Consider the following 142674-nt stretch of genomic DNA (forward strand, 5'->3'; position numbering starts at 1 on the left):
AAAGAGGTTTATGGTGAGGATCCCTGTCAGCTCCCAAATGAAAACACAGGACACACTCTGGTATCACTGGAAAATTTTATTGCAGGAAACATTGACATATAAAAAGCCAAGAGTGCCAGACTACAGCCCGCACTCCCTTTTATACCCTCCCCCACATTCAAAGGAAAATCTCCCACCAAGAATGAAACCCCGCCAAATCCACCCACCGAATCCATCAGCTGTTTCTTCTCAGGGCCAGTCATTGCAGGTACCTTATCAGTGTTTATTGTCAGTGGCCCTGATTTCGGGTGCCAGAATCCAGGCCCTGAAAACTGGGTCCTGACAGATCCCCATCATATGATGGAGTCAAGAACTGGCATCATCAATGTGGTCGGACTTTGGTGCAAACAGCTCCCAATTCCAGGGCAACCCCATTCTGCTATTGATGAACACACCATCCAGCAAGTGGAGGTCGCAATTTTGGAAAATGGCCACATAATCATTCTCCACCTCTCCCAAAATGTCAGGATGAGTGTGGGGTCTGTGGAAACAATCACCCAAGACCATCTTCCCCTGCATAAGGTATCCGCTCACTAGGTCCCCCGGCTGCTCACACCTTTCCAGAAGCAGGAACGAGTCGAATGCTCTCAGGCTTTCTTGACAATGATGTGCCATGGAAACCAGGAGGACTTTTTCAACAGACTGTTCACTCAGGAGGAAAGCTGGGTCCATCCTTCTGATCCTGAGACTCAAGTCTCATCGATGCCATGGAAGCATCATGACTCATGACCTCCAAAGAAGGCATATGCTCAACTCTCAGCAGGCAAAGTCGTGCTCACAGTATTCTGGGACCAGCATGGAGCAGGATTGATGGATTCCCTAGCAAAGGGGACCATGACTACTGGGGCATACTAGGCAGACATTGTGGGAGGCCATCCAAACCAAGAGACAATGTGGCATTCTCATCAAAGGTGTCCGTCTTCGGCAAGACAATGCATCAGTTCACAACTCACCTGTTGCCGAAATTGAAGCATGTTCCTCTGGCTTTGAAATTCAACCACACACCCCTTATTAACTGACCTTGCACCGTCAGACTTCCACCTCTTTCCAACAAGAAAGTCGTTTTTGAAGGGCAAGCATTTTTCAGATGAGGATGTAATTTCTAAAGTCACACTGTGGCTTTTGGAGCAACCTGTCGACTTCTACAAGCGGAGTGTTGACAGTTGCTTCAAAAGATGAAAGAAGTGCATGGGGCCATAGCAACACTTCTTTGGCCCTGCTGCCTTCTTTATTTATTATTTATTTAAAGCATTTATATTCTGCCCTTCTCCCCCTGAAGGGGACTCAGGGCAGAGCACAACATATAAATGGCAAACATTCAATACCAAAACATACCATACACATACAAAAGCATTAAAATCCCATATCTTGACATTAAAATCCACTAGTTATTTATTTACTTCACTTGTATACCGCTCTTCCCAGCCCTCAGGCGACTCAGAGCGGTTAACAACCAATTCAACAGTACAAAACAGATCATTAATCAATTAAAACAGCAGTATCAATTAATTCACATCAAAACATCAATCCAACGATACAACAAAATAACAATCCATCACATCTCATCAATAGAATCAGCATCCACTCTCATTGTCCATTAATCCATATTCCAATAATCAATCAATTGCACTGCTTAGTTGAAAGCCTGTTCGAAGAGCCAGGTCTTCACTCTCTTCTGGAATGCCAGATAGGAGGGGGCCGATCTGATGTCTGTAGGAAGGGCGTTCCACAGCCGAGGGGCCACTACTGAGAAGGCCCTGTCTCCCGTCCCCGCCAGGCGTGCTTGTGAGGCTGGCGAGACCGAGAGTAGGGCCTCCCCAGACAATCTTAATGTCCTAACTGGTTCATAGGAGGAGATGCATTCGGACAGATAGGTCGGGCCAGAACCGTTTAGGGCTTTAAAGGCTAAAGCCAGCACTTTGAATTGTGCCCGGTAGCAAATTGGCAGCCAGTGGAGCTGTTAAAACTGTCTCAACAACCATATCGAATTTGGTTGGCATACTAAGGGTTCCTATTGCTGCCTCATTGCACAGTCCCAAAGGCTCGGTCCCACAGCCACGTTTTTATCATCCTTCTAAAGGACAAGAGGGAGGGGGCTGACCTGATCTCATTAGGAAGGGAGTTCCATAGCCAAGGGGCAATTACTGAGAAGGCCCTGTCTCTTGTCCCCGCCAAACGCACCTGTAATGGTGGTGGGACCAAGAGCAGGGCCTCCCCAGAAGATCTTAATCTCCGCGGTGGTTCATAGAGGGAGATGCATTCGGACAAGTAAATTGGGCCGGGGCCCTTAGAGCTTTATAGGCCAAAGCCAGCACTTTGAATTGTGCCCGATAGCAAACTGGCAGCCAGTGGAGCTGGTGTAACATGGGAGTTGTTTGCTCCCTGTACGCCGCTCCAGTTATTAACCTAGCCACCTCTTGCTGGACTATTCGAAGCTTCCAACCAGTCTTCAAAAGCAACTCCACATAGAGGGCGTTGCAGTAATCTAACCTAGATGTGACGAGAGCGTGGACCACCGTGGCCAAGTCTGACTTCCCAAGGTACAGGCGCAACTGGCACACAAGTTTTAATTGTGCAAAAGCCCCTCTGGCCACTGCTGCAAACTGAGATTCCAGGCTCAGCGATGAGTCCAGGAGGACTCCCAAGCTGCGAACCTGGGCCTTCAAGGGGAGTGTAACCCCGTCCAGCACAGGTTGTGACCCTATGCCCTGTTCGGCCTTGTGACTGACCAGGAGGACCTCTGTCTTGTCTGGAGTCAACTTCAATTTGCTCACCCTCATCCAGACCGTCACAGCGGCGAGGCACCTTGGACAGCCTCCTTAGCATCTGGTGGAAATGAGTGATAGAGTTGGATGTCATCTCATTACAGATGGCATCGAACTCCAAAACTCCGGATTATCTCACCCAGCAGCTTCATGTAGATGTTAAACAACATGGGGGATAATGCTGAGCCCTGCGGGACCCCACAGGACAATGGCTGTGGGGCCGAGCAGGAGTCCCCCAGTAACACCTTCTGGGTACGACCCTCCAGGAAGGACTGGAGCCACTGCAGAACAGTCCCTCCAAAACCCATCCCGCAAGGCACCCCAGAAGGATAGTGTGGTCTACGATATCGAAGGCCACTGTGAGGTCCAGGTGAACTGTTGGATCTCTCTGCGGAGATCATCCACTAAGGCACCCATGGCTGTCTCAATTCCATGTCCCGGTCTGAAACCCGACCGTCATGGGCAGGGCGCCTCCATAGCCACACAGCCTTGCGGTGAGAGTGTTTCAACATCCTGGCTGCCCAGCCATAGCAACACCTATTGAATGACTCCTTGTGTCTTTATTGTATAAGATCAAGACCAGATTGAAGTCCAAAGAAAATAGGGCACAAATCAGAAACAATTATAACTTGTAAGCTGCTCTGAGTCCCCTTCGGGATGAGAAGGACAGCATGTAAATGTAATAAATAAATAAGTGTGTGTCCCTGGGTGGCACCAATGGAGAAAAGGATTCAGAACTGGGCCAAGTTTCATTGCTCTCAGTCCACAGGAAGTGGGTCAGGGGAAATCTCTAAGGAATGCCCCTTGTACCATAGGGCAGTGGTTCTCAACCTGTGGTTCCCCAGGTGTTTTGGCCTACAATTCCCAGAAATCCCAGCCAGTTTATCAGCTGTTAGGATTTCTGGAAGTTGAAGCCAAAACATCAGGGGACCCACAGGTTGAGAACCACTGTCATAGGGAAATACGGATAGGTTTAACGATAGGCACCAGTAAAAAAAGATATAGACTTACAATGCTTTTATCAGCATTGGAATAACTATTTATAATTTATAATCAATAATATTTTAAAAACATAAATATAGCCTCCAATTAATATTTGGAATTAGGTCTATAAGATTTTGAATGCACTGGTCTGTGTGGATGCTGAATATGTCTCATATGGGGCACCTTTGTCTGCATTGTGCTTCCGTAATCCAGGTATATTTATTAGAACTTACCTGTGGAAAGGTAACAAAAAATAATAATTTAGACTCAGTATATTTTTGGTGAATCCTTTTTGCTTATAATAATTGAAGCCTTCACAGGCTTAGGCTCACTTCCATTCCGTCATGTGATAACAGAGTAGTACTTTATGGGGGACCATGTTTAACCTGCGTTCAAAAATCAGTATATCGGAGGCAGTCTTATACAGATTGGGCTGTGAGTTTATTTATTTATTTATCGTGTCAGGGGCAGACCAGACAGTTGCATTGCATTTTTTAACAAACAAACAAACAAACAAACCACAAAGTTTGCAAGCTTGGTAGTTGATTAAATGTCTTTTGACCAGTATCTGGCCACTTGGAGTGCCTCTGGTGTTGCTGCAAGAAGGTCCTCCATCGTGCATGTGGCAGGACTCAGGTTGCATTGCAGCAGGTGGTCTGTGGTTTGCTCTTCTCCACACTCGCATGTCGTGGATTCCACTTTGTAGCCCCATTGCTTGAGGTTGGCTCTGCATCTCGTGGTGCCAGAGCGCAGTCTGTTCAGCGCCTTCCAAGTCGCCCAGTCTTCTGTGTGCCCAGGGGGAGTCTCTCATTTGGTATCTGCCATTGGTTGAGGTTCTGGGTTTGATCCTGCCACTTTTGGACTTTCGCTTGCTGAGGTGTTCCAGCGAGTATCTCTATCTCTGCTCTTAGAAAACTATTTCTTGATTTAAGTCGTTGACATGCTGGCTGATATCCAAACAGGGGATGAGCTGGAGATGTCACTGCCTTGGTCCTTTCACTATTGGCTGCTACTTCCCAGCGGATGGTGCAATACCGGCTAAACAGTGTAATTTCTCCAGTGGTGTTGGGCGCAGACACCCCCTGATAATGCGGCATGTCTCATTAAGAGACACATCCACTGTTTTAGCGTGGTGAGATGTGTTCCACACTGGGCATGTATAATCAGCAGCAGAGTAGCATAGCGCAAGGGCTGATGTCTTCACTGTCTCTGGTTGTGGTCCCCAGGTTGTGCCTGTCAGCTTTCGTATGATATTATTTCTAGCGCCCACTTTTTGCTTGATATTCAGGCAGTGCTTCTTGTAGGTCAGAGAACGATTCCAGAATGACTCCCAGGTATTTGGGTGTGCTGCAATGCTCCAGTGGGATTCCTTCCCAGGTCATCCTCAGAGCTCGGGATGCTGTTCTTGAGGTGGAAAGCACATGTCTGTGTTTTAGATGTCTGTGTTTTAGGGATCAGCTGGTTTTCCCTGTAATAGGCAGTAAGAGCACCTAGAGCTTCGGAGAGATTCTGTTCAACCATGTCAAAGCTCCCTGCTTGAGCAGTAATGGCACAATCATCAGCATCGATGAAACTATCTGTCCCTTCTGGCAGTGGCTGGTCGTTTGTGTAAATGTTGAACATGGATGGAGCAAGCACGCTCCCCTGAGGCAGGCCGTTCTTCTGTTTCCGCCATCTGCTTCTCGGGCCCTGGAACAAAAAGCTCCTGTTTTGTAGCAGGTTTCCTGTGAGGCAGGTGGTGGTAGTCCTTTGTGATATTATACATTTTTCTCAGGAGGAGACGGTGGTTTGCAGTATCATAAGCCGCTGACAGGTCTATGAAGACAGCTCCTGTGAGTTTTCCAGACTGTATGGCCACAACCTCTGAGGATGCCTGCCATAGATGTGGATGAAACATCAGAAGAGAATGCTTATGGAACGTGGCCAGGCAGCCTGGAAAACTCACAGCAATCTAGTGATTCCGGCCATGAAAGCCTTCGACAACACACCTTGCACAGATTGATCGGATTTCTGTGTTGAACCTGGATTTTCTGTCTCAAAGGTAAGGAGAAAGAGGCACACAGCAGTGTTTTGCAACTGCTGACACATGTAAAACCAGATGTTTTGCTTACTTTAATGGCAATGACGCAATTTCTCCGCCTGTAAGAACATGTCTGTTTGGAGATTGCAAGCAAAAGGGAAAGGATGGCACGTACCACAAAGTGGAAGAAGGAAAAGGAGAGGCGAAGAGATGGAGCGATGGAAAGCAAGCAATAGAACGGGCTTTCCCCAGCAATGCATGAACCTGCTGAGTCAGAAAATGGTGATCATGACTCGGCACAAATTCAAACCATTAGATGGTTGAAATAAAAAACAATAATCTTGTCGGAATTTATGCCTCACTTCCTGCCTTTAGAAATTGCTTAATATTCCCAGACTTTTGAGTCAACCCTCTGGGGCCCACCCTTCATATTTTGGCAACTTTAATTTAAGAGACCTGGTTTTAATTACCGTATGTCTATTTAACTGATTTTTTAAAAATGAGGGACAGAAACCTTTGTGAGAAGGTGGGTCGACTGGGAATAAAATAAATTTGGAATGTGGGGCAAACTATACATCTATACATATAATAAAAGTTGAAATATGTATATGTGTGTGTGGCTGGGGTGTCCCCTTCCACAGACAGGCACCTGCCTCTACAAACAGCTGTAGCTCCCACTACTCAGGAGACAACAAAGGCCCTTCCTCCAATGGCATTGCAGGTTATAGTGAATGCCATGAACAAGCACAAGAGTCCTCCCAAAACAACACACTGCCCACTACCCAAGTGAAGTATCTCATACGGGAACAATTCCATCCTAGATTTTATGTGTTTCCTCCACCACAGACATCCCAGTGCTTCTGACTCTCTCCATTGGTGTGGAATTTGCACAACCTCGCCCACTGCTTCTCCCTTAACCCTTTCCTATTTCTTTATATGGCACACCGCAACTGAACACACTAGAGAAGTTTGGGGAGAATTTGCCATGATTTATAGTTGTAGGTACTGGAATGTGTAGTTCACCTGCAATCTAAGAGCACTCTGAAATCCACCAGTGATGAAACTTGAACTAATTTGGCACGCAGAACCCCCATGACCAACAAAAACATACTGAAGGTCTTTGGAGGGATTTATAGGAGTTGCAGTTCACCTACATCCAGAGTGTACTATGAATACAAACAATTATGGATCTGGACCAAACTTGACACAAATACCCGATATGCCCACATTTGAACACTGCTGAGTTTTGTGGGGAATTGGCCTGGACATTTTGGAGTTGTAGGTGCTGGGATTTAGAGTTCACCTGCAATCAATGAGCATGCTGAACTCCACCAAAGATGGGATTGGACCAAAGTTGGCACACAGGGCCCCCATGAATAGCAAAAATAAATAAATAAACTGGAGATTTTTGGGAGAAATTTACTTTGATTTGGGGGAGTTGTAGTTCATCTACATCCAGAGAGCACTGTAAACCCAAACACCGATGGATCTGGACCAAACTTGGTACACAAGTTATATGCCAAAATTTGATTACTGGAGGGCTTTGGGGGACATGCACATTCCACAGTAATGGAGAGAGTAAGAAACACTGGGATGTCTGTGTGGAGGAAACACATAAAATCTAGGATGGAATTGTCCTTGTACGAAAGCCTTCACCTGGATGGTGGGCAGTATGGTGTTGGTGGAGGACATTGGCAGGGCTCTTGGACATGTTCATGGCGCTCATTATCACCTGCAATGTCATTGGAGGAAGGGCCATTGGTGTCTCCTGCATAGTGGGAGCTATAGCTGTTTGTGGAGGCAGGAGCCTGTCTGTGGAAGTGGACACCCTAGCCACATATACACAGACATATTTTCACTTTTATTATGTTATTATGTGTATAGGTAAAGGTAGTCCCCTGACATTAAGTCCTGTTGTGTCTGACTCTGGGGTGTGGTGCTCATCTCCATTTCTAAGCCGAAGAGCCAGCATTGTCCGTAGACACCTCCAAGGTCATGTGGCCACCATGACTGCATAGAGCGCCATTATAGATATAGATAGATAGATATAGATAGATTATTATTATTATTATTATTATTATTATTATTATTATTATATCTCTTAAATGGGGACCTAAAGTGGCTAACAAAAAATACAATATATTAAAACCTAAGAAAACGTACAACGATTGAAATAGAATTCAGTGTTGACACTATTAAAAATGAACAGCTAAAACCATTAACATCAATTAAAAACATATTAATCAACCTAAAACATATAAATAGTTCTTAACCAAAGCTGAGCCAGTTGCAGGAAACTCCAGCCTGCCATGAGTAATCCTTTAATCTTGGACTCTCTTTCTCCTGTTTCTTGGATTTGTTTTGCTCTCGATTCCTCTCTAATCTGGGCAGGGTTTCTTCCCCGAAGCTAATAGAGAGAGGAGGGGAATGTGAGCAGTCTTCAAAACAGCTTTTTTGGGTAAATACTTGAAAAGGGAGGGTCTGTCCCAAATAGTTTCCACTTCCTTGGCTTTGCTGGGTTGAATTGTGAATGGAACTGGGGGGAGGCAGTTTGTAAAGGGGGAGGATGAGGTCATGCTTTGAGTAGGAAAAGACTATAAAAGTTCCTTCCGCAGCAACAGAAGAGCTCACAGTTCCCAGACAGACAAGTGGGAGAAGGACCTGCTTCAACCTTTCCATGGATTATGTTGACCACCTCCCTTGGAAAAGCAAATAGACTCCCAGCTTAGAAACTAAAACAACCAGGTAGCCACTAGATGCCCAAGCAGATGAAGGCATCTCCTGTTGCGCCACTAGATCTCACTAGCTTTTGGTGAGTCTGGACCCAGAAGACGAAATTGTTTCTCAAAACGCAACACTTCTGCGGCCTTATTGCCTATTGATTCTGGAGATTCTCCTCTGGTACATCTAGTGCTGACATCTCCAGCTATCCATCAGGTGAGTAAAAAAGGGGGTCTATCTATTATTAGATAGCAGTGTTTCTCAACCTTCCTTATGCCGCAACCCCTTAATACAGTTCCTTATGAATTTATTTTCGTTGCCACTTGTGCTGGTACGGCTGTACCAGGAGCTCCAAACTCCCTTTCATTCTTTGAGTGTTTGCATGTGCTTGTTCTGGCCATGCATTTTGCAGTTGGATGGTTCCTGCTAGGCTGCAGTCATGGGGATAGCCACCTGTCTATCATTGTTAAGTTTTAGTTCTGCCCTTTTTTTCCAGGTTCAGGAGGGAAAGGGAACCATTTTAGTTCAGTCTTACAGTTGGAAGCTCAGCTACAGGATGTGAAAGTTTTCTATCTGTAGAGAAGCTTCGTTTCTTACAAAATCCGGGGGGAAACAGTCCCAAAAGCTCTGGCTGGGGAATTTACAGCCTCACAGCTTTAAGAACAGTCTCTAAAGAAATGCTTTTAAGAGAACAGCTTTATAGCACAACCCTTATTGGGGTTAGAGAAACGGACCTACAACTTTTGTGGGAAAAATCCCAAGGACTCCAGCTGGAAATTCTTCAGAGCCTTGGCTGGTAGGTCTACTCAGGTACCCAAGAAGCATTTTGGAGCCGGGAGTAAAGCCCACACCAGCAAAGCCTAGAAAGCAGATTGCCCAGGGAGGGGTTAAAAAGGGTTTTCCTCGTAAACGAAAGAAATAGTTCTCCAAGCAAGTTGCCTGTCCATTGTAGACAAGTTAAGAAGCATTTGTTTGATTTGTTGAAGATCTAAGATCGTTTGTTGAAGACCTAAGTAATAATAATTTGTTAAACTTTTAAGCCTCTAAAGACTTTGTATAGGAAAACCCATAAGGCCTCTCATCCGAGGCACCCCTGCACAAAGAGCATGTCCTGTTCAAAAGCCAATTGCTATAGGCACAGTGCACTACAGCACACCACTTCCTAAGTGTAATTTTGCTACTGTTATGAATTGTAATGTAAATATCAAATATGCAGGATGTATTTTCATTCACAGGACCAATTTGGCACAAATACCCAATACTTCCAAATTTGAATACTGGTGGTGTTGGGGTGAGGATTGATTTTCTCATTTTGGAGTAGCATATTGAGTATCTGTGTCAAGTTTGGTCCAAATCCACAGTGTTCTCTGGATATAGGTGAACTACACCTCCAAAACTCAAGGTCAATGCCCACCAAACCCTTTTGGTGTTTTCTGTGGTCACCGGAGTTCTGTGTGCCAAGTTTGGTTTAATACCATCGTTGGTAGAGTTCATAATGCTCTTTGATTGTAGGTGAACTATAAATCCCAAATGACAACTTCAGTCCGTCCCCCCCCCCAACCCCACCAGTATTTAAAATTTAGGCATATTGGGTATTTGTGCCAAATTTGGTCCAGTGCATGAAAATACATCCTGCATATTATATATTTACATAACAATTCAGAACAGTAGCAAAATTAGTTATGAAATAGCAATGAAAATAATTTTGTGGTTGGGGTCACCACATCATGAGGAACTGTATGAAGGGGTCACAACATTAGGAAGGCTGAGAAATACTAGTCTAGTCGTATTCGACTCTGGAAGTTGGACTCTGGAGGCTTGTGCTCATCTCCATTTCTAAGCTGAAGAGCTGACATTGTCCGTAGATGCCTCCAAGGTTGTGTGTTTGGGTGTTTGGGTGTTTGTCCGTAGATGCCTCCAAGGTTGTGTGTTTGGGGGTCACCACAATATGAGGAACTGTATTTAGGGGTCGCGGCATTAGGAAGGTTGAGAAACACTGATAGACATGGATAGAACAATGGCTTCAAGCTACAAAAAGATTTCATCTGAACATTAGGAAGAACTTCCTGACTGTGAGAGCTGTTCAGCAGTGGAACTCTCTGCCCCAGAGTGTGGTGGAGGCTCCTTCTTTGGAAGCTTTTAAACAGAGGCTGGATGGCCATCTGTTGGGGATGCTTTGAATGCAATGTTCTTGCTTCTTGGCAGGGAGTTGGACTGGATGGCCCATGAGGTCTCTTCCAACTCTATGATTCTATGATAGCCTTCCTAAATCAAAGCATTTCTATCACTTTGTTAATAGGAGCCATGTCCATCCCAGCGATGTTCCTGGTTGTGGCTTGGACCTTCTGCCCTCGGGGGTCATCACCCACCAGCATTGGACACCCTTTGCCCACTCCCCTCAAAGAAAACCACATCTTCCCTTCTGCCCCAAGGAGCAACATCTCAGCATTGAATGAAGAAGAGGCATCTCCGCCTACGCATCTCGAGATGCCTCAGGTGTATCCAGATGATGACTATTATTATGATGACAATCTTCAAACCCAACCTGTACCCAGCATTCCATATGTACTGCCTCCCCGCTGCAACTACAGCCACTGCCATCACCTTCAAGTCCCTTGTGCGGAGTTGAGTAAGGCCAGCAGATGCTTGTGCCCTGGAATCACAGGGCCGTTAGTGGCCCCGGAGGCCCCCCGCTTGCAAACTATTCATGTGAGTGAAGCTGGGGCCAGTTTGCATTGGTGTGCCCCCTCTTCCACAGTGGAAGCGTATCAGTTGCAGTACCAACCGGTCGGCGGGGACATGCACTTTGGGCCTCCCCTCAACAGCACTTTCCGCATGGCGGTTGTTTCGGATTTGTTGCCAAGCCAGGAATATCTATTCTGCGTTGTGGCTTACAACCTGGTTGGCTCCAGCCCTACAGATGATGGTTTCCAGGAGCGTGGACCATGTCGTCTTGTCTGGACCCCTTCCCGCCAGACATCATACACCTACGTAGCTGTCGGTTTGGCTTGCACCCTCATTGTTGCCGTCATCTCCGTCTTGGCTTGGTACTTTTGCCACCGCAGGAGGAAATACTTTCACCACGGATCATTGCATAACATCCTGGATGGTGGAGCAGGCATCACCGGGGCTGCCAACAGCTCTTTCCAAAGCGAGGAGCAGCTATGAAAGACCACTCAACGACGGTCCTTTTGTTGTTTTCTCGGTCTTGAAACTCATAAAAAGACCCTATTCTCAAGGCTGGATGGTAAATATGGCTACTGAAATCTGCCATTGAGATGGTACCTATTTTGCCTAAGGCATTTGATATTTATGATTCCTGTTGTATACATGCAGCTGGAACAGGAAATTTAACAAAGCAGATATTTGATCTGACTCTGATGCAGCGACTTGTGTTATTAGAGCCGGAGCATGAGTGTATATCTAGCCTATGGTCTACTATAGTATTAATAGGGAGCATATAGAACTTGCATGACTGTATGATTACATAGTCATGCAATCTGTTGTCTGCCTCAGGCTGTACAACACTATGGATCACCAACTGAAATCCCCATTCCTGCTGACTTTCCGATCTTGTTCATCATCATATACTAAAGTAATCTCCCTTCACTGCCCCATTCCTGCTCCTAGGACAGGGGTCCTCAAACTAAGGCCCAAGGGCCAGATACGGCCCTCCAAGGTAATTTACCCGGCCCTCGCTCAGGGTCAACCTAAGTCTGAAACTACTTGAAAGCACACAACAACAACATCAATCCTATCTCTTCAGCCAAAAGCAGGCTCACGCTTCCCATTGAAATCTTAATATATAAAAAGCTTCTGGTCGTCATTAGTAGCCTAAAAACAAACAAACTATGGGGCCAACTGACATCAAATTTGGCCTCCAAACTTCTCATACGGCAAGGTATGACCAACAATTTTAAAAACCCCAAAACCGTGAAAATAGGTTCAAATACCTTACCACGCATGTGCAAAACCTAGTCCCGCACCCTCTTGTGCAAGAGAGGGAAACAGATAGCCATCCGTAGCAAAGCAGCTGCCTGTCCCTGCTTCGAGAGCCAAGCCGAGAAGGCAGAGCAGCCCAGCAAAGCTGTTCTGAAAAGCAGCCTTTAGAGCCTTCTCAGAGAGAGAGAGAAAGAGAGAGAGGGAGAAGGACAGACGGAGCAAAGAAGCAAGCAAACCTTTTGCATCGGTCAGGCAAGGAAGGCAAGAGGGAAAGGGAAGGGAGGGAGGGAGGGAGGAGGAGCCACGCCAGGAGGAGGCTGCACAGGTCTCGAAAGACAAACAGGGTTCAGTAACAAATCTCATACTCTAGGCCTGGGCCTACTTGAGCCCTCCAGGCATTTTGGACTTCAACTCCCACAATTCCTAACAGCCATGCTGTTCTGGCTGTTAGGAATTGTGGGAACTGAAGTCCAAAATGTCTGGAGGACCCAAGTAAACCCAGACCTACACACATATACAAACAACACACACATGCACATACCTACACAAACACATATCCACTCATATATACATACACAAATAAATACCTATATATACACATATACATACATAACATAAAGTGCTGGCGTTGGCCTATAAAGCCCTAAACGGTTCTGGCCCAAGCTACCTATCCGAACGTATCTCTGCCTATGAACCCACCAGGACTCTAAGATCTTCTGGGGAGGCCCTGCTCTCGATCCCGCCTGCATCGCAAGCACGGCTGGCGGGGACGAGGGACAGGGCCTTCTCCGTGGTGGCCCCTCGGCTGTGGAACGCCCTTCCCATGGACATTAGATCAGCCCCTTCGCTAATGGTGTTTCGAAGAAAACTAAAAACCTGGCTGTTTGAACAGGCGTTCGGATAAATAGTGCAATGAACACGATGAATATAGGAAACGGAATTATGGATGACGAATTGGATCACGATTTTAGTTACGAGACGTTAATGTGTTGTTATTGAGATGTCATTAGTCTGTATTTTATACTGTTAATGGTTTTAATACTGTATGTTGTTGGACTGACTTTTGCTCTTGTTGTGAACCGCGTTGACTCGCCTACAAGGCTGAGAAACTGCGGTATACAAGCAAAATAAATAAATAAATAACACATATATACACATGCACACACATATACATACACACACATATATATACACATGCAAACCACACATATATACATATACACAAGCACACACAAATATACACATATATACACATGCACACATATATACACATATACATATACACATACATTGCCTACCTTCATAACTTTTGAAAAGCCTTGCAAACTTAAAAGCCTGGCTTCTTCCTGCCTACAGGAAACCTTTGTGGGGAGGTGTTCCCTAGCCCAGATTGTTTCATGTCCGCGATTCCTGTTTTCTGAAGCCACAGCAACGTGTGGCCAGGGTACAGCTAGTACATTTATATTTGTTAAAATTGTTCTTCATTTTCATTATTGTATTGTTTTAAAGTGTTTTTTTGCACTACAAATAAGATATGTGCAGTGTGCATAGGAATTCATTCATGTTTTTTCAAATTAATAATCCAGCTCTTCAACAGTTTGAGGAACTGTGACCTGGCTCTCTGTTTAAAACGTCTGAGCACCCCTGTCCTAGGATGTCCAGTTGGGTTTTATATGCAGACCTTGTAGGGCTGGATTTGGTGCAAGTCCATTGAATCTTATCTGGAAGTTTTTAAATCAAGGCTCTCGCTCTCTCTGTATTTATCCAGCCCCAGGGCCGTTGCCATCTGTCAGGAGGGCTTTGATTGTGTCTTCCTTGCATGGTAGGGGGTTGGACTGTATAGCTTTTGGGGGGTGTTAGGGAAAACTACTCTAAATAATACAGCAGAACATCCAAAAACAAACAGGATACATAGAAAAGCTGAGCAGAAGCTCATTGGCGAGTCGAGCGTGAAGTGCTGTGTGATATGGCTGAAGCTCAGGAGGCAAATGTACAGAGACCAATCTTGAAAATCACAAAAGGAACAACTACATTCTAGGGCTGGGTAACCATGGAAAAATTTGTTTCTAAACTCGATTAGTTTTTAAGGGGTCCATCATGTTTCGTTTTTTTAAAGAATTCCGAAATTTTCCTTTTAAAATTTTTGAAATATACGAAATTTCGTAAATTTCGAATCGATTCGTTAATGGCGGACGCGATTGCGCAATATGCTAATAAAACCTACAAATATGCTAAAAATATGCTGAAAAAACCTCCAAATGGGACTGGGGGAACTTCTGAAGCTTCCCTCTCCCTCTGTTGTTGACTGTTGGTGTGATAAAACAAACAACAACTATAAAACTTGTACAAGGCATGCGAAAATAATTACGAAACAATTTCGAAACAATTACGAAATAATTACGAAATAAATTGAAAAAATTGTTTCGAATCTATTTAACTCCTCACACTATTCCAAAATGGCTCAATATCGGATCGTAAGCTAATTTAAATACGAATTAATAACGAATTACGAAATTAACGAACGAAACCGCCCAGCCCTACTACATTCCTTAATAGCCAAAGAACTGGGTCTGAGCGACTCTAACACCTATCTTTTCTAAGGTTTCAAAGAGGGCGGGGGGACGGGGGACGACACCAAACACTACATCTCTCTGACACACAGGCAGAGAGAGAGTTCAAAGCACTCAGAACATACTCTCCTTACTAAAAGTGTAAGAAGGCAGAAGTCAGATTCAAAAAGGCTTGCAGTAGAAAAATATCAATTTTAAACAACCATTCAGAATGAGAGCAGAAACATAGAGGAGAGACGAAATTAGAAACATTCCAACTGCTAACTAAGCTATTACTCAAAAAGTCAGATCAAGAAGGGCGCTTTCAGTTGAGCACAATTGATGTAGACAACAAAAAATATTAATAGCCAATATATATGCCCCAAACAACGGACAGTCCGTTTTTTTTACCAAATTACATAAAGAAATAGAAAGTATAAACTATGATGAACTGATTATACTAGGAGACTTCAATGCAGTAGTGGAACAAAACATAGGACTCCAAGTGACGAGGACTCCAAGTGAAAAAGATCTTGGAGTCCTCGTGGACAACAAGTTAAACATGAGCCAACAATGTGATGTGGCAGCAAAAAAAGCCAATGGGATTTTGGCCTGTATCAATAGGAGCATAGTGTCTAGATCTAGGGAGGTAATGCTACCCCTCTATTCTGCTTTGGTTAGACCACATCTGGAATACTGTGTCCAATTCTGGGCACCACAATTCAGGAGAGATGTTGACAAGCTGGAATGTGTCCAGAGGAGGGCGACTAGAATGATCAGGGTCTGGAGAACAAGCCCTATGAGGAGCGGCTTAGGGAACTGGGCATGTTTAGCCTGAAGAAGAGAAGGCTGAGAGGAGACATGATAGCCATGTATAAATATGTGAGAGGAAGCCACAGGGAGGAGGGAGCAAGCTTGTTTTCTGCTTCCTTGGAGACTAGGACGCGGAACAATGGCTTCAAACTACAAGAGAGGAGATTCCATCTGAACATTAGGAAGAACTTCCTGACTGTGAGAGCCGTTCAGCAGTGGAACTCTCTGCTCCGGAGTGTGATGGAGGCTCCTTCTTTGGAAGCTTTTAAACAGAGGCTGGATGGCCATCTGTCAGGGGTGATTTGAATGCAATATTCCTGCTTCTTGGCAGGGGGTTGGACTGGATGGCCCATGAGGTCTCTTCCAACTCTTTGATTCTATGATTCTATGATAGGCAAAAAATATATGAAGAAAATAAAGCAAAGGAAAAGAACTTCCACAAAGTTTTTGGAAATTAACAAATGAGCTAGGACTCATAGCCGTATGGTGATTTCAGCATGGAACTGAAAAAGATTTCACTTTCCGATCAGATAGATACAATTCACTGTTGAGAATTGACATGATCTGGGCTACAAAAGGTCTCATGCCACCGTTATTAAGTTCTGATATTCATCCAAAATTGGCATCAGACCATGCCCCCATCTTTATCTAACTAAAATGACAAGCCAGACAATGGACATGGAGGCTCAATGATAATTTACTCAAGAAAGAAGAAATCCTAAAGAAATGTAAAAAAGATCTTTTAGAATTTCTACAGTTAAATACAACTCTGGGTGTGTCACCATATACAATTTGGGACACAGCAAAATCCTATATGAGGAGTAAATTAATACAACTCAGTGTAATAGAAAAGAAAAAGAAACAAGCTAAACCGCACAAGATTCAATTGGAAATTAAAGAAAAGGAACTTGAAAATAGATACATTTTAACTGCCATTCAGGAGACATGGTAGAAGGAAACCCTTAGTCTATACCAGTGGTTTCCAACCTGGGGGTGAGGACCCCTGCAGGGGTCATCAGGGGGTTTGAGAGGGGGCACCAGAGACCATCAGAAAACACAGTATTTTCTGTTGTCATGGGGGTTCTGTGTGGGAAATTTGGTCCAATTTAGCTGTTGGTGGGGTTCAGAATGCTCTTTGAGTGTAGGTGAACTATAAATCCCAGTAACTACAACTCACAAATGTCAAGGTCTATTTTCCCCAAACTCCACCAGTGTTCACATTTGGGCATATTGAGTATTCATGTCAAGTTTGGTCCAGATTCATCGTTGTTTGAGTCCACAGTGCTCTCTGGATGTAGGTGAACTACAACTCCAAACTCAAGGTCAATGCCCACCAAACCCTTCCCATTTTTTCTGTTGGCCATGGTAGTTTTGTGTGCCAAATTTGTTTCAATTCCGTTGTTGGAATTCAGAATGCTCTTTGATTGTAGATGAACTATAAATCCCAGCAACTACAACTCCCAAATGACAAAATCAATAACCCCCCCCCCCCCCCCCGCAACCCCACCACTATTCAAATTTGGGTATATCGGGTATTTGTGCCAAATTTGGTCCAGTGAATGGAAATACATCCTGCTTATCAGATAATTGCATTAAAATTAATAACAGGAGCAGAATTACAGTTATGAAGTAGCAAAATGATGTTATGGTTGGGGGTCACCACAACATGAGGAAATGTATTAAGGATTCATGGCATTAGGAAGGTTGAGAAACACTGGTCTATACTAAGCTAACTAAGCTGTTACTCATTGAGGACTTGGGCAGTGTGAGGTTGAATTCCAACAGGGGGAATTCTAAGTGTTAGATCAATGCATCCAGATGTGAAGTCCATCACACATCTGTTGCAGAAGAGTGGATAGATCAGTCAGAACACTGGATAGATCAGTCATAAAATGGCAATATTGGATTACTTATTGGTTTTATAGTGGTTGCAATTGAACATCTTTGCCCAGAATAGAGTGGGATCATCCCAGCACGCACAAATACTTATCAGGGTAGAACTCTGCAATGTGCATTGCTCAATCCTGAACTGGCAATAACTACCAGCAAAATAAACACTGGGTTGTTGTGCCTTTTCTGGGCTGTTATGACCATGTTCCAGAAACATTTTCTCCTGACATTTCACCTGCATCTATGACATTTCGCCTGCATTCACACCTACCTCAAACAGAGTTCTTCCACCCTGGACATTCCAAAGACACATAATCCCCATTTTCCTAGTTTCCAACAAACCTCACAACCTCTGAGGGTGCCTGCCATAGGTGTGAGTGAAACGTCAGGAGAAAATGCTTCTGGAACATGGCCATACAATCCAGAAAACTCACAATAACTCTGTGCTGGCACCGCTGTGCCAGGAGATTTGAATTTCTCTTCTTGCACTGTTAGTTTGCATGAACCTATTTAAGCTATGCTTTTTTGCAACTGGGTAGCTTTCCCCAGGTTGCAATCATAGGGCCAACGACCTATCAATCATCACTAGAGCCTTTAGATCCGCCCCTTTCCCCAGGTTTGGAGGGAAAAGGGGACTTTTAGTTCAGTCTCACAGTTTGGAGCTCTACAGTAGGACATGTGAGATTTTCTCTGCCCCACATGTAAAAAGCTTCGCTTCTTACAGCACTGCCGGGGTCAAAGAAATAGATCTACAGGCAGTTTTTGCTGGGGGAAAAGGAAAACCTCTACAGCTTTGCTGGGGAGTAAAGTTATAGTTCCACAGCTTTGCTAGAGGAATACAGCCAGCCTTTGCTGAGCAAAGAAAAAGTTCCACAGCCCTCGTGGAGAAACTAAAAGGACACCAGCTTGGCAGATCTGCAGCAACCATTGCCTGGTAAGGGACCAATCAGGCTATCCATAACGCAGCTTGGAGCTGGGAGTTGGGGCCTCACGCCAGCAGGGTTAAGAAGGATTGCCCAAAGAGGGGTTGGAAGGTTTCCCTAAAGAGGAAACGAACAGTTTTCAAGTAGTTGCCTGTCCCTTGTCGACAGATCGAGAAAGCTACCAGTTTTTCAAGATTATATGGCATTTTATTCATTTGTTCGAAGAATTAAGCCTTAATAAAGAACTTTGTTGGACTTATTTTGAGCCTCTACAGAACTTTGTTTTGGGAAACCTATGGGAACCTTTGGCTGAGGCACCCCGGCATCCTGTTGGGCATACAGAAAGCACATCCTATAAACAGACATTATCACAGGCCCAGCGCGCGACAGCACAAACCCAGTGATTCTAGCCATGAAAGCCTTCGACAATACATTAAAATAAACACTGTTTACAGGACCAAGAGGTGATCATGTCATAATAGAATATATGGATATTAATTCGTGGAATAAAAATAAAAACCCCGAACTGTGATCAAGTATTTGTTTTGATTTCCTACCAAATCTTAATGAGCTATGAAAATAGGCCAGCGTTCTAACACACGAATGGCGTTTCTTTTGGCAGTTGGCCCAGGCAGGGTTCATAGAGGCTGCCAAGCTGTGAACTGAAAAATCAGATCTTTTCCCAGCTAAGGGAAAGAAGAAGGGGCGGAAATACAAATAAAAATTCCTTTATCTTGATGCATTGCATTGCAGTCATTTCTCTTTTTGTTTTTTCATCTTTCTCTCTGCTCATTCTCACCATGCAATGCTCACACTGTCGTTTCATATTCTATTACTTCTGCAGGATTAGAGGCCAGGCACTTCTTATATTGGGTTGCATCACTATGCGCAGGGCAAAGGCTGAGATGCGGCTGTACTGTGGTGGCATGGATCCCGTGTTCGCCAAAGACCTGCTGCATGCTGTTGATCACAGCTTGATACTGGGTTACGTCAAGGCAGCATACATGGGCAGTAGCTATCAAGCTGGTGGGACCATCCAGCTGCCAGAGGTTGAGTTCTTTCAGGGCCACCACGCCTTCTGTGTCACACAAGTGCTGCTCCAATAAATGGAGGTCCAAGTGGTCTGGCACAGCTTGCAGGAGCACCAAGGAGGAACCGTGCAAAGCCGGCCATGCCAAGAGCAAGAGGGTGACAGCCACCACAATGGCAAGTCCAGGGTCCAAGTAAAGCAGCCAACAAGGCATTTGCGTATACTCCAATGACGCAGACCTGTTCCATATTGAACACGTAGGACAGTCATTCAGGCAAGCTGTATGATCAACACATTGAGTCCTTTGTAGGAGCAAGTGGTAGGTGATGGAGTACAGGAAGACAGCCATAGGACCTAAGCAGGCTACCATCCAATCGAGAATAAGCTGTCCAGCTTTCTTTGCAAACTCCGTAGGACTGAGCTCTACCGTCCAGGACCTCCCGCTTCCCGAGGATCCATTCTGCAGCAGGTCTGCAAAGGAGGAAGAAAAAAAGCAACTCAAATAGTAATACAGTAGTACTGAGATATTTTTACGCATTGACATTAAAATGGAAAAGGACCCATGTTGGTTCCAACTTACTTAGGCAATCCCTCGTTGTCTGAGTAGGATAGTCTTCTAAGGTCAGTGTACCTTTGGGTCTGTAGGTGACTGTGGAGCCCTATTCTTGATTGGCGGGGACGAGGAGCAGGGCCTTCTCAGTGGTGGCCCCTCACCTATGGAATTCACTCCCCGGGGAAATTAGATCAGCGACATCCCTCCTTTCCTTTAGAAAGAAATTAAAACATGGATGTGGGACCAGGCCTTTGGGCAATCTGGCAGATAAATAAAGGACTGCGACGACGTATAGGAATAGACAATGTGGAACGAAGTATGGACTCTGAGTTGGTGAACGCTGTGCTTGAGATTGGCTATTGACTGTGAAATATATTGTTGTTTTAATTGTTTAACCGTTTAACTGCTGTTTTTATACGTTTATAATATTATTGTGTAGGCATCGAATTGTGACATTTTGTAAGCCGCCCTGAGTCCCCCCTCGGGGGTTGAGAAGGGCGGGGTAGAAGTATATGAAATCAATCAATCAATAAATAAAATCTGCATCTTCTCCAACAGTGAGGGCATCTGTTTCCAGATGGAAGGCGGTCTTGGTCAGGGTTGGCTTGATGTGCCTTCTTCTTGGTACGTTTCTCTTTTTCGCCCTCCATTCGTGCCTCTTTAAATTCTACAACACTGCTGGTCACAGCTGACCTCCAGCTGGAGCACTCACAGGCCAGGGCTTCCCAGTTGTCAGTGTCTATGCCAGAGTTTTCACTTTGACCCCATCTTTCAATCTCTTTTCCAGTCCTCCAACATTCCGTTTTCCGTTCTTGAGTTAGAGGAACTGCTTTGGGAGATGGTGGTTGGGCATCCGGACAACGTGGCCGGTCCAGCAGAGTTGCTGGCGGAGAACCATCGCTTCAATGCTGGTGGTCTTTGCTTCTTCCAGTATGCTGACATTTGTCTGCTTGTCTTCCCAAGAGGTTTGCAGGATTTTCCGGAGGCAGCGCTGATGGAATCGTTCCAGGAGTTGCATGTGATGTCTGTACACAGTCCACGTTTCGCAGGCGTATAGCAGGGTTGGGAGGACAATAGTTTTATAAACAAGCACCTTGGTATCCCTACGGATGTCCACTCAAACACTCTCTGCTTAATTTGGAAAAAAGTTGCACTCGCAGAGCTCAGGTGGTGTTGTATTTCGGTGTCAATGTTGACTTTTGTGGAGAGGTGTCTGCCATGGGAGCAGAAATGGTCAACATTTTCTAATGTTACACCATTAAGCTGTATTTATGGCATTGGAGAGGGATTGGCTGGAACAGCACTTTGGTTTTCTCCATGTTCAATGACAGGCCGAGCTTCTCGTATGCTTCTGCAAAGATGCTTAGAGTGACTTGTAGATCTTCTTCTGAATGTGCACAGACGACGTTGTCATCAGCACACTGGAGTTCTATAACAGATGTTGTTGTAACCTTGGTTTTGGCTTTCAGTCTGCTGAGGTTGAATAGCTTGCCATCTGACCGATAGATGATTTCCACTCCGGTGGGAAGCTTCCCATCAACAAGGTAAGTATCATAGCAATGAAGATGGAGAATAAAATTGGGGCAATAACACATCCCTGTTTGACACCTGATTCCACCTTAAATGGGTCACTTTGGGAGCCACTGCTGTCCATGTCATCATAGAGGATGTTCACAAATTTGTTAGGGCACCCAATTTTTTGGAGGATGGTCCAGAGAGCGCTGCGATTCACTGTGTCGAACGCCTTTGCAAGGTCAATGAATGCCATGTACAGAGGTTGGTTTTGTTCCCTGCATTTTTCTTGGAGCTGTCATGCTGTGAAGATCATGTCCACGGTTCCTCTGGAGGGGCGGAAGCCGTTCTGGGATTCTGGGAGGGTGTCTTCTGAGAGGGGCAGAAAGCGATTTCTTTTGAGGATTTTCCCAGCGGAGGTTAGAAGGGAGATACCTCGATAGTTTCCGCAGTCTGTTCTTCCCCCTTTTTGGAAGAGGGTGATGATGGTGGCATCCTTGAAATCTGTTCTCTGGAGCTCTCCTATTTCTGGGTGGTGTTCCTTATATTCTGGTGTTTTAAGCCCTGTATGAAATTTGTTCAGTTGCTGCTGACTCTTTGTGACCTGTGACCTCCTGGACCAGTCCACGCTAGAGCTTGTCCCCCCTTAGGATGGCAACTTATAGTTCTGCAAAGGGCAAGGGTACCAGACTGCACCAAGGGGTTAAGTCTTGGTCAATTTGCCAAGACACTAACAACAACAAGGACCCCATGAGGCTTTCAGGGAAGAGCCTGACCTTGGGGTCCCAGTCCTTGGAGTAAGTTATAGTTTCCCAAGGACCAAAGACCAGCTCGAACTTGGCGCTGCAAGAATCCATTCTTTGGCTCAGTGGAAATCACCAAGCTCCCTTTGGGACTGATGGACTTTCTACACATCATTTTTGCTCTAATGAACTCATGTTCACATATGAACTTCCCCAGTATGAACTATGGACGCATGTTTTATTAAAATTATTATTTTAATCAATTTCTCTGGCAGGTGGAAGGAGGGAGGGGATACTTGATATGATTTTCTTGTGGTTTCTGTATTGTAGTTTCTGTATTCCCACTGCCCCTTTCCCCCTCCCTTCGGGGAAAGATCAACAAGGAAGCTACCAGCTGTTTTGGGAAGGCAATCAGCGGTCACAAAAGAATCCTTATCTTGATACATGTGCATGGAACCATAAAATTGAGAGCTTTTTGCTTGGTCTTGGAGTTGGGCCGCCAAACAAAGAGGTTCGATTGGCATCTTTGATCACATCACACTGGGGGGGGGGGGGGGTGGAAAGACCCTCGAAAAGCCTTTTCCCTCCTGAAACTGTTTACATTCAAGATTCTACACAGCAAACATCCACCCCAGCCTTTTTTTATTGTGTCATATCTGATGGCGACAGGAAAGCCCGGATAAAGCAATCAACAGACCCATCAAAGAACAATAGACTGGGCATCTTTCGTAGGCCGGATTTCTCGGACTCAAGACCCCAAGGCATGAAATCCATTCATAAACCCATTGTTTCTTCTTTGTCCTGCCTCCCCTCTCCTGATTCACCAGAGCTCTGAGGTGGTAGGAGCTCTCCAATTGGTTCCTGCGCAGCGGATGAGCTCTGTGATTGGCTCTGGTGCAGGGCGGGCGGCCAAGCCTCCTCCCAGCTGTTATCGCATCAGCCAATCCCCTGCGAGCTGGGCGGAGGGCGGGAATTTTGAAACTTCTAAGCCTGTAAATCCTATAAAAATGTCTCTGATCTCTGTAACCACATGCTTTGTAGGTGAATGATTGCTAAATTGCACCCTTTTCAGCTGAATTGCTAACAAAAACACCTCGGTGCCGCTTCTTCAACTTTGGTGAGATTTATTTTGAATTTTTAAAGAAATATAATTGCTGAAATCAGGCTTCTCAAAGTAGCGATCCCTCTTTGGTGGGGTCTCTCAGGGTCCCTCCTCCTGGGGAAGACCCTCCTAAAGTTCCTATCGACTTCATCACCACCCCCACCTCCTTCAAGGTCAAGTCAGTCACATCAAGGACACCATCCATTAATCTTGCCCTTGGTCGGCCCCTCTTCCTTTTTCCTTCCATTTCCCCCAGCATTATTCTCTTCTCCAAGCCATCCTGTCTCCTCATTATGTGGCCAAAGTACTTCAACTTTGCCTCTGATATCCTTCCCTCCAGTGAGCAGTCAGGCTTTCTTTCCTGGAGGATGGACTGGTTGGATCTTTTTGCAGTCCAAGGCACTCTCAGTGTTTTCCTCCAACACCACAGTTCACAACTGTCTATCTTCCTTCACTCAGCCTTCCTTATGGTCCAGCTCTCACATCCATATGTTACTATGGGGAATACCACTGCTTTAATTATGTGGATCTTCATGGCCAGTATGATGTTTCTACTCATAACTATTTTATTGAGATTGGTCATTGCTTTCCTCCCAAGATATAAAAATCTCTGTTTAACTATATCCCAGCTTTTGCACTTTCTTCTTTCACCTTGGTTATAGGGCTCCTCAGCTCCTCTCCGCTTTCAGCCATCAAAGTGAGATAATCTGCATATCTTTGGTACTATTTCTTCCAGCAGTTTTAACTCCAGCCTTGCATTCATCAAGCCCTGCATGTTGCATGATGTGTTCTGCATACAATAAAATACATACAATAAAATGCATATCATTAAAGCATATAATGTACCTTCTGTCTCCAGGGCGCAACCATCTGCTTGGGTAATTCTTCTCTTGCTACAACAGGGCTTTGGACCCACATCTTGGAAATGCCTCTTATTCAACCAAGCTCTGACCAGATGGACAAGGATCCCCACGGCTCCAATCCCCATCAGTGCCAAGGTGTGCTCTGTGATCCGTGGCGCTACGACCCTGATGACCGCTTCGGGAAGGAGAGTCAAGTACAACGAGCTTTGGAACATGGCACTGACCAACGTGCCCAGGATCTGGACTCGGGCCCCTCCGAAGGTGTCCTTCTGGACGTGGCACCATCTGGAGGTCAGCCAGATGTCAGCCAAAGCCACTGCGAGGCCCATGGCACCTCCTAAGGTGTGGAAAGCGGAGGAGAGCAGCAGCAGAGACCCTGTCACCCGACTAGCCATGACCTCCACAAGGAAGAAAGCAAACAAGATGCAAAGCTGGACAACAAGGCAGATGGTGGAGTCAACTGTCAGCAGAGAGAACCAATCCACACCTGAACGATGCTTCCTTCTTAGGTGGGCTCCCATCTGCACCTTCTTTGTCCCTTCCAGCCTTGCTTTGCCTTTGTCTGGATCAGCTTCTTCCCATTCACTCATTTATGCCCATCAAGCCCTTCATTGCATCGTAAGATGGATCGCTCCAAGTCTATTCCTTTGACACTTTTTCCTTTCACTGGACCTTTCTGGCTGCTTTGATTCGGTTGGTTTTGTTGTGTTGTGTTGTTTGTTTGGTTCTGCACTTGTTTGAAGTTTTTTTGCACTCGAAGCCGGCACTGCGCACTGCCCCTTGGATTCCTTTAAAGAGGCAGCTTCATGCTTTTCCCTCCACTGGCTCTATGCCCAGGCTCCGGCCAGCTGCAGAAAGGGACATAATTATGCATCTAATTCTCCACTTTACACAATAGGAGAGATTTTTTGAAAAATCCTCGGGTCAAAGTTCACACGAGGTCAAACTCTGGATTGAAAGAGATTTATTCCCCATGCACCTCAGTGCATATAAAGTCCCCCCAGCCGTCCTAGAAGCCCTAAACTTGAAAAAAAAAATGCCTGTCTGGGCTAAAATGGAAGGATTGTATTATTCACCATGTTGGAAACAGCAACCTTCTACAAGCCTCCTACACCAGTTATTTGTTACGTCTATAATTGTGATTGCTTACTATATGGCATGTATATATTGATATGCAGTTTCCCCTTAACTCTATGTTGTTTGCGGTTGTGGGAGGGGCTGCAGACCATGTGACCAGATCTGGGACAATTCAGACTGAGACTTTCCTTCCTTCTTCCCATCCTTCCTTCTTCCCTTCCCTTCCTTCTTTTCTTATTTTTCCTTATTTACCTTGTCCTTAAGAAGGAAGGGAAGAGAGAAGGAAGGAAAGAAAAAAAGAATGGAAGGAAGGAAGAAGGAAGGAAGGAGAAAAAGAATGAAAGGAAAGAAAGCAGAGAAGAAGGAAGGAAGGAAGGGAAGAAAGAAGGAGGGAAAGAAGGAAGGAAAGAAACAGAAAGAAGGAAAGGAGGAAAGAAAAAGAAATGGAATAAGGAAGGAAGGGAAGAGAGAAGGAAGGAAAGAAAAAAAAGGAAGGAGATAAGGAAGGGAAAATGAAAGAAGGAAGGAAAGAAAAAGAAGAAAAGGAAGAAAGAAGGGAAGAAGGAAGGGAAGAGAGAAGGAAGGAAAGAAAAAAGAAAGGAAGGAAGGAAGAAGGAAGGAGAAAAAGAGTGAAAGGAAAGAAAGAAAAAGTAAGGAGATAAGGAAGGAAAAAGGAAAGAAGGAAGTGAAGAAAGAAAGAAACAGAAAGAAAAAAGGAAGGAAGGAAAGAAAGAAAAGAAGAAAGGGAAGAAGGAAGGAAGGGAAGAGAGAAGGAAGGAAAGAAAAAAGAAAGGAAGGAGGAAGGAGAAAAAGAATGAAAGAAAGAAGAAGGAAGGAAGGAGATAAGGAAGGAAAAGGGAAAGAAGGAAGGGAAGAAGGGAAGAAACAGAAAGGAAGGAAGGAAGGAAGGAAGGAGAGAAGGAAGGAAGGAAAGAAGGAAGGGAAGAAGGAAGGAAGGAGAGAAGAGAAGGGTTCCGTTCTGGGCCCGGTCCTGTTCAACATCTTTATTAACGACTTAGATGAAGGGTTAGAAGGCAGGATCATCAAGATTGCAGACGACACCAAATTGGGAGGGAGAGCCAAGACTCCAGAGGACAGGAGCAGGATTCAAAACGATCTTGACAGATTAGAGAGATGGGCCAAAACTAACAAAATGAAGTTCAACAGTGACAAATGCAAGATACTCCACTTTGGCAGAAAAAATGAAATGCAAAGATACAGAATGGGGGACAATGCCTGGCTCGAGAGCAGTACGTGTGAAAAAGATCTTGGAGTCCTCGTGGACAACAAGTTAAACATGAGCCAACAATGTGATGTGGCGGCAAAAAAAGCCAATGGGATTTTGGCCTGCATCAATAGGAGCATAGTGTCTAGATCTAAGGAAGTAATGCTACCCCTCTATTCTGCTTTGGTTAGACCACATCTGGAATATTGTGTCCAATTCTGGGCACCACAATTCAAGAGAGATATTGACAAGCTGGAATGTGTCCAGAGGAGGGCGACTAAAATGATCAAGGGTCTGGAGAACAAGCCCTATGAGGAGCGGCTTAGGGAACTGGGCATGTTTAGCCTGAAGAAGAGAAGGCTGAGAGGAGATATGATAGCCATGTATAAATACGTGAGAGGAAGCCACAGGGAGGAGGGAGCAAGCTTGTTTTCTGCTTCCTTGGAGACTAGGACGCGGAACAATGGCTTCAAACTACAAGAGAGGAGATTCCATCTGAACATTAGGAAGAACTTCCTGACTGTGAGAGCCGTTCAGCAGTGGAACTCTCTGCCTTGGAGTGTGGTGGAGGCTCCTTCTTTGGAAGCTTTTAAGCAGAGGCTGGGTGGCCATCTGTCAGGGGTGATTGGAATGCAATATTCCTGCTTCTTGGCAGAATGGGGTTGGACTGGATGGCCCATGAGGCCTCTTCCAACTCTTTGATTCTATGATTCTATGAAAAAGGAAAGAAACAGAAAGAAGGAAGGAAGGAAGGAAGGAAGGAAGGAAGGAAGGAAGGAAGGAAGGAAGGAAGGAAGGAAGGAAGGAAGGAAGGAAGGAAGGAAGGAAGGAAGGAAGGAAGGAAGAGAGCCGCACACAAAATACAAATCTGGGTGTATAGTTTCCCAAGATAGTGCAAGTAGGTAGACAAGTAAATGCATCTTTGCTCCGCTAGGTGGCGTGCGCCGTCGTTTAAAGGCTGCATCTCCGAGCACCTATGAAATCATTTTGTCCCTCGGCGGTTGCCGTAGTTTCTTCCGACTGAATGGCTCCACGTGACTCCAATGCTCCCCCCTCGCTCTTCCGCGAGACAGATCTGCCGCTTCCGGTGAGGCTGCGCCCGCTTTGGAAGAAGCCTGGCTGTGGAATTCAGGTGTGCGGAGAGAGAGAGGGAGGCAGGGAGAAGGCTTGGCGGGGACCGGGGGGAAGTCCTTCTGTGGGGTCTCCCTCTGCGGAGGAGAAGAGGCGGGGTGGCCATCTGTCGGGAGGGCTTGGGTTGTGCGTCTCTGAGTGGCAGAATGAGGTTGGACTGGATGGCCCTTGGGGTCTCCTCCAAATCTCTGCGGGGTGAGAAGCACTTTAATCCCCCCTTGGGTTGCACTTTACTTTTGATTGAAAACTCTCTAAATAGAGGCGCCCTCTGTTCATGTCCAGCATTTATTTTTAAAGTGTCAACTATTACATTTGGCCCAGCCATAGGTTTTTAAATTCTTGTGTGTTATTGTCTACTTATGCGTTATATTAATTGTATTGTTTATTTTGTTTATTGCTTGTGATTTTATTATTGCTTGTTGTTTTTGATGTGTTGTTGGTGAACCTGGGAGACGCCTGCTCGGACCCCTGGCCTTTGACCTGTGGGGTCCCGCAAGGCTCCATTCTGTCCCCCGTGCTTTCCAACATCTACATGAAACCGCTGGGAGAGGTCATCCAGAGTTTTGGAGTTGGGTGCCATCTCTACGCAGATGACGTGCAACTCTACTACTCTTTTCCACCTAACTCCAATCTTAGTCACCTCCAGATTGGATTACTGTAATGCACTCTATGTGGGGCTGCCCTTGAAAACAGCCTGGAAATTTCAATTGGTACAACAGGCGGCAGCCAGGTTACTAACCGGTGCTTCTTGCAGGGAGCGGTCAACCCTCCTGTTTAAGGAGCTCCACTGGCTGCCATTCATTTTCCAGTCCCAATTCAAGGTGCAGGTTCTTACCTACAAAGCCCTAAACCAGTGTTTCTCAACCTGGGGGTCGGGACCCCTGAAGGGGTCACGAGGGGGTGTCAGAGGAGTCACTGAAGACCATCAGAAAATACAGTATTTTCTGTTGGTCATGGGGGTTCTGTGTAGAAAGTATGGCCCAGTTCTATTGTTGGTGGGGTTCAGAATGCTCTGTGATTGTAGGTGAACTATAAATCCCAGCAACTACAACTCCCAAATGTCAAGGTCTATTTCCCCCAAATTCCACCAGTGTTCACATTTGGGCATGTTGAGTATTAGTGCCAAGTTTGGTCCAGATCCATCATTGTTTGAGTCCACCGTGCTCTCTGGATGTAGGTGAACTACAACTCCCAAACTCAAGGTCAATGGCTACCAAACCCTTCCAGCATTTTCTGTTGGCCGTGGGAGTTCTGTGTGCCAAGTTTACTTCAATTCCACTGTCGGTGGATTTCAGAATGCTCTTTGATTGTAGGTGAACTATAAATCCTAGAAACTACAACTCCCAAATTACAGAATCAATCTCCTCCCAAGCCCACCAATATTCAAATGTGGGGGTATTCAGTATTTGTGCCAAATTTGGTCCAGTGAATGAAAATATAGCCTGCATTTGAGATATTTACATGATGTTTCATAACAGTAGCAAAATGACAGTTATGAAGTAGCAACAAAAATAATTTTATGGTTGGGGGTCACCACAACCTGAGGAACTGCATTAAGGGGTCGCGGGATCGGAAAGGTTGAGAACCACTGCCCTAAACGGTTTGGGACCCTCCTACCTGCGTGACCGCATTTCTGTGTACGAACCCACATGACCCCTTCGATCATCTGGAGAGGCCCTGCTCAAACTCCCACCTCATTCGCAGGCGTGATTGGTGGGGACGAGGGAGAGGGCCTTCTCGGTGGTGGAAGAGGGGCCGACCAAGGGATGGACAGTACCCTTGAAGTGACTGGCTTGACTCTGAAGGAGCTGGGGGTGGTGACAGCCGATAGGGAGCTCTGGCGTGGGATGGTCCATGAGGTCACGAAGAGTCGGAAGCAACTGAACAAATGAACAGCAACAACAACAAAGGGTTAGGATTAGGGTTAGAATTAGGCTTAGGGGTTAGGGTAAGGTTTAGGGTTTGGGTTGGGATTAGGGTTCGGGTATTACCATTAAAGAATTCTTACATTCCTTCTATAATATCTGTGTTCCGTTCTGCAACGCAAACAGCGCTCCCGAAGGAGCGAAGCAGAAAGAGCGTAATGCTCAGAGCTCCTGGACCCAGCTTTCATACTATTACCCTCTGCTGCTTCGTGGCTTTTTTCCCTTCCTCCATTTCCTCCATACACCTCCCTCCCTCATCTCTTGCTCTAATGCAGGTATGAGCCAACTGCAGGTGTTTTGGACTTCAACTCCCACAATTCCTAACAGCCTCAGGCCCTTTTCCTTTCCCCCCTCATCCACTTAAGCTGAAGGAAAGAAAGGCGAGAAGGAAGGGCTTGTTTGTTTGTTTTGTCGCTTCTGGTGTGAGAGAATTGGCCATCTGCAAGGACGTTGCTCAGGGGACGCCTGGATGATTTGATGTTTTTATCATCCTTGTGGGAGGCTTCTCTCATGTCCCCACATGAAGAGCTGGAACTGATAGAGGGAGCTCATCCGCCTCTCCCCGGATTAGAACCTGCGACCTGTTTTATTATTTTTTTTAAAACACTTCTCACCCTGAAGGGGACTCAGGGCGGAGCACAACATATACATGGCAAACATTCAATGCCTGGTTACAATACATAAACATTTAAAAACATTTATCTAAATATTAAAATGCACCATTTAAAATAACACAATTTAAAACCGTCCTAGCCATCCGCATCAAATCCAATTGGCCCTGTCATCTTTCCCATTGTCGCTTCATTGCACTGTCCCGAAAGCTTGGTCCCACAGCCAAGTTTTTACCATCCCTCTAAAGGACAGGAGGGAGGGGGCCGACCTGATCTCACCAGGAAGGGAGTTCCATAGGTGGGGAGCAATCACCGAGAAGGCCCTGTCTCTCGTCCCCACCAATCGCGCCTGTGACAATGGCGGGACGGAAAGCAGGGCCTCCCCGGAGGATCTTAATCTCTGCGATGGTACATAGAGGGAGATGCGTTTGGACAGGTAATTTGGGCCGAGGCCGCTTAGGGAAGAAAAAGAAAGGGAAGTACGAAAGAAGGATGGAAGGAAGGAAATAAGAAAAGAATGAAGGAAGAGAAGAAGGAAAGAAGGGTGGAAGGAAGGAGAGAAGGAAGGGAAGAAGGAAAGGTGAGGGGGAAAAGGAAAGTGTCTGAGGTTGTTAGGAATTGTGGGAGTTGAAGTCCAAAACACTGGAGGGCCCAAATTTGCCCATGCCTGGTGTCCCTCTCTTCACTTAGAAACTGCATGGGCAGATGGAACAGACCACTGCAAAAACTTTATTTTTCCTAGACATCCTGCTATAGCACGGTTTGCTATAGTTTTTCAATGAATAGTGGGTTGCTGTTTGTTTTCCGGGCTGTATGGCCATGTTCCAGAAGCATTCTCTCCTGATGTTTCACCCACATCTATGGCAGGCATCCTCAGAGGTTGTCAGGTCTGCTGGAAACTAGGCAAGCGGATGCCTGCTATAGATGCGGGCAAAATGTCAGGAGAGAATGATTTTGGAACATGGCCAGACAGCCTGGAAAACTCACAGCAACCCAGTGATTCCAGCCATGAAAGCCTTTAACAACACATGCCTATGACTATTTTATAAGAGTCTCCGCTAATTCAACCAAGTTTGTGGCAGCTACAAAAACTAAATTCTTGAACAACTACTTTGAAAGTAAGGACCACACAATTAAGCCGGAAATGACACTTTCAAGCCAGGAACAGAACCCCCCAGCGATGGTACATAGTTTTGTTACATAGTATAACTTTTTGCTATTTCTTTTCAGAGAGGCCAGCAGTGTTTGTGGCTGCAGAGACCATGGAGGCCACTGCCTTGGAAAGTCTCATTGAGATGGGCTTCCCCCAGAACAGAGCGTGAGTGTCCATCCCAAACTGGGATATTTGGCTCCACATTTTAAATCTGTGGTTCCCAGCCTTTCTTTGACCAGGGACTAACATTAATACCAAAAGGGTTATGAATCAGTTTTGGTCAAGTTGAGATTCGGTTTGGTTATTTGGGGTGCTGATTCAGAAAATTGCATTGGATAGATCACGTCAGCTCTAGTTTCTGATTCAGAATGTATGCCATCCAGTAGTTGCCATCTGTTCGCCCACAGATAATCATATTTAATAAGTCACGGTGGTCCATGCCTTACTTACATCCAAACTGTTCTACTACAATGCACTCTATGTGGGGCTGCCTTTGAAGATGGCTCAGAAACTGCAGTTAGTGCAAAGATCAGCAGCCAGATTACTAACTGGGGCTGGCTATACGGAGCATAACATACCCCTATTAAAGCAGGTCCACTGGCTTCCAACAAGTTTCCAGACTCAATTCAAAGTGCAGGCTATCACCTATAAAGCCTTATATGCTTTGAATTCAACCTATCTTTGAGACCACATCTCCTTCTATGAACCGGCACGATCTCTGAGATCTACTGGGGAGGCCCCTCTCTTGATCCCACCACTGTTTCAGGCACGATTGGTGGGAATGAGAGAGCGGGCCTTCTCGGTGGTGGTCCCCTGGCTCTGGAATGCCGTCCCTAGAGAGATTAGGTTAGCCTCCTCCCTCCAAGTTTTCCTATCTAGCTTAAAAACATGACTTTTTAAATAAGCCTTTAATCTTGAGTAGATTTTAAGGGTTAGTCTGAGGACTTAGTGTTTACTCCACCCTGGCACTTGAGCTCATTAATTGAAAACAATCAATTTTACTTACAGTAACATAATATTAAAATATTACGAATTTAATATTTTATTATGTAATACTTTTATGTGTGTTTGCAATTGTAATTTTATGCTGTTATTGTTTTTTATGTTTATGTATTGCTTATTTTATGTGCTGCACTTTGTGAGCTGCCCTGAGTCTCTGGGGAGATTGGTGGTGGGGTACAAATAAAATTTATTATTATTATTTACCTTACTTATATCTTGTCTTTCTCTACCCCAAGGGGGACTCAAGGCAGCTTACAATTTCATCTCCACAATGCCTTAAAACAGGGGTCCTCAAACTTTTTAAACAGAGGGCCAGGTCGCAATCCCTCAAACTGTTAGAGGGCCGGATTATATTTTGTAAAAAAAATGAATGAATTCCTATGCACTGCACATATCTCATTTGTAGTGCAAAAAACACTTAAAAACAATACAAAAATTAAAATGAAGAACAATTTTAACAAATAAAAACTTCAGTATTTCAATGGGAAGCTTTTGGCTGATGAGATAGGATTATTGTTGTTGTTGCTGTGTGCTTTCAAGTTGTTTCAGACTTTGGTTGACCCTGAGCGAGGGCCAGATAAATGACCTTGGAGGGCCCCTGGGCCTTAGTTTGAGGACCCCTGCCTTAAAACATACAACATCAGTTAAAACATAGGTTAAAATTAAAACATGATACGCATAATAAATACTTTTCAATGAATTACATGATCAGTCAAATTGCACATAGTCCATACTAACATTCCTGCACAGCTCGATTTTTCAAACGCCTGCTCCCTGAGCCAGGTTTTGACTCTCTTTCTAAACATTAGGAGGGAGGGGGCTGCCCTGATATCACTAGGGAGGAAGTTCCACGACCGAGGGGCCACCACTGAGAAGACTCTGTCTCATCCCCACCAACTGTGCTTGTGAAGGTGATTATATTATCATTATATTAAGGATAAAAACAGTTCCAGCATCTGAAGTGCAGGTGGATACGGATTACATCCCACCATATTTTCCATGTCGAAACCCAATCAACATTAATAGCAATTCCATAAGAAATTCCATAAGAAGTCAGAACATATAACATACTTTACCAACCCCCCCTCTCTCCCCCCACTCCACCTCCTCCTCCACTCCCATGGTGCCCACTCTCGCTTGTGTTTGTAGCCGTGCACGCGCGCATCTGTTTCCCGCAAGGAGGAGGGGACATGGCCATGGGTCTCTTTGTTGGCATGCAGTTTCTCCTTTGTGAACATGCAGTTTAGAAGTCCTTTCTGCTTTTTGTTTTTGTTGGGTTTTTTTTGAGTGAAGGACATAGATTGGGTTGTTAGGTGTCTTGTATCCAAATTTGGTGTCAATTCCCCCAGTGGTTTTTGAGTTCTGTTAATCCCACAAACGAACATTACATTTTTATTTATATAGATATAAATAAATAAAAAATATTAAATAAATATTTTTATACATGCAAAACGCATTATCCCTCACTCAGAGTTTTGTGCCTGCATGAGAGCCTTGTTTTTAACACATTTGAATTATGAGTCAAATACAGATACTTGCTGGCAAATCTTGCTTACTAGATGAGCAACAGGATATTGGTTGGCCTACTAACTTGATGAGCAATTGTTCTCACATTGCAGTAAAGGAGATGAAAATTCCCAATGAGAATCAAAGTCATTGAATACCATTCCTGCTTCTTTGGGGTAAACCAGAATTTCCGCTATTGAGGTTTGCAATAATGGATAATGCAATGTGGAACCTTTGAAAAAAAATACTTTGCTGTGTGTACCATTCAAAGGTGCTTCATTTAACCTTCTCTGCCCTTTCCCCCCTTTGCCACAGAGAGAAGGCCCTAGCGCTGACAGGAAATCAGGGCATAGAATCAGCCATGGATTGGTGGGTATGACTTCGGCGTCTTTCTTCCTAATACAGATACTTCTTCAGGTCCTTTTAAAATCTTCCAGTCACCTAAATGCTGCTTTTTTCTTTCACCTTTCAGGCTGATGGAGCATGAAAATGATCCTGACCTCGATGAGCCGTATGTACCCTCCCAGAACCACATACTGAACACAGAAGAAACCCCTGAGGGAACAACGCCTGAGTTGGTGCAAAGTAGTTCAGGTGAGAGCAAAAGTAGAAGGTTGAACAAGGAGATCCTGTTGCCTCTGTTATATTTATGTATCACTAGCTGGGGTACCCAGCTTTGCCCGCGTTATTTGAAAAAGGCAATTTTATCATTGTACAAAATGCATAAGGTTATGGGTGAACTACAAGTCCCATCATGCCAGGTTAATCCCAAGAAACTCCATCAGCACTTAAAGTCTTTTATGTTGGGCAAGTTTGCTCTGGATGCTTCATTGATGAGGTTTAGTGTGCTCTCTGGCTGCAGGGTAAACTACAACTCCCGCTATAGTGAGTCAGTCCCCTCAAACCCCTCCAGTAGGTTGAGTTACTCATGGGGGTTTATTATTTATTTATTTATTTATTTATTTATCAATTTTATATACTGCCACTCCCCGAAGGCTCGGAGCGGTTTACAATATACATATGTGATACATTACATTTAAAATCAAAGAAAAATTTCAATCAGCAAGATTCAAATGCCACCCTAAATAAATAAGTTTTACAAGCTCTACGAAAAGATGGTAAGTCTCGGAGAGCTCGTGTTTCCACCGGCAAGGCATTCCACAGGTAAGGAGGCACCACCGTGAATGCTCTACGCCTAGTAGGCATCAGGTGAAAGGTCCTAAAATTGGGAACTTCAAGGAGATTCTGATCGTCTGAACGGAGTGATCTCAGGGGTTGGTAGGGGGTGAGGCGGTCCCTCAGGTACTCCGACCCCAGGCCATATAAGGCCTTAAAGGTAAGAATCAGCACTTTGAAGGTAATCAATCGGCAACCAGTGCAGTTGCTGCAAGATTGGAGTGATATGACACCTTGCTGGGACCCATGCGAGAAGCCGGGCAGCAGCATTTTGCACTAGTTTAAGTTTCCGGATCACCGATAAAGGCAGGCCTATGAAGAGGGCGTTACAGTAGTCCAACCTTGAGATGACCGTAGCCTGGATCACTGTGGCCAGGTCGTCCCTGGACAGATAGGGAGCCAGACGCCTAGCCTGACGCAGATGGAAAAATGCGACTCTGCTCACAGCGGAGACCTGGGCCTCCATTGTCAGCAGAGGGTCTAAAAGACTCTTTACCAAAGATGAAGGGCATAATGTCACGCCATCCAGGGTAGGCAACCAGATCACTCCTCCGTCCAGGCAACCCAGCCAAAGGACCTCTGTCTTCGCTGGATTTACCCTCAACCTGCTGGCACGCAACCATCCAGTAACAGCCTCAAGGCATTGATGGAAATTATTGGGTATGGGGTCTGGTCGGCCTTCCATCCTCAGGATGAGTTGAGTGTCATCAGCATACTGATAGCACTCAAGCCCAAACCAGCATACTGATAGCACTCAAGCCCAAACCAGCTGGGCAAGTGGGACCCCACATTCAATGCGTAGAGCATTAGAGACCGATCCACACGTTGGCCCCTGTGTGTCAAGTTTGGACCAGGTCAATCATTGGTGGAGAACACAGTTTCTCTGGTTGTGGGTGAACTACAACTCCTAGAAATGTAGGTTAACTAGCAAACTCCCCCAGTAATCAAATTTCAGGTCTGTGTGCAAAGTTTGGTCCAGATACACCGGTGTTTGGGTTAACAGTGCTCTCTGTATGTAGATGAACTACAGCTCCCTGAAATCAAGGTAAATTTTCCCCAAAGACCTCCAGTATTTTTTGCTGGTCATGGGGGCTCTGTGTCCCAAGTTTGGTCCAATTCTTTGGTGGAGTTCAGAGTGCTCCTTGATTGCAAGTGAACTATACATCCCAGTACCTACAACTCCAAAATGTTCAGGCCAATTCCCCTCAAAGCCCACCAGTGGGCATACTGGGTACACATGCCAAGTTTGGTCTAGATCCATCATTGTTTGGGCTCAGAGTGCGCTCTGGATGTAGATGAACAAAGACCTCCAGTATTTTTTCTTGCTCATAGGGGTTCTGTGAAGCTACAGATGCCAAGTGCAAAGTAACAACAGTTTATTGAAGGTAGAGCTCAAAAGAATAAAAAATGCTTAACGGCAGCAAAATTGTGTTCTCAAACAAAACACAGACCAACCGGTCAAAAAGGAGGCAAAACAGAGAGTCCCAAAGTCCTAAAAATCCCAACCTACTAACCAAAATACACAGCAAAGGAAAGGACACTTGCTATCGTTTCAGCGAGCATGTTCCAGGGTGTAGTAAAGTCATAATCAAGCCGGTCCAGGGGTCATCCACAGCAAACAAGATACAGCAGCATCAAACGTCCAATCCATGGTCAGGGCAGGAGAGCGAATGCGATGTCCAGAAGTGATCCAAGGTCCAAGCTGAAGCAGTAGCAAAGTCCCAAGAGGGTCCATGAAGTTCAGGAATCACAGGAATCATGACCCAGCATAGCAGGCAACCTGGCATACACTTTGCCAGTCACAAAGTCCCCATTGTAACCAACCCTCCTTATAGTATTACAAACTTTCCTCTGAGCTGCAATGGGACAACGCCCAACCCTCAGCTCCTCCTGCATTCTCCTCCAAACTAGAATCAGACAACACCCCACGCTCAGCTGCCAGTTGTGCTGCCCGAGCTGCTCTTTGCCTTGCCTGCCAAGAGGTCCTTCTCCTGCTTCTACTTACATCTCCCCAAACAGTAGACAAAATCATCATTTCTCCAAGTTTCATCCCCAGCAAACCCTCTGAATGTGTCACTACTTGTAGGCTTCTCACACACTTCTCTCACTTCTGCTACTTTTGTCCAATCCATCTCATCCCCAACCCCATCAGTGTCACTCCCAGCACTTCTCATAGAATCTGCTTCATTGCCAAACCCATCATCCCCATCAAACCTTTCAAAAGACTCTTCATCGGTGGGTTCAGTAAGTATTTGCTGAATTCTCTTCTGCTGTTGCTCTTCAATAGATTCTTGCTTCCGGGTAGACCTTTTTGCCTGCCTAGTCTCCAGCTCCCTGTTGTTACTACTACCCAGAGACTCATCCACAACAAGTTCTGTGTGCCAAGTTAATTCTAGGTCCATCATTGGAGGAGTTCAGTGCCCTTAGTTTGCAGGTGAACTATATATCCCAGTACCTACAACTTCTATAAATCATGGTGAATTCTCCCCAAACTCTCTAGTATGTTCAGATGCTGATCAATTCCTCTGTTTGCTGTGCGACACAGAAAAGAATAGGAAAGGGTTAAGGGAGAGGCAGTGGGAGGGGTCGTGCAAATTCCACACCAATGGAGGGAGTCAGAAACACTGGGATGTGGAGGAAACACATTAAATATAGGATGGAATTGTTCCCATATGAAAGCCTTCACTTGGGTGGTGGGCAGTATGGTGTTTGTGGAGGACATTGGCAGGGCTCTTGTACATATTCATGGTGCTCATTATAACCTGCAATGTCATTAGTGGGAAGGCCTTTGGTGACTCCTGAGCAGTGGGAGCTGTACCTATTTGTGGAAGCAGGAGCTACTTTATGTAAGTGGACAAACCAGCCACATACACGCATACATATTTTCACTTTTTATGTGTATAGGTCAGTGGTTCTCAACCTTCCTAATGCTGCGACCCCTTAATACAGTGCCTCATGTTGTGGTGACCCCCAACCATAAAATTATTTTTGTTGCTACTTCATAACTGTAATGTTACTACTCTTATGAATCATAACGTAAATATCTGATATGCAGGATGTACTTTCATTCACTGGATGAAATTTGGCACAAATACCCAATACACCCAAATTTGAATACTGGTGGGGTTGGGTGTGGATTGATTTTGTCATTTGAGAGTTGTAGTTGCAAGGATTTATAGTTCATCTACAATCAAAGAGCATTCTTAACTCCACCAACAATGGAATTGAACCAAACTTGGCACACAGAACTCCCATGACCAACAGAAAATACTGGAAGGGTTTGATGGGCATTGACATTGAGTTTTGGAGTTATAGTTCACCTACATCTAGAGATCACTATGGACTTCAACAACGATAGCTCTGGACCAAACCTAGCACAAATACTCAATATGCCCAAATGTTCACACTGGTGGAATTTAGGGAAAATAGATCTTGACATTTCAGAGCTGTAGTTGCTGGGATTTATAGTTCACCTACAATCAAAGAGCATTCTAAACCCCACCAATGATAGAATTGGACCAAACGTCCCACACAGAACCCCCATGACCAGCAGAAAATACTGTGTTTTCTAATGGTCTTTGGTGACCCCTCTGGCAACCCCTCGTGACCGTGAAGCCCCCAGGGGTCCTGACCCCCAGGTTGAGAAACACTGGTATAGGTGATTCTTTCTTTCAGTTGTAATTATGTAGGGGACAGTGGAAGGTTACTTTTTAAACTCCCAGAACCCCCAGCAATCTTAACCACTGGCTGTATGAGTTACAATTGAAAATAAAATACACTTTTTCATGTATTAGGAGAGGATATTCTACTTTGAATTAACTCCTCTCAATCACCAAGAGGCCTAAACAAATCAATTAGGACCAAGAACACAATATTTTTTTCAGCTGCAACCCATTTCATCCACTGTAGTACAGTATTAAATCCAAAATAGCATGGTTCACTTCTTGATATTTGCTTTCTTGCTTTTGCCAAGGGATATGAGAATTTATGGGTTTCTCTCCCCTACAGAACCCATGTTAAATGAACTTTCTGAGGAAGACAACCGGCACCCTTTGAGTGAAGAAGAGAAACGGGAGCAGACAAAGAGGTAATGATCATGACGCTCAATGTATCTTGTACAGTGGAGCCTTGACTTAAAGAGCGTCCCAACTGAAGAATGTTTTGAATTAAGAGCCATTGCTCAGCCCAATTTTAGCTTTGACATATGAGTAGAATTTTGAGTTAGGAGCAAGTATCAGAGGGAGTGATAACGCCAGAATAGGACATTAGGACTTCAAGGGAGCAGCCTCTGTGCTTTGTGCTCTTGTCTGCTTTGGGAGATTTGCTGTCCGCTTTGCTCTTGTCTTATTGGCTTGGTTGATTTTTTGTGGTTTTTATTCCTGATACGTTTGGCGTCATGAAAAGAGAGAGGGAGAGGAGGGAGGGAGACTGGAATGAGTACAGTGTTCTGTCGCTATTTTGCTTTTCACTTACCGTGGACTTGCTGTTTAGCAGATATGTGTGTGTGTGTGTGTGTGTGTATGTACTGTATATACTCGAGTATAAGCCTAGTTTTTCAGTCCTTTTTTTAGGCTGAAAAAGTCTCCCCCGGCTTATACTCGTCAATATTATTTATTATTTTACTTTGTTGTTGTTATTATTATTATTCCATTTATTATTTTATTATTGTTGTTATTATTACATTCATTATTTTATTCTATTTATTATTGTTATTACATTTATTATTTTACTCTATTTTTATTATTTCACTCTATTTATTATTATTGGAGGACATATAAGCATATTTACATTGAAGAAGGTTAGAATAATGCTTTAATCAGAGTTGGACAGCTTTATCTTAAATTACAATTTTATGTAAATATTTTTGAATATTTAACCTACTGATGCCTCAATAAATGTAATTTTATTGGTATCTATTTTTATTTTGAAATTTACCAGTCGCTGCTGCATTTCCCACCCTCGGCTTATACTCAAGTCAATACATTTTCCCATTTTTTTGTGGTAAAATTAGGTGCCTCGGCTTATATTTGGGTTGGCTTATACTCGAGCATATACGGTATGTGTGCGTGTATATATGTAGTGAGGGAACACTGTATGCCCCGGTGGTGACCAGGAAGAGGGAGGTAAAGAGAGCAAGGGGGAGGTTCTTCCTTCCCCCCTCGCTCTCTTTACCTCCCTCTTCCTCCTCGTGGTTGCCACCGGGGTTTCTTGCTGCCACTTGACAGCAAGAAACCCCAATGGCGACCAGGAGGACGGCGATTAAAAGGGTGAGCGAACGGCTTTCCTCCCCCCTCACTCTCTTTAACCCCCTCTTTAAAAAATCCAACTTACTAATGCCTTAAAGATCTCTCCAGCTACTACAAAGATAGCCACCTGAAGCCTAATCAAGTATGTGCTTTCCACCTACGCAACCGTGAAGCCAAAAGGAAATTGAAAGTAACCTGGGAAGGTCAAGAGCTTGAACATTGTTTCCATCCTAAATATCTTGGTGTTACCTTAGATCGAACACTAGCATATAGGAAACACTGTTTGAACACCAAGCACAAAGTAGCTGCATGCAATAACATCCTGCGGAAACTTATTGGAAGCATAGAAGCCCCCGGTGGCGCAGTGGGTTAAACCCCTGTGCCGGCAGGACTGAAGACCGACAGGTCACAGGTTTGAATCCGGGGAGAGGCGGATGAGCTCCCTCTATCAGCTCCAGCTTCTCATGTGGGGACATGAGAGAAGCTTCCCACAAGGATGATAAAACATCAAAAAATCATCCAGGTGTCCCCTGGGCAACGTCCTTACAGACGGCCAATTCTCTCACACCAGGTCGCTCCTGACACGACAAAAAAAACAAAACAAAAACTGGAAGCATATGGGGTGCAGACCCAAAATTAATAAGAACATCAGCCCTGGCCTTGTCTTACTCAACTGCTGAGTATGCCTGCCCTGTTTGGCATAGGTCTGCCCATGCAAAGCAGGTGAACATAGCATTGAATGAATCATGCAGAATAATCACAGGTGTCTTAAACCTACACCTGTTGACAAACTCTACAAGCTAGCTGGCATTGTAAACATTGAGCCTCCCTGCGGTTCTGGCTTATCTCCAAACTGCGGTTGTTATCATTGACCCAACCAGATGTCAAGTTATCTTGCAAGCTTGGGCCAGGAGGAAAAGGGAGTGAATTTTCTTCTCTTGGTCTCACAGAAACTTTCTCATGAGAACTTGGCTTTTCCCTTGAAGCCTCTAAATCAAAGCCTGTAGGCTTTTTACTGCCCACAGTGTCTCCATCTTGAGCCTCATCCTCATTGATCACTTCAGCCTCACTATCCAAATTAGGCCCATCAACATTGGCATCAGCATTAGGCAATACGATCAGAGATTCAGGCTCAGGTTCACGCACAGGCTGAGTCCCAACATAATAATAATAATGGCATGCTTAGCATTGGAGTTTCTTTAAGATGGTTGGAGTGGTGTACATGGAACACTTTTTTCTGAGCAGCGAACAAAGACCACTTGCTTTGCCTCCTCAGGATGATGGAGCTGATCTCTCAGAAACAGCGGGAACGTGAGGAACGGGAGAAAAGGGAGAGCATTGAGCGGGAGAAGCAGCGCCGAAAGCAAGGCCAAGAGCTCTCGCTCATCCGCCAGAAGCTGCAAGAGGATGAGATGAAAAAGCTGGCCGAAGAGAGGCGCAAGGAGAAGCTGGAGGAGAAATTGGCCAAGTGAGGATGTGTGGGGCGGTGAGACAATGAGGCCTTCTGCATGTGAGGAGGTTGTGGGGTTCCACCTGTGAAAGGGAAGACCTTATAATCTATGACCTATTTTTTCCCTTTTAACAACAGTTAATGTAATTTTATTGCTATCTATTTTTATTTTGAAATTGACCAGTAGATGCTGCATTTCCCACCCTTGGCTTATACTCGAGTCAATACATTTTCCCAGTTTTTCTGTGGTATAGGCCCTGGCCTATATTTGGGTTGGCTTATTCTTGAATATATACACACATACATATTTTCACTTTTATTATGGACTAGCTTGGGTACCTGGCAGTGCCCGAGTTGTTTGAAAAAGGCATTGGTTGTTTTGGGGTGTTAGGTAATATCGTTTAGTTGATTAGTAATGCTATTTGTTAGAAAAAAGCCAGTCTTGTATTTAGTTGTTTATGAATGCTCCATTAGAAAATATATAATGATATATATTTTATATATCATAAAATATATATAACAAGGCCTTTATTTACAATTGGCCATGTTGGGTCTGAATGAATGAATGGTGTATTGTACTAGCCATAGGCCATGACATAAAATATACAACCTTTAAAGGTACAATAAACATTTTCCAATACAAGTATTAAAACAAGTTCCGTATACTAGCTCTTTAAAATTATAGTAGTGACATAATAACAATTACAAATGTCTGGTTTGTATCATTCCCCAAAATATCTTAATTTCCATTTCTAGCTTCTGCTGTGGACTTTACTAGTTTGGCTCGGATTTTTCGGGCTGCGACTGCAAATGTGGCAATCTTTAATGTTATATTTTTGGAATAATCTGCTAACAAGTCACAGATAACTGCTGACTGTTGCCATGCTGCTCTTTCTTCCAAAAGGGCTCCCAAAAGATTGTTTCGAGGGTCATTATACAGTGGGCAATGTAACAGATAGTGTGTTAAATCCTCTCTTTCCCTGGACCCACAAATACAAAGACGTTGGGCATGAGGTATCCCTCTATTTCTTCCCTCTAACCAGCCTGATGGCATTGTTTGAAAGTGCAGGGCTGTAAATGCTTTCCTAAGGGCTACAGATGTTAAGTCTTGAAGATATTGTTGGCAATATTGGTCACTCTTTAGTAGAGGATACCAAGTGGAGAAACCCTGCTGTTTACTAGTCCGCAAGTTGTCAATTACGTCCATCTCAAAGATTTTGTCTCTAATTCCCTTCTTGTTCAACTGCATTAGGGTTGTTGTTGACCCATCAAAATATTGGTGGAGCAGAGCTAACCAGTGTTGAGCCCAACCTCCTCGCTTATATTGCTCCAAAGAGCATTGTTTTGTTATACTCTCATCCTCCATTTCCAGAAGTCTCTTCCCATATGAAATGTTAAGCTTATGCATTCTGGCCTTAAGTGAGGGAAGATCCAATTCAAGCCTTAACAAGGCAGATGGTGTTCCAGGCGGAAGGGCTAAGAGGGCTCTTACAAACTTATTCTGGATGCATTTAGTCTGCTTTGTGTTGCCCTGTCCCCATATTTCTGCTCCATATAACAATTGTGGAAGAATTTTAGCAGCAAAGATCTTAATTGTGGGACATACCAAGGAACCCCCCTTTGCTTTCCCAAAGGCTAGAACTGATTTTGCTGACCTCCAGGCGGATAGTTTGACTGCCTCTATATGACTTTTCTAGTTACCATTGTATGAGAAGTGGATGCCCAGATACTTAAAGCTGTGACACTGTTCTATTGAATGGCCATCCAGTTGCCATTTATGTATCTGCTTCCTCTTGGAGAATACCATCACTTTGGTCTGTGTGCCAAGTGTGGTCCAGATCAGACGTTAGCTTGGTTCAGTGCTACCTGGATGCAGATGAACTACAACTCCCAGATTCCCAGGGCAATCACCCGCAAACACTGCCTGTATTCACAATTTGGTTAAAATTCAGGTGTTTCATTAAAAATGTTCACTTTTACAGGCAGCGGGTGCGAGAGAAGATTGAGCGAGACAAAGCTGAAAGAGCCAAGAAGGTGAGTGAGCAAAGTGGAGAAAATAGGGGAAAATGGCGAGGAAAAAAGGGCAGGAGGTTGAGCTTTGAGATGTGGAGCTGCGGTTCCATTTTTTACCCTTCTAAGCTTGGCCCGCTATGCTTCTTTTGAATGAGGAAATAAAAATGTTTATAGCAAATTTATTTTTATTGGTTTCTCAACCGGGGGTTCGTGAGGGGGTGTCAGAGTGGTCACCAAAGTCCATCAGAAAACAGAGTATTTTCTGTTGGTCATGGGGGTTCTGTGTGGAAAGTTTGGCCCAATTCTGTCATTGGTGGGGTTCAGAATGCTCTTAGATTGTAGGTGAACTATAAATCCCAGAAACTACAACTCCCAATTTTTTTGAGTGAAGGACATACATTGTTGTTAGGTGTATTGTGTCCAAATTTGGTGTTAATTGGCCCACTGGTTTTTGAGTTCTGTTAATCCCAAAAATGAACATTACATTTTTATTTATATAGATTATTTAGGTGAACTCTAAATCCCAGCAGCTACAACTCCCAAATGTCAAGTTCTATTTTCCCCAAACTCCACCAGTGTTCACATTTGGGCATATTGAGTATCCATGCCAAGTTTGGTCCACATCCATCATTGTTTGAGTCCACAGTACTCTCTGGATGTAGGTGAACTACAACTCCAAAATTCAAGGCTAATGTCCATCACACCCTTCCTGTATTTTCTGCTGATCATGGGAGTTCTGTGTGCCGAGTTTGATTCAGTTCCATTGTTGGTGGAGTTCAGAATGCTCTTTGATTGTAGGTGAACTATAAATCCCAGAAACTACAACTCCCAAATGACAAAAGGAATCCCCTCCCAACAACACCAGTATTCAGATTTGGGCATATGGGGCATTTGTGCCAAATTTGGTCCAGTGAAAGAAAATCCATCCTGCGTATCAGATATTTACATTACGATTCATAACAGTAGCAAAATCACAGTTCTTAAGTAGCAATGATAATAATAATAATAATAATAATAATAATAATAATCTTTATTTATACTCTGCCACCATCTCCCCGATGGGGACTTGGAGCGGCTTACATGAGGCCAAGCCCAAAACAACAATTACAATAAAGAAAAACCAAGACACAACGTGAACAATCTATATAAATACAAATATTTCTGTGGGATTAACATAATTCAAAAACCAGTGGGCGAATTGACACCAAATTTGGACAGTATAGACTTAACAACCCAATGTATGTCCTTCACTCAAATTTTTTTGATTTTGTCATTTGGGAGTTGTGGTTGCTGGGATTTATAGTTCAACTACAATCAAAGAGTATTCTGAACACCATCAATTATGGAATTGAACCAAACAATGAACCAAACAACTCCCATGACCAACAGAAAACACTAGAAGGGTTTGTGGGCAGTATCCTTTGGTTTTGGAGTTGTAGTTCACCTACATCCAGAGATCATTGTGGACTCAAACAATGATGGATCTGGACCAAACTCTACACGAATACTCAATATGCCCAAATGTGAACACTGGTGGAGTTTGGGGGAAATAAAATCTTGATATTTGGGAGTCGTAGTTGCTGAGATTTATAGTTCACCTACAATCACAGAGTATTCTGAACCCCACCAACAAGAGAATTGGGCCAAAACTCCCACACAGAACCCCCATGACCCCCAGAGTGGGCCACAGCAACGCAGGGGACGGCTAGTAAACAATAACATCATAATTACATAAAACATATGGATACATAGTAATGCAAAAATTACAATAGACACAGGCACAGTAACAATATGCGGGCTACATGTAATATCCCATATGCATGGGGCTATCGGGGTAACGATACAAAAGGTTTGCTAGGGTAGACCCTCTTTCACTCAGACTCAGCCCCCCCCCCAAACCAAACTCAGCCTCCCCCCCCCCCCCCCAAAACAAAATCCTGGCCTGGTTGGGGGTCACCACAACATGAGGAACTGTGTTAAGAGGTCGCAGCATTAGCAAGGCTGAGAAACACTGCTCTAGAAGACTTTTGTTGTGTGCCTTTATTTCTTACTTATGACCACCCCAGTGGGGTTTCCTTGGCAAGACTTGTTCCAAAAGTCAAACCACAGAAGTGGAGAAGGGGCTGTTCCATTTTTGTATTCTGTATTTGTATTTGCAACGCTTTCTCTTCTCCCCATTTCAATCCAGTTTGGCGGTGGCTCCTCGCAAGAATCTCTCCCAGTGGAGCCTGCAGCTCCCACACCGGTTCCCTCCTCTCCCAGCCAGGAGCCTCCAATCAAGCGGGAATACGATCAGTGCCGGATACAGGTAATTCCCTGGCTTCTTTTCCTGTATAGCTTTCATTTCCAGGGCCATGTTAGTCTGATGCAGGAGGAATGAAAAATAGACCTGTGGCTTGTGTTGTCGAAGGCTTTCATGGCTGGAGTCACTGGGTCTCTGTGAGTTTTCTGGGCTGTCTGGCCATGTTCCAGAAGCATTCTCTCCTGACATTATGCCCACATCTGTGGCAGGCATCCTTGGAGGTTGAGGGATCTGTTGGACACTAGGCAAGTGGGGTTTATATATCTGTGGAATAATGTCCTGGGTGGGAGAAAGAACTCTTGTCTGCTTGAGGCAATTGTGAATGTTGCAATTGCCCACCTTGATTAGCACTGAATGCCCTTGCTCTCTATGTGGGGCTACCCTTGAAGACGGCCCAGAAACTACAACTTGTCCAACGTTCGGCAGCCAGATTAATAACTGGGGCAACCTACAGGAAGCAGTTAGCCCCCCTGTTTAAGGAGCTTCACTAGCTGCCGTTTATTTTCCGGTCCCAATTCAAGGTGCAGGTTATCACCTACAAAGCCCTAAACAGTTTGGGACCTGCCTACCTTTGTGACCGTATCTCCCTCCATGAACCATCTCGGGCCCTCCAATCTCTCGCCACTAGTGAGTACAAAGGAGAGAGCCTTTTCTGCTGTGGCTCCCCAACTCTGGAACTCACTACCTGGAGAAATTAGGAAAGCCCCTTCCCTAAAAATCTTCAAAAAGAACCTTAAAACCTGGCTCTTCCGCTGTGCCTTTGATGAGTAGGTATATAATCCCACATTATTGCTCTGCCTCAAAGTTCTGTCATTGGAGTATACATCCCCCCTCATGGGAAAGCTTGATTCCACAACTCCCACTAAAATGAGCCCTCCTCCATAAATTACCTGCTTCCCTCTTTTATCTCACCTGAGTTTTTAATTAGTTTTAATCAGTTTGTCCTTTTAATTATTTCATGTTGCCCGCCCATTATTATTGTGCCTGTGCATTTTTTATTGTTATATTTTTATGTAACTATGACATTATTGTTTATTGTTCGCATTTTCTGTTTGTGTTTTTGGTTTTTCTTTATTGTAATTGTTATTTGGGCTTGGCCTCATGTAAGCTGCTCTGAGTCCCCACTGGGGAGATGGTGGCAGGGTAATAAATAAAGATTATTATTATTAATAATATTATTAATATTATTATTATTATCGCAGCTTCAAAGCTTGGCTGCTTCCTGCCTGGGGGAATCCTTTGTTAACTGAACCTGGTTGTTTCATGTCTGGAATTCCCCTGTTTTCTGAGTGTTGCTCTTTATTTACTGTCCTGATGTTAGAGTTTTTTTAATACTGGAAGCCAGTCTATGTTCATTTTCATGGTTTCCTCCTTTCTGTTGAAATTGTCCACATGCCTGTGGATTTCAGTGACCATTCAGAGAAGTCAGTCATAGCAGAGCACCCGATGAACCAACCTAGACACAGCATATTATTTCAAAACACGGAAATGCTGGGCTAGTCTAACAACCAATACAAAAACAGCAGATTGCAAAACACAATTTCTATATTACAGGAAATTCTTCATTAAATGTAACATGGGAACATTAACATGATTAATTAGTAACTGTTTATAAATGAAATATTGTTTATCAATATTTTGTCAACACAATGAAACTTAAGCTTCCAAAATAACAATTACTATATACCAGGAGATTCTTCACAAGGACATGATGTTAGAAACAGTAACTCAAATATTGTTAAATGCAATATAATGAAATTTCAGCTTCCAAAATCCATCTAAAACACAGACATGTGCTTTTCACCTTAAGAACAGACAAGCATCCCGAGCTTACATTTAATGAAGGAATTCCTGTAATATAGAAATTGTGTTTTGCAATCTGCAGTTTTTGTATTTGTTGTTATAGATATCTGTGCACGTTACACTACTCTAACAACCACCATGTCAGGCTACACAGAGAAGCCACTGAAATCCACAAGAAGCATGTGGACAATTTCAACAAAAAGGAAGAAACCATGACAATGAACAAAATCTGGCTACCACTATTTTAAAAAACCTCTAAAATCAAGATAGTAAATAAAGAGCAACACTGAGAAAACAGGGGAATTCCAGACAGGAAACAATCAGGGTTACCTAACACCTCGCAACAAAAGAGTCCCCCAGGCACAAAGCAGCCAGGGTTTGAAACTGTAAGGCTATTCAATACTAATAAAGGTGGCCAAGCGAAACATTCACACCTGCCTCCAACAGACAAGTGTTCTTTCTCCCACCCTGGACCTTCCACAGATATATAAACCCAATGTTCCTAGTTTCCAACAAACCTCTGAAGATGCCTGCCATTGATGTGGGTGAAACATCAGGAGAGAATGCTTCTGGAACATGGCCAGACAGCCCAGAAAACTCACAGCAACTCAGTGATTCCAGCCATGAAAGCCTTTGACAGCGTGATGATGATGATAGGATTTTCTCCTGACATTAAGTTCAGCCTTGTCTGTCTCTGGGGATCGGTGCTCATTTCAATTTCTAAGCTGAAGAGCCGGCGTTGTCCGTAGACACCTCCATGTGGCCAGCATGACTGCATGGAGCGCTGCTACCTACCCGCTGGAGCGGTACCTATTGATACCACAGACAAAATGTAAATAGTGAGTATACAAACTAGGAGAGATCTGAAACCTACCCCAAAGTATTTGGGCTGCCAACTCTATCCAAGAGTGCATCTACACAAGGCATGGGCCAACTTCGGTACTCTCTCCAGGTGTTTTGGACTACAACTCCCACAGTTCCAAACAGCTGGTAGGCTGTGTTGTCAGAGGCTTTCATGGCCGCAATCACTGAGTTGCTGTGAGTTTTTCGGGCTGTATGGAGAATACTTCTGGAACATGGCCATGCAGCCCGAAAAACTAGCAGTGACCCAGCTGTTGGGAATTGTGAAAGTTGGGAGTCCTGAAGTTGGCCCATGCCTTTGTCCTCTTGGAACTGGGCACTTAAGTCAATCAAGGGATCATCTGTATACCCACATTGTGGGAGTTGGAATCCAATACTACTAATAATATTGCAGTATAATGGTATAGTACAGTATAATAATATATAATATTAATATTGTATTATGCTTATATATATATATATATATATAATACATAATATTATGATGTAATGTAATACAGTAATAATACAATATAATATATAATAATATTGTAATATAAATATAATACTACTAATAATATATTATAATATGTAATGATGTCATTTTATTATTGTGTTTTTGTATATTTTAAGTTGTAATGTTTTTGAATGTGAGCCGCTTTGAGTCTTCGTATGGAGCGATAAAGCGGGATATAAATAAATCATAATAATACTCACATTTGCATGTTTTCAAACTGCTCGGTTGGCAAAAGCTGGGCTAATAGTGGGAGCTCATGCCATTCCCCGGATTTGAACATTTGATCTTTCGATCAGCAAGTTCAGCAGCTCAGTGGTTTAACCCACTGCGCCACCAGGGGCTCTGATGATGATGATACTGATGATGATAGGCTGTGGGTTCTTAGAAGGCCATAGACACAAATCCCAGCCCTGGTTCAAGCTTCAGATTGAATGCTTAAACTAGTTAATTGAAAATGTGAAAGAAGACATTGAAATCTCCCATCTTGTGGGTGAACAGAAGGATGGATAGGGAAGAGGACTCAAGTCTGAAACCTATCATGAACCATCTAGTAGTATTTCCCTCTCCAAAATACAACCAAGCCCGCCTTGCACGTTACAACCATCTGCTTCTTTTGCAGGTAAGACTGCTCGATGGCACATCCCTCACTCAGACATTCAGAGCCAAAGAACAGCTGGCTGCTGTCCGACTTTATGTGGAGCTCAACCGCAAGGACGATGCCGAGGAGCCTTTTATCCTCCTCACCAGCTTCCCCCGCCGTGTCTTCACTGAAGAAGACATGGAGAAACCGCTGCAGGAGTTGGGTGAGTCTGGGAATGACACATTCTGCTTCTTGCTGTGGCCTTAAGTGGTTTGTAAAATATTCCATATAGTTTGAGAAGCTTCACTCTCTTGGATCTCCAGACAGTACCAGAGCTTGAAAATGAGCCTTTTATATATAGACTAGCTTGGGTACACAGCGTTGCCTGGGTTATTTGAAAAAGTCATTTTTAATTCACAAAATGCATAAGTTTGTGGGTGAACTACAACCCCCTGAAACTCCATCAATACTTAAAGTTTGTCATGTTAGGCAAGTTTGCGCTAGATGCATCATCGGTGGGATTCAGTGTGCTCTCTAGCCATAAGGTAAACTACAACTCCCATTATGGTGAGTCCGTCCCCTCAAACTCCTCCAGTAGGTTGAGTTAGTCATGAGGACCAAACTATGTGCCAAGTTTGGTCCAGGTCCATCATCACAACCGTTTCTCTGGTTGTGGATGAACTAATAATACAGTAATAAAATTGAAACATAAACAACAAGCAACTACAACATCATCAGAATTACGTAAGAGAAGGAAAGAAAAAAGGCAATCATAAAATAACATTCTAATAAAGACAATTACAGTAACGATAACAAGGGGCGGGCTGCATGTACAGGATAAAACAATTAAAAGACTGTAATGAGATAAAATAGGAGCAGGACATTTACGGGGAACTCATAAAAACACAGAGTTGTTAGGCTAAACTTCCCATTTGGAGGGTGCGTGATCCAGTAGCAAAAAACGTTAGGGGTGCCAAATGTCATGGTGTGCACCTACTCACCAAAGGCACAGCAGAAGAGCCAGGTTTTAAGGTTCTTTTTGAACGTTTCTAGTGAAGGGGCTTTCCTGGTCTCTCCAGGTAATGAGTTCCAAAGTCGGGGAGCCACAGTATACAACTCTCCCAAATAAGGGTGAATTTCCACCAAAGACCTTCAGTATTTTTTGTTGGTCATGGAGTTCTGTGTGCCAAGTAAGTTCCAGGTCCATTGTTGGTGGAGTTCAGGGTGCTCTTAGGTTGCAGGTGAACCTACAACTCTTATAAATCATGGTGAATTCTCCCCAAACCTCTCTAGTATGTTCAGTTGCTGGTCAATTCCTCTGTTTGCTGTGCCATAAAAAAGAATAGGAAAGGGTTAAGGGAGAGGCAGTGGGCGGGGTCATGCAGATTCTACACCAATGGAGAGAGTCAGAAACACTGGGATGTCTGTGGTGGAGGAAAAACGTAACATCTAGAGTGAAATTGTTCCTGTATGAAAGCCTTCACTAGAGTGGTGGGCTGTGTGGTGTTTGTGGAGGGCATTGGCAGGGCTTTTGGACATGTTCATGGCGCTCGCTATAACCTGCAACGTCACTGGAAGGAGGGCCATTGGTGTCTCCAGAGTGGTAGGAGCTGTAGGTGTTTGTGGAGGCAGGAGCTTGTCTGTGTAAGAGGACACTCCAGCCACATGCACACACATATATTTTCACTTTTATTATTGTATAGGTAACAGCATTCAAAATCATTTCCATTCATTGGTATCAATATAAGGCTGGCTTGGTTTAAGACACCTATACCTTATAAGTGTATAACCTGTTTATTCCCTTATGTAAACCTTATACTGTTTACTTGCTTACTTACTTATGACATTTTATATGCAGCCCTTCTCATCCTGAAGGGCTTACAAGTAAAAAGTAAATACAATAAATTAAATTATTTCCATAGCACAATATTAATATTATATACTGTAATATTATTAGTAATATTACATTTAATATAAAATATATAATTATAATATCATATTATTATTAGTAGTATATTAGTAGTTGTATTACATTATAATACTATCAGTTTGTATTTGCCATAATTGGCCCCTCTCTTCACTCTGATCTCGGAGCATTGGTTAGTGCTGGGGGGGGGGGGGGGGCTCCCAACTGATGACACTGGAGGCAAGATGGACTACTTTAGCTGGACTACTTCTCCTTAGTTTATTGTTGTTGTTATTGTTGCCCACCCCAATTATATTCTTGTTTCCTCCCCAGGTTTGGTGCCTTCGGCTGTGTTGATTGTGGCCAGGAAAGGCAACAGCTGAGCTGCTGCTCCCCTTCTCTCTTAGCACGTCTCAGCTCTCCTTTCCTCTTTTTTTGTTTTGTTTTGTTATTTTGCTGCTGATCTTTCCTTGTGGTCCATCTCCGGCTGCCTTCCCACAGCCTCCTTGCTTTCCCAACCAGCTCCGGCTGCAGAGACTCTGGAGTATATCTCTTGGGCTGGGATTCAGAAATCAATGGTGATGGATGGGTGCCAAGGTGGGATTCTCCGCTGCTGCTGCTGCTTTGTGTGGTGCGGCAGGCCTGAAGTTTGATCCCCCCCTCCGTGGCCCACCATGAAATAATAAATCTCTTTCTTCTCTTTCTGGTGATGTCTTTTTTACCCCAGTGTTTCTCAATCTGGGTGCTGGGACCCCTGAGGGGGTGTCAGAGGGGTCGCAAAAGACCATCAGAAAACATATTTTTGATGGTCTTAGGAATCCCTTTGGCATAGTCGTTTTGGTTCACAGTGCTCTCCAGATGTAGGTGAACTACATCTCCCCTAAATCAGTTAATTCATCCAAAATCAGTAAGGCCTTTGACAAGGTCCCCCATGACCTAGTCCAAATTGGGAAACAAGTCATCCAGGAATACCTGGCTGCTCTAAATGAGTTTAAGTCCCCAGGGCCAGATCAACTACACCCAAGAGTATTGAAGGAACTAGCAGAAGTCATTTCAGAACCATTGGCAACCATCTTTGAGAGTTCTTGGAGAACGGGAGAAGTTCCAGCAGATTGGAGGAGGGCCAATGTGGTCCCAATCTTCAAGAAGGGAAAAAAGGATGACCCAAACAATTACCGTCCGGTCAGCCTCACGTCGATACCAGGCAAGATTCTGGGAAAGATTGTTAAGGAAGTGGTCTGCAAACACTTAGAAACAAATGCGGTCATCGCTAATAGTCGACATTTATCAAAAACAAGTCATGCCAGACTCATCTGATCTCTTTTTTCGATAAGAGTTCCAAGCTGGATAGTCTCTAGATCCAGGGAAGTCATGCTATACCCCTCTATTCGGCCTTGGTTAAGACCACACTTGGAATACTGTGTCCAATTCTGGGGACCACAATTCAAGAGAGATGTTGACAAGCTGGAATGTGTCCAGAGGAGGGCGACTAAAATGATCAAGGGTCTAGAAAACAAGCCCTATGAGTAGTGGCTTAAGGAGCTGGACATGTTTAGCCTGAAGAAGAGAAGGCTGAGAGGAGATATGATAGCCATGTATAAATATGTGAGAGGAAGTCACAGTAAGGAGGGAGCAAGCTTGTTTTCTGCTTCCTTGGAGACTAGGACATGGAACAATGGCTTCAAACTACAAAAACATGAGGAAGAACTTCCTGACTGTGAGAGCCGTTCAGCAGTGGAACTCTCTGCCCCGGAGTGTGGTGGAGGCTTCTTCTTTGGAAGCTTTTAAACAGAGGCTGGATGGCCATCTGTCAGGGGTGATTTGAATGCAACATTCCTGCTTCTTGCCTAATGGGGTTGGACATTGATGGCCCATGAGGTATCTTCCAACTCTAGGATTCTATGAAATCCCTCCAGTATTTTCTGTTGGTCATAGGGGTTCTGTGTGAGAAGTTTGGCCCAGTTCTATCATTGGTCGGGCTCAGAATGCTCTTTGTAGATGAACTAGAAATCCCAGCAACTCCCAAATGACAAAATCAATCCTCCCAACCCCACCAGTATTCAAATTGGTGCGTGTTGGATATTTGTGCCAAATTTGGCCCAGTGAATGAAAATACATCTTTCATATCAGATATTTACATGATGATTCATAACAGTAGCAAAATGACATTGATAAAGTAGCAGCGAAAATAATGGTATGGTTGAGGGTCACCACTACATGAGGAACTGTATTAAGGGGTCGTGGCATTGGCAAGGTTGAGAAGCATTGCTTTATCTGAACCAGGGAAATGACTGTGGCCCATATCATACACTGATTATATACTTCTTTACTTTGAAAGATTATTCATGTACATTACAAGGATGTAAACATCCTATACATCATAGGTGCAACATACACCACAGCCTCTACCAACAAGGAATGTTGGCAGTAAAGGAAGTCAGAAGAGAGTGCCACTGCCTTGAAGGGGCCTTTTCTCCATTTGACTTTTTTGACACGATCGGCAAAATGTAGTGTCGACTGCTCATTTGACGTCTTTCTTCAGCTTCCCAGCTGGGTCAATCATTACAACCACACCCCAACATATAAGACCTTTGGAAGAAAGAAAGGAAAACATTAGCAGCAAATATGTGATATATGGTAATACAACATATATTACAGACATATAATATCTCTCATCCACACACACACAGACAGACATACTAGATTGGGTACCCAGCGTGGCTCAGGTTATTTGAAACAGTCGTTTTTTTCATAAGGTTGTGGGTGAACTACAACTCACATCATGCTAGGTTAACCCTGAGAAACTCCATCAGTACTTAAAGTTTGTTATGTTGGGCAAGTTTGCTCTAGATCAGTGGTTCTCAACGTGTGGGTCCCCAGATGTTTTGGCCTTCAACTCCCAGAAATCCTAACAGCTGGTAAACTGACTGGGATTTCTGGGAGTTGTAGGACAAAGCACCTGGGGACCCACAGGTTGAGAACCACTGCTCTAGATACATCGTGGGTGGGGTGCAGGGTGCTCTCTGAGTAAACTACGACTCCCATTGTGGTGAGTCAGTCCCCTCAAACCCTTCCAATAGATGGAGTTAGTCATGGGGGTTCTGTGTGCCAAGTTTGATTCAGGTTCATCATTGGTGGAGGGCACCGTTTCTCTGGTTGTGAATGAACTACAACTCCCAGAAAAAAAGGTCAGTTCCTCCCTAAACCCAGTAATCAAATTTCACCATATCAGGTCTGTGTACAAAGTTTGGTCCCGATCCATCGGTGTTTGGGTTCACAGTGCTCTCTGGATGTGGGTGAACTACAACTCCCCCAAATTAAGGTTAATTTCCCCCAAAGACCTTCAGTATTTTTTGCTGGTCATGGGGGCTCTGTGTGCCAAGTTTGGTCCAATTCCAACTGGTCCAACGAGCAGCAGCCAGGATGTTAACTGGCGCTCCTTACAGAAGAGGTCAACCCTCCTGTTCAGGGAGCTCCACTGGCTGCCGTTTATCTTCCGAGCCCAATTTAAGGTGCAGGTGCTTACCTACAAAGCCCTGAACGGTTTGGGACCAGACTACCTGCATGATCGCATCTCCGTCTACGAACCCACGCGCTCCCTTCGTTCATCTGGAGAGGCCCTGCTCGTGATCCCACCTGCGTCACAAGCACATTTGGTGGAGACAGGGCTTTTTCCGTGGTTGCCCCCGACTCTGGAACACCCTCCCCAAAGATCTTAGACAGGCCCCTACATTGGCAGTCTTCAGAAAGAACTTGAAGACCTGGCTGTTCCGATGTGCCTTCCCCGAATAGGAAACCTCCAATACCAAGTCCCATAAGCACTTTATTAAAGCTAAGACTGCCGCACACTGCACACTGCACTTGCCCACAAGCCTCATATTCCACCCGTCACATCAGCACTTTTAACTATTGTACCCTTACTCTGGCCCGGCCCAGTTTTATCGTGTCTTAGTGGATTGTTCATTGTTTGTTGTTTAAGTAAAGGTAAAGGTAGTCCCCTGACATTAAGTCCAGTCATGTCTGACTCTGGGGTGTGGTGCTCATCTCGATTTCTAAGCCGAAGAGCCAGCGTTGTCCGTAGACACCTCCAAGGTCATGTGGCCAGCATGACTGCATGGAGCGCCGTTACCTTCCCGCCGGAGTGGTACCTATTGATCTACTCACATTTGCATGTTTTCGAACTGCTAGGTTGGCAGAAGCTAGGGCTGACAGCGGAAGCTCACGCCGCTCCCCGGAATCGAACCTGCGACCTTTCGATCAACAAGCTCAGCAGCTCAGTGCTTTAACCCACTGCGCCACCGTTTGTTGTTTAGATTGCTTTAATTGTTTTAATTTGCCTAGGTTTTGTATTGTTGTATTGTGTGTTGAGGCCTCGGCCTTTGTAAGCCGCATCGAGTCCTTCGGGAGAGGCTAGCGGGGTACAAATAAAGTTTAATAATAATAATAATAATAATAATAATAATTCCTTCTTTGATCGATTGCAAGTGAACCATAAATCCCAGTACCTACAGCTCCAGAATGTCCAGGCCAATTCCATGGCTCCGTGCTATGGGATATTGGGAGTTATAGTTATGTGTTTTAGTGTATTGTGCCTGTGGTTTAATCATAGAATCATAGAATCAAAGAGTTGGAAGAGACCTCATGGGCCATCCAGTCCAACCCCATTCTGCCAAGAAGCAGGAATATTGCATTCAAATCACCCCTGACAGATGGCCATCCAGCCTCTGTTTAAAAGCTTCCAAAGAAGGAGCCTCCACCACACTCCGGGGCAGAGAGTTCCACTGCTGAATGGCTCTCACAGTCAGGAAGTTCTTCCTCATGTTCAGATAGAATCTCCTCTCTTGTAGTTTGAAGCCATTGTTCCATTGCGTCCTAGTCTCCAAGGAAGCAGAAAACAAGCTTGCTCCCTCTTCCCTGTGGCTTCCTCTCACATATGTATACATGGCTATCATATCCCCTCTCAGCCTTCTCTTCTTCAGGCTAAACATGCCCAGCTCCTTTAGCCGCTCCTCATAGGGCTTGTTCTCCAGACCGTTTATTTTGCTTTATTCTGTTTTTAATTGTTTGATTTGCTTAGATTGTATTGTTGTGTTGTGTGTTGAGTTCTCGGCCTGTGTAAGCCGCATCGAATCCTTCGGGAGATGCTAGCGGGGTACAAATAAAGTTTAATAATAATAATAATAATAATAATAATAGTTTCACATGGTCTCTGTTCACCTATTCCTGGGTGCAGTTTGATCCCACTTCGAACTGCAGTGGCACCCTAAAAAGGATCTCTAGTGCGGTCCCAGCACTGTGTTGCAGGCCTTGGGAAATGACAACTCCAAGGGGAACCAACCCGCATTCATTCTGCAGTGTAGATGCACCCTTAGAAATCCCCAATCACTGCTAAAATCAGTTTCAATGGAGATCAGGAGCCCTTGTGCCGGCAGGACTGAAGACCGACAGGTCAGAGGTTTGAATCCGGGGAGCGCGGAGATGAGCTCCCTCTGTCAGCTCCAGCTCCCCATGCAGGGAATGAGAGAAGCCTCTCACAAGGATGGTAAAACATCAAAACATCCGGGCAGCGTCCCCTGGGCAACGTCCTTGCAGACGGCCAATTCTCTCACACCAGAAGCGACTTGCAGTTTCTCAAGTCTCTCCTGACACGACCACAAAAGAAGGCGCACCTACCGAAGGCGAAGGTGATCTGGGTGACCTGCCACATGTTCGGAGGCACCCTCCGCTGCTGCATGATTTTCCGGGGCCCCAAATAGACCCAGACACCGGAGCCGATGAGGGCGGCGCCGCTGATGAGGCGGCAGCTCAGGCAGGACCAGAACGGACCCTTGGCGGGCGAGGCGCGCGAAGCGGAACCCGCGTCCTCGGGCGCCATTTTCCCCTCGGAAGGAAGGAGAACTACCGGAAGTCGCTTCAGACAGCCGGACCCAGCGTGCTAGCCACGCCTTATTGTTTTGGCGCCCTCGCAGGAAGAAAGCGTGAGGCGCAGCGCTGTAAATAGGTCCGGCGGTCAACACGACCCAGTCTATTTGGTTCCGCCTTAGGGCTTGCTAATATTGAACCATGATTTTGAGGCGGAATTTCTTTGAATGGGTCGGCACTGAATCATAGAATCAAAGAGTTGGAAGAGACGCCATGGGCCATCCAGTCCAGCCCCATTCTGCCAAGAAGCAGGAATATTGCATTCAAATCACCCCTGACAGATGGCCATCCAGCCTCTGTTTAAAAGCTTCCAAAGAAGGAGCCTCCACCACACTCCGGGGCAGAGAGTTCCACTGCTGAACGGCTCTCACAGTCAGGAAGTTCTTCCTCATGTTCAGGTGGAATCTCCTTTCTTTCCTGTAGTTTGAAGCCATTGTTCCATTGCGTCCTAGTCTCCAGGGAAGCAGAAAACAAGCTTGCTCCCTCCTCCCTGTGGCTTCCTCTCACGTATTTATATACGGCTATCATATCTCCTCTCAGCCTTCAGGCTAAACATACCCAGCTCCTTAAGCCGCTCCTCATAGGGCTTGTTCTCCAGACCCTTGAGCATTTTAGTCGCCCTCCTCTGGACACATTCCAGCTTGTCAACATCTCTCTTGAATTGTGGTGTCCAGAATTGGACACAATATTCCAGGTGTGGTCTAACCAAATAGAGGGGTAGCATTACTTCCCTGGACCTAGACACTATGCTCCTATTGATGCAGGCCAAAATCCCATTGGCTTTTTTTTGCCGCCACATCACATTGTTGGCTCATGTTTAACGGGTTGTCCACGAGGACTCCGAGATCTTTTTCACACGTACTGCTCTCGAGCCAGGCATTGTCCCCCATTCTGTATCTTTGCATTTTGTTTTTTCTGCCTACGTGGAGTATCTTGACATAACGCACTGGAGACATAACGCAATGTGGCCCTGCCTTGGCTCCATGCAATGGAATTATAGGAATTGTTTGGTGGAAGCATTCTGATATAAGAATCAGAATGCTTTAACACTTTAAGACAGAAGCAGAAAAGGATGCATTTCATTCAGTACCTTTCTCTCTGCAATGATATTACTGCAGATATTATTAGACATTATCATTATTACTATTACTTTGTTACTACTGCTGTTGTAATTGTGTAACAACACAATTTAAAACCAACAAATTTATTTATGTATTTATTTATTGCATCAGGAGCAAACCAAGGCTAAAGTTCTATTTTTAAAAACCCACAAAGTTTGAAAACTTGACATTATGATGTCGAACACGAATTTAGTGGGCCCTGCCAAGGTAGATGCCGACGAGACCAAAGTGAGGATCCGCAACACCTGGCAAGACAAATAAGCACCACTAAAGATTTTCCCTATTTCCCAATAAATCTCACCAAGATTTCCTCTCGGTCAGGGAAATCATAGAATTATAGAGTTGGAAGAGATCTCATGGGCCATCCAGTCCAACCCCATTCTGCCAGGAAGCAGGAAAATCACAATCAAAGAACCCCCAACAGATGGCCATCCAGCCTCTGTTTAAAAGCCTACATAGAAGGAGCCTCCACCACACTTCGGGGCAGATAGTGCCACTGCTGAACAGCTCTCAGAGTCAAATTTGCATCAAGTGATTATCATGTCCATGAGCCCCATACCTTAGGTGGTCTGGTCAAAAGACCCTCTGAAGCCCAAGGAAGAGGGGCTATTTACTTATTGTCCATGCCAATGAGGTTCTGTAAAGTCCATTGTTTAGGAATGATGACCCAAGAAGTCTTGCAACACCTGGACCCTGAGATGCTGGTCATAGTTCATGAACAGGTCACTTTGCTTAATATTTTATATAGACATACATAGACAGTATAAATGGGAATATGGGCTATATGCAGAGTTTATATGGGGGAAGGGGGAACATGCAGGGTCAAGGAAAGATCCGCCTTGGTCACCCAGAGTCCATTCATGGTGATATAAAGTCACTGAAGTCCATTAATGAAACAGGAGGTTTATTCATAAAAAAGGAATCCAATTCATAAAAGTAACCAAATTGGCCTGATGCTGGCCTGAGTCACAGGGGTGACACATGAGGGGCTTTCTGGGGTCAGTAGGCACCATGAGGCACAATTCCGAGGCGACATGCACAAGAAAGAAAGGACACACAAACATTGTTGCCATGCAGGACCATGGACCATGGAAAACGTCTTAAATTCCCATATGGGGGTTTTGGGCAGGAGGAATGGATCTGAGGGGCATAGGGGTCTGTTCAGCAGAGGGTAAGATAGCAGTTAGTCTTATAATTCATCAGGGAAGAAGATGGCACCGATTTGGAGCAGATCGGTTAACTCGCGGATCCCGAGACCATGTGGGGCTCTGTACCCGCGGTTTAAAGAAACACAGTTTCAGGCTACCCGGGACGCTGCTGGAGCCAGCAGGGCTCCACGGCTTGGAAGTGGGAAAGTTCATGGTTGAAGCAAAGTTAGAGTCAGTAAAGGACACAATGTATCACTTCAGAGAGGAAAAAATGTACTTTTTATTGGGGTGTTGCTACAAAGAGGCTAAGCGAAGTTAGCAGGGAGGGAGGGAGAGAGTTTTTGTTGAAGCTGTTGCTGGTGCCACTGTCCTGCAGATACTTGAAATCTCACGCTCCCAGAAACTGCGGAATTCCCTGCTGCGATCACATCAGTTTGAAGGCAGGGGTCGCCGTGTTCGCTGTCAATTATACTGCTGTAAATGTCCTTTGACCAGAAGCTGGCCACTTGGAGTGCCTCTGGTGTTGCTATAAGAACAAGATAGGGTTCTAATCTGCATTTGAGTAAAAGGACCAGGTTATTTGCCCCAAGGCCACTGTTTGCTGGCCACGTTCTCATTCGTCTCGGCGGCCTCTTTAATGACGGACATCACAAGCGCGTTTCTCTGCTGCTTTTCTGTCTGTTGCTCAGATCCTGGGTGATCCTATAGACAGAAAGGAGGCGTTAGAAGGGAAGGGAAGAGCCATGGCTTCCGTACTGCACTTTGTCCTATTGGAACGACTGCACCAGCAGGCACACATTTCACCAGATTGTAAGAGTGTTCCCTGCACTTCTTACACTGTTTTGCACTATCCCATGCCCGGTCCTTTTTACAGCCTGATCATTCCCAGCTTAGTATTTCTGACTATTGGTTTTTATTGTCATGCTTTGTTTGAGCGAGTCTTAATGCTGTTGTTTTATACCCTTATGTTTTTTTAATTGTGTTTTATTTGATTGATATGCTTTGCTATGTTTTATTTTAATTTTTTTTTGTTTTGTTTTAATGGATTGTTTTGTTTTGATGTTCTGTGGACATTTTGTCCCATATGTAAGCCACCTCAAGTCCCTTTGGGAAGATGGAGGCAGTGTATAAAAATTAAGTTGTTGTTGTTGTTATTATTATCTATCCGCCACCCATAAATAAATCTATCTAAGAAACTAGAGCTGATGCGGTCTATCCAATGGCTGAAATAACAACAACAACAAATGTAACAACCCCAGGAACATGCCTAAAAACCTAGAAATAATAATAATCATCATATAAAAACCCCAGGAACAGACTTAAAAACCAAGAAATAATAATAATAATCACATAACAACCCCAGGAACAGACCTAAAAACCAAGAAATAACAACAACAACAACAACAACAATGTAACAACACCAGGAACACGCCAAAAAACCAAGAAATAATAATAACATAACAACCCCAGGAACAGACCTAAAAACCAAGAAATAACAACAACAATAATGTAACAACCCCAGGAGCATGCCTAAAAACCTAGAAATAATAATAATAATCATGTAAAAACCCCTGGAACAGACCTAAAAACCAAGAAATAACCACAACAACAACAACAACAATAATAATAATGTAACAATCCCAGGAACCCACCTAAAAACCTAGAAATAATAATAATAATAATAATAATAATAATAATATAAAAACCCCAGGAACAGACCTAAAAACCAAGAAATAATAATAATAATAATCATAATCATATAACAACCCCAGCAACAAACCTAAAATCCAAAAAACAACAATATAACAACAACATAACAACCCCAGGAACAGGCCTAAAAACCAAAACACTAAGAAATAATAATAATAATAATTTATTACCCGCCTCTCCTTTAGACATAGTCAAATGCATCTATACAATCACATATTGAAACATAGTGAAAAGTGCAAGCATAAAAGCATATGGTTGATTAATTGTAGTTATTGGGTTGCTGTGAGTTTTCTGGGCTGTGTGGCCATGTTCCAGAAGCATTCTCTTCTGATGTTTCTCCCACATCTATGGCAGGCATCCTCAAAGGTTGTGAGATCAATTTGAAACTAAAGTGGGTTTTAAATATCTGTGGAATAATATCCAGGGTGGGAGAAAGAACTCTTGTCTGTTTGAGGCATGTGTGAATGTTGTGATTGGCCAGCTTGATTAGCATTGAATGGCCTTGCACTTCAAAGCCCGGGGGAATCATTTGTTGGGAGGTGTTAGCTGGCAGTTGGAAACTAGGCAAATGGGGTTTATATATCTGTGGAATTGAAGGATGCTAAGCAAGGGGCTTTGAATGGAATTAACAGCAAAAGAGAAACATACCCTTTCTCTGACTTAAAAAGAGCAACACGGAAGAAAATGTTTTTAAGAAACAAGAAGTGACATGAAGAGGTTGGCAGTTGTATTGTGGTTAAGTTCAAAGGTTGTTTTTTGAAATGCAGAGTCTGCAGGTACAAGAAGGTACTTTCCATCAAAAGGTCAAGGGAGGGGGCAGGAAAGAGAGTACTTTCCATGACAAAAATAATGTTCTTGTTTACTTGAGGTTATATATTGGTGGTAAAAAGCCAAGAAGAGGTGGCAGTCACTTGAAGGGTAGCATCTGTGCATGCTACCAGGCTGTCTGCCTTCTTCATGAAGAAATTAAAATAAACCTTGTTTTTCTATCTTTTTTGGGACTGTCTCTTTCCTTACGTTTTTCCGTGACTGCAAGGACCTAAGAATACCCAATGTAGGGTCTCTAACAGAAAAATGTCCAAGGTGGGAGAAATAACTCTTCTCTGCATGAGGCAAGTGCGAATTAGTCACCTTGATGAGCACTGAATGGCCTTACAACTTCAATGCCTGGCTGCTTCCTGCCCGAAGGCATCCTTTGTTGGGAGGTGTTAGCTGGCCCTGACTGTTTCCTATCTGGAATTCCCTTGGTTTCTAGCCCCGGAAGTTGTAGTTTTACAAGGCGTTTAGCTGTCTCTTCCTGGTGCCTCACCGAACTATAAATCCTGAATTCCATATTTTTGGAGGGGAGGGGAATTGTTGATTCACAATGCTTTTGGCCTTGCCTGCCAAGGAATGCTGGTTAATGTATTGTCGAAGGCTTTCATGGCTGGAATCACTCAGTTCTTGTGGGTTTTTTCGGGGTATATGGCCATGTTCTAGAGGCATTTCTCCTGACGTTTCGCCTGCATCTATGGCAAGCATCCTCAGAGGTAGTGAGGTCTGCTGGAACTGGGAAAAAAGGGGTTTATATATCTGTGGAATGACCAGGGTGGGACAAAGGACTCTTGTCAGTTGGGCTAGGTGTGGATCTTTCAACTGACCACCTTGATTAGCATACAATGGGCTGACTGTGCCTGGAGCAAACTCTTCTTGAAGGGTGATTAGATGTCCCTGCCTGTTTTTCTCTCTGCTGTTTTAATTTTAGAATTTTTTAATACTGGTAGCCAGATTTTGTTCATTTTCATGGTCTCTTCCTTTCTGTTGAAATTGTCCACATGCTTGTGGATTTCAATGGCTTCTCTGTGTAGCCTGACATGGTGGTTGTTAGAGTTGTCCAGCACTTCTGTGTTCTCAAATAATATGCTGTGTCCAGCAAGAGAGGAAATAAAATGCTGGTTATTTCATTGCACTGGGACCTACAGCCCCCAGGATCCCCTAGCACTGACGCATGGCAGCTAACGCGCTATCGATCTGCGTTAATTCTATCGTGCAGATGCACCACTCACCTTTGCCATTTCCTTCCTGCGCGTTTCGTCCGGGGCTACGGCGAACCAGAGCCCAACCCCCAAGCCTGTCCATCCCACCACGGCCAGCAGCCCCTTGGCCGCACGATACGCGGTCCCCATAGGGAGAAAACGAGTAAGAAGGACGGGGGAAGAGTAAAGGTGCGACACCAGCCTCGAGTGGGAGGAGCGTGCGGTCCCTTTAAAAATAAATACATCTCCCTTCCAAGCCCATACGCGGTCCAACCAGCAGGTGTCGCTGTTCGCTAACTTGCTCGACGCGGTGTCTTGATGCGATGGCTCATTCTGATGGCAGGTGTCCAGAAGGATGGACTGCTGTGTGTCCCAATTATCTATGTATCTAATTATCTAATCTATTTACCCTATTTTTAAAAAATATGTGCTCTGGAAGACATGGTTCAGAGTAGTTTGGGGCCAGGTTTGGCAGTCTTCAGAAAGAACTTGAAGACCTGGCTGTTCCGATGTGCCTTCCCAGATTAGGAATCTCCAATACCAAGTCCCAGAAGCACTTTAGTAGAACTAAGATTGCTGCACACCGCACACTGCACTTACTTTATAATCCTACATACCTCCTGCCACATCAGCATTTTTAATCAAAATACCTTGCAGACCGCATCTCGGCCTATGAGCCCACGAGGGCCTTGAGATCGTCCGGGGAGGCCCTTCTCTCGGTCCCGCCTGCCTCACAGGCACGTCTGACGGGGACGAGGGAACAGGCCTTCTCGGTGGTGGCCCCCCGGCTGTGGAACACCCTCCCTACTGAAGTTAGACAGGCGCCCTCCTTGATGGCCTTCCGTAGGGGCCTGAAAACATGGCTCTTCGAGCAGGCCTTCAACTGAGTACCTTGGAACGACACTGGAATGGACTAGGACTATGAAATCGACTATGACCCCAGGTTTTGACGAAGTGGATTTTTAGCATAAGTATATGTTATGTTGTAATAGTCTGGTTTGTATTGTGGTGATTTACTGTACACTGTCTTTCTATGTTGTTGTGCACCGCCACGAGTCGCCCTAGGGCTGAGAGTGGCGGTCAATAAATGCAAGAAATAAATAAATAAATAAATAAATAATCTTGTACCCATTACTCTGGCCCAGCCCAGTTTTATAATGTCCTGATGTATTGTTTATTGTAACATCCTCAGATATGCAGATGACACCACTCTGATGGCCGAAAGCGAGGAGGAGCTGAGGAGCCTTCTAATCAAGGTGAAAGAAGAAAGCGCAAAAGCCGGGTTGCAGCTAAACATCAAAAAAACCAAGATTATGGCAACAAGAATGATTGACAACTGGGAAACAGAGGGAGAAAATGTGGAGGCCGTGACAGACTTTGTATTTCTAGGTGCAAAGATGACTGCAGATGCAGACTGTGGCCAGGAAATCAGAAGACGCTTCCTTCTTGGGAGGAGAGCAATGTCCAGTCTCGATAAAAGAGTAGAGACATCACACTGGCAACAAAGATCCATTGCCTAGTCAAAGCCATGGTATTCCCTGTAGTCACCTACGGATGTGAGAGCTGGACCTTCGGGAAGGCTGAGCGAAGGAAGATCGATGCTTTTGAGCTGTGGTGTTGGAGGAAAGTGCTGAGAGTGCCTTGGACTGCGAGAAGATCCAACCAGTCCATCCTCCAGGAAATAAAGCCCGGCTGCTCACTGGAGGGAAAGATACTAGAGAGAAAGCTGAAGTCCTTTGGCCACATCATGAGGAGACAGCAAAGCCTAGAGAAGGGAATGATGCTGGGGAAAGTGGAAGGCAAAAGGAAGAGGGGCCGACCAAGGGCAAGATGGATGGATGGCATCCTTGAAGTGACTGGACTGACCTTGAAGGAGCTGGGGGTGGTGACGGCCGACAGGGAGCTCTGGCGTGGGCTGGTCCATGAGGTCACGAAGAGTCAGAGACGACTGAACGAATGAACAACAATTGTTTATTGCTTGTTGTTAATATTGCTTAACTGTTTTTAATTTGCTTTAGGTATTGTATTGTTGTGTTGTGTTTTGAGGCCTTGGCCTATGTAAGCTGCATCGAGTCCTTCGGGAGATGCTAGTGGGGTACAAATAAAGTTTAATAATAATAATATTTTTTTTCTTTCTTCATCTTGGAAAGAAGTGACGAGCGGAGTGCCACCAGCAGGGTTCCGTCCTGGGCCCGGTCCTGTTCAACATCTTTATTAATGACTTAGATGAAGGGTTAGAAGGCAGGATCATCAAGTTTGCAGATGACACCAAATTGGGAGGGAGAGCCAATAGTCCAGAGGACAGGAGCAGGATTCAAAACGATCTTGACAGATTAGAGAGATGAATGGCCAAAACTAACAAAATGAAGTTCAACAGTGACAAATGCAAGATACTCCACTTTGGCAGGAAAAACGAAATGCAAAGATACAGAATGGGGGACAATGCCTGGCTCGAGAGCAGTACGTGTGAAAAAGATCTTGGAGTCCTCGTGGACAAGTTAAACATGAGCCAACAATGTGATGTGGCGGCAAAAAAAGCCAATGGGATTTTGGCCTGCATCAATAGGAGCATAGTGTCTAGATCTAGGGAAGTAATGCTACCCCTCTATTCTGCTTTGGTTAGACCACACCTGGAATATTGTGTCCAATTCTGGGCACCACAATTCAAGAGAGATATTGACAAGCTGGAATGTGTCCAGAGGAGGGCGATGAAATGATCAAGGGTCTGGAGAACAAGCCCTATGAGGAGCGGCTTAAGGAGCTGGGCATGTTTAGCCTGAAGAAGAGAAGGCTGAGAGGGGATATGATAGCCATGTATAAATATGTGAGAGAAAGCCACAGGGAAGAGGGAGCAAGCTTGTTTACCGCTTCCCTGGAGACTAGGACGCAATGGAACAATGGCTTCAAACTACAAGAGAGGAGATTCCATCTGAACATGAGGAAGAACTTCCTGACTGTGAGAACCGTTCAGCAGTGGAACTCTCTGCCCCGGAGTGTGGTGGAGGCTCCTTCTTTGGAAGCTTTTAAACAGAGGCTGGATGGCCATCTGTCAGGGGTTCTTTGAATGCAATATTCCTGCTTCTTGGCAGAATGGGGTTGGACTGGATGGCCCATGAGGTCTCTTCCAACAGAAAATATTGGAAGGGTTTGGTGGGCATTGACCTTGAGTTTGGGAGTTGTAGTTCACCTACATCCAGAGAGCTTTGTGGACTCAAACAGTGATGGATCTGGACCAAACTTTGCACAATCACTCAATACGCCCAAATATGAACACAGGTAGAGTTTGGGGAAAATAGACCTTGACATTTGGGAGTTGTAGTAACTGGGATTCACAGTTCACCTACAATCAAAGAGCATTCTGAACCCCACGAACGACAGAATCAGGGCAAACTTCGCACACAGAACCCCCATGACCAACAGAAAATACTTAAGACCATCCAATCCAACTCCCTTCATCAGGGCAAGAAGACGTAATCAAAGCCCTCCTGACAAAGACCTATCTAGCCATAGATATAGATAGATATGACTCACACACATACACAGATATAGTATCATAGATTTGAAAGGGACCCTTAAAGAAGGAGAATGATATGTTGTATGTTCCAAGGTTGGCAAACCAGACACTTTCCACGTCAACACTGGCAAAGAAACAACAAGACATACTGTTTACCCACAAGCATAAAGAAATTACATATATAAGAAACCAACACTTTCTCATTACTTTATTTTCCAGATCAACAGACTGGGCCACAGCAACGCATGGCAGGGGACAGCTAGTGATAATATATGATGATAATGAGGAGGAGGGAGTCTCCTTCTCTGGAAAGGCTGGATGGCCATCTGTTGGGAGTGCTTTGATTGTGGATTCCTGCATGGCAGAATGGGATTAGATCGGCCCCTCCCTCCTGACTTTTTGAAAAAGAGTGAAAACTTGGCTCTTCGAGCAAGCATTCGGAACCACAGCATGATCAGAAAAACTGAAATCGGAAAATGAACTTGGAACAGATAAGACTTGTTGTTGGCATCGAATTGTGCCGTTTTGTAAACTGCCGTGAGTCATCCTTGGGCAGAAAATGGTGGTATAGAAACAGAGTAAATAAATAAATAAGACGATGGAACAGTGGAGGATTTGAACAAGAATAGTTTTTATAATTTTTTATTATTTATTGCTTTTTAAATGTATGGTGATGTTTTCTGTTTTTATCGATGTATGTATTTTTATATATGGCATTTAATTGTTGCCGACTTGTACACCGCCCTGAGTCGCCTTCGGGCTGATATGGGCGGGATAGAAATGTCATAAATAAATAAATAAACAAATTTCCAACAATAATAGATAATTATAATCCTGCTGCTCCTGATGAAGTCTCCTTCTCTGGCGGGGCTGGATGTCCATCTGTTCGGTGTACTTTGATTGTGGATTCCTGCATGACGGAATGGGATTCCAACTCTTGAATTCAATATTAATATTATCTATATAAATAAAAATATATTAGTTTGTGGGATTAAAGTAACTCAAAAACCACTGGACGAATTGACGCCAAATTTGGACACATTGGTCTCAGGCCAATGAGTGACCATCACTCATAAAAACACTGCAAAACACAGTGGAAGGGACTTAAAAGGCCAAAAAGGCAAGTAGATGCTACAGCGCAAGTGAAAAACGACGTCCCCCGGCAAACAAAACACACAATAGCATATCCTCACTTTCTTCCGGACTACAGCTCCCAGCATCCCCTAGACCAGGCCCATTAGGGGAGGAGGATGCTCCAAATGCACTGATTCCAAGATGCAAACTTTCTTCTCATTGGATTTCTTTGAGAACATCCCAATCCCTGCATATTTCCAATTTCCTATTCCTGGACTGCAACTCCCAGCAGTCCTCCAGATACAGAGATTAGATGGAGATAGATCGATCAGGAGGACTGCTGGGAGTTGCAGTCCAAGATTAGGTATTTATTTATTTATCATGCCAGGAGCAACCAGACAGTTGTATTACATTTTTAACAAAACAAACAAACAGACAAAACACAAAGTTTGCAAGAATTAAATGTCCTTTGACCAGTATCTGGCCACTTGGAGTGCTTCTGGTGTTGCTGCAAGAAGGTCCTCCATTGTGCATGTGGCTGGGCTCAGGGTGCATTGCAGCAGGTGGTCAGTGGTTTGCTCTTCTCCACACTCGCATGTCGAGGATTCCACTTTGTGGCCCCATTTCTACAAGAATAGGTAGAGAAGGAAGAAAGGGCAGAAAGAGGAAGGGAAAGAAAAAGGGGAAAGGAAGGGAAAAGGACGGAAAGAAGGAGAGAAAGGAAAGGAAAAAAGAGAAGGAAGGAAGGAAGGAGAAAAAGAAAGGAGGAGAGAAAGAGGAAGGTTGGTCACAGCAACGCGTGGCAGGTACAGCTAGTTAATAATAAGATCATAATCATAGATAATTATAATGATGGTGGTGATGATGATGATGGTGGTGGTGGTGGGTTCTCCTTCTCTGGAGGTTTTGAAGCAGGGGCTTTATGGCCATCTGTTAGGAGGCCTTTGATGGTGTCTTCTTTTCTGGCAGAATTGGATTGGATGACCCTTGGGGGTCTCTTCCGCCTCAAGGATCCTAGGAATGCTCTCTCCTTATCCCCATCAAAAGTCTCACCTGCTGATTAAAAATACAGGCCGGATCAGAGCTGCTTGGCAACCCAAAGCCGTATTAATTGGGCAGATCCCCTCCCTGACGTGACCCTGTCCTGTTTGCAGTAAGTCGCCACTCGACTTAAGGCGACTTAAGGCCGATGCACTGCCCAAGAGCAAATCCTGTGACAATCTCCTCCTTTCGCCCTGAGCTCATTAGCCGCTGTCCCTCTGCATTTTCCGTGAGCTCAGAGGGCTCACATTAACATCCGGGAAGCGGAGAAGGCCTGGTTGCAACCTGCGTTAACCTTTCCCCAGTGCGGACCCCTCCTCCTGCCCCTCTGATCCCCTTTCCCTGCCTTGTCATGTATGGGCAACCTTCCTCAGGATGGTCCCCTCCACCCCATTATCCCCAGCAAGAGAGGAAAGATGAACCTTGGACACTAGAAGAGGAGAGGCAACGAATGCCTGCAGGGAAAGGTGAGTTGGGCAGGATGGCATTGGGTGATCATCTGGTCTCCGGCTGCACTACTTGACAACTCTGATCTATTAATACCGTAGGTGGATGCTCAATATTGGGGTCCCGAAGGATTTGACCACAGCGAAAGAATTTCCAAATGCCACCCATTGACGCCAATCTTTTTTGCAACAGGGTGCATTTACAATGGATTCTGCAGCAAATGCTTCAGCTGTGCTTCATAAAAACGAAGCATCAGCCTCTTTAGCAAGACTTACACATGCTGATTAATTCTCAGTGAATGTTTGGTGTTTATATACCTACTAGCTTGGAAAAAGTCATTTTTAAATTGCACAAAATGCATAAAGTTGTGGGTGAACTACAACTCCCATCATGCCAGGTTAACCCCAAGAAACTCCATAAGTACTTGAAGTTTGTTATGTTGTGCAAGGTTGCTCTGGATGCATCATTGGTGGGGTTCAGTGTGCTCTCTGGCTGTAGGGTACACTATAACTCCCACTATGGTGAGTCAGTCCCCTCAAACCCCTCATAGAATCATAGAATCACAGGCTTGGGTTCACAGTGCTTTCTGTATGTAGATGAACTACAACTCCCCGAAACCAAGGTGAATTTCCCCCGAAGACCTCCAGTATTTTTTGCTGGTCATGGGGGCTCTGGGTGCCAAGTTTGGTCCAATCCTTTGGTGGAGTTCAGAGTGCCCATGAATTGCAGGTGAACTCTAAATCCCAGTACCTACAACTCCAAAATGTCCAGGCCAATTCTCCACAAAACCTATCAGTGTCCAAATTTGGGCATATTGGGTATGCATATCAACTTTGGCCGAGATTCTTCATTGTTTGGGTTCATTGTGTGCTCTAGATGTAGGTGAACTACAACTCCTATAAATCCCTCCAAGACCTCCAGTATTTTTTGTCGCTCATGCAGGTTTTGTGTGCCAGGTAAGTAAGCAGGTCCATTGTTGGTGGAGTTCAGAGTTCTCTTAGATTGCAGGTGAACTATACATCCCAGTACCTACAACTCATATAAATCATGGTAAATTCTCCCCAAACCTCTCTAGTATGTTCAGTTTCTGGTCCTTTATTTGCTGTGTGCTATAGAATAGAATAGGTTAAGGGAGAGGCAGTGGGCGGGGTCGCTCAAATTCCACACCAATGGAGAGAGTCAGAAACACTGGGCTGTCTGTGGTGGGGGAAAAACAGAAAATCTAGAGTAAAATTGTCCCCAACATATGGCCATCCAACCTCTGCTTAAAAGCTTCCAGAGAAAAAGACTCCATACGATCAAATATGATGATGGTGGTTACAGAATCTCAGAGTTAGAAGGGACCCCAAGGGTCATCCAGTCCAACCCCATTTCACCATGCAAGAAAAGCACAATCCAAGCCCTTCTGACAGAGGGCCATCTGTTTAAAAGCCTCTGGAGGGTATGTGCATTTTCGCACAATGGCTCGGCTTTAATCGTTCACTTTTGGCCTCTTTCCCATGCATTTTAGATCAGATTAATCTACTGCATCTGCCGCTGACCAATTTCTCATATAAATATATATTTATTCCAACCAGTGCATCACACTAACTCTCTGGTGTTATACAAGCATGCCTTGCCCTTATTGTGTCGTGTCCAGGTTTAGAATACATACATCTTGAGATTGTTGAAGGCTTTCGCGGCCAGAATCACTGGCTTGCTGTGAATTTTCCGGGCTGTCTGGCCATGTTCCAGAAGCATCCTCTCCTGATGTTTCGCCCACATCTATGGCAGGCATCCTCAGAGGTTGTGAGGTGTGTAGGAAACTAGGCAAGTGAGGTTTATATATCTGTGGAATAATGTCCAGGTTGGGACAAAGGACTCTTGCCTGTTGGAAGCAAGTGTGAATGTTGCAAATGGCAACCCTAATAAGCTTTGAATGGCCTTACAATTTCAAAGGAAACAGACAGGAAACAGTCAGGGCCAGCTATCACCTCCCAACAAAGGATTCCTCCAGGCAGAAAGCAGCCAGGCTCCTTCTTTCCTCCTTTCTTTTCCTTCCTTCCTCCCTCCCTCCCTCCCTCCCTCCCCTTCCTTCCTTCCCTTTCTCCTTTTCCCCCTTCCTTCCTTCCTTCCTTCCTTCCTTTCTTCCCTTCCTCCTCCCTCCCTCCCCTTCTTCCTTGTCTTTCCTTCCTCCCTTCTTCCCTTCCTCCTTTCCCCCTTCCTTCCCTTCTTCTTCCCTTCCTTCTTTCTTTCCTTCCTCCCTTCTTCCCCTTTCTCCTTTCCCCCTTCCTTCCTGCCTTTCTTCCCTTCCTCCTTCCTCCCTCCCTCTCTTTCCCCCCTACACCTTGTACCTCTCCCTTTCCCCCCTTTCTTTTCTTCTTCCCATTCTTCCCCTCCTCCTCCCTCCCCTTCTTCTTCCCTTCCCTTCCTTCTTTCTTTCCTTCCTCCCTTCTTCCCTTTCTCCTTTCCCCCTTCCTTCCTGCCTTTCTTCCCTTCCTCCTTCCTCCCTCCCTCTCTTTCCCTCATACACCTTGTACCTCTCCCTTTCCCCCCTTTCTTCTTCCCATTCTTTTCCTCATATGCCACCCTCTCTTCATTCATTCATTCATTCATTCATTCATTCATTCATTCATTCTTTTACCTTCTTTCTCCCTATTCCCCCTCCCTTCCTATCTCTTCCCTTCCTTCTCTCCTTCCCTTCTTTCGTACTTTTCTCCATCTTGAAGCCTCAGAGCAAGGTGCAGACAAACTCACACCTTCCAAAATAGAAATCTTCATTCAATGGCTTGCTTCCTTATGGGGTAGATGCACTGAGTGTGCCCTCTCGTGGTTGCATCTGAGTGCAGCATATATACATACCCAGAGGCCATAGCTAATCCTTTCCATCTATACTGCCATTTCCACTCTGTTTGGGGGAGCTGTTTTGAGGTCCTTGTAGTTGGAAACCTGTCAGTATTTTGAGTTGGGCAAGGGAGGGTGTGTGTGCCAAGTTTGGTCCATATCTACCAAGCCAAGTAGGAGCCTTTGTGGTACATACATATATACGTACATACTTTGACGTGTGTATGTGTATATACACACACACAGAGATATATATTTGGGCAATGAAGGATCTCTGTGCCAGTTTGGTCCAGATCCATCAAGTCAAGTGGGAACCTTTGTGGTACATACATACATACATACTTTGACCTGTTTGTGTGTACACATACATATATACACACATACATACACACACACATATACATGGAGTCATCTTTACTGGTGAGAAGCTATATGTGCAGTTGTTCTTGGATATTTTCAAACTTTTTGAAACTTTTTGGACTTTTAAATCTTCACATTCCATGACATTGAAACGGTTGTGTTGCCACACACAGAAATGACCGAAATGATGGGAGGCTACGAGGGTCCTCATGGCCCTCTGGAGGTGTGCGCCACATGCCAGATACCAGCATCAAATCCGAATTCGGATGCAAGGGAAGAAGGAGGTTCCAATGTGGACCAGGAAATGCAATGGGTCTCAACCAGGATGGAGAGCCCTCTGCACGCGCTTCCTCTAAACATCCAGGTAAGAGCTTGACTGTCTCAAGAAACATAATACATAATGTGCCTCTCTCTTGTGTATGGACGCTTGTCATAAGTATTTTTTTTAAACATTAAATAGGTTCTTTTATTCCACTTTTAGTGAGACTGGTTGCATTAGGCACTTTCAGAGAAAAAGTAGACACAGACTCCAGTACTGGGTTTTATAATAATTATGCTGTTGTGCGCTGGGCCTATAGCAATTGGCTTTTGAACAGGACATGCTCTTTGTGCCCAGCGGGAAGCCGGGGTGCCTCGGATAAGAGGCCCTATGGGTTTTCCTATACAAAGTCTTTAGAAGCTTAAAAGTTTAAGAAAGTTCTTTATTATTGCTTAGGTCTTCAACAAACAATCTTAGATCTTCAACAAATCAAACAAATGCTGCTTAACTTGTCTACAATGGACAGGAAACTTGCTTGGAGAACTATTTCTTGCCTTTACGAGGAAAATCCTTTTTGACCCCTCCTTGGGCAATCTGCTTTCTAGGCTTTGCTGGTGTGGGCCCTACTTCCGGCTCCAAATTGCTTCTTGGCCAGCCAAGGCTCTGAAGAATTTCCAGCTGGAGTCCTTAGGATTTTTCCAATGAAAGTTGTAGGTTCGTTTCTCCAACCCCAACAGGGGTTGTGCTGTAAAGCTGTTTCTCTTAAAAGCCTTTCTTTAGAGACTGTTATTAAAGCTGTGAGGCTGTAAATTCCCCAGCCAGAGCTTTTAGGACTGTTTTCTCCCAGACTTTGTAAGAAACGAAGCTTCTCTACAGGTAAAAAACTTTCACATCCTGTAGCTGAGCTTCCAACTGTAAGACTGAACTAAAATGGTTCCCTTTCCCTCCTGAACCTGGAAAAAAGGGCGGAACTAAAACTTAACGATGATAGACAGGTGTCTATCCCCATGACTGCAGCCTAGCAGGAACCATCCAACTGCAAAATGCATGGCCAGAACAAGCACATGCAAACACTCAAAGAATGAAAGGGAGTTTGGAGCTCCTGGTACAGCCGTACTAGCACAGTAATTATATTGGTTACATAGACAAAGGGGGAATATTGCATCAATGTTTACACATATACTCTAACATTCAATCATTCATTCATCATTCATTCATCATTCATCAAGCATTCTTACCATTCTTCTTGTTGAAGATGATCAGCTTCTTGAGAGGAGGCGGCTGCTCATAATGGTGTTCAGAAATGGTGTTCAGTTGGTCCGACACACATTCTCTGAGAGAGAAAGGTCCTTTTACGTAGTATTTTCTTTTGATGCGGTTCTGAAAGTTGTAAATTACTGATAGACAGATTCCATCAGTTCCTGGACAGATGTTGATTTTGTTTAATTGGCTTTCCTTACCAAGAAGGCTTGTAAACATTTCTGTAAGGAGCCACAGTGTTGACTTCCTTACTTAAAAGAACCATTGTCTTTGGCAATGTAAACAAGTTGTTTTTCCACCAAGAGTTCATCAAGTCAGAATGTCAACAGTTAATCATTTGTCTCAAATCTCAGCAGCAATTCTTAATTAGTCCATGAGTTCTTCGGCTCTGTCTTGTAGTTTTCCAGGCCTCATTCCTTAGAATGGTATCTTCAGCCCAATTGGACCGCATTCGTACGCCTTTCTTAATCATATAGCATATTTTATCATGACACGCTGTCTAGCCTCTAAAGCAGGCATGGGCCAACTTTGGCTCCCCAAGTGTTTTGGACTTCAACTCCCACAATTCCTAACAGCCTACCAGCTGTTGAAGTCCAGAGTTGAAGGTGAAGTCCCAAACACCTGGATGGCCGAAGTTGGCCCATGCCTACTCTAAAACAGCATTTCTCAACCTGATGGTCTTAGGAACCCCTTTGGCAGTTATGAAGTAGCAATGAAAATAATTTTATGGTTGGGGGTCCTCACAACATGAGGAGTCACAGCATTAGGAAGGTTGAGAAACACTGCTCTAAAGTGTTCCCAAGGTGCACCCAAGCATTTCTACTTCTTCTTCCAGCCATTTCCCACACCAGCGCAGGGCCAAAGCCAGGGGCCGTATCCCTTTGGCAGCCCTTCCTTGGGGCTGTGTGAGGAGTTTCCCAGTGAGGAGATGCCAACGGTCCCCGCCGAGTCAGCCTGTGAGGACATGTGTGTCCGAGATTCTGCCGAGAGACACTGTGGGTTGCCCTATGAATCGCAGCAGTGTGAGAATACCTGCAAGATGCTGCCGGAGAGGCATCTCTACGAGAACCAGTATGGTGAGCCGTGGCCCGGGAAAGCTCGCCTGCCCTCCATCGTGGTGGAACCCAGCGAAAGGGAAGAGGTAGAAAGCGGGGAGCTTCGGTGGCCCCCTGAAAACTTCTTGTTCCTGGACGAGGAGGAACAGAACGAACTCTTCAACAGAGAGGAGGAATCCCTGGAAACAGGTGAGTCGGGGAGTTTGGGACGATGGGAAGATATGTTTCTTGGCAGGGGGTTGGACTGGATGGCCCATGAGGTCTCTTCCAACTCTTTGATTCTATGATTCTATAACATGTTGCAAAAGTATCAAACTGTCATACACCAGAGCAGGAACACCTCTGATCTTAAACGCCACACTAGTTTGGTAAAATCAACAAGCAGTTTTTTGAAGTATATAGTTGGCAAAGCAGTAAAATTAGCAAAAACAGTAAAGTTCCAAAACAAAGGTTAGTCCAAGAGCTTCAAGACAAAACAAGATCCATAAGTATAAAAATCCATGAAAAAGGCACAAGAATCCATGAAACAAGGCAGGATGAAAAATCCAATACACAAATCAGGAGTTTTGCAAAAACTGGGTACATTTTTTTTTTGGTCGTGTCAGGAGCGACTTGAGAAACTGCAAGTCGGTTCTGGTGTGAGAGAATTGACCGTCTGCAAGGACGTTGCCCAGGAGATGCCCGGTTGAATTGTTTTTTTTATCATCCTTGTGGGAGGCTTCTCTCATGTCCCTGCATGAGGAGCTGGAGCTGATAGAGGGAGCTCATCCGCCTCTCCCCAGATTCGAACCTGCAACCTGTCGGTCTTCAGTCCTGCCGGCACAGGGGTTTAACCCACTGCACAACCGGGGACTCCTGGGTACATGAAACTAAAAACACTTGAAAGCAAGACCGTCACGACATTCCAACGTTGACCCAACTGAGACAACTCTTTCCCATGAATCAGTTTAAGCTTTTCCAGATCCCCAAACCGAAAGGAAAGCATTTCTCTTTACCTTAACCACCAGATAAGGGTTTCTTATCTCTATTTTCCTATAAAGCAGTGTTTCTCTTCCTAAATTTATTTATTTATTTATTTACAGTTCTTATATTCCGCCCTTCTCACCCCGCAGGGGACTCAGGGCAGATTACAGTTAACACATATATGGCAAACATTCAATGCCAGTTTGACAGACAACATCTAACAGACAAATACAGACAAATACACCGAGGCTATTTAAGTTTTTTCTGGCCGCCAGGGGAGCTGCTGCTTTTCATCGTCCATCAACGACACCGATGAAGTTCTTCTGCATTCCACATTCCCCGGAGTCTTTTTTCTTTATGGCCTCATAAATTAGTTAAATTTAGCCTCCCACACAAGGTGGTCCCTTATTTTCCTACTTGACAGATGCAACTGTCTTTCGGGTTGCAAAGGTCGACAACGGGCTACACAATGGCTGGACACCCACTCCAGCCCGGGCTGGCTTCGAACTCATGACCTTTTGGTCAGAGTGATCTTAAGGCAGCTGACACTCAGCCAGCTGTACCACAATCCCGCCACCCTTCATATAGTTCCTCATGTTGTGGTTAGCCCCAACCATAACATTATTTTGCTACTGCTGTGAATCATAAAGTAAATATCTGATATGCAGGATGTATTTTCATTCTCCAGGCCATATTTGGCACAAATACCCGATACACCCAAATTTTAGCTCAACAGCTCAGCGGTTTAAGCCACTGTGCCACTGTGGGACAAAGAGTGAGTACCATAAAAATACAATGCAGTGCAGAAGAGAACACTGGCAGAAGAAGGCTCTCCATGGACAGTTCCTGGGAAAAATTGAGAGCCAAATTGACAAAGAAAAAACATGTGGCTTACAAATGGAACTTTGAAAAAGGAGATGGAGGGCCTGATTCTGGCAGCCCAAGAACAAGCCATTCGAACCAATGCCATCAAAGCCAGAATTGAAAAGTTGACGACAGATCCCAAATGTAGATTCTGCAAGGAAGCAGACGAAATGATGGATCCCATCCTCAGCTGCTGCAAGAAGATCGTGCAGACTGACTATAAACAGAGGCACAACACCATTGCTCAGATGATCCATTGCAACTTGTGCCACAAATACCATCTGCCTGTGACAAAGAATTGATGGGATCACAAGCGTGAAAAAGTTATGGAAAATGAACATGTCAGACTACTCTGGGAGTTCACAATTCAGACTGACGGAGTTTAGGAGCACAACACTCCTGACCTCACGATTGTGTTAAAAAAAAAACAAGTATGGATCGTTGATGTTGCAATCCCAGGTGATAGTAGGATTGAAGAGAAACAACTGGAAAAGCTGACACGATACGAGGATTTAATGATCAAACTGCAAAGACTCCGGCACAAGCCAGTCAAGGTGGTCCCAGTGGTGATCGGCACACTGGGTGCTGTGCCTAAAGACCTTGGCCTGCACTTAAACACAATTGGCGCTGATAAAATCACCATCTGTCAGTTGCAAAATGCCACCCTACTCTGATCTGCACATATTATTCACCGATACATCACAGAGTCCTAGACACTTGGGAAGTGTCTGACGTGTGATCCAATACAACAGCCAGCAGAGTGATCTTGTTTGCTGTGGACTCATCTTATTGTGTATATAATAATAATAATAATAATAATAATAATCTCAGCTAATGTCTTTTTTACTTTCAGGGCTGTCCTCTTTCGACAGTGATGTGGAGGAAGTGCTTTTGTGACACTGCTTGTTAATAAGCAGGCAGAGAGACTGGGTGCGAAATGCATGCACAATGCAACTTATACCGGAACTGTAGCAATTTAAACCAAAATTGGGTCTCTTGGGCATCGGGTGGTAAATGGACATCATAACAGGCTGGGGAACATTCTGTTTGTTTTTCTTTTTCATATGTGGTAAGTAACTGCCCAAAAGGAAATAAAAAGCTACAAAAACACATACAGAGGGACACACCAAGAAAGGAAATATTCAGTCTACTCCCTTTTCTGATAACAGAGATGTCAGATTTTCTCTTTGTTCATTTGAAAGCCTGACAGGTCTCCATACTTCAAGATCTCAACAGGATGCAGTGTGTCTTTTGGAAAGATCATCATGTCATCTGCAATTATTATTATTATTATTATTATTATTATTATTATTATTATTTTGTTGTTGTTGTTGTTGCTGTTGTTGAAGGCTTTCATGGCTAGAATCATTGGGTTGCTGAGAGTTTTCCAGGCAGTCTGGCCATGTTCCAGAAGCATACTCTCCTGACGTTTCACCCACATCTATGGCAGGCATCCTCAGAGGTTGTGAGGTGTGTAGGAAACTAGGCAAGTGAGGTTTATATATCTGTGGAATAATGTCCAGGTTGGGACAAAGGACTCTTGCCTGTTGGAAGCAAGTGTGAATGTTACAAATGGCAACCTTAATAAGCTTTGAATGGCCTTGCAATTTCAAAGGAAACAGACAGGAAACAGTCAGGGCCAGATATCACCTCCCAACAAAGGCATAAAGCAGCCAGGCATAAAGCAGCCAGGCTCCTTCTTTCCTCCTTTCTTTTCTTTCCTCCCTCCCTCCCTTTCCTCCTTCCTTCCTTCCCTTTCTCCTTTTCCCCCTTCCTTCCTTCCTTCCTTCCTTCCTTCCTTCCTTCCTCCCTCCCTCCCTCCCTCCCTCCCTCCCTCCCCTTCTTCCTCCCCTTCCTCCTTCCTTCTGTCTTTCCTTCTTCCCTTCTTCCCTTCCTCCTTTCCCCCTTCCTTCCTGCCTTTCTTCCCCTCCTCCTCCCTCCCTCCCCTTCTTCTTCCCTTCCTTCTTTCTTTCCTTCCTCCCTTCTTCCCTTTGTCCTTTCCCCCTTCCTTCCTGCCTTTCTTCCCTTCCTCCTCCGTCCCTCCCTCTCTTTCCCTCATACACCTTGTACCTCTCCCTTTTCCCCCTTTCTCCCTTTCTCCCCATCCTCAGAGGTTGTGAAGTCTGTTGGAAACTAGGCAAGTGGGGTTTATATGTCTGTGGAATAACATCCAGGGTGGGAGAAATAACTCTTGACTGTTTGAGGCAAGCGTGAATGTTGCAATTGGCCAGCTTGATTAGCATTTAATGGCCTTGCAGCTTCAAAGCCTGGCTGGTTGCTGCCTGGGAGAATCCTTTCGCCCTGATTGTTTCATGCCTGGAATTACCCTGTTTTCTGAGAGTTGCTCTTTATTTACTGTCCTGATTTTAGAGTTTTTTTTTAATACTAGTAGCCAGATTTTGTTCATTTTTATGGTTTCCTCCTTTCTGTTGAAATTGTCCTCATGCTTGTGGATTTCAATGGTTTCTCTGTGTAGTGTGACATGGTGATTGTTAGCACGGTCCAGCATTTCTGCAGGAAGCAGCCAGACTTTGAAGCTGCAAGGCCATTCAATGCTAAGGATTCCCCCCAAAGAGGAAGCAGACAGGCTTTGAAGCTGCAAGGCCATTCAGTGCTAATCAAGCTGGCCAGTGGCAACATTTACACTGGCCTCAAGTAGACAAGAGTTCTTTCTCCCACCCTGGACATTATTCTACTGCCCTGGAGACTAGGAAACGGAACAATGGCTTCAAACTACAAGAAAGGAAATTCCATCCGAACGTTAGGAAAAACTTCCTGACTGTGAGAGTCATTCAGCAGTGGAGTGTGGTGGAGGCTCCTTCTTTGGAGGCTTTTAAACAGAGGCTGAATGGCCATCTGTCAGGGGTGCTTTGAATGCAATATTCCTGCTTCTTGGCAGAATGGGGTTGGACTGGATGGCGCATGAGGTCTCCAGGGCATAAAAGCCTCCAAAGAAGGAGCCTCCATAGAACCCTCTAATTCTATGATTCTACAGTTGTATAAACCCCACTTAGTTTCCAACAGACCTGACAACTTCTGAGGAGGCCTGCCATAGATGTGGGTGAAACCTCAGGAGAGAATGCTCCTGAAACATGGTCAGACAGCCCAGAAAACTCACAGCAAGCCAGTGATTCTGGCCATGAAAGCCTTCAACAACAACAACAACAAAAAGGACATTTAGCATAATGCCGAGCTTTTAACTTTGTTTGTAGTTTTTCTACACATTATAGCTATTGTCTCAATTTGGTTCTTACATGCTAAATAAATAAATATTCCGTCGTCTGAATCATTGACAAAGATGTTGATATTCCATGGCCTGCATAGGTCTCTGTCACACCCAGGGGCGGCTCAACCCATTACGCAAAGTAAGCATTTGCAGTATAGATTTTGCCCAGGGGCGCTCTTGAGGCGCTCTTGGGGGGAAATAGACCTTGACATATGCAAGTTGTAGTTACTGGGATGTATAGTTCAGACAAGAATTCAGAATCCAGACAAGACAGAGGTACTCCTGGTCAGTCGTAAGGCCAAACAGGGCATAGGGTTACAGCCTGTGTTGGATGGGGTCACGTTCCCCCTGAAGACGCAGGTTTGCAGCTTGGGTGTGATCCTGGACTTGTCGCTGAGTCTGGAACCTCAGGTTTCGGCGGTGACCAGGGGAGCATTTGCACAATTAAAGCTTGTGTGCCAGCTGCGCCTGTACTTGGCCACGGTAGTACACGCTCTGGTTACATCCCGTATAGACTACTGCAATGAGCTCTCCGTGAAGTTGCCCTTGAAGACTGTTCGGAGACTTCAACTAGTCCAACGGGCAGCAGCCAGATTACTCACCGGAGTGCCATACAGGGAGCATACAACCCCCCTGCTGCGTCAGCTCCACTGGCTGCCGGTTTGCTACCGGGCTCAATTCAAAGTGCTGGCTTTGGCCTATAAAGCCCTAAACGGTTCTGGCCCAACTTTCCTGTCCGAATGCATCTCCCCTTATGAATCATCAAGGACTTTGAGATCGTCCGGGGAGGCACTGCTCTCGGCCCCGCCTTCGTCACAAGTATGATTGGCGGGGGCGAGAGACAGGGCCTTATCAGTGGTGGTCCCTCAGCTATGGAACACCCTCCCTAGAGGAATTAGATCTGCTCTCTTCCTCTTAACGTTTCGGAAGCAAGATTATTATTATTATTATTATTATTATTATTATTATTACTTTATTTGTACCCCGCTAGCATCTCGATGGGGAGATGCTGCTTACATAGGCCAAGGCCTCAAAACACCATACAACAATACAATACCTAAAGCAAATTAAAAACAGTTAAGCAGTATAAACAACAGACAATAAACAATACATCAAGACACTATAAAACTGGGCCAGGCCAGAGTAATGGGTACAAGATTAAAAGTGCTGATGTGGCAGGAGGTATGTAGGATTATAAAATAGGTGCAGTGTGCGGTGTGCAGCAATCTCAGTTCTACTAAAGTGCTTCTGGGACTTGGTATTGGAGATTCCTAATCTGGGAAGGCACATTGGAACAGCCAGGTCTTCAAGTTCTTTCTGAAGACTGCCAATATAGGGGCCTGTCTAAGATCTTTTGGGACGGCATTCCAGAGTCGGGGGGCCACCACAGAAAAGGCCCTGTCTCGAGTCCCCACCAAGCGCGCTTGCGACGCAGGCGGGATCACGAGCAGGGCCTCTCCGGATGAGCGAAGTGAACGTGCGGGTTCATAGACGGAGATGCGGTCATGCAGGTAGGGTGGTCCCAAACAGTTCAGGGCTTTGTAGGTAAGCACCTGCACCTTAAATTGGGCTCGGAAAATAAACGGCAGCCAGTGGAGCTCCTTGAACAGGAGGGTTGACCTCTTTCTGTAATGAGCCCCGGTTAACATCCTGGCTGCTGCCCGTTGGACCAGTTGGAATTTCCGAGCCATTTTCAAGGGCAGCCCCACGTAGAGCGCATTGCAGTAGTCCAATCTAGAGGTGACCAAGGCATGGACCACCCCGGCCAGATCAGCCTTCGCGAGGTATGGTCGCAGCTGGCGCACGAGTCTCAATTGTGCAAATGCCCTCCCGGACACCGCCGACGCCTGAGCCTCAAGCGTAAGTGATGAATCCAAGAGGACTCCCAAGCTGTGGACCTGTGGCTTCAGGGGGAGTGTAACCCCGTCCAACACAGGTTGCCACCCTATACCCCGATCTGGTTTTCACCCTCTTTCAATGTAAAAATTGCACTATAAAAATTAAATAAAAAACAAAACAAACATGGCTATTTGAGCAAGCGTTCACAAATACAGAGTAACAGATATAGATAACTAATATAGGAAATCTGACGATTTGACGATGGAACTGGACAATGCTTGACAATATGTTGTTTTTATTGCTTGTTGTGTTTTATGTTGTTTTAATGTTTAATTTGTATACTGTTTTGTTGGAAACCGCCTTGAGTCGCCGATAGTCTGATTAAGGCGGTATACAAATACAGCAAATAAATAAATAAATAAATAATGCAATCAAAGAGCATTCTGAACTCCACCAATGATGGAACTGAACCAAATATGGCACACAGAACTCCCACGACGAATCATAGAATCATAGAGTAGGAAGAGACCTCATGGGCCATCCAGTCCAACCCCATTCTGCCAAGAAGGAATATTGCATTCAAATCACCCCTGACAGATGGCCATCCAGCCTCTGCTTAAAAGCTTCCAAAGAAGGAGCCTCCCCCACACTCCGGGGCAGAGAGTTCCACTGCTGAACGGCTCTCACAGTCAGGAAGTTTATTATTCATTTATTTATTATTTAAACTTATATGCCGCCACTCCCCTGGGGCTCGGAGCGGCTTACAAGAATAGCTAAAATCTAACAAAGTTTTAAAGCAATTTAAAACAATTTAAAAACAACAGTATCAAACATTATAAGCCTGTTGAAACAGGTATGTCTTCCATGCCCTGCGGAAAGCTGGTAAGTCCCGCAGGGCACGAACTTCAGGTGGCAGAGCATTCCAGACTGATGGCGCCACTGCTGTGAAGGCTCTGCGTCTGGTTGCCGCTAGACGCAAGGTCTTGACACTGGGGACTTCCAATAGATCTTGGTCCTCAGAACAGAATGGAATCTCCTCTCTTGTAGTTTGAAGCCATTGTTCCCTTGCGTCCTAGTCTCCAGGAAAGCAGAAAACAAGCTTGCTCCCTCCTCCCTGATGCATTGTCTTGCTGAAGACGGACACCTTTAATGAGAATGCCACATTGTCTCTTGGTTTGGATGGCCTCCCACAATGTCTGCCTAGTATGCCCCAGTAGTCATGGTCCCCTTTGCTAAGGAATCCATCAATCCTGCTCCATGCTGGTCCCAGAATACTGTGAATACTTGCCTGCTGAGAGTTGAGCATATGCCTTCTTTGGAGGTCATGAATCATAGAATCATAGAATCAAAGAGTTGGAAGAGACCTCATGGGCCATCCAGTCCAACCCCATTCTGCCAAGAAGCAGGAATATCGCATTCAAATCACCCGAAGCTTCCGAAGAAGGAGCCTCCACCACACTCTGGGGCAGAGAGTTCCACTGCTGAACGGCTCTCACAGTCAGGAAGTTCTTCCTAATGTTCAGATGGAATCTCCTCTCTTGTAGTTTGAAGCAATTGTTCCGCATCCTAGTCTCCAAGGAAGCAGAAAACAAGCTTGCTCCCTCCTCCCTGTGGCTTCCTCTCACATATTTATACATGGCTATCATATCTCCTCTCAGCCTTCTCTTCTAAACATGCCCAGCTCCTTACGCCGCTCCTCATAGGGCTTGTTCTCCAGATCCTTGATCATTTTAGTTGCCCTTCTCTGGACACATTCCAGTTTGTCAACATCTCTCTTGAATTGTGGTGCCCAGAATTGGACACAATATTCCAGGTGTGCTCTAACCAAGGCGGAGTAGAGCATGGGGAGCATGACTTCCCTGGAGTCATGGAGCACTATGCTCCTCTTGATGCAGGCCAAAATCCCATTGGCTTTTTTTGCTGCCACATCACATTGTTGGCTCATTTTAACTTGTTGTCCACGAACAGAAAATATATATCAGTGATTGGTTGGGGGGGGGGGGGGGGGGTGCCAAAATAAAAATTACCAAGGGCTGCCTCTGGTCACACCTAAGTCAGTGATCTCTTTGATCTGGAACTGAAATGTGCCTGTCCTGACCCTCTGTGGAAGTGGTTTTGAACCTTGCCGCAAAGACAATAGGAGTGGTCCCATTGCATCCCCATTCGCTGTGGCGACTGCCCATCAGGCCAGAGGAAGGAGGAGCTCCACTCTTGAATAAAGTTGCAACAGGGAGACCAGATGTGCTTCCGCCTGGAGAAAGCGCTCGGATGCTTGCAGTGCCTGAGAAAGAAGCACAGCTCTTCTTTGGAGGCCTTTCTCTCTCCTCTCAGGTATGCCTGGGGCCAGGTGAAGGCAAGCAGGGAATTGCTGGGAATCGCATGGCATAGCCTGATCCCAGATTGTGTTATGAGCGGGTGGCAAATGCTTCTCTGTAGGTTTGCGTCTCTGGAAAGGAAGGTCATTCGAGGACAGCCTCAGTGAGGGTTTATTTTTGGGCATGGAGCGGCAAGAGGAAGAGGAGTCGGACTTCAAGAAGGGAAAAAAGGACGACCCAAACAACTACCGTCCGGTCAGCCTCACGTCGATACCGGGCAAGATTCTGGAAAAGATTGTTAAGGAAGTGGTCTGCAAACACTTAGAAACAAATGCAGTCATCGCTAATAGTCAACATGGATTTATCAAAAACAAGTCATGCCAGACTAATCTGATCTCTTTCTTCGATAGAGCTACAAGCTGGGTAGATGCGGGGAATGCCGTGGATGTAGCGTACCTGGATTTCAGTAAGGCCTTCGACAAGGTCCCCCATGACCTTCTGGCAAGGAAACTAGTCCAATGTGGGCTAGGCAAAACTACGGTGAGGTGGATCTGTAATTGGTTAAGTGGACGAACACAGAGAGTGCTCACTAATGCTTCCTCTTCATCTTGGAAAGAAGTGACGAGCGGAGTGCCGCAGGGTTCCGTCCTGGGCCCGGTCCTGTTCAACATCTTTATTAATGACTTAGATGAAGGGCTAGAAGGCAGGATCATCAAGTTTGCAGACGACACCAAATTGGGAGGGATAGCCAATAGTCCAGAGGACAGGAGCAGAATTCAAAACGATCTTGACAGATTAGAGAGATGGGCCAAAACTAACAAAATGAAGTTCAACAGTGACAAATGCAAGATACTCCACTTTGGCAGAAAAAATGAAATGCAAAGATACAGAATGGGGGACGCCTGGCTCGAGAGCAGTACGTGTGAAAAAGATCTTGGAGTCCTCGTGGACAACAAGTTAAACATGAGCCAACAATGTGATGTGGCGGCAAAAAAAGCCAATGGGATTTTGGCCTGCATCAATAGGAGCATAGTGTCTAGATCTAAGGAAGTAATGCTACCCCTCTATTCTGCTTTGGTTAGACCACATCTGGAATACTGTGTCCAATTCTGGGCACCACAATTCAAGAGAGATGTTGACAAGCTGGAAAGTGTCCAGAGGAGGGCGACTAAAATGATCAAGGGTCTGGAGAACAAGCCCTATGAGGAGCGGCTTAGGGAACTGGGCATGTTTAGCCTGAAGAAGAGAAGGCTGAGAGGAGATATGATAGCCATGTATAAATATGTGAGAGGAAGCCACAGGGAGGAGGGAGCAAGCTTGTTTTCTGCTTCCTTGGAGACTAGGACACGGAACAATGGCTTCAAACTACAAGAGAGGAGATTCCATCTGAACATTAGGAAGAACTTCCTGACTGTGAGAGCCGTTCAGCAGTGGAACTCTCTGCCCCGGAGTGTGGTGGAGGCTCCTTCTTTGGAAGCTTTTAAGCAGAGGCTGGATGGCCATTTGTCAGGGGTGATTTGAATGCAATATTCCTGCTTCTTGGCAGGGGGTTGGACTGGATGGCCCATGAGGTCTCTTCCAACTCTATGATTCTATGATTCTATGATTCTATGATTAAGGCTAGAGAGGGGCTTCTTTTCCTTCCTTTCAATCAGCCAAATGGAATAGCTCCTTAAAAGCTTTTCTCATTGGTTTAAATCTATGTATATAATAAAAGTCAGTGTTTGTATGCGGAGGGAGGACAGTGTATGTGGCAGCTGTCTGATTGGCTGCCAATTTCACAGGCCATGGGTGATGGACCTGGATCAAACTTGGCACACATAACCCCCATGATCCCCTTTACGTCCTGGTGAGGTTTGGGGGAGAATGGACACAGGTTGATGGGATTTGTAGTACTTCAAACCCATCAGTTCACACAGACCACTGTGGCCCCCAACAAAGACTAATAAAGAGGAAGCTTTCTTTCTAGGCTGAGGCTGGATCTACATTGCCATATAATCCAGATTATCAAAGAAGATAATCAGGTCAGCGGTTCGAATCCGGGGAGAGCTGGTTGAGCTCCCTCTGTCAGCTCCAGCTCCTCATGTGGGGACATGAGAGAAACCTCCCACAAGGATGGCAAACATCAAAACATCCAGGTGTCCCCTGGGCAACGTCCTTGCAGATGGGCAATTCTCTCACACCAGAAGTGACTTGCAGTTTCTCAAGTCTCTCCTGACACAAAAAATATCTACACTATCTACTTTGAACTGGATTATATTAGGCTATACTGCTATATAATCCAGATGATCAAAGGTTGACTCAGGGTCAACCTAAGTCTGAAATGACTTGAAAGCACACAACAACAACAACAACGATCTCATCTCACCAGCCAAAAGCAGGCCCACACTTCCCACTGAAATATCAATAAGTTTATATTTGTTAAAATTGTTCTTCATTTTAATTATTGTATTGATTTGAAGTGTTTTTGCACTACAAATAAGATATGTGTAGTGTGTAATTTTTTTTTCAAATTATAATCCAGCCCTCCAACAGTTTGAGGGACTGTGACCTGTTAAAAAAGTTTGAGAACCTCCAGAGGTTCTCAAACCCTTGTGCCAGCAGAACTGATGACTGACAGGTGGTTTGAATCTGGGGAGAGCAGGTTGAGCTCCCTCTGTCAGCTCCAGCTCCCTAAGCAGGGACATGAGAGAAGCTTCCCACAAGGATGGTAAAACATCCGGGCAACGTCCCCTGGGGAACGTCCTTGCAGATGGCCAATTCTCTGACACCAGAAGTGACTTGCAGTGTCTCAAGTCGCTCCTGACATGAATAAAATCCACATTATCTGCTTTGAACAGGATTATATGAGTCTACGGAGCCCCCGGTGGCGCAGTGGGTTAAAGCTGAGCTGCTGAGCTTGTTGATCAAAAGGTCGCAGGTTCGATTCCGGGGAGCGGCGTGAGCTTCCGCTGTCAGCCCTAGCTTCTGCCAACCTAGCAGTTCGAAAACATGCAAATGTGAGTAGATCAATAGGTACCGCTCTGGCGGGAAGGTAAGGGCGCTCCTTGCAGTCATGCCGGCCACATGACCTTGGAGGTGTCTACGGACAACACTGGCTCTTCGGCTTAGAAATGGAGATGAGCACCACACCCCAGAGCCAGACATGACTGGACTTAATTTCAGGGGACTACCTTTACCTTTATATGAGTCTACACTGCCATACAATCCAGTTCAAAGCAGATCATTGATTTTTATGGCAGTGTAGATCCAGCATAACATATCTGTTCCTTTGAAAACTGCTTTTTGTTGTTGTTGTGTCAGGAGCGACTTGAGAAACTGCAAGTCGCTTCTGGTATGAGAGAATTGGCTGTCTAAGGACGTTGCCCAGGGGACGTCTGGATGTTTCTCTCATATCCCTGCATGAGGAGCTGGAGCTGATAGAGAGAGCTCATCTGCACTCTCCCCAGATTTGAACCTGTGACCTGTCGGTCTTCAGTCCTGCCAGCACAAGGGTTTAACCACTGGGGGCTCCTTGAAAACTGCTGATCCACCTTAGTCAGCATATCAGAAACAATAGAAATGCAGTCCAGCAACATCGGAAAGGTGCGGCTGTGTTTATTTTATTTAGTTAGTTGTCTTTGTATGTCTTCTACCAGTCTGCTCGGGACAGGTCTCTTTGTTTTCCATTCAATTTGCATGACAACCATGGGATAGGTAGGGTGTAACGGTTAAATCCAGCATCAGAAAAGCTAACCAAGAACTGGAATGCATGATTTCTGTATTTGGCGTGGATCACTCCGAAAGCATATGACGATCACTTTGTTTACTTTTGTTCTGGACATTTGATTCCTCCCTCTCCTTACTTGCTTTTGTTTTAGAACAGTGGTTCTCAACCTGGGGGTCACAACCCCCAGGGGGGTCACAGGGCCATTTTCTGGGGGTCTTCAAAATGGCTGCCAGCCCGTGCCAGGGAAACAGCCAGGCTTTCCAGGTCAGTTCCTCCACCTTGCACGAGGCCTCCCTCGCCTGAGTTGCTCTCCCACCGGCAGGTAGGGGTGTGGGGCAGGCTAGGGCCCCTTTGCGCAAGGCCTCCCTCGCTTGCTTTGCTCTCCCGCCGGCAGGCAGGGGCGCAGGGCAGGTGAAAATAATTTTATGGTTGGGGGTCACCACGACATTGAAGCCAACTCAGACTTTAGGGGGGTCAACTCCAAGGAGAGATGACCCTTAGTTCCCACCAAAGAGGGAACGCTACCTTGGCAAGCCTTCAGGGAAGCCTGATTCCAGCAATTTTATTGATATTAATAATTGAAATGAGACTCTTGCCAAGGCGAAGAAGTGGCACCGAGGTTTTTTAGCGATTCAGCTGCAATCGGATGCATTGTAGGAATAGTTCCACTACAAGCATAGCAATACAGAATTTTACAGGCATTTTTATAGGCAAAATACAGGTTTGAAAGTTTCAAAACTCCCTCCCTCTTCAGCTCCTTGCAAATCAGGGAGAGGGAGGCAGGACGGAAGAGGTGCATTGTTTTGGCCAGCAAAGGTGCGGTTTTCCTTAAGAAAGGTTTTCCTGCTTTTGATCAGATAAGGAGTGTCCTTGATGGGTTTTGGTAGAAGGAACAAACAGGGTCAGGACAGGGGACCCCGGGGGTCATTCCTGTCCTTTTGTGAATCAATCAAAGTGTCCAAATAGACTTCCCTGCCCGCCAGACAAAACTCAGAGAGCGGGAAAGGAAATCTCAACTTGTTATTGTCCATGCAGATGTGGAATAATCAAGTAAGTTTCCAGGGAGGCGGTGGTCCTGCCTCAGGCATTTCAGCAGTCCTGGGTCACATTTTTTAGGGCAAAAGTCAGGGGGTAAGATAGGAGGACAAGCAATGTTTCATAGCAAGATACATACATTCAAATCATAAGCATTTCATAGCAACAAAACCCCATCTTTGTCCCACATTCCAAGTATATTTAATAAGAGGATTAATCTTCATGAAGAAGCCTGAAGTCCAATGTTTTAAAAGGTCTTTGAGGAAAGTTCATGAGGGAGATAGTATGTACTGAAGTCCAAGACATGCAGGCAGAGTCCATGATCATTGGGAAGGCTGGCAGATGAAACCCCATCTGTGCTGCAACTGATTCACACTTTGGTCCTTGGGAAACTACAACTCTCACAAAGGGCAGAAGTCCCAAGATCCAGCCATTTCCCAAAAGCCTCGTGGGGTCCTTGTTGTTGTCAGTGCCTTGGCAATGTGACCAAGACTTAACCCTTGTTGTGTAGTCTGGTGCCCTTGCCCTTTGCAGAACTTTAAGTCACTATCCCTTATTTTGGGAGGGGGGGGGGGTTGCTCAACATCAACATGAGGAAGCATATTTAGGGGTCACGGTGTTAGAAAGGTTGAGAACCACTGTTCTAGAATTATTTTATATAACACAAATCTTAGTGTATTGAGGGATGGGCAAACTGGCAAGTCTGGGCACAGAATCATCTTGGACTGTGACTCAACTCCATTTGAGCTTAGGCCGAGAAATGGTGTTTAGCAAGAAAACCCATTCATGTTGCACATGGCAACACCCATTGATAGGATGTCATTCAGAATACGGATGGAAGGGACCTGTTGCTGTTCGTCACCTCCTTCCACTTTTGGTCTTTTTTGCTGCAGAGCCCATGGAGTCCGCAGTGCCACCCAATTTCTCCTGGGTTGAACCCGGCCGGCTCGCGGGACTAGCCATGCCCCGCTTGCCCGCGCATTACCAATACATGTATGACAACGGCATCCGGCACCTTATCTCTCTCACCGAGCGCAGCCCCCCGTACCACGACACTTGCCCCGGCATCCAAGTGCACCGCTTGCGCATCACTGACTTCCACCCGCCGTCTCCGGAGCAGATTCAGCGCTTTCTACAGATCGTGGAAGATGCCAGTGCCAAGGGCGAGGTAATCCCTGTTCTGAATTGGGCCTGTGCTCAAATAATAATACTGTACCAGATATTGCTTTCTTACAGAACATGTGTTGTTTTCCATCTCAACCTGGACTATTGGCATTTTGGAAAATGGAAAATTCCACAACTTTTGGGGAAATGGCTATTCGAAACCTTTTGGAAAAACCAGGAATCTCCACAGGCTTTTGGAAGTATGATCCTTTTGGAGATTAATTGGCATCCACACTATTTGGAATAATATAACCTTTGGAAAACATGACCTTGTTAGAGATCATAACCTTTTGAAAGTATGATCTTCCTGAGAAGAGTTGAAAACTCACTTGAGTCAACCTTCTCCTTAGTGGTAAATATCTACCAGCATTCATGCAAGGCAATTAGGTTTCTCAGCTGTTAGACTAATATACGTAGATATCTCTTTGAACTGTTAGGAACAAAGATATGCCAATGCACAAAAAACATATATAGCAGAGTTTCAGAAGTGTTCTTTTATCCCTTAAAACATCTTTAACAACCTTGCCAACGAGAACACTGGTTTTTTTCATGTCAGGTCCACAGGTATGTAGCGGGGAGGGGGGGGAGCTTGAGGGGCTTCAGCCCCCCCCCCACCAAATTCTCAGGGTAGTCCACGAGAAAGCCTTACTGGTACATGCTCAATATATCCCATACGCATGGGGGTATTGGGATAATGATAAAAAAGGTTTGCTTGGGTAGATCCTCAGCTCCAGCCCCTGAACCAAACTCAGCCCCCCCCCCCCCCGAATCAAACTCAGCACCTCCCAAATCAAAATACTGGTTATGGGCCTGTGTCAGGAGTGACTTGAGGAATTGCAAGTCGCTTCTGGTGTGAGAGAACTGGCCGCCTGCAAGGATGTTGCCCAGGGGACGCCTGGATGTTTTGATGTTGTACCATCCTTGTGGGAGGCTTCTCTCATGTCCCTCATGGGGAGCTGGATCTGACAGAGAGAACTCATCTGTGTTCTGTCTGGATTCAAATCCCTGACCTCTCAGTCTTCAGTCTTGCTGGCACAAGGGTTTCACCAATTGTGCCACCCGAGGTTCTGAGAGAATACTGAGAACATGGTGAAAAAATGGAATTCCTGTATTTTATCTGTATATTATCCTATTTAGGGCATAAAAACAAGGAATTGTGGTTTCAACAGAAACCAAGTCACAGAAACGAACCCTTTTGGAACATTTGGGCCGGGCTTTAGCATAGTAGGTTAACCACCAACTGCAGTAAATCTTGCCAATCAAATGGTTGACAGTTCAAAGGCTGGGTTGGGGTGAGCTCCTGGCCTTTAGCCCAGCTTCTATCTACCTAGTAGTACAAAAGCAAAATGTGAGTAGATAAATAGGTACCGCTTAAAAGTGGGGTGATGGCATGATTCATCTATCCCAGAAGGGATAGAATCATAGAATCAAAGAGTTGGAAGAGACCTCATGGGCCATCCAGTCCAACCCCCTGCCAAGAAGCAGGAATGTTGCATTCAAATCACCCCTGACAGATGGCCATCCAGCCTCTGTTTAAAAGCTTCCAAAGAAGGAGCCTCCACCACACTCCGGGGCAGATAGTTCCACTGCTGAACGGCTCTCACAGTCAGGAAGTTCTTCCTCATGTTCAGATGGAATCTCCTCTCTTGTAGTTTGAAGCCATCCTCCCAATTTGGTGTCGTCTGCAAACTTGATGATCCTGCCTTCTAGCCCTTCATCTAAGTCATTAATAAAGATGTTGAACAGGACCGGGCCCAGGACAGAACCCTGCTTGTGGCACTCCACTTGTCACTTCTTTCCAAGATGAAGAGGAAGCATTGGGGAGAATCACCCTCTGGGTTCGTCCATTTAACCAATTCCAGATCCACCTCACCGTAGTTTTGCCTAGCCCACATTGGACTAGTTTCCTTGCCAGACGGTCATGGGGGACCTTGTCGAAGGCCTTCCTGAAATCCAGGTACGCCACATCCATGGCATTCCAGCTTGTAACTCTATCGAAAAAAGAGATCAGATGAGTCTGGCATGACTTGTTTTTGATAAATCCATGGTGACTATTAGCGATGACCGCATTTGTTTCTAAGTGTTTGCAGACTACTTCCTTAACAATCTTTTCCAGAATCTTGCCTGGTCTCGACGTGAGGCTGACCGGACGGTAGTTGTTTGGGTCATCCTTTTTTCCTTTCTTGAAGATTGGGACCACACTGACCCTCCTCCAATCTGCTGGGACTTCTCCTGTTCTCCAAGAACTCTCAAAGATGATTGCCAATGGTTCCGAAATGACTTCCCCTAGTTCCTTCAGTACTCTTGGGTGTAGTTGATCTGGCCCTGGGGACTTGAACTCATTTAGATGAAACTCTCTGTCCCTTCTGGCAGTGGCTGATCATTTGTGTAAATGTTAAAAATTGATGGAGAAAGCACGGTCCCCTGAGGCAGGCCGTTCTTCTGTTTAAGTCATCTGCTTCTCTGGAACTCAACAAAAAAGCTCCTGTTTTGTAGCAGATTTTTTATGAAGCAGGTGAGGTGGTCGTCCTTTGTGATGTTAAACATTTTTTTTCAGAAGGAGGCAATTACTTACATTAACAAAGCTGCTGACAGGTCTACGACGACAGCTCCTCTAATCTGCTGTTCATGGGATGGCAACGTGAAAGCAGTGGTGCATCAATGGCAACAAAAGTATTTTTGCCATTGGTATTGAAGCCTTGGTATGACGCTGGGATAAATGCTTTCGCCTTAACTTATTCTATTCTCTCGCCATCCTTTCAGGCTGCAGCCGTGCATTGCATGTTGGGATTTGGCCGAACTGGAACCATGCTGGCATGTTACTTAGTGAAGACCCGGAAAATCTCTGGCGTGGATGCCATCAGGGAAATCCGGAAACTGCGCAACGGCTCAATTGAAACACCTGACCAGGAGAAGGCTGTCATCCAATTCTACCAACGAACCAAATAGTCAGAGCAACAAGCTGGATCTTTAGGATTACTCCCTTTTCTGCTTCTAAATAACCAAATTCAAAGAAGTTTTATATACCTTGGGTTTCATAGGGGTGGGAAAGGGTTGCGAGTGCAAAAAGGTTTAAGGAGCCTTGATCTCAATTAAAGTTTCTATTTGTTTACATTGATTTTACAATCAAAGCTGGGGAGTTAATTTGCTTTGGATGCACATTTATGGGGCTTTCTTTGTAGCCTTTTAAGCTGCTTTAACCTATGGTTTTTGGTATGTTTTAACTTGTCTAACTCATTCCTTGTTTATTTTACCTATATGGTGTCCTTATAATAAAAAAAAGGTGGGATAGCAATGATTTAATAATAAATCACTTTTTGGGGAGCGTAATGGCAGACGCCTTGTGATATTGTCAACACTGGAAACAGAACAATAACGTAAGAATAATAACACCAATCTTGAATTCTGGGATCCAAGAGAGTATCACAGTGTTTCTCAACTTGGGGGTCGGGACACCTGGGGAGGTCACGAGGGGATATCAGAGGGGTCGCCAAAAACCATCAGAAAACATAGTATTTTCTGTTGGTCATGGGGGTTCTGTGTGGGAAGTTTGGCCCAATTCTATCGTTGGTAGGGTTCAGAATGCTCTTTGAGTGTAGGTGAACTATCAATCCCATCAACTCCCAAATGTCAAGGTTTATTTTCCCCAAACTCAACCAGTGTTCGCATTTGGGCAAATTGAGTATCTATACCAAGTTTGGTCCAGATCCATAATTGTTTGCATCCACAGCGCTCTCGGGATGTACATGAACTACAACTCCCAAACTCAAGGTCAATGCCCACCAAACCCTTCCAGTATTTTCTGTTGGTCATGTGAGTTCTGTGTGCCAAGTTTGGTTCAATTCTGTATCGGGTATTTGTGCCAAATTTGGTCCAGAAAAAGAAAATACATCCAGCGTATCAGATATTTACATTACGATTCATAACAGTAGCAGCATTACATTTCTGAAATAGCAAGAAAAATAACTTTATGGTTGAGGGTCACCACAACATGAGGAACTGTATTAATGGGTTTAGGAAGGTTGAGGAACATTGGATTAGCGGATCACATTCATTCGATGCCAGCTTGACCAGGGTGGGTCAGCGCTGCTTGTGTTATTGGATCTCACAGCAGCATTGGACACAGTCGACCACAATCTTTTGACCCACCGCCTTGCTGCTGTTGGAGTCAGGGGGAGAGCTTTAAACTGGCTGTCCTCCTTTCTTCACAACTGTGGACAGCGAGTGGAGAGGGGAGGCCTGGTCTCTGAGAGGTCCCCTCTCTCTTGTGGGGTTCCTCAGGGGGCCATTCTCTCCCCTCTGTTGTTTAACATCTATATGCGGCCACTTGCTCAGCTGGTTCGAGGTTTTGGGCTTGAGTGTTACCCGTACGCCAATGACACTCAGCTGGTGCTGAAGATGGAAGGCCGACCGGACTCTGTACCCGATTATTTCCATCAGTGCCTCGAGGCCGTGACTGGATGGCTGCGTGCCAGCAGGTTGAGGGTGAATCCAGCAAAGACAGAGATCCTATGGCTGGGTCGACTGGGCAGTGGGGACATCCATCTGCCCACCCTGGATGGCGAGGCGCTACGCCCTTCATCATTGGTCAAGAGTCTGGGAGTCCTTTTGAACTATACATCCCAGTAACTACATCTTTATTTATATAGATTGTTATATGATTTATATTAATTGTATTGTATTGATTGTTTTCATTATTGCTTTTGTTATTGTTGTACTGTGGGCTTGGCCTCATATAAGCCGCACCGAGTCCCTTGGGGAGATTTTTATTTATCGTGTCATCCACAACCAGAACATTGTATTACATTTCTAACAGAACAGAACAAACAAACAGATAAAAAAAACACACACAAATTTTGCAAACTTGGTAGCTGATTAAATGTCCTTTGACAAGTATCTGGCCACTCGGAGTGCTTCTGGTGTTGCCGCAAGAAGGTCCTCCATCGTGCATGTGGCAGGGCTCAGGTTGCATTGCAGCAGGTGGTCAGTGATTTGCTCTTCTCCGCACTCGCATGTTGTGGATTCCACTTTGTAGCCCCATTTCCTAAGATTGGCTCTGCATCTTGTGGTGCCAGAGCGCAGTCTGTTCAGCGCCTTCCAAGTCGCCCAGTCTTCTGTGTGCCCAGGGGGGAGTCTCTCATCTGGTATCACCCACGGATTGAGGTGCTGGGTTTGAGCCTGCCACTTTTGAACTCTCGCTCACCTTGGGGAGATGGTAGCGGGGTATAAATAAAGATTATTATTATTATTATTATTATTATTATTATTATTCTACAACACATAGTACATTGGGTGTTTCCAGAACGAATGTGCTTAAAGCAAGTAGTCAAACAAGGAACAAACCAAGCAGATTAAGAGGGACTCGAGAGCCATGCTCAAATACTTGTGCCAAATTTGGTCCAGTGAATGAAAATACATCCTTCACATCAGACATTACGATTCATAGTACTAGCAAAATGACAGTTATGAAGTAGCAGTGAAAATAATGTTATGGTTGCCACATTAGGAAGGTTGAGAAGCGCTGTTTGAATCGAACCATTCCTCCTTATGCTACACATCTGTGTGGCCCTGGGAGCAGCCATGAAGGCCCATTCCACTGGGAGGCACTCTGGGTCAACAAACGAGACCTAGGCCTATGGGGGAAACTACAGGTCCCAGGAACCTTTGCAAAGAAAACTAAGAGCAGATGCACAGGCTTTAAAGCTCTCCAGTGCTTAGTGTGGGTTGGTCGGTTTGGAAGGTGCAAGAGGCTGCTTGGGGCCTGCGATTGGCTCTTCCTGGGCTCACAAAGGCTTGGAGGCGGGGAGGCAGCAGAGGATCACTTGTCTCCATTGTGCGCGCAAAGGCTGGCAGGTGAAGAAAGCTTGGGACCACAGCACTCTCTTTTCCCAATTGACTGGATCTCACTTTTGCCTGTGCATTTTTCCTCGCAGTGCAAGGAGGAACTGAAGGTGCCACGGAAAGGACTTTGGGGATCAAAAGCATCCGCCGCAAGTGGTTCCAAGCTCTGAGTTTGAGCACAAAGTTTGCCCAAAAGCTGAGCAAGCAAACTGGGGTCTGTTTTGGCCCACTCTTTGTTGGTGGGAATCAAGAGACTCCAGGTTCTGGCCAGGAGAAGAGCATCCTTCATAGCCGAGCCACATCTGGAGCAGGTCAGGCTCTTTGGGCTTCGGGAAGCCAGATGTGAATGCGGGAAGAAGCTCCTGCAAGATGCATTCTGGCTCTTCCTCTCCAAGAAGGTGAAGCTGGTCCAGATCCATCATCAGGTGAGGTCTCCTGGTATGGGTACCAAATTTGAGCTCTTGTAATTGGTTGACTTTGGGAGTGTCTTTGTTGGTTCCCTCCCATTCATAGGGGGAACTTTTTAAAAACCGAGCTTGAAAACATTGTGCAAAGCAAGGCTGACCCACAAACACGGCATCACCGATCCATTGCAAGTTGTCCCAAAAGTTGCCCTACATGGGGAAATGGGAAATTGTTGCTACATGCACGTTCGATTGCAATGTATTCATGATAAAATATTTATAAAGTTTTCATTGTAAAATATTTGCAAAATATTTGCAAAATATTTGCAAATGATTGCAAGTGTTTGCAAATTGTTTGCAAAATATAATAATAATAATAATAATAATAATAATAATAATAATAAAATATAATAATAAAATAAAACTTTATTTGTACCCCGCTACCATCTCCTCAAGGGACTCGGTGCGGCTTACATGAGGCCAAGCCTGCAGTACATCAATAAAACGAAGGCAATAACAAAATAATCAATACAAAACAGTCAAATAAATCTCCAAATTTTTGCAATTTTTGATTTTTGATATTGCTGTTTTTAAATTGTTTTAAATTGTGTTAGATTTTAAGCTGCTCCGAGCCCCAGGGGAGTGGCGGCATAGAAGTTCAAATAATAAATAAATTAAAAAAAACAAACAAAAATAAACAATAACAATAACATACAGACATTTAAAAACCTATGGCCGGGCCAAATGTAATAATTTAAAATCATTAAAATATATGCAAAATGTTTGCAAAATGTCTCCATAAAATTGCAATTTGCAAAATGTTTGAAAAAACTGAAAAATATTTGCAAAATGTTTGAAAAATATTTGCAAAATGCTTGAAAAATGTTTGGAAAATATTTGCAAAATGTTTGAAAAAGTCTGCAAAATGTTTAAAAATATTTGCAAATGTTTGCAAATTGTTTGCAAAATATTTGCAAAAATCCTTCCTCTGTGTTGACCACTACTTTCTAGACACGCACAAAGTCTTTCTCCCCAATCATAAAATTACGCAATACAGTTGGAAGGGAACTCCAAATGCCATCTAGTCCAACCCATTTCTGCCAGGCAGGAAGGCACAATTCAATCTCTCCTGACAGATGGCCATTCAGCCACTGTTTAAAACTTTACAGTACATTTGTTATCCCCTCCCCCTGATATAATGAGACTTTGGGGGTAGAGGCAAACATCAGCTAAAGAACATCTTTTTAAAAATTACTTTAAAGGCACCTAAGCACATCAGATCTTGGAAACTAAGCAGGGTCGATCATAGTATTTATTTATTTAGATCTTCTGGTGGAGCCCTGCTCTCAGTCCCGCCACTTTCGCAATCGTGTCTGGTGGGAACGGGAGACAGGGCCTTTTCTGTGGTGGCCCCTCGGCTATGGAACTCTCTCCCGATTGAGATCAGATCTGCCCCCTCCCTCCTGTCCTTCAGGAGGCTAGTGAAATCCTGGCTGTGGAATGAAGCATTCCCAGAATAATGGCTGAGACCGGCTACAAAACAAAGTTATCGACCACACATACGGACTCAGATGGACGTGATGTTATCTTATATGTCATTTATTCTATATGTATTTTAACCTTTTGTTGTTGTATGCTGTTTTAAGACTGTATTATTAGCATTGAATCCTTGCTGTGAGCCGGTCTGTGTCCCTCTACGGAGGTAGAGAAGATCTATTTTATTTTAAACATGTATATTTCGCCCTTCTCACCCTGTCTAGCCGGATTTCCTTTAGCTGTATCTGCATTGGAGGGTTCAAAGTAATCAGACTTTGTACTGTAGGGATCATCCCAGATCTAGCCTCACATTCCATGTTGTAAAACTGTTGTTACAAAGATGACACTATTTGTCTGGGTTTTAACTCCACTGTTGGTCTATAATTGAATGTTTCCTCAGTTCAAATCTGTTGTTTTTCTTTGCTGGCTTTCCATTGAGGGGCAGCGGATGAGCCCGGGCAAGTTGTAGCTTTCCCCGGAACTCATCCCTGAGTGGGTTTGGCAAACATTTGTAGACTGGCTGAGCATCCAAAACTTTTACAACCTTTCAGGCCGGAGAGAAACGAGGTTAAAGTGACGGACAGAGATAAACAAAGGAGAGATTAAGGGAGTGAAAGTGGGAAAGGAGAGTTTGGAAAATAGAAACTGATGCTGGCTTTCCTTGCTTTGGACGGAGACGGCGACAATTAGTTGCTTGGTATCCACGAGTCGCTTGACCTTTATTACTTTTTGTCTCCTTGTTGGTTCGTTCTGATCCATACTTGTAAACACACATTATTTTTGCAATCGTAAGAACAAAACAACCGCTAAAATTAACGATTTGAATGCCATGATAATATCGTTGAATTAATACATGATGTATTTATACATTGCGAGGGATTGGGTTTATATATCTGTCGAATATATCTATATATCTATCTCTATGTGGGGTTGCCCTTGAAGACTGCTCGGAAGCTTCAAATCATAGACTCATAGAATCAAAGAGTTGGAAGAGACCTCATGGGCCATCCAGTCCAACCCCATTCTGCCAAGAAGCAGGAATATTGCATTCAAATCACCCCTGACAGATGGCCATCCAGCCTCTGCTTAAAAGCTTCCAAAGAAGGAGCCTCCACCACACTCCAGGGCAGAGAGTTCCACTGCTGAACGGCTCTCACAGTCAGGAACTTCTTTATTTATGTATTTATTTATTGCATCAGGAGCAAACCAAGGCTAAAGTTGTATTTTAAAAAACCCACAACGTTTGAAAACTTGACATTATGATGTCGAACACGAATTTAGGGGGCCCTGCCAAGGTAGATGCTGACGAGACCAAAGTGAGGATCCGCAACACCTGGCAAGACAAATAAGCACCGATAAAGATTTTCCCTATTTCCCAATAAATCTCACCTAGTTTTCCTCTTAGTCACGGAAATCATAGAATTATAGAGTTGGAAGAGACATCATGGGCCATCCAGTCCAACCCCATTCTGCCAGGAAGTAGGAAAATCACATTCAAATCACCCCTGACAGATGGCCATCCAGCCTCTGCTTAAAAGCCTCCAAAGAAGGAGCCTCCACCACACTCTGGGCAGAGAGTTCCACTGCTGAACGGCTCTCACAGTCAGGAAGTTCTTCCTCATGTTCAGATGGAATCTCCTCTCTTGTAGTTTGAAGCCATTGTTCCGCGTCCTAGTCTCCAAGGAAGCAGAAAACAAGCTTGCTCCCTCCTCCCTGTGGCTTCCTCTCACATATTTCTACATGGCTATCATATCTCCTCTCAGCCTTCTCTTCTTCAGGCTAAACATGCCCAGTTCCCTAAGCCGCTCCTCATAGGGCTTGTTCTCCAGACCCTTGATCATTTTAGTCGCCCTCCTCTGGACACATTCCAGCTTGTCAATATCTCTCTTGAATTGTGGTGCCCAGAATTCGACACAATATTCCAGATGTGGTCTAACCAAAGCAGAATAGAGGGGTAGCATTACTTCCTTAGATCTAGACACTAGGCTCCTCTTGATGCAGGCCAAAATCCCATTGGCTTTTTTTGCCGCCACATCACATTGTTGGCTCATGTTTAACTTGTTGTCCACGAGGACTCCAAGATCTTTTTCACACGTACTGCTCTCAAGCCAGGCATTGTCCCCCATTCTGTATCTTTGCATTTCGTTTTTTCTGCCAAAGTGGAGTCTCTTGCATTTGTCACTGTTGAACTTCATTTTGTTAGTTTTGGCCCATCTCTCTAATCTGTCAAGATCGTTTTGAATTCTGCTCCTGTCCTCTGGACTATTGGCTCTCCCTCCCAATTTGGTGTCGTCTGCAAACTTGATGATCATGCCTTCTAGCCCTTCATCTAAGTCATTAATAAAGATGTTCCAACGCTCGGCAGCCAGGCTACTAACAGGAGCGGCACTCAGGGAGCACACCACTCCTCTGTTGCGCCAGCTCCACTGGCTGCCAATCTGCTACCGGGCACAATTCAAGGTGCTGGCTTTAGCCTATAAAGCCCTAAACGGTTCTGGCCCTACTTACCTCTCCGAACGCATCTCCTCCTATGAACCGACTAGGACGTTAAGATCGTCTGGGGAGGCCCTGCTCTCGGTCCCGCCCGCATCTCAGGCGCGGCTGGCGGGTACGAGGGACAGGGCCTTCTCGGTGGTGGCCCCTCGGCTGTGGAACGCCCTACCTGTGGACATCAGACAGGCCCCTTCACTGCTGGCATTTCGGAGGAAGGTCAAGACTTGGCTTTACGAACAAGCGTTTGGCTAAATAGTGCAATGAAACACAGTAAGATGGTACAACTGAACATAGGAACTGCTATAACGGATTATGATTGCGGATTCTGATTCTGATTTGTTTGTTGAGGCGCACGTCTTTGGTAATGATTGTTTTTTGACTTGATATGTTTTGTATAATGTGTTTTTAACTGCCTTTTGATGTTGCTGTGTTAATCCTTTACTATGTAAACCGCCTTGAGTCGCCATTTCGGCTGAGAAAGGCGGTATAGAAGTAAAGCAAATAAATAAATAAATAAATAAATAAATAAATAAATGGCATCCTAAAGTTGAAAGGGAACCCCAGGGGCCAGAGGCAGCCCTAGGTAATTTTCAATGGTAAGCAAATAGGATGCCCCCCCCCCCCCCCCGCAACCAATCACTGATATCATAGAATCATAGAATCAAAGAGTTGGAAGAGACCTCATGGGCCATCCAGTCCAACCCCCTGCCAAGAAGCAGGAATATTGCACTCAAATCACCCCTGACAGATGGCCATCCAGCCTCTGCTTAAAAGCTTCCAAAGAAGGAGCCTCCACCACACTCCGGGGCAGAGAGTTCCACTGCTGAACGGCTCTCACAGTCAGGAAGTTCTTCCTCATGTTCAATCATAGAATCATAGAATCAAAGAGTTGGAAGAGACCTCATGGGCCATCCAGTCCAACCCCATTCTGCCAAGAAGCAGGAATATTGCATTCAAATCACCCCTGACAAATGGCCATCCAGCCTCTGTTTAAAAGCTTCCAAAGAAGGAGCCTCCACCACACTCCGGGGCAGAGAGTTCCACTGCTGAACGGCTCTCACAGTCAGGAAGTTCTTCCTCATGTTCAGATGGAATCTCCTCTCTTGTAGTTTGAAGCCATTGTTCCGCGTCCTAGTCTCCAAGGAAGCAGAAAACAAGCTTGCTCCCTCCTCCCTGTGGCTTCCTCTCACATATTTAGACATGGCTATCATATCTCCTCTCAGCCTTCTCTTCTTCAGGCTAAACATGCCCAGTTCCCTAAGCCGCTCCTCATAGGGCTTGTTCTCCAGACCCTTGATCATTTTAGTCGCCCTCCTCTGGACACATTCCAGCTTGTCAATATCTCTCTTGAATTGTGGTGCCCAGAATTGGACACAATATTCCAGATATATATTTTCTGTTTGTCGTGGGAGTTCTGTGTGCCATATTTGGTTCAATTCCATCATTCAATTCCACGAGGACTTTGAGATCTTCCGGGGAGGCCCTACTCTCGGTCCCGCCTGCGTCACAGGCACGGCTGGCGGGGACGAGAGATAGGGCCTTCTCGGTGGTGGCTCCTCTGCTGTGGAACACCCTTCCCGTGGACATCAGGCTAGCCCCCTCCCTGTTGATATTCCGCAGGAAGTTAAAGACCTGGCTATTTAAGAAGGCATTTGACCAAGAAGTGCAATGACTGGTAATTTGACCATAGGAATGGAACAACGGAAATGATATCGGATTGTGGCTTGACGATGAGACGATTCGGAATGTAGTAGAAATCTTGTAGTAATGTTGATGTTTTTCTGATAATGATGAATTGTGGATTTTTTGCACTATGTTTTGTAATTTGCACTTGTTTTTTCACGTTGTACACCGCAATGAGTCGCCCTTGGGCTGAGAATTGCGGTATATAAGCACAGTAAATAAATAAATAAATAAATAAATCATTGGTGGAGTTCAGAATGCTCTTTGATTGTAGGTGAACTATACATCCCAGTAACTACAACTCGCATATGTCAAGGTCTATTTTCCCCCAAGATCAGATGCTGGGCAAAATCAACTATACTGCAAATGCTTACTTTGCGTAATGGGTTGAGCCGCCCCTGCTTGTAAACATACATTGTTTTGCGATCGTAATAACAAAACGACCACTATAATTAACGATTTGAATGCCATGATAATATTGTTGAATTAATACATGATGTATTCGTCCATCTGAACATGAGGAAGAACTTCCTGACTGTGAGAGCCGTTCAGCAGTGGAACTCTCTGCCCCGGAGTGTGGTGGAGGCTCCTTCTTTGGAAGCTTTGAAACAGAGGCTGGATGGCCATCTGTCAGGGGTGATTTGAATGCAATATTCCTGCTTCTTGGCAGAATGGGGTTGGACTGGATGGCCCATGAGGTCTCTTCCAACTCTTTGATTCTATGATTGCAAGGGATTGGGTTTATATATCTGTGGAATAATGTCCAGTATGGGAGAAAGAACTCTTGTCTGTCGGAGGTAAGTGTGAATGTTGCCGTTGGCCAGCTTGATTAGCATTGAATGGCCTTGCAGCTTCCAAGCCTGGGTGCTTCCTATCTGGGAGAATTGTTTGTTGGGAAGTGTTAGGACATAAACCCCACTTGCCTAGTTTCCAACAGAGAAGCAGGAAGCAGCCAGGCTTGGAAGCTGCAAGGCCATTCAGTGCTGATCAAGCCGGCCCTTGTGGTCTCTCCCAGCTCTTTGATATTCTGCAAACGGAGTGTCTAATAAACATATGCAATTAATAGCAGGAAAAGCATCTTTTAAATCAGGGATCCTCAAACTAAGGCCAAGGGCCGGAAACGGCCCTCCAAGGTCATTTACCTGGCTCTCGCTCAGGGTCAACCTAAATCTGCAACGACTTGAAAGCACACAACAACAACAACAACAATCCTATCTCATCAGCCAAAAGCAGGAGCACACTTACCATTGAAATACTAATAAGTTTATATTTGCTAAAATTGTTCTTCTTTTTAATTATTGTATTGTTTTTAAGTGTTTTTGCACTACAAATAAGATATGCACAGTGCGGGGTTTTTTTTCCAAATTATAATCCAGCCCTCCAACAGTTTGAGGGACTGTGACCTGGCCCTCTGTTTAAAAAGTTTAAGGACCCCTGTGTTAGGATATAAACCCCACTTGCCTAGTTTCCAACAGAGAAGCAGGAAGCAGCCAGGCTTGGAAGCTGCAAGGCCATTCGGTGCTAATCAAGCTGGCCCTTGTGGTCTCTCCCAGTTCTTTGATATCCTGCAAACTGAGTGCCTAATAAACATACGAAATTAATAGCAAGAAAAACATCTTTTAAATGAATGCAGAGGTCTTCTAAGTGACTTTAAGAGCACAATATACTGTCACTGTTATTATTAGTAGTAGTAAAGTCCTTCTCGGTGGTGGCCCCCCGACTCTGGAACTCACTTCCCAGAGACATCAGACATGCCCAACTCTGGCAGTCTTTAGGAGGGGCCTGAAAACGTGGTTGTTCCAGTGTGCCTTCCCAGAATAAGGAAAACTTTCAGCAATATGCCCTCAAAATGCACTTTACCACTGATTCAGGACTGACTGCGTTCCCTCATTTCTCTCTGAAAATCCTATCCCAGTTATATCCTACCTTGTTCACGTCCAGCATTATTTTTTAAAATTTCAATCTATTAAATCTATTATATTTGAATGTCACTGTTGATTGTTATTGCTTATTTTCTGTTTATGTGATTTATATGATTTGTATTGTATTGATTGTTTTATTGATTTTTTTTTATTGATGTATGAGGCTTGGCCTCATGGAAGTCCCACCGAGTCCCTTGGAGAGATGGTAGCGGGGTACAAATTAAGTTTTATTATTATTTACTAGCTGTGCCCTGCCACGCGTTGCTGTGGCCTATAGTAAAACTTATCAAAGTTGAGGTAGATATCTGGACTATTATGAAAGAGAGGTCCCTACCTATTCCTTCCCCCTTTTCCTCCCCCTTTCTCTACTTTCTTCCTTCTCTCCCTCTTTCTTTCTTTCCTTCTTTCACTACTTGGTTTCATCCTTCTCTCTTTCCTTCATTCCCTCCCCCTTTCTTCCTTTGCCTTTCTTCCCTCCCTGTTTGCTTCCTTCTTTCTCTTTTTATTTCCTTTTATTTCACCACCATCATAACAATAACAATAATGCAATGCATTGCCTCTGGGACCTGACACCTCTCCCATTCCCCCTAAAAGGGTCTCATAGGAACAATAGCATCATCATAATAATAATAGAAATAACAACCTTTACCCGCCACGTGTTGCTGTGGCCAATCTTCCCTCTTTCTCTCCTCCCTCCCTCCCTCCCTCCCTCCCTCCCTCCTTCCTTCCTTCCTTCCTTCCTTCCTTCCTTCCTTCCTTCCTTCCTTCCTTCCTTCCTTCCTTCCCATCTTTCCTTCTCCTCTTCTTTCTCTATCTCTTTCCTTCCTTCCCCCTTTTTCTTTCTCTTCTGCTGTCTCTCTTTTCTTTCCTTCCATCTTTCCTTTTCTTTCCTTTTCTTCTTCCTCTAACTTTCCTTCCTTCCCCCTTTTTCTTTACCTCCCTTTCTCTTTCTTCCTTCTTTCCTTCCTTCCTGTCTTTCCTAGATTTTGACAGGGCGGGAAGGGGCGGGGTGGGGTTTGGAGGTGGCCTGAAGTAAAAGGAGGTAAGATTGGGGCAGGGGAGTGATGGAGCGTGGGGTTGCGTGTGTGTGTGCGGCGGCGGGGGGAGTGGGGTTGCGTGTGTGTGCGGCGGTGGGGGGAGTGATGGAGCGTGGGGTTGCGTGTGTGTGTGTGCGGCGGCGGGGGGAGTGATGGAGCGTGGGGTTGCGTGTGTGTGTGCGGCAGGGGGTGTGTGTGTGCGGGAAGCGGCGCGGCGGGGCTTGGAGTGGGCATGGTTTCCGCAGAGGGAACGTTGGCCGGAAGGTCATGTGCGCGCGCGATGGAACTTGCGGCTGGGCGCCAATGCACATGCTCAGTTGTTTTGCCGTTTTGTGAGTGTGTTGTTGTGTTGTTTTTCATTTTGAGTAGGTATGTTTGTACCTTGTGGGTTGTGTTATGGGCACGGGGATTTTGGTTAAGTTTTGTTGGGGGATTTTTGAGTTTTGTTGTTTTGCCGTTTTGTGAGTGTGTTGTTGTGTTGTTTTTCATTTTGAGTAGATATGTTTGTACCTTGTGGGTTGTGTTATGGGCACGGGGATTTTAGTTAAGTTTCATTGGGGGATTTTTGAGTTTTGTTGTTTTGCCGTTTTGTGAGTGTGTTGTTGTGTTGTTTTTCATTTTGAGTAGGTATGTTTGTACCTTGTGGGTTGTGTTATGGGCACGGGGATTTTAGTTAAGTTTCGTTGGGGGATTTTTGAGTTTTGTTGTTTTGCCGTTTTGTGAGTGTGTTGTTGTGTTGTTTTTCATTTTGAGTAGATATGTTTGTACCTTGTGGGTTGTGTTATGGGCATGGGAATTTTGGTTAAGTTTCGTTGGGGGGGTTTTGAGTTTTATTTCCTCGTTGGATGCCCCTAACAAATTTATATATATAGATTATGATTACAACCTCTGAGGATTTCCGGACTGCCTGACCATGTTCCCGAAGCATTCTCTCCTGACGTTTCGCCCACATTTTTGCAGGCATCCTCAGAGTTTGTGAGGTTTGTTGGAAACTATGAAAATGGGATTTATATATCTGTGGAATCAGAGGTGGCCCTAGGTAATTTTCAACGGTAAGCAAACAGTATTTTGGTGCCCCCCCCCCCAAACCAATCACTGATATATATATTTTCTGTTCGTCGTGGGAGTTCTGTGTGCCATATTTGGTTCAATTCCATCATTGGTGGAGTTCAGAATGCTCTTTGATTGTAGGTGAGCTATATATCCAAGTAACTACAACTCACAAAGATTACTGCAGATGCAGACTGTGGCCAGGAAATGAGAAGACGCTTACTTCTTGGGAGGAGAGCAATGTCCAGTCTCGATAAAATAGTGAAGAGTAGAGACATCAGACTGGCAACAAAGATCCATTGCCTAGTCAAAGCCATGGTATTCCCTGTAGTAACCTACGGATGTGAGAGCTGGACCTTAGGGAAGGCTGAGCGAAGGAAGATCGATGCTTTTGAGCTGTGGTGTTGGAGGAAAGTGCTGAGAGTGCCTTGGACTGCGAGAAGATCCAACCAGTCCATCCTCCAGGAAATAAAGCCCGACTGCTCACTGGAGGGAAAGATACTAGAGACAAAGTTGAAGTACTTTGGCCACATCATGAGGAGACAGGAAAGCCTAGAGAAGACAATTATGCTGGGGAAAGTGGAAGGCAAAAGGAAGAGGGGCCGACCAAGGGCAAGATGGATGGATGGCATCCTTGAAGTGACTGGACTGACCTTGAGGGAGCTGGGGGTGGTAACGGCCGACAGGGAGCTCTGGCGTAGGCTGGTCCATGAGGTCACGAAGAGTCGGAGACGACTGAACGAATGAACAACAACACAACTCACATATGTCAAGGTCTATTTTCCCCCTAGAGCGCCTCAAGAGCATCCCTGGGAAAAATCAACTATACTGCAAATGATTACTTTGCGTAATGGGTTGAGCCGCCCCTACCAGGGGCCATCAAGTCCAACCCTTTTAAATGCAGGAAGACATGGCAGGTATCCTGAGAGGCTGTGAGGTCAGTTGGAAACTAGGTTTATATATCTGTGGAATAATGTCCAGTGTGGGAGAAAGAACTCTTGTCTGTTGGAGGCAAGTGTGAATGTTGCCATTGGCCAGCTTGATTAGCATTGAATGGCCTTGCAGCTTCAAAGCCTGGTGCTTCCTGCCTGGGAGAATCGTTTGTTGGGAAGTGTTAGGACATAAACCCCACTTGTCTAGTTTCCAACGGAGAAGCAGGAAGCAGCCAGGTTTGGAAGCTGCAAGGCCATTCAGTCAGAGGTGGCCCTAGGTAATTTTCAATGGTAAGCAAACAGTATTTGCCCCCCCCCTCCCCCCCTGTTCGTCGTGGGAGTTCTGTGTGCCATATTTGGTTTAATTCCATCTTTGGTGGAGTTCAGAATGCTCTTTGATTGTAGGTGAACTATACATCCCAGTAACTGCAACTCACATATGTCAAGGTCTATTTTCCCCCAAGAGCGCCCCTGGGAAAAATCAACTATACTGCAAATGCTTACTTTGCGTAATGGGTTGAGCCGCCCTTTGTGGAATGATGTCCAGGATGGGAGAAAGAACTCTTGATTAGCATTCAGTGGCTTTGCAGCTTCAAAGCCTGGCTGCTTCCTGTCTGGGTGAATCCTTTTTTGGGAACTGTTAGGACATTCCACCGATACACAAACTCCACTTGCCTAATTTCCCGCCGACCTCACAACCTCTGAGGATGCCTGCCGTAGATGTGGACAAAACATCAGGAGAGAATGCTTCCGGGACATGGCCAGACATCCTGGAAAACTCACAGCAACCCAGTGATTCATAGAATCATAGAATCAAAGAGTTGGAAGAGACCTCATGGGCCATCCAGTCCAACCCCACTCTGCCAAGAAGCAGTAATATTGCATTCAAATCACCCCTGACAAATGGCCATCCAGCCTCTGTTTAAAAGCTTCCAAAGAAGGAGCCTCCACCACACTCCGGGGCAGAGAGTTCCACTGCTGAACGGCTCTCACAGTCAGGAAGTTCTTCCTCATGTTCAGATGGAATCTCCTCTCTTGTAGTTTGAAGCCATTGTTCCGCGTCCTAGTCTCCAAGGAAGCAGAAAACAAACACGCTCCCTCCTCCCTGTGGCTTCCTCTCACATATTTAAACATGGCTATCATATCCCCTCTCAGCCTTCTCTTCTTCCGGCTAAACGTGCCCAGCTCCTTAAGCCGCTCCTCATAGGGCTTTTGACAATATACTAAAGAACTGGTGGTCATTGCTGACGTCTCTGTAAAAATGCTAAATCAATGTGTGACGGCTTAGAAAAGGTTCACCATTTGGAAAAGTATTATAAACACTGCAATGCTGCACCGATTGTATACAAATCCATGGTGTCCCTAACTACACCAGGACTCCTGTTCTGATCCCTACACTTAAAATAGATCCTGTCAAAGATGGGAAAGGCGCACAAAAAATGGCATCTTGAGACAACCCCAACCTCGGAGCCCTTTGCCGATGGCCATATTTAGGCCGCTTGCCGAGGAAAAAAGGCGAAGTGAGGCCAAACATGACAGATGTATATGGCTCTCATAATCCCAGACCCCAAGGTCAGCCTCTGCAGGAGATTAGAGCAAAGTAAATACCGCAGAGGCACCAGATTTGGTCTGATCTTGGGAGTGAAGTAGGGACAAGCCCTGGTTCGGACGTGGATGGGAGACTGCCAACAAAGACAATGTGCCCCATCTACATATGGGGCCACGGCCTTGAGCTTGGTATGGTCAGGGTAGACCGGGCATGGGCGAACTTTCTAACTTGGGGGCCACACGCTAGCAGTCCCCGATAGGAGGACTGGCTGCCCGGCAATGGAAGGAAGGAAAGAAAGAGAGAAAGAAGGCACGACGAAAGGGAGGAAGGAAAGGATGGAAGGAGAAAGAGGGAGAGAGGGAAAAAGGAAGGAAAGAGGGAAGGAAAGAAAGAAAGATAAAGGGAAGGGAAAGACAGAAACGAAGGAAGGAGGAAGTAAGGGAAGGATAAAGTAAAGGAAAGTCAAAAGGGAAGAAAAGAAGGAGAAGGGGGAAGGAAGAAGGGGTGGAAGGGAAGGATGGAAGGAGAAAGAGGGAGAGAGGGAAAGAGAGAGGAAAGAGGGAAGGAAAGAAAGACAAAAGGAAAGAAGAAAGGATGAATGGGTGGAAGGGAAGGATGGAATGAAGGAAGGGAAGGAGAAAGGAAGGAAGGGAAGGATAAAGGAAAGAGGAAGGAAAGACAAAAGGGAAGAAAAGAAAGAGAAAGAGGGGAAAGAGGGAAGGAATGGTGGAAGGGAAGGAGGAAGAAAAGAAGGAAAGACAAAAGGGAGGAAGGAAAGGATGGAAGGAGAAAGAGGGAGAGAGGGAAAGAGAGGAAAGAGGGAAGGAAAGAAAGAAAGACAAAGGGAAGGGAAAGACAGAACGAAGGAAGGAGGAAGTAAGGGAAGGATAAAGTAAAGGAAAGTCAAAAGCGAAGAAAAGAAGGAGAAGGGAGAAGAGGGAAGGAAGAAGGGGTGGAAGGGAAGGATGGAAGCAGAGAGGGAGGTAAGGAGGAAGAAAAGAGAGAAGGAAAGACAAAAGGGAGGAAGGAAAGGATGGAAGGAGAAAGAGGGAGAGAGGGAAAGAGAGAGGAAAGAGGGAAGGAAAGAAAGACAAAAGGAAAGAAGGAGGGATGAATGGGTGGAAGGGAAGGATGGAACGAAGGAAGGGAAGGAGGAAGGAAGGGAAGGAAGGAAGGAAGGGAAGGATAAAGTAAAGAGGGAAGGAAAGACAAAAGGAAAGAAAAAGAGAAAGGGGAGGAAGAGGGAAGGAAGAAAGAGTGAAAGGGAAGGATGGAAGCAGACAGGGAGGTAAGGAGGAAGAAAAGAGAGAAGGAAAGACAAAAGGGAGGAAGGGGAGGATGGAAGGAGAAAGAGGGAAGGAAAGAACGACAAAAGGAAAGAAGGAAGGATGAATGGGTGGAAGGGAAGGATGGAAGGAACAAAGTAACAGGAAGGAAGGAAGGGAAGGAAGAAGGAAAAAGAAGGAAGGGAGGAAGAGAAGGTAGGATAAAGGAAAGAGAAGGAAAGACAAAGGGGAAGAAAAGAAGGAGAAAGAGGGAGAGGGTGGGAAAGTGGGATGGAAGAAAGTGTGGAAGGGAAGGATGGAAGCAGAGAGGGAGGTAAGGAGGAAGAAAAGAGAGGGAAAGACAAAGGGGAGGGAAGGATGAAAGCGTGGAAGGGAATGGAGGGAGGGAGAAAGAGGGGGGAAGGAGGAAAGAGAAGGACGGACAAAATGGTGGAATGGAAGGACAAAGAGAGAGGAAGGAAGGAGGGAAGGGAGGAAGGAAGGAAGGAAGGAAGGAAGGAAGGAAGGAAGGAGGGAGGGAGGGAGGGAGGGAGGGAGGGAGGGAGGGAAGGAGGGAAGGAAGGAGGGAGGGAGGGAAGGAAGGAAGGAGGGAGGGAGGGAGGGAAGGAAGGAAGGAAGGATAGGAAGGAAGGATAGGAAGGAAGGAAGGAAGGAAGGAAGGAAGGAAGGAAGGAAGGAAGGAAGGATAGGCTGGTGAAAGAGAGGAGGGCCTGAGAAAAGAGCCCAAGGGGACGCATCCGGCCCCTGGCCTTGGTTTGCCCATAGACTCATATGTGTAGACTCATATAATGCTGCGCAATGCAGTTAAATTGCATCATATGACTACATACCATAATACAGTTTCCAACTACATTGGAGTCATGTTCAGGAATCATTTGGAAGTTTCACCAGGATTTTCATATTTCCGCTCTTCCGTCAACCTGACGCTGGGACTATCCACAAAACAAGTTGACTTTCCTGGCACCAATCTCCTTCTAAGCATTAAAGACAATACTATATTGGTACTCCTGCATTTCGATGCCTCCAGCTTCTATATCCACAACATATGATCGGATGTCTTATTTACATTCAAGGCAACTGCATCTGCTTCGGTGTACAAGGGTCAAATGGATTTGCAAGTAGGAGCTTCTCCAAACGCGATGCCACCCATGGAGGGGAAAAAACCAAAACAATTTGGAGGAGAGCAAAATTCGAAAATTTTCACCAAAAGCCTCCAGTTGGGACGTCTCATGTGCATCATCACTGGCTTCCCACCAATTCTGTATATATAATACAGTGCGTAACAAGCCTTTCCTGGCATGCTGACAGTCCTCAAATATAATACCAACAAAGCCGCTTCTGGCGTACGCTTTCGAATGATCTTCAGGTTCAAAACACATTGCAATTATGTGTTGTCAAATGCTTTCATGGCCAGAATCACTGGCTTGCTGTGAGTTTGGCCATGTTCCAGAAGCATTCTCTCCTGACATTTCGCCAACACCTATGGCAGGCATCCCCAGGGATTGTGAGGTCTGTTGGAAACTAGGCAAGTGGGGTTTATATACTGTATATACTCGAGTATAAGCCTAGTTTTTCAGCCCTTTTTTAGGCTGAAAAAGTCCCCCTCGGCTTATACTCGAGTCAATGTGATTTATTATTTTACTGTGTTGTTGTTACTATTATTATTATTTTGATTACATTTATTATTTATTATATTTATCATATTACTCTATTATTATTACATTGATTTTACGTTATTATTGTTATTATTACATTTATTGCTTTACTCTATTATTACTGCATTTATTATCCTACTCTCTTATTGGAAGGATATGTAAGCACATTCACATTGAAGAAGGTGAGAATAATGGTTTAATCAGAGTTATCTTATATTAAAATTCTATGTAAACGAAAACATTTAATGTACCGATGCCTCAATTAATGTAATTGTATTGGTATCTATGCATATTTTGAAATCGACCCGTAGCTGCTGCATTTCCCACCCTCGGCTTAAACTCGAGTCAATACATTTTCCCACTTTTTTGTGGTAAAATTAGGTGCCTCGGCTTATTTTTGGCTTGGCTTATATTCGAATATATACGGTACCTATAGAATAATGTCCAGGGTGGGTAGAGGTGGCCCTAGGCAATTTTCAACGGTAAGCAAACAGTATTTTGACCCCCCCTCCCCACCAATCCCTGATATATATTTTCTGTTCGTCATGGGAGTTCTGTGTGCCATATTTGGTTCAATTCCATCATTGGTGGAGTTCGGAATGCTCTTTGAACTATAGGTGAACTATACATCCCAGTAACTACAACTCGCATATGTCAAGGTCTATTTTCCCCCAAGAGCACCCCTGGGCAAAATCAACTATACTGCAAATGATTACTTTGCGTAATGGGTTGAGCTGCCCCTGAGGGTGGGAGAAAGAACTCTTGTCTGCTGGAGGCCAGTGTGAATGTTGCAATTGGCCAGCTTGATTAGCATTGAATGGCCTTGCAGCTACAAAGCCTGGCTGCTTCCTGCCTGGGGGAAGCAGCAACCAGCCAGGCTTTGAAGCTGCAAGGTGTAACTCATTGCACTACTGGGGGCTCTTAGCAGATGTGCTGGGAAATCCTTCTAAGTCAGTGTTTCTCAACTTACCTAATGCTGCGACCCCTTAATCCAGTCCCTCATGTTGTGGCGACCCCCAACCATAACATTATTTTCCTCCCTACTTCATAACTGTAATTTTGCACCTGTTATGAACCATAATGTAAATATCAGATATCCAGGATGCATTTTCATTCACTGGACCAAATTCGGCACAAATACCCAATACGCCCAAATTGGAATACTGGTGGGGTTTGGGTAGGGGTTCATTTTGTCATTTGGGAGTTGTAGTTGCTGGGATTTATAGTTCACCTACAATCAAAGAGCACTCTGAACTCTACCAATGATGGAACTGAACCATACGTGGCACACAGAACTTGCATAACCAACAGAAATTACTGGAAGGGTTTGGTGGGCATTGACCTTGAGTTTGGGAGTTGTAGTTCACCTACATCCAGAGAGCACTGGGGATTCAAACAATGACGGATCTGGACCAAACTTGGCATGAATACTCAATATGCCCAAATGTGAATACTGGTGGAGTTTGGAGAAATAGTCTTTGACATTTGGAAGTTGTAGCTGCTGGGATTTATAGTTCACCTACAATCAAAGAGCATTCTGAACTCCACCAATGATGGAACTGAACCATACTTGGCACACGGAACTCCCACGACAAACAGAAATTACTGAAAGGGTTTGGTGGGCATTGACCTTGAGTTTGGGAGTTGTAGTTCACCTACATCCAGAGAGCGCTGTGGACTAAAGCAATGACGGATCTGGACCAAACTTGGCATGAATACTCAATATGCCCAAATGTGAACTCTGGTGGAGTTTGGGGGAAAATAGACTTTGACATTAGGGAGTTGTAGTTGCTGGGATTTATAGTTCACCTACAATCAAAGAGCATTCTGAACCCCACCAATGATAGAATTGAGCCAAACTTCCCACACAGAACTCCCATGATCAACAGAAAATATTGTATTTTCTGATGGTCTTCGGCAACCCCTCAGACACCCCCTCGCGACCCCCACAGGGGTCCCGACCCCCAGGTTGAGAAACACTGTTCTAAGTCTATGATTCAATGATCGAGAGCCATCCGTGTCCCAAACCTCTCATTTATTGAGAGGAAGAAGCTGCAGAACACATGCAAAGTGCAAACAGTAATTACAAAAATAAACATACTTTGCAAATAGCATTTATCCAAATATGACTCTTGAAGCTGTTCTTATCTAAGAGAATGGTACAAGAGAGAATATGATTCTTAGGCAGCCCAGAGCTGGAGATGGCTCTCACAAGGTTGCAGTGGGTGCTCCTCTTATCCCAAGAGTACATTGAAGGGATGTACTATTGCAACCACACTTTGGTTTCTTTCAGGGAGTTCGCAGTTTATGCAGTCTTCAAAACATTAATAAGATTTGGAACAAGAGTGAGCTAAGTGGACAATTAATCTTGGAGTGAGTTTCCCGGCCTGGCTAGCCATGTTCCAGAAGCATTCTCTCCTGACGTTTTGCCCACATCTATGGCAGGCATCCTCGGAGGTTGTGAGGACTGTTGGAAAATAGGCAAGCGGGGTTTATATATCTGTGTAATGTCCTAACACTTTCCAATGAAGGATTCCCTCCAGCAGGAAGCAGCCAGGCAATGAAGCTGCAAGGCTATTGTTTCCTCTCTGGGGTTCCCCTGTTTTTTGAGTGTTGCTCTTTATTTACTGTTCTGATTTTAGACATTTTAAACAGAGGGCCAGGTCAGACTCCCTCAAACTGTTGGAGGGCCAGATTATATATTTTTTTAAAAATGAATGAATTCTTATGCACACTGCACATATCTTATTTGTAGTGCAAAACAAACACTACAATAATTAGAAATGAAGAACAATTCTAACAAATATAAACTTATTAGTATTTCAATGAAAAGTGTGGGCCTGCTTTTGGCTAATGAGATAGGGTTGTTGTTGTTGTTGTTGTTGTTGTTGTTGTTGTTGTGTGCTTTCAAGTCATTTCAGAGCTCCTGGTGGCGCAGTGGGTTAAACCCCTGTGCCGCAGGACTGAAGACCGACAGGTCGCAGGTTCGAATCCGGGGAGAGGAGGATGAGCTCCCTCTATCAGCTCCAGCTCCTCATTCTCTCACACCAGAAGTGACTTGAAGTTTCTCAGGTCGCTCCTGACACAACAAAAAAAAAGTCATTTTAGACTTAGGTTGACCCTGAGCGAGGGCCATGAGAGAAGCCTTCCACAAGGATGATAAAACATCAAATCATCCGGGTGTCCCCTGGGCAACGTCCTTGCAGACAGCCAATTCTCTCACACCAGAAGTGACTTGCAGTTTCTCAGGTCGCTCCTGACATGACAAAAAAAGTCATTTTAGACTTAGCTTGACCCTGAGTGTGGGCCGAGTAAATGACCTTGGAGGGCCATATCTGGCCCCCAGCCTTAGTTTGAAGACCCCTGTTTTAGACAGTAATCAGGGCCAGCTAACACTTCCCAACAAAGAATTCCCCCAGGCAGCAACCAGCCAGACTTTGAAGCTGCAAGGCATGCAGTGCTATGTCAACATTCACACTTGCCTCAAACAGACAAGAGTCCTTTCTCCCACCCTGGTCATTATTCCACAGGTATATACGGGGGCGGCTCACCCATTACGCAAAGTGAGCTTTCGCAGTATAGTTGATGTTGCCCAGGGGCTCTTGGGGGAAAATAGACCTTGACATATGCGAGTTGTAGTTACTGAGATGTATAGTTTACCTACAATCAAAGAGCATTCTGAACTCCACCGATGGAATTGAACCAAATATGGCACACAGAACTCCCATGATGAACAGAAAATATATGTCAATGATTGGTTGGGGGGGGGGGGGGGGCGCCAAAATACTGTTTGCTTACTGTTGAAAATTGCCTAGGACTGCCTCTGGGTATATAAATTCCATTTGACTCGTTTCCAACAAATCTCACAACCTCTGAGGATTCCTGCCTAGTTGCGCACGCGAACTCACACCCTCACTAATCCACACCTTTACCCCTGCATAATAATAATAATAATAATAATAATAATAATAATAATACTTTATTTATACCCCGCCACCAGCTCCCCAAAGGACTCGGAGCGGCTTACATGAGGCCAAGCCCAATAACACATCAATAAAACAAAGCAATAAACAAAAACAATAAATGCAATAGAATTCATAGAATCATAGAATCAAAGAGTTGGAAGAGACCTCCTGGGCCATCCGGTCCAACCCCATTCTGCCAAGAAGCAGGAATATTGCATTCAAATCACCCCTGACAGATGGCCATCCAGCCTCTGTTTAAAAGCTTCCAAAGAAGGAGCCTCCACCACACTCCGGGGCAGAGAGTTCCACTGCTGAACGGCTCTCACAGTCAGGAAGTTCTTCCTCATGTTCAGATGGAATCTCCTCTCTTGTAGTTTGAAGCCATTGTTCCATTGCGTCCTAGTCTCCAAGGAAGCAGAAAACAAGCTTGCTCCCTCCTCCCTGTGGCTTCCTCTCACATATTTATACATGGCTATCATATCTCCTCTCAGCTTTCTCTTCTTCAGGCTAAACATGCCCAGCTCCTTAAGCCGCTCCTCATAGGGCTTGTTCTCCAGATCCTTTATCATTTTAGTCGCTCTCTTCTGGACACATTCCAGCTTGTCAATATCTCTCTTGAACTGTGATGCCCAGAATTGGACACAATATTCCAGGTGTGGTCTAACCAGAGCGGAATAGAGCATGGGAATAGAATCATAGAATCATAGAATCAAAGAGTTGGAAGAGACCTCATGGGCCATCCAGTCCAACCCCCTGCCAAGAAGCAGGAATATTGCATTCAAATCACCCCTGACAAATGGCCATCCAGCCTCTGCTTAAAAGCTTCCAAAGAAGGAGCCTCCACCACACTCCGGGGCAGAGAGTTCCACTGCTGAACGGCTCTCACAGTCAGGAAGTTCTTCCTCATGTTCAGATGGAATCTCCTCTCTTGTAGTTTGAAGCCATTGTTCCGTGTCCTAGTCTCCAGGGAAGTAGAAAACAAGCTTGCTCCCTCCTCCCTGTGGCTTCCTCTTACATATTTATACATGGCTATCATATCTCCTCTCAGCCTTCTCTTCTTCAGGCTAAACATGCCCAGCTCCGTAAGCCGCTCCTCATAGGGCTTGTTCTCCAGACCCTTGATCATTTTAGTCGCTCTCTTCTGGACACATTCCAGCTTGTCAATATCTCTCTTGAACTGTGATGCCCAGAATTGGACACAATATTCCAGGTGTGGTCTAACCAAAGCAAAATTGAGCATGGGGAGCATGACTTCCCTGGACCTAGACACTATGCTCGTATTGATGCAGGCCAAAATCCCATTGGCTTTTTTTGCCGCCACATCACATTGTTGGCTCATGTTTAACTTGTTGTTCACGAGGACTCCAAGATCTTTTTCAGACGTACTGCTCTCAAGCCAGGCATTCTGTATCTTTGCATTTCGTTTTTCCTGCCAAAGTGGAGTATCTTGCATTTCTCACTGTTGAACTTCATTTTGTTAGTTAGTAATTCTATGTAAATAGAATTTCTATACATTTCTATGTATATAGAATTTCTATCAGAAGCGGAGTGGGCAGATCAAAAGACAATCTGGCAAAATGGCACTACCTAAAAGAATTAATTCTATGTATATAGAATTAATATACATCACATATAAACAATAACCAATAAAAGATTTAAAAACCTATGGCCGGGCCAAATGTAATAATTAAAAATTAAAAAATAAACGCTGGGCATGAACAAGGTAGGATATATCTGGTACAGGGTTTTAAAAGAAATGGAGCATACAGAAAACAACATAAAACAAGCACACAAAAGGGGGCTCTATGAGCAGTCTGCAGATGGAACAAACACAAAACCTTCCCGTCTCATGCACAAGCTGTGGCATGTTCAGCTTCTTCAGGCAACAACTACTCAATTACATCTTAGCAAGTGACAAGCTAGCTGCCATCCCCCCGCCCCCCCATGTGAGACGTTGGTGCTAAATGTGAGAGAAATAAGGTTGAATACTGTGAAAGGCACCCATTGCATGGCTACTAGCCTCCTCTCAGTAGACTCAAATCAAGGAAAAGCTTTATGAGAACTAGGTTCTTGTGGGTTTTTTCGGACTATAGAGCCATGTTCTACAGGCATTTCTCCTGACGTTTCGCCTGCATCTATGGCAAGCATCCTCAGGTAGTGAGGTTTGTTGGAAATAGGAAAATGGGTTTATATATCTGTGGAATGACTGGGGTGGGGCACAGAGCTCTTCTCTGCTGAAGCTAGGTGTGAATGTTTCAGCTGACCACCTTCATTAGCATTTGAAGGCCTGGCTGAGCCTGGGGGAATGTTTTGTTGAGAGGTGTTAAGATGTGCCTGGTTGTTTCCTCTCTGTTGTTTTGCTGTTGTAATTTTAGAGGTTTTTAATAGCAGAGCACCTGATGAACCAGCCTGGACACAGCATATTATTTGAGAACACAGAAATGCTGGACCACTCCAGTAACCACCATGTCAGACTACACAGAGAAGCCATTGAAATCCACAAGCATGTGGACAATTTCAACAGAAAGGAAGAGACCATGAAAATGAACAAAATTTGGCTACCAGTATTAAAAAACTCTAAAATTACAGCAAAACAACAGAGAGGAAACAACCAGGCACAGATTAACACCTCCCAGCAAGAGATTTTCCCAGGCTCAGCCAGGCCTTCAAATGCTAATGAAGGTGATCAGCTGAAACATTCACGCCTGGCTGCAGCAGGGAAGAGCTCCTTGCCCCACCCCAGCCATTCCACAGATATATAAACCCATTGTCCTAATTCCAACAGACCTCTACCTCTGAGGATGCTTGCCATAGATGCAGGCAAAACGTCAGGAGAAATGCCTCTAGAACATGGCTCTATAGCCCGAAAAAACCCACAAGAACCTAGTGATTCCAGCCATGAAAGCCTTCGACAATACATTTATGAGAACTACTACTCCTCTTGGCGTTCCTCCAGCAACAGCAAGGATATCCCTCTGGGCAGCTAAACCAGGATGGCCCCCCACAAGAGAGGGTCTTCTTCCAGGGGCAAACCAAGAATGGGCAACCTGGAAGTCCCTGAACAGACTCGGAAGCGGACTGGGCAGATCAAAAGACAACCTGGCAAAATGGAACGACCTAAAAGAATCTCACACCTTGTGTGACCGTGGAGCAGAACAGACAACTCCGCATCGCTATGCTTGTCCATTGTGCCCTGCCTCATGTATAGAGGAAGTATTGTTGGAGGCTACAGACATTGCCGTTGCTGTTGCCCATAATTGATCAAAAGATACTTAGCCACCTGCACTCCTTCTATTTTTGTCGTTTTTTATACTAATTTATGCAATGCTTTTGATACAAAGAAAATAAATAAAAATTACATCTTCACCAAATAGGTAAAGGTAAAGGTTTTCCCCTGACATGAAGTCCAGTCGTGTCTGAATCTGGGGGTTGGTGCTCATCTCCATTTCTAAGCCGAAGAGCTGGCTTTGTTTGTAGACACCTCCAAGGTTATTTGGCCAGCATGACTACATGGAGCGCCGTTACCTTCCCGCCGGAGCGGTACCTATTGATCTACTCACATTTGCATGTTTTCGAACTGCTAGGTTGGCAGAAGCTGGGGCTAACAGCGGAAGCTCATGCCGCTCCCCGGATTCGAACCTGTGACTTTTCGGTCAACAAGCTGAGCAGCTCAGCGCTCTAGACACGCAAACCACATCACACCAAAATCAACATTATGGGGAGGCTTATGATGAGATAACTTCAGAGGTGGACAACCCTTAGGCTTGGAGGAATATCATCTTTACAAAGAGATATAGGACCAGGAAACCTCCTCAGAATACTTCTGCTCAGCTGCAGTTACACAATAGATCCCAAATTCTTACACAACTAACACCTGACCAGAAAACACAACATCACAATGACTTAGATACTGGGTTGTTGTAGGTTTTTTCGGGCTATATGTCCACCATGTTCTAGAGGCATTTTGGCCTGACGTTTCGCCTGCATCTATGGCAAGCATCCTCAGAGGTAGTGAGGTCTATTGGAACTAGGAAAGTGGATTTATATATCTGTGGTACTCCACGGATATCCACAAGCATGTGGACAATTTCAACAGAAAGGAAGAAACCATGAAAATGAACAAAATCTGGCTACCAGTGTTAAAAAAACTCTAAAATAACAACACCAAAACAACGGAGGGGAAACAATCAGGCACCTCTCAACAAAAGATTGCCCCAGGCACTGCCAGGCCATCAAATGCTAATCAAGGTGGTCAGTTGAAACATTCACACCTAGCTCCAACAGACAAGAGTTCTTTTCCCCACCCTGGTCATTCCACAAATATATAAACCCACTTTCCTTGTTCCAATAGACCTCACTACCTCTGAGGATGCCTGCCATAGATGCAGGCGAAACGTCAGGACAAAATGCCTGTAGAACATGGCCATATAGCCCGAAAAAACCTACAACAACCCAGTGATTCCGACCATGAAAGCCTTTGACAAGACTTAGATACTGCTCAGTGGATCTTCCTTGATCAGTGCATGGGAGATAGCCCTGACTGGGACAACACTTCATAACATTCACATGTACACAATCATGCAGATGTTCCACACACTCAGGAGAATGATAGGCTCTTGGACAAATCTCAATGGATTTTCCTTGACGAATGCACCGGGGATGTCGAGGAGGACAACACTTTATACCTACACAAAAGAGACCCTGTCAATCCTCAAAGGAAACAGGTCTTAGTAGTAGGCGACTTAGTAGTAGGCGACTTAGTAGTAGGCGACTCCCTTCTTAGAGGTACAGAAGCCGTCATTTCCAGACAGGATGGGATGGCTCGAGAAATATGCAGCCTACTGGAGACGAAAATACACCATATCACTGAGAGGCTCACCAGACTCCTCAAGCCTCATCACTGTCTCCCCCCTCATGTTTTTTTTCTTAATTTTTTACTAACCTTTTTCAAATTATGCATAAAAATATAGGGGAAGGGGAGTTCTAGGAATAACCAGAATAGGTATGGGAATGGAAAGATAGGGGAGGGATAATTTTTTAAAAAGGGAATGGAAAAATATGGGTCGGAGTTGAAGGTTAGGAAAGTGCAAGGTAAGAATAAGGAGGGGAAGGGTTCTCGACGTCTCCATCTCCTTTTTTGTGTATGTTTATTTCTTCTTTGTTCTAGCGGCTCATCTTTTAGATAGGTTTTCCTCAATTTATTTTATTTCTGTTTTGCTCTTTTTCAATACCTCTGGTGAGTATAGGTCCTCCACATTCTCAGATGGTCTTCATAAAATCTTCTAATTGTTTCCGATCCGTTCTTCTTATTGATTTTCCCGTGTAATCTTTCAAATAAAAGGTCAATTTGTCCATGTCCTTTATATCCCATATTTTATTTAGCCATTCTTCTATTGTACTCGAATCTTTCAACTTCCATTTTTTAGCGTAAACAATTCTGGCAGCTGTCGTAAAATGTGTAAAAATGATATCTTGGTTTGAGTCTAGGCCCTGGACTTTTTGCTTATAGGCTTCTCAGAAGCATCTAGTTGGGAATTTTGGGAAAAGGGAGACAACTGGCCTTCGAACTCTGAAAACTTCCAAGAGCTTGGTATCATGGGAGCAGAGGTGCCCTTAGGTAATTTTCAATGGTAAGCAAACAGTATTTTGCCCCCAGGGGCGGCTCATCCATTACGCGAAGTAAGTGGTCGCAGAACACTTTTTTTTGCCAGGGGCGCAGAGGGGCCTCTGTAAATGCCCCTCGACCGCCACTTGCAGAGTGCCCCCTTGGCTCACAACAGCCCTAGCAGTCCAGGGGGAACCTCGGCTTTCTTGCCTCGCTGCCGGGCAGTCCTCTTCCCAAAGGGGCCGGGCCCTTGAGCCTTGCCTAGCCCCTCTCATTCCTCCTCCACCCGGCCACCGGGTGTGCGAGCAGAGCCGGTACTCAATCGTTCTCCGTGTTCGATCCCTTCCCCATGACCGGCTCCCTTTCCTGATCCCCCGGCGCTCCACTCGCCTCCTCTCCTCTCCCCAATCCGCAGGTGGGCCAAAGGGCGGAGCCGCCGCGCCTGGCCCACTTCGGGTCTGGAGGTGTGTCTGAAGACCCCAGCGTGCACACCAAAAGTTGGCTCTTCTCCTGACTTTCTCTTCAGCCATTGGGATCAAGAGAGAGAGAAAGAGAGAGAGAGAGCCCCTCCGGCTGGAGGTATCTCCCACCTCCGCTCCCTCCTTTGTTTTTGTGCCTACCTTCAGGAAAGGTGGGCATCTCCACCTCTCTCTCTCTCTCTCTCTCTCGGTCCCAATGGCTGAGGAGAAAGTCAGGAGAAGAGATGACTTTTGGTGCACATGCCGGGGTCTTCAGGCACGCCTCCAGACCCAAAGCGGGCCAGGCAAGGGAGCAAGTGTAGTTACTGGGATGTATAGTTCACCTACAATCAAAGAGCATTCTGAACTCCACCAATGATGGAATTGAACCAAATATGGCACACAGAACTCCCACGACAAACAGAAAATATATATCAATGATTGGTTGGTTGTGGGGGGGGGGGGGCGTGCCAAAATACTGTTTGCTTACCGTTGAAAATTACCTAGGGCCGCCTCTGAGTATAGGTCCTCCACATTCTCAGATGGTCATCATAAAATCTTCTAATTGTTTCCAATCCAATGTATTGTCGAAGGCTTTCATGGCTGGAATCACTAGGTTCTTGTGGGTTTTTTCGGGCTATAGGGCCATGTTCTAGAGGCATTTCTCCTGACGTTTCGCCTGCAGGAGAAATGCCTCTAGAACATGGCCCTATAGCCCGAAAAAACCCACAAGAACCTAGTGATTCCAGCCATGAAAGCCTTCGACAATACATTGGATTGGCTATAGGGCCATGTTCTAGAGGCATTTCTCCTGCAGGCGAAACGTCAGGAGAAATGCCTCTAGAACATGGCCCTATAGCCCGAAAAAAACCCACAAGAACCTAGTGTTTCCAATCCGTTCTTCTTATTGATTTTCCCATGTAATCTTTCAAATAAAAGGTCAATTTGTCCATGTCCTTTATATCCCATATTTTATTTAGCCATTCTTCTATTGTACTCGAATCTTTCAACTTCCATTTTTTAGCGTAAACAATTCTGATGGCTGTCATAAAATGTGTAAAAATGATATCTTGGTTTGAGTCTAGGCCCTGGACTTTTTTGCTTATAGGCTTCTCAGAAGCATCTAGTTGGGAATTTTGGGAAAAGAAAGACAACTGGCCTTCGAACTCTGAAAACTTCCAAGAGCTTGGTATCATGGGTGGCCCTAGGTAGCCCCTAGGCAGAGGTGCCCCTAGGTAATTTTCAACGGTAAGCAAACAGTATTTTGCCCCCCCCCCAACCAATTACTGATACATATTTTCTGTTCGTCGTGGGAGTTCTGTGTGCCATATTGGGTTCAATTCCATCATTGGTGGAGTTCAGAATGCTCTTTGAATGTAGGTGAACTATACATCGCAGTAACTACAACTCGCATATGTCAAGGTCTGTTTTCCCCCAAGAGCGTCTCAAGAGCGCCCCTGGGCAAAATCAACTATACTGCGAATGCTTACTTTGCGTATGGGTTGAGCCGCCCCTGGTGGTAGTTCAAATCATCTAGCAACACTGAATTGAGAAAAATGTGGGGCGTTTCATGCATTTGTTTGAAGTTTCCCATATTAAGTCTTTTTTTCTTTTTGGAACTTGGCTCCAGCAGGTCTGGGTCTATGCTGAGGAGGAGTTGCCTGACGGATGCTTTCCCTGCCGTAGCCCTTCTCTTGCGATGTCCTTGAGGTGGGACGACTGAAGGCTGCTCTGCGGAGATGAGAAACAGAGCTTGGCCACAAGACACCGTTGCAAAGGTCCCGGAGAGCTGCCCAATGGTGTCTCCTGGTCTCCAAGGGACCCGGCACCCAAGGACCACTTGACCCTTCCTCCAATTTCCCCATTTTCCTTGTGGTTTCGGGAGCAGAGCGCCTTGGGAAGAGGACCCTTCTTGGCGGTGCTGTGGGGTGTCTGGCCAGGGCAGTTGTGCTATGAATTGGTGTTTATGGATTGTTTACCTCGCCCTGGTCTGCAGCAGATGCACTGAAGGTAAGGCCTTTGCATTGCCGTGCATTGAGGGGATGATGAGAGGATGTCATGGTCAGTTTTGTCCAAAGAGTGGAGGGATTATATATGATGATCTTTCTATAATGGCAACTATATTCAGCTTCCTCTATCAGTCACAATCGAATATCATAATAATAGCAATAATAATAATCTATTTATCTATGTATATAATAAAAGTCAGTGTTTGTATGCGGAGGGCTGCCACTTTCACAGGCTGCTGTGACCAGCACGGGTGACGGACCTGGACAAAACTTGGCACACATAACCCCCATGACCCCCTTTACATCCTGGTGAAGTTTGGGGGAGGACGGACAAAGTATGATGGGATTTGTAGTACTTTCCCACTCTTTTGTTCCCACAGACTACTGTGGCCCCCAACAAAGACCAATAAAGACCAAATTTGGCACACAGAGCCCCCATGACCCACTCTACATCCTACTGTTGTTTGGAGGAGGGTGGGCCATGGATGATGGGACTTGAAGTACATCCACTCACTTCCCAAGACCGCTGCAACTCTCATCCAATGACTGATCAAGACCAAACTTGGCACACAGAATCCCCATGACCCACTCTACATCATGGTGCGGTGTTGAGGAGGATGGACCACGGATGATGGGACTTGAAGTACCTCCACTCACTTCCAGAGACACTCATCCAATGACTGATCAAGACCAAACTTGGCACACAGAGCCACAATGACCCACTCTACATCCTGGTGCTCTTTTGGAGAACGATGGACCATGAACGATGGGACTCGCAGTACCTTCACTAACTTCCTGAGAGCACTGTGAGCCACATAAAAAACTGATAAAGACCAACCTTGGCGCACAATTCCTTTCTCAAATTACCCGGGCAGCGCTGGGTCCCCAAGCTAGTAATATAATAATAATAATAATAATAATAATAATAATACATCACACAGCTTGGGAAATGTTCGACTTGTAATTTTGTGATACGAAATCCAGCATATATATCTTGTTTGCTGTGACATAATGTGTAATAATAATAATAATAACAACAAAATATGGATTGTCAGTGTTGCAATCCCAGGTGACAGCAGGATTGAAGAGAAACAACTGGAAGAGCTGACACAATAATGAGGATTTAAAAATTGAACTGCAAAGACTCTGGCCCAAGCCAGTCAAGGTGATGATTGGTGCAGTGCCCAAAGACCTTGGCCTGCACTTAAACACAATCGGTGCTGACAAAATTACCAGCTGCAGAAGGCCACCTTAGAGAACTATTCCTTAATTTAAGGCACTGGCTTGCTGGCTGATATGCAAACAGAGGATGGGCTGGATATGTCTGGTTGCCTTGGTCCTTTCATTATTGTCTGCTACTTCCCGACAGATGTCAGGTGGTGCAATAATGGCTAAACAGTATAATTTCTTCAGTGGTGTTGGGCATAGACATCCTGTGATAATGCGGCATGTCTCATTAAGAGCCACATGCACTGTTTAAAGGTGGTGAAATGTATTCCCCGCTGGGCATGCGTACTCAGCAGCAGAGTGGCAAAGCACAAGGGCAGATGTCTTCACTGTGTCTGGTTGTGATCCCCAGGTTGTGCCAGTCAGCTTTCGTATCATCTTTTTCCAGCACCCATGTTTTGCTTGATAGTCAAGCAGTGCTTCTTGTAAGTCAGAGCACAGTCCAGAATGACTCCCAGGTATTTGGGTGTGCGACAGTCCTCCAGTGGGATTCCTTCCCAGGTCATCCTCAGAACTCGAGATGCTTGTCTGTTCTTAAGATGAAAAGCACACATCTGTGTTTTTGGTAGATTAGGAATCAGCTGGTTTCCCCTGTAATAGGCAGTCAGGGCACCTCAAGCTTCAGGGAGCTTCTGTTCCACCATTTCAAAGCTCCCTTCTTGAATGGTGATGGCACGATCGTCAGCGTAAATGAAGCTCTCTGTTCCTTTTGGCAGTGGCTGGTCATGAGTGTAAATGTTAAACATTGATGAGCAAGCATGCTCCCCTAAGGCAGGCAGTTCTTCCGTTTCGCCATCTGCTTCTCTGGCCCTGGAATTCAACAAAAAGCTCCTGTGTAATATTAATATAATACTACTAATAATAAAATGGAGCCCCCGGTGGCGCAGTGGGTTAAAGCGCTGAGCTGCTGAGCTTGTTGACCGAAAGGTCGCAGGTTTAAATCCAGGGAGCGGCGTGAGCTTCCGCTATCAGCCCCAGCTTCTGCCAACCTAGCAGTTCGAAAACATGCAGATGTGATTAGATCAATAGGTACCTCTCTGGCGGGAAGATAATGGCACTCCATGCAGTCATGCCGGTCATATGACCTTGGAGGTGTCTATGGACAACGCCGGCTCTTTGGCTTAGAAATGGAGATGAGCACCACACCCCAGAGTTGGACACGACTGGACTTCATGTCAGGGGAAAACCTTTACCTTTACCTACTAATAATAATGATAATGATAGCAACACTATGCAACACGATTTTTGTTCCTGGGTTATAAATGTCATTTCCTAATTGGTTCTATCATAAAAACATGGGAAACGTTGATTAAACTGCCAGAACTTTGGGTTGTTGTAGGTTTTTTCGGACTCTATAGCCATGTTCTAGAGGCATTCTCTCCTGATGCAGGCGGAACGTCATGAGAGAATGCTTCTAGAACATGGCCATATAGCCAAAAAACCCTACAACAACCCAGTAATTCTGGCCATGAAAGCCTCCGACAATACATTGCCAGAACTTCGTTTTCGCTGGACGTCTTGCAGCACACTTTGCTTTAGTTTTTCAATTGATACCTCATCGAGTCTCAGCCAGTCCAACCTAATTTGTGGCAGCCAGAAAAACAAAGTTTCTGGAGTAGAATGACTACTTTCAAAGTAAGTACTGAAGAATAAAACAGGGAATAGCACTTTCAAAGCTGGAACAGAACATTATTCAAATTTTGTTACATGGTGTAAATAATAATAATAATAATAATAATAATAATAATAATAATAGTGCTGTTTTCAGGCATTGTATAGAACTGCAAAGACTCTGGCATCAACCAGTCCAGGTGGTCCCAGTGGTCATTGGCGCACTGGGTGCCATGCCAAAAGATCTCAGCCGGCATTTGGAAACAATAAACATTGACAAAATCACGATCTGTCAACTGCAAAAGGCCACCTGACTTGGATCTGCGTGCATCATTTGAAAATACATCACACAGGGAGTTACCCAAGGAGAGATGGCTAAGATATAAACATCTTCTGATAAAAGACAATAGCATGTGGCGCCTTAAAACCATGGAAGAACTTAAACAAACAGACGAAGAGATAGGATGGTTCCACTACCTACAGGCCAAAGAGCACTACAATGAAGATCGAAAGAAAGGCTTTAATGAAAATGATACGTGCTGGGACAAGGTGATGAAAAGAGAGAAGAAAGTGGTCACAATCCTATACCAAAAGTTTCTTGAGTGGAGCAATGAGAGAGAACTGATAAAGGAAACCATGAACAAATGGGCGAAGGATATAGACCGCTCCATACTATTTAAACTAGAGACAAAGTTGAAGTACTTGGGCCACATCATGAGGAGACAGCAAAGCCTGGAGAAGACAATGATGCTGGGGAAAGTGGAAGGCAAAAGGAAGAGGGGCCGACCAAGGGCAAGATGGATGGATGGCATCCTTGAAGTGACTGGACTGACCTTGAGGGAGCTGGGGGTGGTAACGGCCGACAGGGAGCTCTGGCGTGGGCTGGTCCATGAGGCCACGAAGAGTCGGAGACGACTGAACGAATGAACAACAACATACTATTTAAAGAGTGGGAACAAGTATGGAAGAGCAAAATAAAACTAACAAGAGCCACCACAATAGTAGAAAACTGCTACAAAATATTTTATAGATGGCATTTGACACCAGCGGTTCTAGCCAAATTTAATAAAAAACAGAATAATTTATGCTGGAAGTGCAGAAAAGAAGTAGGAACATACTACCATATGTTCTGGAATTGCAAAGAGATGCAAAAATTTTGGACATCGGTCCACAGACATGTACAAAATATACTAAAAACAAAGTTTGATATGAAACCCGAATATTATCTACTAAATATAACAAACTTGGATTTGAAGAGAAATGAGGAAAAGATTCTTTTCTATCTGGCAGCAGCTGCAAGAATACTAATAGCCCAAAAATGGAAGACAATGAAAACACCTTCAAATGACGACTGGATAAGGAAGGCTATAGACTTTATGGACATGGACAGACTTTCGTGCCTACTGGAAAATCAAGACAAGAGGAACCCAATCAACTGGAATCAATTTAAAGAATACTTAAAAACAAAAAATATAATCAGTATATAACATTAAATTACAAGACTCATCCAGAGTAAAGAATTAAAACAAGACCAAAAAGAAGCATCTAAACTGGAAACTACAACCTCTGTGGACCGAACGGAAGTTACCAGAGATTTACTACTCTCTAACCCTTCCCTCTCCCCCCCCATCCCCCCTTCTTCCCCCTTTTTTCCCCTTTCCTTTACCCAATTTCTTCCCAACCTGCCCCCACTTTGAACCCCCACTTCAACTATCTTCCCACTTTACTATCACTGAGATTGTTCCCACTCTTTCGATCTTAAAAGGAAAACTTCAATAAAAATCAATTATATAAAAAAGAAAATACATCACACAGTCCTAGACGCTTGGGAAGTGTTCAACTTGTGGTTTTATGATACAGAATCCAGCATAGAGATCTCGTTTGCTGTGACATACTGTGCTTTGGTGTCAGTAAAATAACAATAATAATAATATTATAATAATACTTAAAAATGTATTACCCACTTCTTATGGCTCAAGATTATTATTATTATTATTATTATTATTATTATTATATTATTTAAATTTATTACCCGCCTCTCCTTATGGCTCCTGACTTGAAGAAGGCTTGGTTGTTTTGCACAGCACACCGCTACCAGATTGGTTTGCAATGAAATTGCTCCCAGCTGCAATATGATCTCCCTTAGTTATGCCTGACAGCGATTCTCGCCAATGGCAATCCTATCCAGCCATACCTCTGGAGGAGAACATTGGCCTCCAGATATTCTGGACTTCACCTCTCATCAGCATTAACTAACATGGCCAGAGGTGGGAGTCCAGATCACCTGTAGGGCATCAGATAAGGTAGGCTGTGTTCCCTGATCCTTTCAATTGGGGAGCTTTTAGTATCCTATGTAAAACACACTTTGCCACTGAGATGTGGACCTGTTCATTTCAAATCTCTACAGCATTGTTTAATGTACTCTGATGAAGGGAAATGCTGTTTTGCTCATGATGCACATTTAGGATTCCTAGAGCAGCATTTCTCAACCTGAGGGTCAGGACCACTGGGGGAGGGGTCGCCAAAGACCATAAGAAGACACAGCATTGCCTGTTGGTCATGGGGGTTCCGTGTGGGATATCTGGCCCAATTCCATCGGTGGTGGGATTCAGAATGCTCTTTGATTGTAGGTGAACTATAAATCCCTGCAACTGCAACTCCCAAATGTCAAGGTCTATTTTCCCCAAACCCCACCACATTTGGGCATTTTGAGTATTTGTGCCCAGTTTGGTCCAGATCTATCATTGTTTGAGTCCACAGTGCTCTCTGAATGTAAGAGAGCTACAACTCTAAAACTCAAGGTCAATGCCCACCAAACCCTTCCAATATTTTCTGTTGGACGTGGGAGTTCTGTGTGCCAAGTTTGGTTCAATTCCATCGTTGGTGGGGTTCAGAATGCTCTTTGATTGTAGGTGAACTATAAATCCCAGCAACTACAACTCCCAAACATCAAGGTCTATTTTCCCCAAACTCCACCAGTGTTTACATTTGGGCATTTTAATATTTGTGCCAAGTTTGGTCCAGATCTATCATTGTTTGAGTCCACAGTGCTCTCTGGATGTAGGAGAGCTACAACTCCAAAACGCAAGGTCAATGCCCACCAAACCCTTCCAGTATTTTCTGTTGGTCAAGGGAGTTCTGTGTGCCAAGTTTGGTTCAATTCCAACGTTGGTAGAGTTCAGAATGCTCTTTGATTGTAGGTGAACTATAAATCCTAGCAACTACAACTCCCAAATGACAAAATCAATCCCCTCACAATCCCAATAGGATTCAAATTTGGGCGTATCAGATATTTGTGCCAAATTTGGTCCAGTGAATGAAAATACATCCTGCATATCAGATATTTTTCATAGCAGTAGAAAAAATACAGTTATGAAGTAGCAACAAAAATAATTACCGCATACACTCGAGTATAAGTCGACCTGAATATAAGCCGAGGCACTTAATTTTACCACAAAAACTGAGAAAACGGATTGACTCGAGTGTAAGCCGAGGGTGGGAAATGCAGCAGCTATTGGTAAATTGGAAAATAAAAATAGATACCAATTAAGTTACATTAATTGAGAAATCGGTAGGTTATATATTTTTGAATATTTACAAAAATGGTAATTTAAGATAAGACTGTCCAACTCTGATTAAATGATTATTTACCTTCTTCAGTGTAAATGTGCTTACGTGTCCTTCTAATAATAGAGCAACATAACAAATGTAATAATAACAATAATAATAAAAAGAGTAAAATAATGAATGTAGCAATAACAATTATACAATAAAATAAGAAATGTATAATAATAGAGTAAAATGATAAATGTAATAATAATAAATAGAATAAAATAATAAATGAAAATAATAATAATAATAACAACAACAACAACAACAGAGTAAAATAATAAATTACCTTGACTCGAGTATAAGCCGAGGGGGACTTTTTCAGCCTAAAAAAGGGCTGAAAAACTAGGCTTATACTCGAATATATACAGTATATCGTTGGGGGTCACCACAACATGAGAAACTGTATTAGGGGACTGTGACATTAGAAAGGTTGAGTTCCCATCAGTGGCTTTTGATACCATTGACCATGGTATCCTTCTGGACCACCTCATGGGAATGGGACTAGGAGGCACTGTGTTGCAATGGTTCCGGTCCTTCCTTGAGGGTTGGGTCCAGAAGGTGGTGCTGGGGGACTCCTCCTTGACCCCATGGCCATTTTCCTGTGGAGTCCTGCAGGATTCAGTATTGTCCTCCATGTTGTTTAACATCTAAATGAAATGGTTGGGAGAGATCATCCAGAGTTTTAGAGTTTGGTGCCATCTGTATGCAGATGATACCCAACGCTATTACTCGTTACCACCTGATGCCATGGATGCCATCCTGACCCTGAACTGGTGTCCGTTGGCTGTGATGGACTAGATGACAGGTAAACAAGATGGAGGTACTGGTCAGTTGTAGGGCTGATCAAGGTATTGGGCTGCAACCTGTTCTGGACGGGGTCGTACTTTCCCTGAAGGTGCACGTTCGCGGTCTGGGGGTCCTCCAGGACTCAGTGCCGACTCTGGAGGTCAGCGCCTGGCTGGGAGGGTCTTCGCACAGTTAAAGCTTGTGCGCCAGTTACACTCATACCTTGAAAAGCCCTGTCTGGCTATAGTAGTACATGCCTTAGTCACATCCAGATTAGACTACTGTAACACGCTTTACAGCAATACATGGAGCGAGAGTTGCCAGATGTTCAAGCTGGGTTTAGAAAAGGCAAAGGAACGAGAGACCAGATTGCCAATATCCGCTGGAGAATGGAGAAAGGCAGGGAGTTTCAGAAAAACATTTACTTCTGCTTCATTGACTATTCTAAAGCCTTTGACTGTGTGGATCATATTAAATTGTGGCAAGTCCTTGGTGGGATGGGCATCCCAAGCCCCCTTCCCTCTCTCCTGAGGGATCTGTACAAGGACCAAGGAGCAACAGTAAGAACTGACCACGGAACAACAGACTGGTTCAAGATTGGGAAAGGCGTACGGCAAGGCTGCAGACTCTCATCCAACCTTTTCAACTTGTATGCAGAACACATCATGCAAGGATGTGCGGGGCTTGATGAATGCAAAGCTGGGGTGAAAATTGCTGGAAGAAACATTAACAATCTCAGATATGCAGATGACACCACTCTGATGGCCGAAAGCGAGGAGGAGCTGAGGAGCCTTCTAATCAAGGTGAAAGAAGAAAGCGCAAAAGCTGGGTTGCAGCTAAACCTCAAAAAACCAACAAGAATCAACAAGAATGATTGACAACTGGAAAATAGAGGGAGAAAATGTGGAGGCCGTGACAGACTTTGTATTTCTAGGTGCAAAGATGACGGCAGATGCAGACTGTGGCCAGGAAATCAGAAGACGCTTCCTTCTTGGGAGGAGAGCAAGGTCCAGTCTCGATAAAATAGTAAAGAGTAGAGACATCAGACTGGCAACAAAGATCCATTGCCTAGTCAAAGCCATGGTCTTCCCTGTAGTCACCTACGGATGTGAGAGCTGGACCTTAGGGAAGGCTGAGCGAAGGAAGATCGATGCTTTTGAGCTATGGTGTTGGAGGAAAGTGCTGAGAGTGCCTTGGACTGCGAGAAGATCCAACCAGTCCATTCTCCAGGAAATAAAGCCCGACTGCTCACTGGAGGGAAAGATACTAGAGACAAAGTTGAAGTCCTTTGGCCACATCATGAGGAGACAGGAAAGCCTAGAGAAGACAATGATGCTGGAGAAAGTAGAAGGAAAAAGGAAGAGGGGCCGACCAAGGGCAAGATGGATGGATGGCATCCTTGAAGGGACTGGACTGACCTTGAAGGAGCTGGGGGTGGTGACGGCCGACAGGGAGCTCTGGCGTGGGCTGGTCCGTGAGGTCACAAAGAGTCGGAGATGACTGAACGAATGAACAACAAACACACTTTATGTGGGGCTGCCCCAGAATTATTTATTTATTTATTTATGGCATTTATATGCCGTCTTCTCACCCCGAAGGGAATCAGAGCGGCTTACAATATATATTTTCATACAATATATTATATTATTAGTATAGTACAATATCAGTATTATATACCGTATATACTTGAGTATAAACCGACCCGGATATAAGCCGAGACACCTAATTTTACCACAAAAAAACTGGAAAATGTATTGACTCGAGTATAAGCCGAGGGTGCGAAATGCAGCAGCTACTGGTAAGTTTCAAAATAGAAACCTATATAAATAAAAATGTAATGTTCGTTTGTGGGATTAACAGAACTCAAAAACCGGTGGACGAATTGACACCAAATTTGGACACAAGACACCTAACAACCCAATGCATGTCCTTCACTCAAAAAAGTTGATTTTGTCATTTGGGAGTTGTAGTTGCTGGGATTTATAGTTCACCTACAATCAAAGAACATTTTGAACCCCACCAACGATGGAATTGAACCAAACTTGGCACACAGTTCTCCCATTACCAACAGAAAATACTGGAAGGGTTTGGTGGTCAGTGTCCTTTGGTTTTGGAGTTGTAGTTCACCTACATCCAGAGATCACTGGACTCAAACAATGATGGATCTGGACCAAACTCTACAGGAATAGTGGAGTTTGGGGAAAATAGATTCTTGACATTTGGGAGTTGTAGTTGCTGGGATTTTATAGTTCACCTACAATCACAGAGCATTCTGAACCCCACCAATGATAGAATTGGGCCAAACCTCCCACACAGACCACCAAACCCCATGACCACCAGAGTGGGCCACAGCAACGTCTGGCAGGGGACGGCTAGTCGATACCAATAAAATTACATTAATTGAGGCATCAGTAGATTTACGTAATTTAAGACAAAGCTGTCCAACTCTGATTAAACCATTATTCTAACCTTCAATGTAAATGTGCTTACATATTCTTCCAAAAATAGTAAAGGGAGTAAAATAATAAATGTAATAAAAATAATAATAGAGTAAAATAATAAATGTTGTAATAACAATAAAGAGTAAAATAATTAATGTAATAACAACAATAAAGAGTAAAATAATAAATGTAATAATAACAATAATAAATAGAGTAAAATAATAAATGTTGTAATAACAATAAAGAGTAAAATAATAAATGTAATAATAATAATAATAAATAGAGTAAAATAATAAATGCAATAAAAATAATACTAATAACAGAGTAAAATAGTAAAATAACATTGACTCGAGTATAAGCCGAGGGGAGCTGAAAAACTACGCTTATAATCGAGGATATACAGTATTACTATATTGCACTATACCATTATATTGTAATATTATTAGTAATATTACATGTGATGTAAAGATATAATTATAAATATTGTATTATTATTACTAGTATTATATTGCATTACATTATAATATTATAAATATTATATGTATATACAATGTACATATTATATTATGTTTATGCTATCTATATTCATGTAAATTGTGTTAATTGTGCACCCTGGTGGTGCAGTGAGTTAAACCACTGAGCTACTGAACTTGCTGACCAAAAGGTCGGCAGTTTGAATCCGGGGAGCGGGGTGAGCTCCTGCTGTCAGCCCCAGCTTCTGCCAACCTAGCAGTTTGAAAACACGCAAATGTGAGTAGATCAATAGGTACTGCTTCTGTGGGAAGATAAGGGTGCTCCATGCAGTCATGCAGGCCATATGACCTTGGAGGTGTCTATGGACAACACCGGTCCTTTGGCTTAGAAATGGAGATGAACACCACCCCTCAGAGTTGGACACAACTAGACTTAATGTTAGGGGAAAACCTTTACCTTTACCTTACATGATTGTTCATAAAACACAATTTATTGTTATGTCGAGTTGGTGAGATGATGGTTTTCTGTATTATGTAGTTTGGAGGGTTTTTTTTCTATTTTATTTGCCGCTTTGAGTTCAATTTGTGAGAGAAAAGCAGGATAAAAGTAAGTAAATAAATAATAACACATAAACATTGTAAAATACCACAAAACATATATTAAAATGTATTTCTATAAAAGATACATATTCAGATGTATTTCTATTATTATTATTATTATTATTATTATTATTTTGTTTATTTATACCCTGCTTTTCTCTCCACAGGGAGATTCAAAACCATTTAATAAATTGCTTCTCTTTTTTATAATAATAATAATAATAATAATAATAATAATAAATAAGACTTTATTTATACCCCACTCCATCTCCCCCAGGGGAGATGAGGCCATGCCCAAAATACAGTAACACAATATAACACAAAAGCATAACAAAATCAGAAATAAAATATATAAAATGCAAAACCAATATAACAGTGTTTCTCAACCTGGGGGTCGGGACCCCTGAGGGGGTCGCAAAGGGGTGTCAAAGGGGTCGCCAAACACCATCAGAAAACACAGTATTTTCTGATGGTCATGGGGATTCCATGTGGGAAGTTTGAGCCAATTCTATCGTTGGCGGAGTTCAGAATGTTCTTTGATTGTAATGAATTAGAAATCACACAGTTCTAGAAATGTCCAACATGTGATCCAATACAACAGCCATCAGAGTGATGATCTTGTCATGTATCAAGTAGTAGTAATAATAATAATAATAATAATTGTAATGTACTTCCTTGCTTCTTCTTGTCACTCTTTTTCACTCACATACATTGGTCTTTGGAGGCAGGGCCATAGCCAGAAAAAAATTTCGGGAGGGGTTGAAATTTTCGGGGGGGAGGGGTTTGAAAATTTCGCAGGGGGAGGTTGAAACCTGCCTCCGAGCTCATGCTGAAGCAAAGAGCACAGCAAGGGGCAGAGCAGCCTTCAATAGCCTGCAGCTCTGCCCTTGTCAACCACCTCCACCGAGTCTGGCCTCCTTAATGAGAGCATTCAACATCCCCCTCCCCCCCCCCCAACTTGGTGGCTTCACTACTGTTCTGTTGTGCGCTGGGCCTGTAAATAATTGTCTTTAGAACAGGGTGTGCAACCTTTGCCCAGCGGGAAGCCAGGGGGCCTAAAGAGAAGTTCTCAGAGGTTTCCACCACAATCAGTCTTTAGATGGCTTGAGAAGTACAACAAAGTCTTTTATTAATGAACAATCAAACAAAAACTTCTCTTGTCTTCAGTAAAGTTAAGCAAATGATTCCAAGCTTTTAGGCAACTGGTGAATTCCTAATCTTGCCCACAAAGGACAGGCAACTGTCTTCTATAACTTCTTCTTTAAAGGAAAATCCCCTTTTTAAGTTCTCCCAGGCTGACTGTAATCTAACCCTTACTGATGTGGGCTCCGCTACCGGGTCGAACTGCGTCTCAAACGCCGAGTGGACCTACCAGCAAGGCAGTAGATGTTCTCCAGCTGGAGTTCTTTGGTCTTTAGGGCTGTTTTCCTGGAAATTCTTTGGAGACTCTTAAGACCTTTCTCCCCCGGAAGGTCTTAAGGATCGAAGCTTTTGTACAGGTGAAGCTTGCACACATCCTATACATAAGCTTTCCTTGCTGAGACTAACTAAACATGGCTCCCTTCCCTTCCCAATTGCCCTGAGCAAGGGGCGGAACCAAAACTTAACAATGATGGACAGGTGACTTGCCCTATGACTGCAACCAAAGAAGCCACCTATCTGCAGAGTCCCTGAAACCTAGGACTGAAAGCAAACATTTAATACAAAGCAAATAAAGTTGGAGCTCCTGGTACAGCTGTACCAGAACAACTACATCGGCTATTGCTGCAAGTAATGACAGTTTGAATAAATTGCTAATATTTGCTTGAGATAGTGCTTGCAGTTCTGGAGGGACTCTTGATTTTTTGCATCTCATAGACTTAGCAGCATGGGGATTGGGTTAACCAGTTAAAATTCATGAGTAAACCAGGTTTTTTTTAAAAAAAAATCTGAAACATTTCGGGGGGGGGGGGGTTGAACCCCTAAACCCCCCCCCCCCTCGCTACAGGCCTGTTTGGAGGACTAGGTCATGGACACTTCTAAATGGAAGCCTTTGGGCGTGTGCAATTCACCATACTTTTTCACCATTACCCACCTGCAGGTGAGAGGGAAGGTGAGCCTCGCACGGTGATTGGCCGCAAAGGAGAGAGCACCATCCTGGGCTGCAACTTGCTGAAGTCCAATGAGGCAAGTCCCCCGCTCTACGTGATCGAGTGGGTGCGCTTCGGCTTCCTCCTCCCCATCTTCATCAAATTCGGCCTCTATTCTCCCCGCGTGGATCCAGAGTATGTAGGTGAGTTGGGGTTGCGTCCCGTGTTTCCATTCCTCCCATGCATCAACAAGGAAATTGAGATGAGATGTTATGTTTCAGATTGAGTTTCCATCTGATTCGTATCTTCTGGGAACTGCAAAATTATACAGGAAATAACACTTTCAAACCAGGAACTTATTTTTTTCAAATGTTACATAGTGCAATCTGTTTATAGGGCAATATCAGTCCATATGGAAGAGAGGTAACGTGATCATTTATTTATTTATTTATTTATTTGGGGTTCTTGTACCCCGCCCTTCTCACCCCGAAGGGGACCCAGGGCGGCTTACAGCTGCAAGGCGCACTTAGACGCCTGCTACACAACAATCATCACAAAAAAAAAATAACAGTACAAATTCCCACAATTCAACATTATCCAATAAAATCAGTAAAATGATAAAATCAGTAAAAACAATACAAACCTGGATCTTCCTCCTACCCATCAGTGTACAATTAACTCAAAGATCTGTTTTGGTTCCATTTCGACAATCCTGCCGATCTTACACATCTGATTGTCTTATTTGGTTGTCATTGTCTAATTGCCTGGTTGCCCAAAGGCCTGGTTCCACAGCCATGTCTTCACCCTCCTCCTGAAGGAGAGGAGGGTTGGTGCTGTTCTGATTTCCCCCGGGAGTGAATTCCACAGGTGGGGGGCCACCACTGAGAAGGCTCTGCTTCTCGTCCCCACCAGCCTCACTTGGAAGTTCTAGAGCAGCGTTTCTCAACCTGGGGGTCGGGACCCCTGGGGGGGGGTCACGAGGGGGTTTCAGAAGGGTCACCAAAGACCACCAGAAAACATAGTATTTTCTATTTATCATGGGAATTCTGTGTGGGAAGTTCAGCCCAATTGGTCCAGATCTATCATTGTTTGATAGATCTATCATTGTTTGAGTCCACAGTGCTCTATGGATGTATGTGAACTACAACTCCAAAACTCAAGGTCAATGCTCACCAAACCCTTCCAGTATATTCTGTTGGTCATGGGAGTTGTGTGTGCCAAGTTAGGTTCAATTCCATTGTTGGATGCTCTTTGATTGTTGGTGAACTACAAATCCCAGCAACTACAATTCCCAAATGTCAAGGTCTGTTTTCCCCAAACTCCACCAGTGTTCACATTTGGGCATATTGAATATCTGTGCCAAGTTTGGTCCAAATCCATCATTGTTTGAGTCCACAGTCCTCTCTGAATATAGGTGAACTACAAGTCCAAAACTCAAGGGCAAAGCTCAAGGGCAATAGATAGATAGATGGATAGGTAGATGATAGGTAGACAGAAGATAGGTAGGTGGATAGGGTTCTGTCCTAATTGTCTCAGCTTATGTGCCCAAATAGCCAATAGCAGTTGTCCTAAGCCATGAAGAAGAACTTCCTGACTGTGAGAGCCGTTCAGCAGTGGAACAGGCAAGATTCTGGAAACGATGGTTAAGGAAGTGGTCTGCAAACACTTAGAAACAAATGCGGTCATCGCTAATAGTCAACATGGATTTATCAAAAACAAGTCATGCCAGACTCATCTGATCTCTTTTTTCGATAGAATTACAAGTTGGATAGATGCAGGGAATGCCGTGGATGTGGCGTACCTGGATTTCAGGAGGGCCTTTGACAAGGTCCCCCATGAAACTAGTCCAATGTGGGCTAGGCAAAACTACGGTGAGGTGGGTCTGGAATTGGTTAAATGGACGAACCCAGAGGGTGCTCACCAATGCTTCCTCTTCATCTTGGAAAGAAGTGACAAGTGGAGTGCCACAGGCTTCCGTCCTGGGCCCGGTCCTGTTCAACATCTTTATCAATGACTTAGATGAAGGGTTAGAAGGCAGGATCATCAAGTTTGCAGACGACACCAAATTGGGATAGCCAATACTCCAGAGGACAGGAGCAGGATTCAAAACGACCTTGACAGATTAGAGAGATGATTGGCCAAAACTAACAAAATGAAGTTCAACAGTGACAAATGGAAGATACTCCACTTTGGCAGGAAAAACGAAATGCAAAGATACAAAATGGGGGACGCCTGGCTCGAGAGCAGTACGTGTGAAAAAGATCTTGGAGTCCTCGTGGACAACAAGTTAAACATGAGCCAACAATGTGATGTGTCGGCAAAAAAAGCCAATGGGATTTTGGCCTTCATCAATAGGAGCCTAGTGTCTAGATCTAGGGAAGTAATGCTACCCCTCTATTCCGCTTTGGTTAGACCACACCTGGAATATTGTGTCCATTTCTGGGCACCACAATTCAAGACAAGCTGGAATGTGTCCAGAGGAGGGCGACTAAAATGATCAAGGGTCTGGAGAACAAGCCCTATGAGGAGCGGCTTAAGGAGCTGGGCATGTTTAGCCTGAAGAAGAGAAGGCTGAGAGGAGATATGATAGCCATGAATAAATATGTGAGAGGAAGCCACAGGGAGGAGGGAGCAAGCTTGTTTTCTGCTTCCCTGGAGACTAGGATGCGGAACAATGGCTTCAAACTACAAGAGAGGAGATTCCATCTGAACACGAGGAAGAACTTCCTGACTGTGAGAGCCGTTCAGCAGTGGAACTCTCTGTCCCGGAGTTTGGTGGAGGCTCCTTTTTTGGAAGCTTTTAAACAGAGGCTGGATGGTCATCTGTCAGGGGTGATTTGAATGCAACATTCCTGCTTCTTGGCAGGGGGTTGGACTGGATGGCCCATGAGGTCTCTTCCAACTCTTTGATTCTATGATTTGATCCTAGAGAGAAATCACAACCAGCTCTCACTGCCCCAGATGATGGAAAGGGCAGCTTTGCTGAGTCTGCATTGGGGATGGAGCAAATGGGAGAAGGTTCCTTTGCATGTGCATCCATGGGCATTTGCAGGGCAGAGAGTGCCCTGAGCATAGTCTATTTCCCTCCTGCACATTGTATTGATAGGTTGCTGGTGGCGTCTGGTCGGATTGATGAGGAACAGGATCGACAAGCATGTACTTCAACTTGTAGTAATTAGAAACGCTGCTAGCAGGGATATGAATGTGTGTGGCGGAGCGGGGGAAATGCAGGAGAGCCGTTCATAGGATCGATGCATTGGAAAATCTCTTCCATGCATTGTGCACGCTTGGGTCTTTCTAGTTGACGTGAACAAATAATTAACGGAGTAATTATTTACGGAGTAATTAACTGGCCAACACACATTTGGGTGCCTCAAAGGTTAGCCTGTCTCTGGGTATATTTGACCTGCTGATTTCTAAAATGGCACCAGTTTCCCCCTGTCAGCTTTAGAACATATGCCATCTACCCCATAATGTTGTTGTTCATTCGTTAAATTGTCTCCGACTCTTCGTGACTTCATGGACCAGTCCACGCCAGAGCTCTCTGTCGGCCGTCACCACCCCCAGCTCCTTCAAGGTCAGTCCAGTCACTTCAAGGATGCCATCCATCCATCTTGTCCTTGGTCGGCCCCTCTTCCTTTTGCCTTCCACTTTCCCCAGCATAATTGTCTTCTCTAGGCTTTGCTGTCTCCTCATGATGTGGCCAAAGTACTTCCACTTTGTCTCTAGTATCTTTCCCTCCAGTGAGCAGCCGGGCTTTATTTCCTGGAGGATGGACTGGTTGGATCTTCTCGCAGTCCAAGGCACTCTCAGAACTTTCCTCCAACACCACAGCTCAAAAACATTGATCTTCCTTCGCTCAGCCTTCCCTAAGGTCCAGCTCTCACATCCGTAGGTTACTACAGGGAATACCATGGCTTTGACTAGGTGGATCTACCCCATAATAGTCACCCATAATAAACCCATAAGAAATTAGAGCGAATGCAGCCTATCCAATGCAATTTTCTGAATCAACACTCCATATAACTCTAGGAACTGCCCTAAAAACCAAGGCACAAAGAATTATGTTTTGTTTGGCTGTGTTGTTGTTGTTATTAAATAAATAAATAAATAAATAAATATAATATTAACATTAAGTTAATATTATAGTAATATCAATTAATGTTATATTATCATTATTAATAAGACCGTTTTATTGTTTTAATGATCGTTTTATTGCTCATGGATGTATTTTAATTTGATTTATGTCTAATTGTAGTGTTTAATTGTAATTGTTTGTACTGGCATTGATTTTTTGCCACTACTTATGTGTAAAACGCTTTGAGACCCCCTTGGGGTGAGAAAAGTGGTATACAAATACTGTAAATAATAAATAAATAAATAATCATTAATATTAATACAATATTATTAGTATGAATCATATATTAATATTATAATTATTAATATTACTATTAATATATTATATTAATATGGAGCCCCGGTGGTGCAGTGGGTTAAAGCACTGAGCTGCTGAGCTTGTTGACCGAAAGGTCGCAGGTTCGATTCCGGGGAGCGGCGTGAGCTTCTGCTGTTAACTCTAGCTTCTGCCAACCTAGCATTTTGAAAACATGGCGGGAAAGTAACAGTGCGCCATGCAGTCATGCCGGCCACATGACCTTGGAGGTGGTCTATGGACATCGCCGGCTCTTTGGCTTAGAAATGCAGATGAGCACCACACCCTAGAGTCAAACTGGACTTAATTTCCGGGGACAACCTTTACCTTTTATTAATATAAAGCAAGGTGCATCTATACCAGACATTGGCAAACTGTTAGGAATTGTGGGAGTTGAAGTCCAAGACACCTGGAGGGCCAAAGTTTGCACATGCCTGTAGAACTGATGCAGTTTTGACACTGCCATGCATGGCTCAATGCTATGGAATCGTGGAAGATGTACTTTGGGACTATTTAGCACAATGTTTCTCAACTTTGACGTTGGGACCCCGGGGGGGGGGTGAGGGGCTGTCAGAGGGGTCACCAAAGAACACCAGAAAACATAGTATTTCCTGTTGGTCATGGGGGTTCTGTGTGCCAAGTTTGGTTCAATTTCATCATGGGTGGAGTTCAGAATGCTCTTTGATTGTGGGCGAACTATAAATCCCAGCAACTACAACTACAACTCCCAAATGACAATATCAATCCCCCCCATCCCACCTGTTGGAATCCCAGACACCTTAAAGGGCCAGATTCAAAAGTGGCTTCAAAACAGAGTTTATTAAAACAAAAGAAAAAGGACGCAGAGGTACTTAAATGCAGTGCCACTGGTCAAAACTCAAGAAACAAACCAGACCTGGTCCAAAAAGGTTAACAGAAATATAATCCAGATTAACTGGATGCAAAAGAAACGAATCAAACAAAGCCCTCTGAGGCAAAACAAAAAGGCACAGTACACAAATGGTTAACAAAAAGGAAGGGCAGCAGGAAGAGAAGCGTCGTCAGCCGAAGTCCAGGGTTGAAGCAGGAGGAATCCGAAACAGCGCTGCTCCAGTGTCCGCAGAAGCAGCATCTTTAGGAAAACCGGTCCAGGAAGGGAGAAGTCCACACTCACGAGAAGCCGATCCGGGTCAATAACACACAAACGATCAGAAGGTCCAAACTGCAGATCCTAAACCAACGC

At 44.6% G+C, this 142674-nt stretch overlaps 8 protein-coding genes across 10 annotated transcripts in view; 5 read left to right on the forward strand and 3 right to left on the reverse strand.

Annotated features, from left to right (window-relative positions):
• Window positions 1-8184: 8184 nt before the first annotated feature.
• Window positions 8185-13961, forward strand: LRRN4CL (LRRN4 C-terminal like). Its single transcript, XM_060758541.2, has 2 exons — window positions 8185-8745; window positions 10829-13961. The coding sequence occupies exon 2, from the start codon at window positions 10834-10836 to the stop codon at window positions 11695-11697; it is 864 nt and encodes a 287-aa protein (XP_060614524.2). The 5' UTR covers window positions 8185-8745; window positions 10829-10833; the 3' UTR covers window positions 11698-13961.
• A 4826-nt stretch (window positions 13962-18787) lies between these two features.
• On the reverse strand, window positions 18788-25373 carry LOC132764324 (proton-coupled zinc antiporter SLC30A1-like). The gene is made up of 2 exons (XM_060758276.2): window positions 24433-25373; window positions 18788-20147 (listed from the first exon to the last, which is right to left on the reverse strand). Exons 1-2 carry the CDS (start codon window positions 25037-25039, stop codon window positions 19456-19458), a joined length of 1299 nt encoding a protein of 432 aa, XP_060614259.2. The 5' UTR covers window positions 25040-25373; the 3' UTR covers window positions 18788-19455.
• Window positions 25374-27782: 2409 nt separating this feature from the next.
• UBXN1 (UBX domain protein 1) lies at window positions 27783-52614 on the forward strand. 2 transcript variants are annotated; one of them, XM_060758277.2, is made up of 10 exons: window positions 27783-27883; window positions 31649-31736; window positions 34395-34448; window positions 34552-34673; window positions 39264-39342; window positions 41778-41969; window positions 43934-43985; window positions 46153-46272; window positions 50046-50229; window positions 52246-52614. In XM_060758277.2, exons 2-10 carry the CDS (start codon window positions 31681-31683, stop codon window positions 52293-52295), a joined length of 909 nt encoding a protein of 302 aa, XP_060614260.2. In that variant the 5' UTR covers window positions 27783-27883; window positions 31649-31680; the 3' UTR covers window positions 52296-52614. The 2 variants fall into 2 exon arrangements, with proteins under 2 accessions (XP_060614260.2, XP_060614261.2); XM_060758278.2 differs by having other exon boundaries at window positions 27815-27838.
• Window positions 52615-54218: 1604 nt separating this feature from the next.
• Window positions 54219-57809, reverse strand: DMAC1 (distal membrane arm assembly component 1). Its single transcript, XM_060758279.2, has 2 exons — window positions 57586-57809; window positions 54219-54501 (listed from the first exon to the last, which is right to left on the reverse strand). Exons 1-2 carry the CDS (start codon window positions 57785-57787, stop codon window positions 54434-54436), a joined length of 270 nt encoding a protein of 89 aa, XP_060614262.2. The 5' UTR covers window positions 57788-57809; the 3' UTR covers window positions 54219-54433.
• A 2550-nt stretch (window positions 57810-60359) lies between these two features.
• Window positions 60360-64048, reverse strand: UQCC3 (ubiquinol-cytochrome c reductase complex assembly factor 3). The gene is made up of 2 exons (XM_060758280.2): window positions 63859-64048; window positions 60360-60805 (listed from the first exon to the last, which is right to left on the reverse strand). The coding sequence occupies exons 1-2, from the start codon at window positions 63976-63978 to the stop codon at window positions 60680-60682; spliced, it is 246 nt and encodes an 81-aa protein (XP_060614263.2). The 5' UTR covers window positions 63979-64048; the 3' UTR covers window positions 60360-60679.
• A 5575-nt stretch (window positions 64049-69623) lies between these two features.
• LOC132764511 (uncharacterized) lies at window positions 69624-78627 on the forward strand. The gene is made up of 4 exons (XM_060758542.2): window positions 69624-69924; window positions 73261-73451; window positions 75442-75850; window positions 78342-78627. Exons 1-4 carry the CDS (start codon window positions 69810-69812, stop codon window positions 78383-78385), a joined length of 759 nt encoding a protein of 252 aa, XP_060614525.2. The 5' UTR covers window positions 69624-69809; the 3' UTR covers window positions 78386-78627.
• Window positions 78628-84740: 6113 nt separating this feature from the next.
• On the forward strand, window positions 84741-94106 carry DUSP23 (dual specificity phosphatase 23). Of its 2 annotated transcripts, none has more exons than XM_060758281.2 (3): window positions 84741-84884; window positions 90506-90780; window positions 93540-94106. In XM_060758281.2, the coding sequence occupies exons 2-3, from the start codon at window positions 90511-90513 to the stop codon at window positions 93723-93725; spliced, it is 456 nt and encodes a 151-aa protein (XP_060614264.2). In that variant the 5' UTR covers window positions 84741-84884; window positions 90506-90510; the 3' UTR covers window positions 93726-94106. The 2 variants fall into 2 exon arrangements, with proteins under 2 accessions (XP_060614264.2, XP_067328546.1); XM_067472445.1 differs by lacking the exon at window positions 84741-84884 and adding an exon at window positions 86836-86892.
• Window positions 94107-96491: 2385 nt separating this feature from the next.
• IGSF9 (immunoglobulin superfamily member 9) overlaps window positions 96492-142674 on the forward strand; it is a 121248-nt gene continuing 75065 nt past the window's right edge. Inside the window, exons 1-3 of the mRNA XM_067472673.1 lie at window positions 96492-97042; window positions 123826-124202; window positions 137032-137223. Coding sequence (XP_067328774.1) covers window positions 124145-124202; window positions 137032-137223 — 250 coding nt within the window. The 5' untranslated portion in view covers window positions 96492-97042; window positions 123826-124144. The remainder of the gene's footprint in view (window positions 97043-123825; window positions 124203-137031; window positions 137224-142674) is intronic.

This window comes from Anolis sagrei, chromosome 12, assembly GCF_037176765.1.
Source record: "Anolis sagrei isolate rAnoSag1 chromosome 12, rAnoSag1.mat, whole genome shotgun sequence".
NCBI classification, from domain to species: domain Eukaryota; kingdom Metazoa; phylum Chordata; class Lepidosauria; order Squamata; family Dactyloidae; genus Anolis; species Anolis sagrei.

Excerpts from the sequence above, each read along its gene's own strand:
- LRRN4CL (XM_060758541.2), top strand. The coding sequence starts at position 10,834 with ATGTCCATCCCAGCGATGTTCCTGGTTGTGGCTTGGACCTTCTGCCCT.
- LOC132764324 (XM_060758276.2), bottom strand. The coding sequence starts at position 25,039 with ATGAGTGAATGGGAAGAAGCTGATCCAGACAAAGGCAAAGCAAGGCTG. Across the intron at positions 20,148-24,432 it reads TTGCGCCCTGGAGACAGAAG|ACCTGCTGCAGAATGGATCC; the intron begins GTACATTATATG and ends CCTCCTTTGCAG.
- UBXN1 (XM_060758277.2), top strand. The coding sequence starts at position 31,681 with ATGGAGGCCACTGCCTTGGAAAGTCTCATTGAGATGGGCTTCCCCCAG. Across the intron at positions 34,674-39,263 it reads GTTGGTGCAAAGTAGTTCAG|AACCCATGTTAAATGAACTT; the intron begins GTGAGAGCAAAA and ends TCTCCCCTACAG. Across the intron at positions 41,970-43,933 it reads CTGGAGGAGAAATTGGCCAA|GCAGCGGGTGCGAGAGAAGA; the intron begins GTGAGGATGTGT and ends TCACTTTTACAG.
- DMAC1 (XM_060758279.2), bottom strand. The coding sequence starts at position 57,787 with ATGGCGCCCGAGGACGCGGGTTCCGCTTCGCGCGCCTCGCCCGCCAAG. Across the intron at positions 54,502-57,585 it reads CCAGATCACCTTCGCCTTCG|GTCTTATATGTTGGGGTGTG; the intron begins GTAGGTGCGCCT and ends TTTCTTCCAAAG.
- UQCC3 (XM_060758280.2), bottom strand. The coding sequence starts at position 63,978 with ATGGGGACCGCGTATCGTGCGGCCAAGGGGCTGCTGGCCGTGGTGGGA. Across the intron at positions 60,806-63,858 it reads GCAGGAAGGAAATGGCAAAG|GATCACCCAGGATCTGAGCA; the intron begins GTGAGTGGTGCA and ends TTCTGTCTATAG.
- LOC132764511 (XM_060758542.2), top strand. The coding sequence starts at position 69,810 with ATGTATGGGCAACCTTCCTCAGGATGGTCCCCTCCACCCCATTATCCC. Across the intron at positions 69,925-73,260 it reads ACGAATGCCTGCAGGGAAAG|AAATGACCGAAATGATGGGA; the intron begins GTGAGTTGGGCA and ends TGCCACACACAG. Across the intron at positions 73,452-75,441 it reads CGCTTCCTCTAAACATCCAG|CCATTTCCCACACCAGCGCA; the intron begins GTAAGAGCTTGA and ends TTCTTCTTCCAG.
- DUSP23 (XM_060758281.2), top strand. The coding sequence starts at position 90,511 with ATGGAGTCCGCAGTGCCACCCAATTTCTCCTGGGTTGAACCCGGCCGG. Across the intron at positions 90,781-93,539 it reads ATGCCAGTGCCAAGGGCGAG|GCTGCAGCCGTGCATTGCAT; the intron begins GTAATCCCTGTT and ends CCATCCTTTCAG.